This window comes from Crocuta crocuta, unplaced genomic scaffold (genome assembly GCF_008692635.1).
Source record: "Crocuta crocuta isolate KB4526 unplaced genomic scaffold, BGI_CrCroc_1.0 scaffold48, whole genome shotgun sequence".
NCBI classification, from domain to species: Eukaryota; Metazoa; Chordata; class Mammalia; order Carnivora; family Hyaenidae; genus Crocuta; species Crocuta crocuta.
The window spans coordinates 8,492,786-8,636,964 of NW_027533089.1; the positions used below are offsets into that span (position 1 = coordinate 8,492,786).

Here is a 144,179-nt window from a genome sequence, read left to right on the forward strand (position 1 = left end):
GGGCAAAGGTTATTGATGTTCTTGCTGACCGAAGCCTTCCCACTCTTGGGATGGAAGAGGCAGGCTTTGAATGTCTGGATGCCGATTAAAAACAGTGGAGATGAGATGAGGATCAGTATGGAACTTAACAAAGACTCAGGGAGGAGCCAGCAAGAATTCCATCGTTCAGTGGGACTTATGCTAACTCATGGGAGAAAGAAATCAAATGACATTATGGTGACATGGCCATTCTGATACGGCACTGCAAAGACTGTGAATAGTTATATTCTTTCTGGGGAATATATGTTGAAAGATCCATGAAAATATGCCTAATCCAAAACTTCCATTTTTTTTCGTTCCTTTCCTTTCCTTTCTTTTCCTTTCCTTTCCTTTCCTTTTTTCTTTTCTTTTTTTTCTCTTTTCTTTTCTTTTTTCTTTTCTTTTCTCTTCTTTCTCTCTTTCTCTCTTTCTTTCTTTCTTTCTTTCTTTCTTTCTTTCTTTCTTTCTTTCTTTCTTAGAGAGAGAGAGAGAGAGAGAATGAGAATCTCAAGCAGGATCCATGTCCAGCTCAGAGCCTGATTCAGGGCTCGATCCCACAACCCTGTGATCATGACCTGAGCCAAAATCAAGAGTCCAACACTCGACCAACTGAGCCATCCAAGCACCCACAAAACTTATATTTCTAGGGATTGGAATGATACAGGTGCACCTGGGTGGCTCAGTCAGTTCAGCGTCCAACTCCAGCTCAGGTTATGATCTCATGGTTTGTGGGTTTGAGCCCTGCATTGGGCTTTGTGCTGACAGCATGGAGCCTGGAGCTTGCTTTGGATTCTGTCTCTCCCTCTCCCTCTGCTCCTCCCCCACTCATGCTCCATCTCTCTCTCTCTCTCTCTCTCTAATATAAACAATAAAAAGTAAGGATTGATACAAACTCAGCTTTATGTACAAGGAAGCTCACTATCTTATTATTAATAAATTGGAAGCAATACAAACATTCAATGGTAGGGAACTGAACTGGTTATTTTGTAAGGAACTTCTGAAAAATGAACTATATGTGACCATACTAAATCATTTTTTGACGAATCCTAAATGGCATGGGAAAATGCTTATGTTGTAAAATGCTAAGTAGTAAAGCAAAAGCAAAACAAAACAAACAAAAGTAGAAAGTGGTATATATAGGAAAATTTTGTGAAAAATTTAAGAAATATCTACAAATGCACAAAGAATAAATTGAGGAATACTAAGACATTAATAATCACTATCTTGAGTAGGGAAGTTATAGATTATGTTAATTCTCACCAATTTTCTAAAATGAAGCTGTGTTATCATACACAGAAAATAGAAACATACTATGTAATACCCAAGGGGGATTAGGGCATGCAGTGAAATTCATTACATTGAGGAGTTCTGTCTCTTTGTCTGACACTCCATAATTATACCTCAAAAATCACACATTTGCACATGGTCTGCAAGACTTCTAACATCTTCAGAGCACTGTTGTTTCTTTCTTTTTTTTAAGATGTTTATTTATTTTTGAGAAAGAGAGCATGATAGGGGGAGGGCAGAGAGAGAGGGGGACAGAGGATCCAAAGCAGGCTCTGTGCTGATAGCAGGAAGCCCGATGCAGGGCTTGAACTCACCTGAGTTGAAGTCAGACAAGACGCTTAACTGACTGAGCCACCCAGGCACCCCGAAGAGCACTGCTGTTTCTGATTGCTGATAAACCAGACATACAAGACCCCAAATCTTTTACTTCTAATTGCTGATATCTTTAATTCTGTTGAGATGTAGCAATACTTGACCCATATTTATAATACAGTAAAGACAAAGGAGACCCTACCTTGTTGAAATAAACACAAATGCTTATTACTTCATCACCAAATGGAATCAGTATTATAGCCCATGTGTCTTGATTTATGAGGCACCCAGAGCTTCTGCAGCAAGTATATTGGCAAGGGGAAAGAGTAGAATAGAAATAGGAAGAATTAGCCACACAATGTAATGAGCAGTCTTAGTGTCAGCGTCCAACAGTGGACTGGCTACTCAGGATCACTGTGAAGGTATCCAAGAATTCTAATTTGATAGGACTCAGCAGTGGCACATGATGGTTTCATGGCCTGGTTTTTCAATGTTTCAAGAATAGAGATGTATTTACCTTAGTTAAAGGCAGGAGTAGGAGGATAAGAAGGGGGTGTTACAGGGATGAAAGGTATAAGGCAGTCAGGGAGCCCTCCTAATGGCTGCACAGCTGTGCCTCACAGACTGGAACAACATTTAAAAACTAGAGGCTGCTTTAGAATACAAGGCAGCTTGGGTTTTCCTATGAGACCCTGGGTACCTCTCAGCCTGACTATAATGCTCCGTAATTCTTTTTTTTTTTTTTTTAATATTTTTATTTATTTCTAGGAGACNTGCTCCGTAATTCTTAAAGTGACACGACTACGCTTGGTCTTTATTGTTACTATTCCTGCCATTTGCTGCCAACTTCATATATTCTTCTTTTTGTTTCATGGCTTCTGCTCACTAATGGCATCTGTCACTTTCACGGCTTCTACTTTCTGTGTATGTTTTTTCTTTCTAACTTCTGTCCATGCTACCAACAGTAGAGGTTCCCCAGAGACAAACTCTCCAACATAGAAGGTTTGGTTAGTGCTGCTTCTTACCTTTTTCCTCATTGGGTAGAGCTCTCCTGCCCGATTACTTCACAGAACACTACAAATGGGCTGCCCTTGGATGAGACATGCAAATGTGGTAGAATGTGCATCAAGGTAGCTGAGTCCAGGATATGGAAGCTGGACTAGCTTTCCTCAGAATGGACAGTGGTCATTCTAGGAATTGAAAGTATAAGAGATTTCTCTCCGTTGCACAGAGTCCATCCAATTTGAGACAGACCCTAGCCAGAGGGATCTGCCCTTAGAGAAATGAAAGCTGGTGAGGTGGGAATTATAGTCCCGCAAGGAAAACTGAGTCACATGCCAGTCAGACGGGCACACATGGCAGAGAATGGGAAAAGACTACCACATGCACTCAAATGTCTATGGCTCGTCCTAGCCTTATGGGATTTCAGACTTGGGATAATGTGACAAATGGCAGTAGATTGATTAGATGGACTTCCTATCGCAAGTCTTGGTCAAGATTAGCTCAGAATCAGCCACATGGACCCAACACACTGGATGCCTAAGGGCCTTTGCTGAAATTCCACAGATGCTTTCGCATTATCTAGGGAGGGTATTTTGCCTCTCAGAGGAATATATTCTTCAGCTAACAGTGTGTTAGGAAATACTTCCTGAACTTTTAACTTGGAAACTCTGAATTTAAATAGTCAACACAGATTCCTCCATTCTATTCTGAATGGGCATTACAATATTATTATTTTTTTCTTTAAAAATTTTTTTTAATTTTAATTTTTTAATTTTAATTTTTAATTAATTAATTTATTTTTAAATTTATATCCAACTTAGTTAGCATGTAGTGAAACAATGATTTCAGGAGCAGATTCCTCAATGCCCCTCACCCATTTAGCCCATCCCCCCTCCCACAACCCCTCCAGTAACCCTCTGTTCTCCATATTTGTCTCTTATGTTTTGCCCCCCTCCCTGTTTTCATATTAGTTTTGCTTCCATTCCCTTATGTCCTTCTGTTTTGTACCTTAAATTCCACATGAGTGAAGTCATATGATATTTGTCTTTCCCTGACTGACTNTCATTGGGGTGCATGTGCACCTTTGAAACAGCATATCCGTATCCCTTGGATAAATACCTAGTAGTGCAATTGCTGGGTCATAGGGTAGTTCTATTTTCAATTTTTTGAAGAACCTCNCCTGACTGACTTACTTCGCTTAGCATAATAGCCTCTAGTTCCATCCACGTGTTGCAAATGGCAAGATTTCATTCTTTTTGATTGCTGAGTAACACTCCATTGTGTGTGTGTGTGTGTATATATATACCATATATATGTATGTATGTATATGTATATATATATATATATATATATACCACATCTTCTTTATCCATTCATCCATCGATGGACATTAGGCTCTTTCCATACTTTGGCTATTGTTAATAGTGCTGCTATAATCATTGGGGTGCATGTGCACCTTTGAAACAGCATATCCGTATCCCTTGGATAAATACCTAGTAGTGCAATTGCTGGGTCATAGGGTAGTTCTATTTTCAATTTTTTGAAGAACCTCCATACTGTTTTCCAGAGTGGCTGCAGGAGTTTGCATTCCCTATAGCAGTGTGAGAGGCTTCCTCTTTCTCTGCATCCCTCCAACATCTGTTGTTGCCTGAGTTGTTACTGTTAGCCATTCTGACAGGTGTGAGGTGATATCTCATTGTGATTTTGATTTGTATTTCCCTGATGATGAGTGATGTTCAGCATTTTTTCATGTGTCGGTTGGCCATATGGATGTCTTCTTTGGAGAAATGTCTATGTATGTCTTTTGCACATTTCTTCACTGGATTATTTGTTTCTTAGGTGTTGAGTTTGGTAAGTTCTTTATAGATTTTGGATACTAACCCTTTATCTGATATGCCATTTGCAAATATCTTCTTGCATTCCCTTGGTTGCCTTTTAGTTTTGCTGATTGTTTCCTTACAGTGCAGAAGCTTTTTATTTTGATGAGGTCCCAATAGTTCATTTTTGCTTTTGTTTCCCTTGCCTCTGGAGATGTGTTGAGCAAGAAGTTGCTGTGGCTAAGGTGAAAGAGGTTTTTGCCTGCTTTCTCCTCTAGGATTTTGATGGCTTATGTTTAGGCCTTTCATCCATTTTGAGTTTATTTTTGTGTATGGTGTAAGAAATTGATCCAGGTTCATTTTTTTGCATGTCGCTGTCCAGTTTTCCCAGCACCATTTGCTCAAGAGACTGTCTTTTTTCCGTTGGATATTCTTTCCTGCTTTGTCAAAGATTAGTTGGCCATATGTTTGTGGGTTCATTTCTGGGTTCTCTTTTCTGTTCCATTGATCTGAATGCCTGTTTTTGTGTCAGTACCATACTGTCTTGATGATTACAGCTTTGTAATATGTCTTGAAGTCTGCCTCCAGCTTTGGTTTTCTTTTTCAAGATTGCTTTGGCTACTCAAGGTCTTTTCAAGTTCCATACACATTTTAGGATTGTTTGTCCTGGCTCTGTGAAGAATACTGGTATTATTTTGATAGGGATTGCAAAATTTTTTTCTTTAACATATGTATTAGGTTCCTGTGATTGCTGTAACAAATTACCACATATTTGGATGTTAAAAGCAAGAGAAATGTATTCTCTTACAATCCTGGAGGCTTGAAGTCCCAAATGTAGTATTGGCATGGCCATGCTCCCTCTGAAGGCTTTAGAGAAGAATCTTGCTTCTTCCTAGCTTGTGATAGTTACCAGCAGCCCTTGGTGTTCCTTGGTTTACAGCTGCATTGCTCTAATTTCTACTCATCTTTGTATGGCCATCTTGCCTCTATGTAGGCCTCTGTGTCTCTTACTCTTCTTATAAGGATTTCAGACATCAGATTAGGGCTCATCCTAATCCAATGTGACCTTATTTTAATAAATTACATATGCAAAGATTCCTTTTCCAAATAAGGTCACATTCTGAAGTTCCAGGCAGACATGAGTTTTAGGGGGACATAGTCCGTCCAGCCCAGTATAATATGTTAAACATTCCCCAATGTTTCGTAATGTAAAGAAAATCCTATGCTTTTCTTAATCTCCATTGGATGAGGTCTAATTCTTACTTATATTTCTGAAATGGATACAGGACACAGAGATGACTAAGAGTATGAAACTGTAAATCTCTGACCAATTCCATAGCATCACCATAGATTCTCAAGCAATCTGAGCAGAAGGGACACCTGGCAAATGAACACTGCTTATCACTAACTGGACTTTGGCTTTAAACTTCCAAGGGGCCTCCCATTCCAGGATTTGGACTGAACCACTTGTCTTCTGGTCTAAACCCCTAAATAAAAGCAAGAAAATATCTTCTTATAGACCCAGAGTCAAGATTATAATTTTTCATAGTAACAAGAGGTCAAAAATGACTCACTCAAATGAAAAAAATGTCCCAAGGTGAGGGTGGTGGAAAGTTGATCTCTCTATGTTGGGTAGCAGCAGACACACAGGGTAAAGGCATGTGATTTGGAGTCAAGTTTTCTTTTTTTAATTTATTATTATTATTTTTTTTTAATTTTATTTATTTTTGAGAGAGAGAGAGAGAGATCACGTGAGCAGGGAAGGGACAGAGAGAAGGGGGTGGATAGAGCATCTGAAGCAGGCTCTGTGCTGCTACCAGAGAGCTCAATTCAGGGCTTGAACTCACAACCCATGAGATCATGACCTGGGCCAAAGCCAGATGCTTAACCGACTAAGCTACCGAGGCATCCCTGGAGTCAAGTTTGACATGAGTTCAGATCCCAATTTTGCCACCTACTAGCTGGGTGATCTTTTTCTAACTAATTGGTCTTTTTAAGTCTCAATTTCCTCATTAGAACAATGGAAATAGTAGTATCTTCCTCACAGAACTATTGTGAAGAGTAAATGAGATCATCTATGTAATGCATTTAGTACATGTGAAGTGTTAGCTATAATCATTACTAAGGCTACAACAACTGATCAAGCTGTTCCTATCAGGCCTTTTATCTCATGACGCCCATGCTGATTTCCACTGGAACGTCCTAAAGCAAGAAGGCCTTTCTGTATAGGAATCACCCAAAGAACTTTTCTCACCAGCCAAATGAGAGAAAAATTCTTCAAAAGACAAACCAGAGAGCACTCTCATATCACTTAGGTGTTTTAACCTAGAGGTTGCAAACTAGCAGTTTTCATGGCAGTTTCCACCCCTCATGAGTTTTCCCCTTCTCCTGGACAAAGTTTTTACAAATTTGGAATTTGTTACCCACATTAAAAATCCAAACATGTTCTTTAAAAAAAGCTCAACTTTCTGAGTTGAAAAATCAGAAGACCAGGCAATAGTATGCCTAAATTTTCCTTGACTTGAGTGCCATATGTTATATTTTACAAACTGGGACATTTTTGAGAGCCAGAGGAGGTTCTATTCATAATTATGCCTGAACAACAGGCATCAAGTGAAACTGCCTGAGGTAAGTAGGGATATGTGGTTGGTCACCCTACCCATGATCCCAGCGGTCTGGATCTAAGTAGAAATGAATGCCTGTCACCTGGCGCTCTCAGTTAGCCACTACCTCTACCTCTAGGGTTTTGAATTTTCAACCTCTATTTTATTTTTTTTAATTTTTAAGTTAATTTATTTCTGAGAGAGAGAGAGACAGTGTGAGCAGGGGAGGGTCAGAGAGAGAGGGAGACACAGAATCCGAAGCAGTCTCCAGGCTCTGAGCTAGCTGTCAGCACAGAGCCCGATGCGGGGCTTGAACTCATGAATAGTGATATCATGACCTGAGCCAAAGTCGGACGCTTAACCGACTGAGCCACCCAGATGCCCCTCAACCTCTATTTTAATGCCTTTGTATATCATGCCTAATAATTTGCCCTGTGTCGCCACAATCAAACATCTGTGACATGGGCTTCTGTCATCTTGCTTCTCTAAGAAGGAAAGAGTGTGAGGTGAGTCATCAGTCAGTCATTGCATACGCTGGACTTCATTCAGGTGCTATCAGGGATTCTTACAGAATTTCCAACATCATAGTAACACCTATGTAATGTCATTAATGCTTTGTCATTATCCAGTGTCTTATTAATTAGACCTTCTCTTCATTTAAAGGGCATACATCATTGGGTTATGTCATATATGTCACAATAATCTAGAGACATTGTAAGATTCTTGACGAGCCCCCTGACTCATAAAATGTTTGGTTTAAGAGTAACATAAACTAATTTTTCAAAAATTCTGAACTTTTAAGGAGTCCCCATCCATGAATGGATTGTGTTCCAAAAATTTACTTGTAAGTCTAGCATAAAGATTCAAAAGACATATTCCTATAAAACAATGCTGTCACCTTTCCACCCCTCACATACATATATATACCCAAAATAAAATGAATTATGTATGTTATAAAATAAATACGCCATAGTATATCTAAAGATTAGTACTGGGTAGTAATCTATCCCTTGGAATTAGTAGTTTGAATTCTATTAGCAAGAGAAGTATCTCCTAAGTATTCTTTTTTTTTTTTAAAGCACTCCCTCTTTAGGAAATCTGAACCAAGGTCAGTGGTGGGAGAAGTGATTTACTGAAGGGGTTTTGTGGACATTCTCTTCTTCTGCTCACTTGTATGTACAAAATGTTTATTCATGTAGTATTTGTAAAATAGGCACAATATATATAATTAATGTCAAAGCTCTTTATTACCTGGAATGTTCGATATACATAAATGTACATAATACAGAAATATAGAGTAAATGTCATTCCTTGATGAAAGTAGCTTATTTGAAACTTACAGTGTGCAATAAGACTATTGGGCTGGTGGGTGAGTTGTAGAGTCCTGCTTCAGGTGAACTTGCTTTGAGTTCAGTCTCTGCTATTAACTGATTGTGCAACTTTGGGTAAATAGCATACCCTCATTAAGATACAGCTTTCCTATCAGAAATCTGAATAAGAATGATGACAATAATTCATATTTCGCAGACTTGTTTTGAAGATAAAATTGAGATAAGATGTGGTGGAGCTTTGTACACTATGAAATGCTGTGAAAAAATACCCAAAAAGTAAATTAATACTTATTAAGCTCTTTTAATGAACCAAAAACTGTGATGGAATTACTATTATTAACTAGCTACCAATACTAATTGCAGTGGAAGCAATGGCATCCTTGAAATTGTCAATCTAAATCATCCCCTGTTAGATACAAATAAAGAGACCAGAGCATCCCTTCTACTCTGAGCAGAAACCAGTCTCCTCCCACTGAAAATGCTCACAGAACACCAGGCTTGTAAACATCCTGCCTTCTGATTTTAATGACAATATTACAATGGCGATGATGCTGCATCCTGGCCTACACCCTAGAGTAGGAGTGACAGTGACTCACTGCAACTTGTGAATATTATGAAGAAGACATACCTTAATGGCAACTTTCCGCCAGACTTGGACTTAATGTTTCAATGGGGCTGGAGAAGGGAATGGTCTTGAGCCAAACTAGAACCCATTAAGGGTACTGTTATTTGATTCCCAGAACTTAAATGGTGTTAGCTTGTATGTTAGTTTGCTACAGATGCCATAACAAAGTCCCAAAGATTGGGAGGCTTAACAGAAATTTATTTTTTCACAATTCTGGAAACGAAAAGTCTAAGATCAAGGGCTTGGTGTGACTGGTTTCTTCTGAGGCTTCTTGCAGCTTGTAGGTGGCTACCTTCTCTCTGTGTCTTCACATGGACACTTCCCTGTGTGTGTCTGTGTCCTAATCTTCTCTTCTTATAAGAATACCTGTCATCTTGGATTAGGACCCACACTAATGGTCTCATTTTTAACTTAGTACCTCTTTGGAGACCTTATCTCCAAATATAGTCACATTCTGACATGTGAGGGGTTAGGACTTAAATATGAATTTTAAAGCAACAGAATTCAGCCCATAACACTTTGTAAGATAAATCAGCGATCTACCTTGTTCTCCAGAAATTTTCCCTGTGCTCTCTATGTCCTTTATTTTTTCCTCTTCCCCATGGGCCTTCCCTACCCCCACTACCGAAAACATCTAGCCCCTTCAGTTGCATAGCATTTCAAATACTAATTCATGAATATAACACTGCTGTTGGAATTGGCGGCTCCATTTAACTGACTTGGTGTTCAAGAAAAACATGTGTAAAGTACCAGTTCTCGGTGGAACATCTTCAAAGAGTCCTTCTAGAAGCCATTCTTCCTTGACCCACATCCTACGTGTCTACTTATTTTAGTAGCTAAGTAACTCCAAGGTCTATATCAAGACCTCTTCTCTACCAGTCTACTCATTTCCTTAGATTCTGGTTTCTTGGTAAGTCTGTTTTGTCTTTTAGTCATTTTTCCAGAATGGAACTCTATTTTTTTTTTCTTTTGATCCTTAGTCATTACCCAGAAGGAAGTCATTAGAAGTTCGCTTAATCTTGTTCATTCCAACTAAGAGTATTTATCTTTATCTAGACAAAGGAGAGATCTAAAGCATGTTTCACCTTGTAGTGCAACTCGGGCTAACTCCTAAGCACAGCAACTTACTGACTTGATGCCTTGTTTGCCACTCCATTTGTTCTCCACCCTGAATATACTAAGCTGATGGTTTCAGTGATGTTACATAACAGGTATTTCATCAGCTTTCTGGCTAGTAGCATATATGGTTATATTTGTGACCTCATATACTTTAGGGCCATGTAGCTCCCAGACAAAATTTAATTACACTGATGAGCATCCTAAACTGAATATGTCATCAAGCATAATAGGAATATCAAATCTGTCGTTGGCTAATGACATCAGTCCATCAATGATAATCAATTAATATTTTCCATGGTCTTTGAAGCAGAAGTGTTTATACACATTTCCAGAGACCAATAGGAGTAAATTGAATTATCAATTCATAGAACTCTTTTTTTTCCTAAATCTTTTTCCTTCTAATTTAAGCCCCAGCTATTGAGATAGTTTCAGAGTAAAATCATTTAAATCCAGATATCTAAATGACTAGATAATAATAGTTCTTCTAATGCTATGGAATGCAACCTCCTCTTGAATAAACTTAAAAGGACACTTTGTTGAAACAGGTTTGTAAAACTAAATATTTTTCAACTTTTACAAGCAGCCACTTCCCAATCCTCTGGCAAGCATGCCACAGGCAGCCACCCCTATATAAATATGCAGTTAGAAAGATAAACACTCATTAAAGTCCCTAGTGGTAGCATTGTTTCTCAGGGTTCAGTAATATTTGTTCAGTGGGTAGATAAAGAAAGAGATTAGCAATGTTTCCATTGGGCTTTACTCCTTCCTAAAACCAGCCAGTCTTCTCCCTAGGAGAAAGGCAGTAATCCATGCATGTGTTCCAGAATATCTCAGAACAACTTTCTACTTCAAGACCAAACCAAACTCCTCACTGGGTCCATGCTAAGCCACCCATTTTTTTTTTTTGAAGGCCATTAATTTTAGTTACTTAATAGGTCAGACCTCCAAAATAATAGGAGTAAATTTGTAGAACAAATTTCCTATTTAAACATGTTCGTGTAGCTTAAATATTTACACATGAAACAAAGAATGAGTTGGGTAGGTGCTCCAATATCATTTCATAGACTTACAGATTGTCTAAAAACGTAATCTATCTGTTGGTATAGAAAGACCTCTGGTCTTGGTTCCAGTCTAATCAGGGCAATGACTAACCATGTGATCTCTGGGAAAGCTGGAAAGTGGGGTTGGGCTTTCCTCATGAAATATGGGAGAGATGGACTAGTTGAACTCTAATATCCCCCTGACTCTGAAAATGTATAATATTCTCTTGGGAAAAACAGATCTCATCTTCCTATCTCATAAGGTTTGGGTGAGGATCGAATAACAGGATGTACTCCACAACATAATGTCATCCATGGAATAGAATGTACAGGTGAGAGGTAGCTATATTTGCTTTCTTATCTAGTCAGAATTTGGCAGAATAAATGAAAGAAAAACAATAGTAGAAAATGTTTGCCCCTCCACTTTAAAGAAGGAAGGAAATACTTTTAGATTCTAGAGTTATTTATGGCTCTTTCAGATAGAGATTGGGTGAAGTAATTAAACTTGTCATTTGTTAATATGCTGGTTTTAAGCAGCTAATGTAACGTCTTTGTCCAACAAAGCAGTATGGTTCTCCTATCAGATTAAAAATTTCAAAATGTTAACAAACTAATCTTTTCAAAAGAGAAATCTAGTATGTAGGCATATGCTATTTTCTTTAAACTTTTTCATGTGTTGGTTGATTTCAAGTACTTTTCCGGGGGCTGGGGATACAATAGTGAACAAAACAGGCATACTCCCTTCCATCAGGGAGCTTACCTTCCCACAGCAGTGAGGAGAAATTAAAACTTGTAAAAATAAACTAATAACTATACTAAATTGTAGAGGGGTAAGTGCTATTGTAACATTTTTTTAAGTTTGTTTATCTTGAGAGAGAGAGAGAGAGAGAGAGCATGAGCAGAAGAGAAGCAGAGAGAGAGAGGGAAAGAGAGAATGCCAAGCAGGCTCTACACTGTCAGTACAGAACCTGACATGGGGCATGAACTCACTCATTGTGAGATCATGACCTGAGGGGAAACCAATAGTCAATGATTAATTGACACTTAATCAACTGAGCCACCCAGGTGCCCCACCGCCATGGCAATGTTTAAAACAGGGTAAGAAAGATGAGGAGTATCAAACAGGAGACATACTGTTTTCTATAGAGTGATCAGGGAATATGTCAATGATGTGGCACAACAGTAGAGGCTGGGAGGGAACAGAGAGGAAGTCATGTAGATACATTCCACGTACAGGGAGCAGCAAAGGCAAAAGCTCTATGCAAGAGGGACTTTGGCGGTATCTAGCAAACAGCAAGAAACCCAGAGTGGAAGAGGAAGAATGAGAGGAATGATTATCCATTATCTCTTTCAAGGAAAGAATGATCAAACTTATCTTCATCTTAATCACGGGAATCTACTCCCAAAGCCATGCGCACACTGTATGTTAGCTAACCTGACAATAAATGATATTTATATTTAAAAAAACTTATATTCATCTTAACATCAGCTTTCATTAAGTCCAGCAGAAACTCTTTATTGAACTTCTTTTGTTCTGTGCCTCAGTTTTTCATTTGTAAAATGGGGATGATAATAGTACCTCATAAGGTTGTTGTGAGAAGGAAAGGACTTACTAAATATAAAGAATAATTAAGACAGCATCTACCACCAAGTAGACCATGGAGGACTAGTTTTATCATCATCATCATCTCTTTATTCACAATATTGTCAATAATTCAATTTTTGAGACCAATGGTATTATTTTGTGCCAACCACGAATTGTTGGGAGAGTTTCTTTATACGTGTTCTGAGGACATTAGGTAGGGTCATGGTATGTGGTGACTCAAGCACAGAGGTTCATCTCATCAAATGTCTTACAGAGACCTTAACATGAAAAAGAACTGAGGTTTGAAATTTAAAATGTTAATTTAGACATAAAATGAATATGATACATCTGTGTACTCACTTGAGTTTTTCTTTCTTTCTTTTTTTCCCAGTCAACCATAGTTTCCTCTCCTTGTGACAACACAGAATTTTTGGATGTTTGCAATCTCTTTCACATTCATTTCCAGCATGTGGTCTGAATTGATTCCTTGTTTCTCAATTACAACCATCATGGAATCAAGATTAATAACCTGCTTGGTGAGTTTTGTACACTTTGGAATCTGGAGCCTTTGTACTCACTGTGGCCTGTCGGGCTCTCTGTGGTTCTTTCTAAATGCTCCTGCAGCAAGGGTCAAGGACAATAGCAAAGAAGGGTAACATACCTGCCTTGGGGCCACCGCTACCAGCTTCCATGATTTCTTCTCTTCTTCCAGGCATTTTAATCATGGCTGAGGGGAGTCTGGAAGTGGATTTAAAGTTCATTAATATAACCCCTGTGCTAGAACAATGCCTGGCATACTGACATATTGGATGAACTCACTAAGTATTTGTGGAATAAAGAAACATAGGATAGGGCTGGTGGACCATGATGCACTCTCCTAAACAGACCATCACCGAAGCATGACCAAGAAGTATAACAGCTGTTTATTGAACTCTTTTGTGGGGGGTGGACTCTCATCTCCACTGGCCACATGGAGTATCCATCTTCATCATTAGGCCCTTCAACTTAGGGCAAATGGTACCTGGAATAGGCTTTACTTTTAGTGGCCATTGCAGTTGATTTCACTAGTTCCAACAGGTTAAGCAGAACTTATGGCACAAAAAAAAAAAAAAGGAAAAAGCCTCTTGGAAGGATTTTTATTCTTGGGATGACTGGTCATTCACTCAACATTCTTCCAGAAAATACTTAGTAGGGGCCCTTTCTGTATTGGACAGAGGCCAAGGTAACATAATACTGTAGGCCTTCATACTCTAATTAGTATAAATAAACAATCAAGTAGTTCATGAGAATCATAAGTGGCACAAAAATAGAATTCTATGTATCATGTAATGTCAAATTGGATGATTGATTTTCAGTGAGAACAGGAAAGCTTCAGAACAGAAGTGGTAGTCTCTTTATCATGGAACGAATAAGAACACTTTAATGGACATAGTGGTTATGTGTTATTAACAAATATAATTATAAAACAGAAATACTACACCATCTGTGAAAAGTTCCATTATTAATCCAACATCCAATATGTCTCTGACTTTTTGTCTGTGACTCTTTGTGCTTCAAAGCTGTGATTCTGCCCCACCAAAATGTTTCTTTAACCAAGAAACATTTATAGGTAAAAAAAAAAAACACCTCAGCTTACAAGGCCATGTTCTGGGACACTGTTGTAGGATTTGGTGGAGGTATTGCCCTTTATTCCTTCTTTTATTTACCAAACACATAGCCGTCTGTCCCAGATTGCAGATTTTTGATGCTCATTCTTTCTTAGTTAAAAATTGTATTTATTGCTGAAATGAATTACCATCTTTCTCTGAGAATGCTTTCAGATATCATATTTCTCCAGACCAATGAGGAAATGTGGAGACGATGGCAGGTGTTTATTGTATTTTGAAAAAGATTTAAAGGGAGGATGAGATTGAGGGATTTTTTTTCAAAGTCCCTTCCTATAAATTTGCCCATTTATTTACCTAGTATTCAGGTGCCTGTTATGTCTCAGCATAGACGACAGGAAGGGTATTCCCCATAAGATGTTAGGTGTTACTAATTTACACTCTATTCAATAGAAACTCTGTACTTTTTTCATATATGAAGTGTGATCCAACATCTAGATAAAGTCTTTAGTTTTGGTTGTTGTTTCTTCTACAGCGTTGATGAGTCCCTCTCACTCAGGGCGCATCTAACAGTAAGAAGCAAGGAACATAATCAGGGGGACATACATTCAGCTAGTATTTAGTGAGCAACTTCTCTGAGCCAGGTACTATATATAAATTTTAATGTTTTGAATAGTTTATTTCCTGACCGTGACAATCAGTTGAAGATAGAAGAGCGTGGGGGCAGTTTTAAAGTTGAGCACAAAATGTATTTTTGTTCTGAAGGAGAGAAAGAGGGTGTGGGAAGAAGGCGGACAAAGCAAGTTGAAGACCAGAGTCCCAACTGGGAGAAATTCAGTGCCCACCAAAGGAATGTCCACTTAAACAAGAACAGAGGACCAGCTACCTGCTGCAGGATGCAAAAGGTGTCTTGTGCCTAAGGTTCGCTCCGCCTGTCGTGCCGCAAGCTGCACCAGGTGGCCAACACGTCCTGCATGTTGGGGACAGACTGCCTCCTGGGGCCCAGCTGACAACCCAGCGCCCAGCGCGCCGGAGCTGCCTGCNGGTCGTCTGTCGTGCTGCCCGCCAGTTGCTGTCCAGGGTGTGGGCGGCCCCGAGCTGAGGCGGCTGAGCGCTGCGCGGGAGGCCCGGCGCGTGTCCTCGGTGCTCCTGTCCTCCCGGAGGGGTCCGACGGGGCGAACGGGGCGCGGCAGGAGCGGAGGAACCGCGAAGGGCGCGAGCAGTCGCTGCACTGGCACTTCGGACCCCGGAAGGGTGTCCTGAATTAGGCGATTCCGCACGGCCGCGGGGCAGAGGCTCGCCGGGCCGACTTTCACCCCATTCCTGGTGCCCCTGAGCGTCCTGCAGCCCCTCTTCGTTTTCTGGCCACACGCCCTCATCGCTTCCGTGCGCAATTCAGGGGTTCCTTTATCTTTACCCCGTTGGGACTGCACTGGGACTTCACATTCGTCTTCGACACTTGGGATCTTTTGGCAGTTTGATGGCATTTGCTGAAATTTCAGTCTGACAAATGGAAACGATGAGATAAAATAACAGACATCTCGTATTCTATATCTACCGTTTCTTATCACACTTCACCTAACGTAGGCCCAGGCTGTTTATTATTTGGGGAGGCGGAGGAAGAACGGCAGGTAGAAAAACACTCTCCCTTTCTAACTTGAGTGCCCCTACTCGTGCGTATCTGTCACTCTCTCCACACCACTCCCCTCCACTCTCCCTTCTCCCCACTCGTCTCTTTTCCCTCAATAACTGTCCCTTCACCATCACCTCCTCCATCCACCTTTTCCCAAGCCTTGGCTCTAGGACAAGTCCGGTGCTCTGCAAAATGGAATTGACAGGCGGGGGCTTGCAGCTAATAGAACGTATCCCCGTGAGTTTGTTTCCCTCGATGTCCCAGGACCCTGTGATCAACACTTGGTGCCTGGGGGCGGCGTTCCTTTGACCTGAAGAGTAGCCAGACACCTTCCTTGTCTTTGAACCCCTCTGACATGTCCAGGGTCTATCTCGCTTTTTCACTACCGCACCTCTTTACAGACAAGGGTGAGGTGTTTTTTTGTTTTTGTTTTGACCACTGTTTTCACTACTACCCCTCCAAACATTGGGTTTTTAAAAAAAAAATTTTTTTTTGATATTCCTCTGTCTTCTAATGTTGAATCTTTTGGGAGTGTGTGTGGTTTTGTGGTTTTGTTTTTGTTTTTAATTAATTTATCTTTTGGGACTGTGAAGAAGTGTTTTGTGAAAGTTTCAAGACCGTGATGGAGCTAAAATTGCCAAGGAGCTTTTTGTTCCTCATCTCTCTTCCTTTCCTCTTCCTTTATTGGGAATTAGCTTTCCCTCTTTATTCAATTTGGGGAAGGATACCCCTTGGGCATCTTCTTCAAGAAAAAGAATTCACCAGTAAAGGAGTCAGAACAAATTATGAGAATCTTGGAGATTTAGATTCCTTTCTTCAGAGGTTTCTTTAGGCAGTTTGCCAGAAATACGTAATTAGAAATGCTTCCTGATTGTAGGAAGGTGCAAGTGAGGAGCCTTGAGCTTAACTTCTACTAGCTTTATGGTACAAATAGCTCTGGTCTCCCAATTCTGAGAAGGGTTTGAGAGTGAACTTGAAGGAAAGTTAAAGTAGTCCTGGGTAGAAAATGTTTCAGTCCCCAAGTTGGTAGGAAATAGAACTTTGGCTGAGATGAAGAAAGCGCTGTTCAGCACATCTGTGGTGGCTGGTCAATTCCCACCCTGCCCACCTGCCTAAAATAGAACAACCACCTAAATTATGGGAGCCTTCACTTCTCAGCTGTAGAAGCCCTTGACCTAGGAATGTGAGCTTCTATAAGCACTGCTGTTGGTCCCAGGAGTGAGCACTCTGTTGAACAAAGCTCATACCCAGAAGCCTCCCCCCCCCACCCCCCCCCAAGGATTTGCATTCCTGTGCTATCGGTGATTCATTCAGTATTCACCCAGAAACTTTAGTTTCATCCCACTCTGTTAGAGTCCTGTGGATCCTTTCAGTCTACTGGGTAGAAGTAGGTAATTTCAGATAAACAGGGCCCAAGGCATAATATATATTGGGTTACCCAAGAAAGTATATTGAATGTCCTATAGGAAAATAGAAGAATGATTTGTTTTCAGTGGCTTCTTGGAAGAAATGACGTTTTGTGTGAGATTGAAATTAAGAGAATGATTTTAATAAGCACAGGCAGAAAGGCTCTTCTGAAGAGAATTGCTGGTTATCTCTATGCTTACCAGGATGCCACGGATTCTGCCATTTACTTACTTACTTACTTACTTATTTTAGAGAAAGCATGAGCAGGGGAGAGGGGCAGAGGAAGAGACAGAGAGAGAGAGAGAGAGAGAGAGAGAATCTCAAGCATGACCCACGTTTAGCACAGAGCCCAATGTGGAGCTCAAGACCACAACCCTGGGATCATAACCTGAGCTGAAATTAAGAGCTGGATGCTCACCTGACTGAGTCACCCAAGCACCCCCAATATATACGTAAGGACACATTCATGTGTAAAGAGGCAAGGAGGTTTAAAATGGGAGTAAGGAACTAGGATTTATGCTTTATCTTTATTATTTCTCTGATTAAGCAAAAGAGCCATTTGATTATACTGCCTCCCTAGATAAGAATTTTTCTTAGAAAATGTTTCATATTTGTCATTGAGAAAGTTTTCAAGTACCATAGTCTTCCATTCTAAGGAAGAAGAAGGAAAATATTTTGAAAAGTGTTAAGGAAGGGAGTGAGTTGAGTTTGAGGGACTATTCAAAAGTAGCATTCTAAAATTTTATAATTTATGTATCTGATACTCCCATTGAGCACTAGTATGCTATTAGGTTTTTATACACTTTGAGTGAGTTTTGACAGATGTGTACATCATGTATTCACCTCCATAATCTAGATACTAGAATATTTCCATCACTCCAAAAAGTGATGAGCACCCTCATGCTCATTTGGAACTCCCTCTCATTCCCCCATCACACCACAACCTCTGTCCCAGGCATCAGATGATTAGGTTCATCTTTTCTAGACCTCATTAAATGGCACCATACAGTATATATTCTCTTGTGCCTTATTTCTTTCATTTTGTATACTTTTGAGATTCATCCATGGTTTTGGTTGTATCATGGGTAGCTATTGTTAAGTAGTATTCCCTTGTAAGGCTGTAACACAATTTGTTTATTCATTCATCTGTTGATGGACATTTGATTTTTCTACAGTTTTTTACTCTCATGAGGAAAGTTGCTATGTACATTTGTGTACAAGTTGTTGGATGAATGTATGTTTTCATTTCTGTTGAGTTGTATGGTAGATGTATGTGTAACTGCATAAGAAACTGCCAGCCTGTTTTCCAAAGTGGTACCTTATGTAGCAGCAAAGTGTGAGAGTTTTAGTTGTTCTACATTCTACCCCAAATTTGGTATTTCAGTCTAAAATGAAGAATTTTAGTAGATATTTAGTGGTATCTCACTGTGGTTTAAATTTGCATTTCCGTGGTACTAATGATGTTGAACACTATTTCATGTGCTTATTGCCCATTTGTGTATCACTTTTTGCAGTTTCTGTCTAAATATTTTACTCATTAATTCATTGGGTTGTTTCTTATTGAGTTGTAACAGTTCTTGATATAATTTGGATATAATTCTTTTGTCATATATTTTCCCCAGTTTATGGCTTGTCTTACATTTCTTAAGTTGCTTTTCAAAGACCAGAAGTTTTAATTTTCATGAAGTCCAATTTACCAATGTTTTCTTTTGTGGTTCTTGCTTTTTGTGTCTGTTTGATAAATTGTTCTCTAGGTTTTCTCTCGTTTTCTTTAACAGAGGGATCCTCAATCATTTTCTGAAAGGACTAGATTATAAATATTTTAGGCTTATAGACAATAGCACCTCAACTATTCAACTCTTGTTATAGTTCAAAAGCATTTATTGACAATACATAAACAATAGGAATGGATGTCTTCCCCCAAAACTTTTATTTATAAAAACAGGCAGGGGTGCCTAGGTGGCTCAGTCGGTTAAACGTCCAACTTCGGCTCAGGTCATGATCTCATGGTTCGTGGGTTCGAGCCCCACATTGGGCTCTGTGCTGACTGCCAGCTCAGAGCCTGGAGCCTGTTTCAGATTCTGTATCTCCCTCTTTCTCTGACCCTCCCGTGCTCACGTGCACGTGCTCTCTCTCTCTCTCAGAAATACATAAAACATTAAAAAAGAAAACAAAACCAGGCAACTGCCTGCCCCTTTTGAATATTGAACTTTAAAGGCCATATGTTTAGGCCTATGATACATGTTGAGTTTAATATAAGGTGTGCAGTAAAGTAAGGGTCTAGGATCATTTGTTTTTCATATGGAGATCAAATTATGTCAGCACCATTTATTGAAAAGACTATCTTTTCCTCCATTGAATTCCTTTGATACCTCTTGAAAATCATTTGACTGTATATATATGGTTCTATTTCTGGACTCTATTCTGTTGGTCTCTGTCTTATACCAGTGTAGTGATCTCTTGACTACTGTAGGTCTATAGTTAAGTCTTGAAATTAGGCAGTATAAGTCCTCAAACTTGCTCTTTTTCAAAATTGTTTTGGCTGTTCCAGTTCTTTTATTTATTTATTTATTTATTTATTTATTTATTTATTTTTTAATGTTTTTATTTATTTCTAGGGGAGAGAGAGAGAGAGACAGCACGAGCAGGGGAGGGTCAGAGAGAGAGGGAGTCACAGACTGAAACAGGCTCCAGGCTCTGAGCTGGCAGTCAGCACAGAGCCCGACGCGGGGCCCGAACCCACGAACCGCGAGATCATGACCTAAGTGAAAGTCGGACACTTAACGGACTAAGCCACCCAGGCGCCCCCCAGTTCTTTTATTTTTATACATTTGAGACTCAGCCTGTCAATTTCTACAAAAAGAAAAAAAAAACGGGGAATATTGTTTGGGATTGCTTGAAACTATATGTCAATTTAAGAGAAATTAAAGTCTTACCAGTAGTGAGCTTTCCAATCCATGAACATGGTATACTTGTTGATTTAATTTCTTGTTAAAGAAATTTCTTGTAATTTAACTTGTTTCTTTAATTTCTTGTATTAGTATTTGGTAGTTTTAAATTTAGGATCCTGCATGCATTTTGTTAAATATGTTCCTTAAAAATCTTGTTTTTTGATGTTATTGTAAATGGTATTAGTTTCTAAAATTTTATTGTCCAATTGTTTGTTGCTAGTATATAGAAGTAAAATTGATTAAAGTATATTGACTTTATATTTTATGACCCTATAATATTCATTTTTAGGTGTAGTAGTTTTTTTTATAGGTTCCTTAGGATTTTCTAGGTACACAAACATGTCAACGTAGAATAAAGTGTTTTACTTTTTCCTTTTCAATCTCAATGTGTTTTCTTCTTCTTTTTTTTAATGTTTATTTTTTAGAGAGAAAGAGACATAGCACAAGCAGGGGAGGGGCAGAGAGAGAGAGAGGGACAGAGGATCCAAAGCAGGTTCTTTGCTGACAGTAGAGAGCCCAAAGCGGAGCTTGAACTCACATCCAGGAGATCATGAACTGAGCCACCCAGGGACCCCTCAATATATTTTGTTTGTCTTGTTATAGTGTACTGGCTAAGACCTTAAGTAATAATATTAATCCTTATCTTAAGCAGAAAACATGGTCCTTCATCATTAACTATGATGTTAGCTATAGATTTTTTGTAGATGCCTTTTTTCAAGTTGAAAAAATCATTTTCTATTCTTTGCTGACTGCTTTAATCATGAATAGATGTAGAATTTTGTCAGATGGTTTTTCTCTATTCAGTATTAAAATAAGCTTATATTCATGGGACAAACTCTTTTTGATAATAAGGTATTATTATCCTTTTACATATATTGTTGGATTTGACTTGCTAATCCTCTGTTAAAAAATTTGGCCTAAAGTTTTCTTGTAATGTCTTTGATTTTGTTATCAGAGTAATGTTGAGCTCATAAAATGAGTTGAGAGATGTTCCTACCTCCTCTATTTTCTGAGGGTTTTTGTAGGGTTATTTTATCTGGTTCAATAGACTTCATCATTGAGGCCATCTGGGTCTGCAATTTTCTTTGTGAGACATTTGAAATTATGAATTCAATTTCTTTAACACATAAGGCTATTCAGATTTTCTATTTCTTGTGTTAGGTTTGGTCATTTGTGTCTTTCTAGGAATTTCCCCATTTCATCTGAGTTGTTGAACTGGCAACTTGTTTGTAACATTCCTGTTATTCTTTTAATATTTGTATTGTCTATACTGGTGTTTCTTCTTTCACTCATGATATTAATAATTTGCATTTTCTCCCCTTATTTTTTAACCAGTCTAGCTAGACATTTATCTGTTTAATAGATCTTTTCAGGGGCGCCTGGGTGGCTTAGTTGGTTAAGCGTCCAACTTTTCGCTTAGGTCATGATCTCGCGGTTCGTGGGTTCGAGCCCCGCGTCGGGCTCTGTGCTGACTGCCAGCTCAGAGCCTGGAGCCTGTTTCAGAGTTTGTGACTGCCTCTCTCTCTGACCCTCCCCTGCTCATGCTGTCTCTCTCTCTCTCTCCTAGAAATAAATAAAACATTAAAAAAAATAGATCTTTTCAAATAAGTAGTTTTTAGTTACATTGGTTTTTCTTTTTCGTTTGTTTTCTATATCATTGATTTCCACTCTTTCCATTATTTCTTTTCTCTTACTTAGTGTTTAATTTGCTCTTCATTTTCTAGCTTCCTAGAGTGGAATATTGATTTTTAAGTGGATCATTGATTTTTAAAACTTTCTCTTTAAAAGCATCTAAAACTGCATATTTATCTAACTGTTGCTTTTACTGTGTAACTTACACATTTTGAAATGCTGTTTCATTTTCATTCAGTTCAAAATACTATTATTTAAAGGTGTATTTTATAATTTCCAAGTATTTGGGGGATTTCCAATTATTTTACTGTTATTCTGAATTTAATTTTGTTTGGGTCAGAGAACATATACTATGTTTCCTTTTTCTTTTTAAGTCTATTTATTTATTTTTGAAAGAGAGAAAAATCAGGGAAGGGGCAGAGAGAGAGGGAGACAGAGAATCGATCCCAAGCAAACCCTGTACTGACAGTGCAAACTCACAGACTGTTGACATTATGACCTGAGCCAAAACCAAGAGTTAGATGCTTAACTGACTGAGCCACCTGGGGGCCCCTACACTATATGTTTTTGTTTCCTCTTAAATTTATTGGGACTTGTTGAATGGCCCACATATGGTCTATTTTAGTGAATAGTTCATGTACATTTGATTACAACGTGTACTCTGCTGTTGTTGGGTGGAGTTTTATATAAATATAAATATCTGTCAGGTCAAGTTGGTTGTTAGTATTGTTCAAATTTTCTATATCATTACAGATTTTCTGTTAATTGTTTATCAGTTAATGAGAGGGGATTTAAATCTTAACTATCATTGTGATTAGTCTATTTTTCTTTTCATTTCTGTCAGTATTTGTCTCATATATTCTGGAGATTTTTTTTAGGTGCAAACATTTGTAGGATTGTCTTTATGATGAATTGAGTCATTTATCATTATGATACTCTATCCCTGGAAAATCTCCTTGTCTGATGTAATAGAGTAACTTCTGCTTTTTTATGATTTGTATTTTAATGGTATATCTATTCCTTTTGTTTTGCTTTCAATCTATCTCAGTTGTTATATTTCAAGTCTGTTTCTTATAGGCAGTATGTAATTAGGTTTTACTTTTCAATTTGATAATCTCTGCCTTTTTATGGGGGTGTTTAGAGTATTTATATTTAGTGTAATTATTGATATAATTGGGTTTAGGTCTGTCGTCTTGCTGTTTCCTTTTAATTTGTCTCATTTGTTTTTTCTCTCTTTATTCTTGTTCTGCCTTCTTTTGGATTAATTCCTCAAAATTCCATTTTTGTCTTCTATTGGCTTCCTAAATATATCTCTGAAGACTTAAATAAACCTTTTTGTTTCCCTGTTACGATTTTATTATTATATACCTTTAAATGATACTATGCTACTTTACATATAAGAACCTTATTGTATAGTTTCATTTCCCTCCTTTCTTACTTTGTGTTACTATTGTACATTTTACTTCTGCATGTCCTGAATGCCATGACACATTGTTATTACTTTTGTTTTAAATATTAATTTTTTTAATTTACAAAATGAGGCTTGTTTTGAAGCTTTTTTGGGGGGGTGAATCTAGAATACCATTTTGGGGGGTCTGGGTTAGGTATGCTTCTAACACTTGCCCTTTTGGGACCTCTTCTTCAGTGTTCATCAGGTCTCTCAGTACTGGCTGGTGAAAACTCAGAGCTCAGTGGGAACCCTGGGAATTGTTCACTTACAGCTCCCTGGTAATTTTTTGCCTATCCTTGTGGGGTTTCACGCATACAGATGGAACTTTGTATTCAGCAAGAGACTTCAGCAAGAGTTGCCTGTGCAAATTTCTGGAGCTCTTCTTTTGCCTACCTCCTTCCTTTTTGGTACTCTGTCCTAAAGATCCCAGCTGCCCCAGACTGCTCTGCTTGTCTTTCCATTTCCTGTGCCATGGTCTAGGATGTGTCTCCAGGCAGAATATTGCAGCAGTTGAAGGTCTACCTCATTTGTTTGTGACCCCATATCTCAAGGATCAGAGTTTTATGCTGTCTGTAGTCCAGCTCTGAAAAGGATATAGTGGAAGGACAAGTCTGGTTTCATTTATTCTTGTACTTGATATATCTAAAAATTTAAGTCTTTTTTAACTTAGATTTTCTTTCCATCTTTTTCCTTGACCCACAGTCTAGGTTTTGCTGGGTGCATCCTGTGATATAATTTAACATGTTCCTCTGTTTTCTAAATTGCTTATAAAGTAGTAATTAGGCCTGTAGCAAAGTTTTTCCACTTGACATTATTTCTCAAACTTGACACTATTTGAACCTGACAATTCTGTTAGGAGTGGGTATATAATGGTTGGGGGGTGCGCTCCTGTGCAAGTAGGATGGTTAGCAGCATCCTCGTTCTCTACCCACTAGATGTCAGTACAACCCCCTCCCCAGTTGTGACAACCAAAAATGTCTTCAGACATTGTAAAATGTTTTTAGACCCATGTTCTGGTATGAAAAGTAGGCTACGTAAAGTACAGAAATAACTTCAGGAATACAAAGACAGATATGTAGCAAAAATAACAATGATGACTATGTTAACCCTGCAGAGGACACATGAAAAAGATTTTAACAGTATGCAAGTTGAGACTTTATAGAATGGCTGACTCAAGAGCAGATTATAGAGGATATGAGTTTCTCTTTCAGAAGGAAAAAGCACTAGAGACAATAATAATGTAAACTGGCAAAAACACAAGTGGTTTATTCTCAGTTATGTATCTTCCATGTTTCTGCAACTCGTTACACATTTTAAGATGTTGGACTTCTACAATAGATATAAGATGACTTTCCTTTTTCTTTCTTTTTGTCCCCGCACTTTAGAATTCATTAAATCAAGAATTTTGAACTTACAAAAAGATATTATTTGTGTGATATAAAATTACCTAAAACAAAATGCAAACTGGGAGAATTAATAAAATAACCCTTTTGATTTTAAGGTGAACCAGCATTTTTACAAATGTTTCCAACTGTTTTTATCCTTACTAAGGAATAAGAGTGAAGAAGATGACAGATAATTCATGTATTTTTAAAAAGATGTAAAAGGAGGATAGGATTGAGAGACTTCTCAAAATTTCCCTTAAATAACCTTACTTATAATTTAACTGTCTAATATTCATTGAAGACTCACTTTTCACCCTGGGTTCTTATATTTATCTTTTTCATGTAACAACATAGAGGCCTAATTGGCATCACTTTCCTAGAACTGTGAGAGGTGGCCCTCATCCCTTTCTCTATCAGTTGGTAGTTTGTTGATTTTTCTATCACCTTTTTAAAAAATCTCTTTTCTTCTTTATTCTGTCTCCATCTAAATTCTTCCTTTGCCTCCACTTGTCTCTGCATCTTTCTCTGTTTTCTTTTCCTCTCTGCCTTTCTCTCCTCTTCACAGTTGTTTTTCACCTTCTCCATCTTTGTCTGTCTTCACTTTTTCCCTCCCTCCCTTCTGTGTGCTCCTTACTGTTTTTGTCATACCTCCAACTCCTCCTCACACACCCTTTTCCCCAACAGGACCTTATTCATGACATTGGCAGTGAGGAAACCTCCTTATTAAGGGTAATAGTGGATAAGACAGCACAGAGTAATAATATAGTTTAAAATAGATGTAAGGAGATGTTTGAGGTTGCATGGGTACCTCACATTTCTTCCCCTAAGTCTTATGATTTAATCAGTGTTGCACTGCTCCAGTCCCCTTTTGGCTTGGGGACTCGGCCTCTCCTCTTACTAGCTGTTTCTCTTCAGGGCATCATCAGTTTCTGTGATGAGAGTCCATGGGGCGGTTTTCTTTTGAAGTGTGGTTATAAGGACAGTTTGGTTTTGAAGCTTCCTGAGTATCCCTGGCATGTCCTTAGTACTGCTGTGTTTGGGGTCTTAAGGGGTACATTTGTATAGGTTGAGTCTGAAAAATCCAGTGCACAGCTAAAGAAACGAAGGAACTGAGCGTTTTCATATTTATCTTTTCCAGGTAGCATCTGAGGGGCCACATTTGCTTTATTTCCCCAACATTGTTTTCTCCAGTAGGAGTTCAAAGATGCACCACTTTTCTTTGTCAATGAGTATTTTCTCCTTCTCTCACTACTTCATTTGTTGGCTCTATCATGCTCACTTCTTTTTTCTAAGTAGGTAGTCTCTCTTCCTCCTCTCTTTTATCATTCTTATTTTCACACCACCTTTTCTGCCTTCCTTTGTTTTTCCTCACCCTATGTCTGCACCCCCATTTTCTTTCTACTTTTCCTCCTTACACCCTCCTGCGTCTTTCCCTGCTTTCTTACATGGTGATATTTTTTCTGTCTTCACCACTACCCACAGCCACCTGCGCCACGTGCCTTGTGTTTCTCCATCAGTTCTTTCTAAATGTTCCAGCACTGAGACAAAGGACATTGCTTGTTCCAGTGTGTAGTAGGATATGGAAGCTTACCTGCTTTGGGCCCTTGATGCTTACTGTAATTATTCCTTCTTCCTCTGACATTTTTTTCTCATTCTGAGTGAATTTTGAGATTGTAGTTTAAGAAAGTAATAGAAGTCTAAGTGGAAAATATTTTCCTCCATAGAGGGGACTTGGATCAGGCCTATGTTACACTTCACCTGTATGGAGCCCTGTTTTTGTTTTTGTTTTTTTCTTAAATGCTTTGGAGAGGTAAGAAGACGTACCTTAAAAGAAATGTAGATTGCTCCTCTGATAAACTCCTTTTAACCAGATCTAGTAATCAGGTGATTTGTGCCTGAGGTTCGCCTGTCGTGCTGCAAGCCGCACAGGGTGGCTAACACGTCCTGCCATGTTGGGGACAGACTGCCGGCTGGGGCGCAGCTGATAGACCGCACCCCGCGTGCTTGAGGTGGCAGCCGCCCCCCACCTGCTGCGGGGCGCCGGAGCCCCGCCCCCCGGGCGCGCGGGNCAGGATGTGGGCGGCCCACGCGGCTGCCCGGAGCTGAGGCGGCTGAGCGCTGCGCGGGAGACCGGGCGCTTGTCCTCGGTGCTCCTGTCCTCCCGGAGGGGTCCGACGGGGCGAGCGGGGCGCCGGGCGCGGCAGGAGCGTTGGTCCAGAGCAGAGGACGATTAAAATTAAAGCAGACACATAGCCCGTCCCACCGTGCACGTACTGTTAAGAGTGCTCCACATTTTAACTTCTTTAAGCTCGCGACAGGTCCGTGATTGTTTAAGTCATTTTTTTATGCGGAGAAAATGAGCTTAACCTGCTGGAGCACACAGGCTGGTAATTATCAGAGTGTGGGTTTAAACCCAACTGCTCTAGAGTATGTACTCTTGACCGCTAAGAGTCTGGTCTTGGCTCTGACCCGTCCTGCTCCCACCTGTCCTGACAGCAGTCCTCACTTCAGTTGGGTCCCATTCCCGAGACATTTTAGGATTTCCGTGGTGCATTGTTCTCGTCTTGGTGTTTTGGGCTGAGGAGGGCTCTGTCCTTCTGAGGCCTCAGTATCAATGATTTTTCCCAATTCCGTTGTTTTGGGCTTGACTGTCGCTTTGGGCGTGACTTGTTTTATTCTTGGTGGGTGAGCTAAAGAGCCCTAGTGACTGACGGACGAGCCTTGTGTCTCCGTGTTAATCTTTTTCTACCCTCCTTCTCAAGAAGGAATTGGCCTCACACCATTTGGGAGGGCAGGACTGTTAGCTGCTAAAGGCAGGAGCTGAGCACCCCTTCCCCTGTCTCCAGCCGTCTCCGTGAAGGCGTCTCTTGTCCGTCGCTATCCATGTCCGCTGCCCTTTTTAGTTGCTCCATTTCCCCGCTCTGTATTTAAATATGACGATGGGGAGCGGGCTCTTTGGCATTGAGTAGTTTTGGCTGGTCAAGAGAGAGCCATGCCTGCCAGGAATGCTAGACATTCTGGAGGCGTGGGAGGTTGGGCAGCTTCCTCTTTTTTAAACGTGCTAGGTTCTAACTGCACAGGAATGAAGTGTATGTGTATTGCATGCCTTTCTTTAGAAATTACAGTTATTTGCATATTGTTGATGAAACCTTTTGACATGGCCATATGCTGCTTTTCTGGGGAGTGCTTTACAAAAATATAATCAAAGACCTCCAGAATGAATATTTCTAATTTTTTAAAAGGCGTCTTTAAGTAGATCCTTACCAAATCAGAAATTGTGCTGAAATAGCAGATTTCTGAAATATCTGGCAATTTTTCCTGACATAGGAATAGTAAGATGGGAGCTAGTAAGTAGATATTTGCAGCAGTTTTATACTTCTATTAAACAGCCTAGTGCCTAAAATGAAAACACTTCTGTAATGATGTGTTTTAGGGAGGATGTATATGGGGCATAGGACATTTGATTAATAGAGGCTACTCAGGTCTTGGGAAAGTCACATTCCAGGGTACTGGGAAGTTTGTGTTCACATTTTTAATGCACATATTGCTTAGAGTTTACAACATACAGAGAAAGTAGTTTTGCATAGCAATATTTTGTTTGCTACATGTAGTAAATCTTTGCTAAATGGTTAAAACATGTTTTAAATGTTGATGGTTTGAAGTTCGAAGAGAGGCATGAGAATTAGAGTTTCACAAATACTTTGCTCAACAGTCTGTTTGCATAGTTCAAACTTCACTTGGAAGCCATTTAGTAGGTTTCCACAAGTCAGTTAAGTGTCTGGAAGTGTTTCCAGTGCTATATTTCTTGCTTGCAATCTATAGATATATTGTGGTAAAGCCACATCTTGTTCATTACTTAAGTATGTTAAAAAAAAAAAAAAACGCACAATCTGCCACAGTAAAGCACAGCTAGTCATAATGGCTAACAGTTCTTGAGTCTTTGTGATGAACCAGGCACAGTGTTAAGTGCTCTTTATATTATTACCTCACTTAATTAAATTGCCTGTTGCAGTATCTTATGTTAGTAACTACATTTTACGTTACCACCAACTAGAGGGTATTCATTTTGGGACGTGGGAAAGTAGTATGATCTTGGAAAGTGTGTATCTTCCAAATTTTTTCACTATCAGTTCAGTTTTATGAAAAGTTGAATGAATTTTGTTCATATTTCCTTTCTTGTTCAGTTTGAAATGTGAAGAATAGTAAAGTGTATATAACAGAGTTAGTACATTACTCACCATACTGCTGACCAGAGGTGGAGTATAACTCTTTTTAGTTCCTTCTCTCCCCACCATCCCCCATTTTGTTTGCTTATAGATTTTCTTAGTCTTGAGTAAAAATGTTTAAGCGTTTTTGAAACACTTTTTACAACTTTGGGTTACTAATTTGACATGTGAAGATGATGAAATAGGTGAATTGCTTAGATAACTGAGGTGTTTTATTCGAAACTTATGATGTATGTCTTTAATAACCATGTTTTTACCTTTTTTTTTACTAAACTAAAAGCTGTCAGAATTAATCAGAGTGACTTTAATAAGTCAACTGCGAAAGTGATGTTAGGAATAGTCTTCTCAATTAGTGATTTGTAAAAGCTGCCCACACAAGGTACTGTTTTGTTTTTATTGTTGATGGGAAGACTTATATATAATCATTGTACTAAAAAAATTGTTCGAGGCTCATGTTAGAAATTATTTACACATTCAAGGATTACTGTTAGATAAGTTGGAACTAGCTTAAATGTAGAAATCACCTTCTCAGAAATAATTTGAGATTAACAAAAATATTTAATAAAGGAGCCTTAAAAGCTAAGAGAGATGGGGAAACCTTACTTAATAGTCAACAGTAGGGAAACAAGAATAGAAGTCCAACTTTGATTCCAGTTTTGTGTAATCTTGCCTTTATTGCCTTTATATACTTGTTTTTTTCTTTTTTGAAATATACTGTTTTAAAGACAGATTTTTAAGAAATCATATATATTTTCCATTTAAAACACTGCAGTAATAAAAAATTAACTGTTTTTGTTTCTGTAAATATTAGTTGCAACGTTACAAATTTATAAGCCCAGTCAGTATTCACTCTGCAAATTCGTTTTTTCTGCAGATAGTTTTGAGCAGTTCATTCCTCCTGTGCCAAGCAGTGTGCTGTGAGCAGAGAACACCTGGTTAGCAAACTGAATCCTTGATCCCTTGAGATTATAGTCTAACTAAGAAAATATGAATAGTCTATTTGAACTTTGATAAGTGCAGTGAAGAAAAGTATAAGATGCTAGCATGCATCTAAGAGAAGATTCTACTGTAGTTTGGTGGTGGTATTTACAGGGGCAGTGGTGGTCCAAGAAGATTTCTTGAGGAAATGATCTTTGAGCTGAGGTCAGAATGAGTAAACAAAGGGGAAGGAGTACCCCAGGCAAATGGAACTGTATATAGACAGGACCCCAAGTCAAATAGTCAGTGTTTTTTAGGTCGTAGGGCCATGACCCATTATGAGTGTAAAACCAATTTGATGGGCTGCAACCAGCATTTAAAAAATGAAATGGGACAGAATAGTAAACATCTGAGTATATCACCTGGTTCCTTAGTTAGAATCTGTTTTATGTTTTATGCATTCCAACACACATACCACCTAGAAACATTCACAAAATTCACCTACTATGATAGTACAGATAGAAGTAGATAGATTAAAGATACTATAGATGAAAAAACTCTCTAGAGAAAATCTAGAGAGTTAAGTGAGGTATAGGAAAGAGTAAATGATTCAACAATAAATCTTACACATGACCTGGAAGTGAATATTACATAAAACTTCCCACTGTAAATTTCACGGAAGTCCTTAGTAATTCTACCATTCTGAAAGCATCAAAATATTACAGATGAAATATTTGTAAAATGCCTTAATGATATGCTTGAGCTAACTTAATTTCTCCAGTAATTTCCTTTTTGATTTTAAGAAATGTAAACAAAATTAGGACTTTCAGTTTTGGAAAGATAAAATGTGAGGATGAAGCAGAAATAAGCTAAGATTTTCTTGAGTTCCAGAAGTCTTTTAATTTTGTGTCCCCTTTTAATTCTCACACAGCCTGTAAGCAAATTGTACAGGTCACATGTTTAGAAAGGATTCATCTAGAAGTCGAGTCTAAATCTTTCTCATTTCAAAAGATTGTGTTTTTACTATACCATCCTGAAATTAACAAAAACATTGCACCGAAATTCATTTGTTCAACCTATTAGGGTGTATCAGATTAGTGGACACCCTTAGAACTTGTTTTCAACAAAAAAATGTTCTTGCTGAAAATTTATAACCTCAAGTGTGTGTGTGTGTAAGTGTTATTATTGAAAACTAACTATAATTGAACTTCTTTTATGTGTTGTACACTTCTATACCATTGTCTCTTTTAATGCTTCCCATAATCTCACAAGGTATGTGTTGTTAGAATGTTATTCCCATTTTATTAATAAGCATACCAAAATTAAGAGATGATTAACAGGACACACATAGTAAGTGATGGGGAGGGGATTTTGAAAACAGGTCTTTTCTTTTTTCAGAGCTCATACTGCATCTTTATTTTTGAAGCTGATGTCATGGTGGTAGAATATGTTCTTCTAGCAAATGACATTTCAGAACAACTTTTGCAATTAAAAAAATTCTGTTCCCTAGAAGTTAAGAGGAAGTTATTAAGAGAATGGATTTTGGCAACAAGGCAGATCTGGGTTTTAAGTACCAGTTCATCATATTTTAGCTGAGAGCTGAGACAAATTATTTAACCTACAATGCTCAGGTTGCTTATTCGTGAAATGAAGAGAATAGTAGCTTGCACATCATAGAGTTGTCAAGATTACTGGCACTTAATAAATGGAAGCTGCTGCCATCAGTAGTACAGTGTTCTTTAAAAAATACTGAGGTGGGCTATGGGCTATTTGTGAAAACCTAGTATAATGTTTCCCCTGGTTGATGTAGTATTTGTGTTTCTCTCTTTTATTTTTTCTCCCTTCTGCTTAAGGAATTCAGTTTTTGTGACTGCTCTGTGAAAGGATGATTGCTCACAAACAGAAAAAGACAAAGAAAAAACGTGTTTTGTCATCAGGCCAACTCTCTACTGATGTTACAACTCCTGAAATGGGGCTCAAGTCTATAAGTTCCAATTCCATTTTTGATCCGGATTACATCAAGGAGTTGGTGAATGATATCAGGAAGTTCTCGCATATGTTACTATATTTGAAAGAAGCTATTCTTTCAGGTTTGTCAACTGTTTTCTCTTGGCATTGTTACTGGATAGTTGGTAAAATTTTAAATGCCAGCCTAGCTTTAGGTAAATGCTTACACAGTGGTAGCAACAGGGTATTCTGCTTTAGTTACTTAATGGCTTTTCCCCCCACAGATGTTTGGCATTTGATGTTCGATGTTACGATGTAAACTATTTTATTATCACATATAGTATAATACATATTAGAAACGTTGGTAGGTGTGAGGAAATAAGAATACAAAAAACAAAACTCAGTCTTTGCTTCTTAGCAGTTGGGCCCATTTGACATGGAATAATTTTAGATCATTGGAATTTTAACCTCTTATTGATGGTAGCATAGTGCATTGATTGGTCTATAAAAAGCAAACTAATGTTTATAATTTACATTTTTGATACTTATGCCTAGATTTAGTTTCCTATATTGTTCCTAAAACTTAATCTAGAATGTCTGCATTTGGGTGAATTTTTTTCCTCAAAAATCATACTTAATTCTGGTTTGCTATTCTATATAACCTATTTAAAAATTTTTTTCAATGTTTATTTTTGAGAGAGAGAGACAGGGTGCAAGCAAGGGAGGGACAGAGAGAGAGGAAGACACAGAATCTGTCAGCACAGAGCCTGAAACGGGGCTCAAACTCCCGAACCACGAGATCATGACCTGAGCCGAAGTCAGAGGCTTAACCGACTGAGCCACCCAGGCGCCCCTCTCATGTATAACCTATTTTAGAATTAAGGGGTGGTCACAAAATTTATTCTCTGCCTAGTTAGAAATGGACAGTGAAGCACAAGACTGGATTTTCCTAAAGTAAAGAGATACACACATCTGCATTCCCCAACTTGATCTTAGCCCCTAAATCTTTTAACTTTTAATGCCTGTTTTATATTCATATTTGATGGTAGTGATAAAAAAGATAACAGCCCCTATTCTTTTGTGATAAATTGTAAATTCATTTCCATATTAATAATGGTAGATCTGGATGTAGAAAATGAAGATTCTAGTTTTATTTATATGAGACCTCCTTGGGGTTCATAGACATGAGTTTAATAAATATTTTTTGTATATATGTTAAATATTCATTTTCTGATATATGTTCTAGAAATATAAAATCATATCTTGTACTAAAGATGCTTTTAGTACAATTATGCTGCTTTTAAGAGTTTATTTCTAACCTAATTTTCAATTTGAAATGCCCATAATAACTGGACTTGAATTGTCGCCTCAAAATTTTAGTATTTGAATTTTCTTTGCGTGCTCGCTTCAGCAGCACATATACTAAAAATTGAATTTTCTTTGCAATCGCATAAATCATGTTTTTGAGACTATATATATTATTATAAAATGAAGTTGCCTTCCTGTGCATTTTAATAACTTGATTTTCAAGTGTAATTATGTTTGATTAAATGGTAATAAGGTTTTCATTTATTGTGAAGCATTATACTGGGAACAAATTTCTCCCAAAATGACACTATCTGCCATTTATTTGAAGAAGCATAGCTTTAAATAAAGGCTTATTCTTAATTGGGTTAATTGTTTTAAATTTGTTTTGAAGTTTCATATAGTAAGAGTCATTCTTTTTGATGTTAAGTTCATTAACTGGGTTAATTTTGGAAGTGAAGTTTAAAATGATGTCTTGGTTGACAAATCATGTACCTTAATTTAGGGTGAAGTATGATTTTCTTTAATGTATCAATTTAAGTAAGTGTCCATTAATATAAATAAGATTTTCAGTTATGATTTTTATTTGTTTTTATTTGTGTTTCTCAGGAGATTAATATCATTTAAAAATCCTGATCTTGCATGTTTATCCCTTGTCTCACAAATTTAAAATGATAGTAATTTAAAACAAGTTGCACAACTCTTTAACTTCATTGTTTATGTGAGCTTTAATTTGTTAGTAGACAATTCAGAGACTAGGAAAGAAGAGGATTGAAAGTTGATTCTAAGTGAAAAAAGAGAAAAATTTATAATAAGTAAGATGGCAAAAGGAGGCTAACCCTTGAGATGAAAGGATGCATATGGAAATACAGTTTCATGGACATTTAATATTAAAATTTTGTAAAGATACTATCTCTTTAATAAGAAAGCCAGTACTTCACAATTTAAATACTCGACCTTATTGCTAATAATAAAAAAGCTTGCCATTTATGGCTGATAATTAATTTTTAATATGTAAGAACCATCCTTTGGATAACCAACCCTCATTAGTAAGCTGTGGCCAGAGAATTTTCATTATTTACCTTGGATTGATTTTAATGTTTGGTTCTTCAGTCAGAGTTAAGAGGATATGTATATGCTATCTCAAAATAAATCTTGGATTTAACAAGAATTTATTTTCTGTCTTTGGATCACTGTTATCAAAATCCAGAAATATACTAATTTTGAGTTGATAGAAATTTTTTTGTTTGTTTTTCTTAAACAAGGGACTATATATAAAAATATAAATTCACCTCTTTATATATAATAAGAATGCTACATAATAATATGCTTGTCTAATTTTGATCATGATTTCTAGCTTGTTAGAGTATCCGACTCTTCTTTAATAGAATTATTACATGAGTCACACAAGATATAATCTTCAGGAAAGCAGATAAAACATTGAAAATTCTGTAATTATTTAAGATGGTATTATCATATACCTATAGGCTAGACATGGGCCATGCTTTTGTCTGCTGGGTAGTGAGAAATTTCCCTGGACTTCTCCCGTTCTTTATGCCACCACAGTTGTAAACTGACCTGACAGAAAAGAGCTGTTTCACTGTTTTCCTTTTGAGGTGAGGGAGCCTTGTCAGTGGCCTTGTCAATATTTTGTCTTTTGCCTCCTTAAGAGGAAGGATGCCAAATTTTTGGCATTATTACCCTTTAATTCATGTCAGTTGACTGTTAAAATTGCTGAAAAGTTAGCTTTATTAAAAAAAATTTTTAATGTTTATTTATTTATTTTGAGACAGAGAGGGAGAGAGAGAGGGAGACACATGCACGGGGGAGGGACAGAGAGGAGAGACAGAATCCCAAGCAGGCTCCTCACCATCAGTGCAGAGCCCAATGTGGGGCTTGAACCCATGAACTGCAAGATCATGACCTGAGCCAAGATCAAGAGTCAGAGTGCTTAACCAACTGAGCCACTCAGTGCCCCTGAAAAGTTAGCTTTTAAGAATATAGAATGTAGGTATACAGTTAAATCACTTTTTGGTTTAATCTGAATACCATTTTCTTTATATACGTTACCTGTCGTGAGTCAGTGATATGCAAAATCATTTAACTGTTGCTTCACGTGTTCATATTTTTGAGGCTAGGCTTGGGTTAATAGTTTTATGATTGGTTTATAGCCACATTTTCCTTTCCTCAAACTAGTTATAGAAATGAAATGTAATTATATATGGTGCTTTACATTCTACAGAGTACTTTTACATACAAATAGCATTAAATCACAGAGTTTTACAAAAGCAGGTACTTTTTTTTTTAAACAGTGATTTGTATCTTATTAAGTCACAGGGAATTTTATTTTTAATATTTAAAACAAAAATTTTTTAACTTTTTTTTATTTATTTCTGAGAGTGAGACAGAGACAGTGTGAGCAGGGGAGGGTCAGAGAGAGAGCACAGTCTAGGAGCACAGTGAAAAAATTGATAGATTAGGGTACCATGAAACAAGAAAGCTTGGGAACCTTTGGTCAGAATCCTCCATTTTATTTAAAATATTTTAATTATTTCTTAAAGTGTTTATCATTCCAGTCACATCTTCTATAACTCCTTTTATGAATCTTCTATCACAGTTAAACCGGTCTGTGCACAATCCCTGTTTAATATCCGCCTTATTATCCAACTTGTTACTGTATTTTTTTTAATTTAAAAAAAATTTTTTAATGTTTTTATTTATTTCTGAGAGAGAGAGAGAGAGAGGCAGTGTGAGCAGGGGAGGGTCAGAGAGAGAGAGAGGGAGACACAGACTCCGAAGCAGGCTCCAGGCTCTGAGCTGGCTGTCAGTACAGAGCTCGACGCGGGGCTCAAACCCACGAACTGTGAGATTATGACCTGAGCCGAAGTCGGACGCTTAATCGATTGAGCCATCCAGGCGCCCCTATTTTTAATACTTTTTAAATGTTTATTTGAGAGAGAGAGAGAGAGGGAGCACGCGCGCGCAAGCAAGCATGCATGAGTGGGGGAGGGCAAAGAGGGAGATAGAGAATCCCTAGCAAGCTTTGCACTATGAGAGCGGAGCCCCAGGCAGGACTCAGTCCTAAAAACCATGAGATCATGATAAGAGATGAAATCAAGAGTCTGATACTCAATGGACTGAGCAAAGTACCTGCCAGGCACCCCCCAAAGGCAGGTACTTTTAGCTCCATTTCACAGATGAGTTGTATGTATAACTTAGGTTGTATGATTTCATCAACTTCTCATTGCTGGTATATAGTAATTTCATTTGCAATCTGGAGCTTATAAATGCAAAATGGTGTGTTCTTTCCATGACATCTCAACTGCTTCACATGGCAGGTACTTTAAAAATACCACTCAGTCTTCATTATTTCTTCATTATATCATCAACCAGTTCTGTTTTTAGTGGGGATTATCTAGACCTACACTATCCAATATGGTAATCTCTAGACATGTGGCTATTTAAATTTAATTAAAATAAATTCAGCTCCTCAGTTGCAGTACCCACCTTTCAAGGGCTTATTAGCCACATGTGGCTAGTGGCTATCATCTTGGACAGTGAAGATATAAATATTTACATCATATCAAATTTCTGTTGGATGGTGCTGGCAGAGACATTTGATCTTTACCAATCTCAAGAATAGTCAGATAAATTCTTAAACTATAAATATTTTTTATTTCTATAGCATTAAAAGAAACCTAGAAACAGTTATCAGAACAAATTTAAGAAAATTTTATGTAGAAATCGGAACTCTTAGAGTCTATTTGGAATCCTTTTAAGTTGCTTTTGAAGTATATCGCTTTCATGTCCTTCTACAATTTGAACCAGCAGATCAGTTTCCAGCCAGTTCATACAAATTGATAAAATTGGTAGTAATGGATGGCAGAAAGAGCTCTGGAAAGAGAATCACATTTTCGAGGTTCTAGGCCTTGTTCTGCTACTGATTAGTTTTGGAATATGGTTTAAGTCATTTAATGATTTAAGAATAAGATGCTATACCAGATGCTATCAGTTTTATAATTCTGTGATTCCCAAAATTTGGAGTTGGAGATTCTACATTGTTCTGAATATTGAAGAATTCAGAGCTAGAGAAGACAGCTAAGTATGTGTTTTCAAACTACATAATGCATTGTAGAGGATGTCTGCCTCGCACCAGGCTACAGGATTTTTTAATTTTTATTAAGTTCTTTTAAGTGTATTTATTTTGAGAGAGACAGAGGCACAGTGCAAGTAGGGGAGTAGCAGACAGAGGGGGAGAGAGAGAGAGAGAGAGAGAGAGAGAGAGAATCCCAAGCAGGCTCCATGCTGTCAGCACAGAGCCCAATGCAAGGCTTAAACTCACGAACCTTGAGATCATGACCTGAGCTGAAACCAAGAGTCGGACACTTAACTGACTGAGGGCACCCACGTGCCCCTATAGGATTTTTTTAATGTGAGTTTTATGATAACTCTCTTAAGTGTGGTATTTGTGAAAATTTCCTAAGTGAGAATGTGAAGCTCATAACGCCATAGTTGTTGAGGAACTGATGAGAGAAATAAGCGTCTACCAGAGAGCTCTGTGGTAATGCATAGGTATGCAGTTTGTCTCTGCTCTTTTTATTTACAAATAAAAATCGAGAGTTTAATGTGGGACATCAGAGGACTGTGAAAACACATGCTTTGATAGGATGACTGTTACAGTTTGTTGCTTCTCTGACCACTGTGTATTTCCAGGAGGAAGTTACCCTATAGTCTTGTGTAAGTAGCAGATGTGGAATTTAAAGTTTTAGATTTCTATCCAGTGTCATCAAGGTGCAGTATGAATAATTACAGGGCCAAATTTTACATTTTATATTTAAAATGCTGAAGGCACTCTCTTATACATATACTCTCTGTGTTTATATATAACACTGCAGATTAACGTATGTGCTGTATAAACCACTTCAAGTCCACTGCTGTCCCCTTAAGGAATAATGTGTCCTGAATTCCAAAGAAAAGATTCATAAATGTTGTTCTAGTTCATATGATAATCTTAAACTCTGTGACATGCCTCCTCATTTCCAGGTAGAACACCATTCAAGGAGGCTCAACAGTGAATTTGAAAGGTGTAAGGGTTTTTAATTGGATTAGAAAGAATAGTGCAAATTACTTAATTTTTCTGTACCCAGTGCTTAGAAGTGTCCATTGCCACTGTAAAATATATTTGAAGGAAAATCAGTAGTTCATCTAAAACTTCTTATATCTTTTTTATTATATAACATTATTTTAAGAATGGATTTTAATAAAAGTTTACTGTTGTGAAAGTGGTGCCTCTGTTTTGTTTTATCTTTTGTTTTTTTCAGATGTTTATTTCTGAGAGAGAGAGAGAGAGAGAGCAAGCAGAGGAGGGGCAGAGAGAATCACAAGTAGGCTCCCCTCTGTCAGTGCAGAGCCCAATGGAGGTCTTGAACTTACGAACCGTGAGTCATGACCTGAGTCGAGATCAAGAATCAGATGATTAACTGACTGAGTCACCCTGTTTTGTTCTTTAAATAGGCTAGGAAGGGAGATAAAACTTTATTATCAGTTTCAAATAAAGTTATCTTGTTTTAATAAAAGGCTTTCTAATTTAAGGATGTGTCACTTTTATTTTATAAAAACATAACTGAATCTTATAAGTGATAGCTTCTGATGAATTCTGTGTAGGTCCTGAATTTGGCAGAACTATAGTCACAAGAGGTATGTTAACTCTTAAAGTTAATTTAAAGCAAAATTTCTTGAATAGAGAAAGTTAGATAAAAAATTTAATTCTGGGGCACCTGCGTGGCTCAGTGGGTTAAGCATCTGATTCTTGATTTTGGCTCAGGTCATGATCTCAGAGTTCATGGGTTCAGGCCCTGCTTTGGGCTCTGATAGCGTGGAGCCTGCTTGGGATTCTCTCCCTCCCTCTCTCTCTGCCCCTCCCCTGCTCTCTCTCTCTCTCTTTCTGTTTCTCAAAATAAATAAACTTTAAAAAACTTAATGCCAGTAAGTAATACATTCAGTTATGACAGGGAAATTCTGCATAAATTTTCAAAGTTTTAATTGAGATCCTGTCCTGTTGATTAAGTTTTCCCCAGGTGAATATATAGGAGAATGTATAAATCTATTTAAACCAATATCAATGAGTGTTAATTTCACCACTGATGAATATTTATATTTAACTTAATATTTATTATTTAATTTTCATCCTCTATATTGTGCCAGAAATTTTGTGAAATATTGGAAACATTAGGTTGCTAGTTTCAGATATGTCCTCCTGTGTTCTTTTAGAAGGAAACCTCTCCAGAAGTGAATTCTAATGGATATCACTTAGGAGAAGTTCAGGTAAATGTTGATAGGTTTTGACTTAGAAGTGAACCTTTGAGGTATGAAGAGTGCAATATAGGTAGCTCATTTATGACACATGTGCCAGCTCTTAGGAGACTGTTTTTTTTGCATTTGCCTAGAATGGTTTGCATAACACCGCTTTTAATAGTAACTGGCATATTTGTGGTTTTTTTTAAATATTTTTTATTTATTTCTAGGAGAGAGAGAGAGAGAGAGAGACAGTGTGAGCAGGGGAGGGTCAGAGAGAGAGGGAGACACAGACTCTGAAATAGGCTCCAGGCTCTGAGCTGGCAGTCAGCACAGAGCCCGACGCGGGGCTCGAACCCACGAACCGCGAGATCATGACCTAAGCGAAAGTCGGACGCTTAACCGACTAAGCCACCCAGGTGCCCCGTAACTGGCATATTTGATTAGAAGTTAAAGCCTGTTAAATCACAGACTACAGAGTACCAGTCATTAAGCTATAACTTCTTTAAACATGTTACCGTATCCTAGTGATCAAGAACACAAATTCTAGAGGTGGGACTCTGAGGTGGAATCCTCATTCTGACACTTGCTGGTTGTATATAACGAGCAAGTTACTTACCTTCTCAGTGCCTCAGGTTCTTCATCTGTTGAAAGGAAAAGATAGTACCCACATCACTGAGGTGGTGTGAAGATTAGAGTTCATATATGTAAAGCTCTTGGAATAAGTGTTTTAAAATGTCAGCTCTTTATTTTATAAGCCCCAAGTGGCTAGATAAAGAAAGCTGCTGTTCAGGCTTTGGTTTTATCCTGTAAATTCAAAAGTCATTACAGCAAAAAAGGGGAGTTTCCTAGTGATAAGTTCTGAAACTTATTTTCCTCCTTTTCATTGCTTTCCCAGAGAGGTTAAGCTGAATTAACAAGACTAGTTTTAAAAATTATTGTCAGGGTTTTTTTTTAAATCAAGGAAAAGACCACAGTTTTTCCACTTATTTACTTAAGCATTTCCATGAAGTGTTTGCAATATAAACACTGTGGTATTGTGTTACTACATGAGAACCAAAAAATGGAGCTAGCTAATCTGTTTTCACTTGATAAGCTGAATGAGGCAGAAAATAAATGGCACAAATGAGCAAAACAATAAATTAAAATTCAGATTACCATATTACAGAGATGGTAGATAAACAAGCAAACATTGGGATATAGGAGTTTTACTCTTCTAGATAACTAGTATTAAGGTTTTGGCCAAATGTCATAATAATTGAATATTGAATGTCTTTGTAGTATAAATTTCATTGCATTTACAATGTGGGCACTATGAAACTTAAAAATGATCTTGTATTCCGTTATATGACTAAATTCAATACAAAAATAGAAATATTTTTATAAAATATATCCTTAATAATAACTTTATTTCCAGTTCACTTTAATTCACTAATTTAGACTTTATGTATAAAATGAAACTGAAACTTAAATTTTAATGTCTCTTTTCCATTAGCCAAAATATTGTAGGACCTTGCTATAAGTGTATTTGTTGTTGAATGTAATTCTGTGTGAGACGAATCTATTGTCAAAAGGTATTTAGTTTGGCCTACAGGTGAAATAGAAATAATAGCTATTTATGTATATTAAGTCAGTAAAGCAGTTTTGTTTTTGTTCATTTATTTGATATTCACAACAACAGAAAGTAGCTAGAACAGGTGTTCTTATTAATTCTGTTCTATGGATGATGAATCAGGGATCAGAGAAACTAAAAGTTGCATGTGGTTATTTCAGGGTAGTGGAAGATCAAGCTTTGGAACCCAGGTTACTTGATCTAAATCCATTCTTTTTTTTTTTTGGAGTAGGCACCACACCCAACATGGAAAATCCTGAGATCAAGAGTTGCATGCTTTACTGACTGAGTCAGCCAGGCCCCCCTAAATCTGTTATTTTCTGTCATACCAATCAGCCACTTACACCTTTCTTTGTATTAGGGAAGAACAGTTACTAACTTCATTTTCTGTGCTCATTACTGCCACTGTTTTGGGGGAAGAAGAGGGTGTGGAGTGAGAAGAGTATTTACTTTTGGTGAAAAATCTGCTTAAATTCCTTAAACCCTTTTTAAAAAGTTACATTTTCAGTTTAAGAGGCTTTTTGCTTCATAAAAATAGAGATAGTTTTAGTCTATTATAAAGGAAAAGAACATTTGGTAAAAATGGATTTTTTTTACCACTTATAATACACAGTTAAGGCTTGCTAAATTATTAAGTCCCATTTGAAGTATTATCAGGACATACTGATGTTCTAGTAGTTAACTCATCTACTTAGGAAAGTTTATGAATTCTTATAATTAACATTTCTAAAAAGTAGCTGTCATGTTCATTTCTGTTGATTTATAGGCTTCAGAAATGTGTTCAATTACAAGAAATTGAAATTATTTATAGGGTAATTTGAGATACTTCTAAAATTTATTACTAAATAACTCAATTGCTGTTTTTTAGTAGTTTGATTTGAAACAACTTCAGTATCTGTTTATAAAGACTTCCTTATGGGATGAAAAGAATTTCAAGTTGATAAAACATTTATGTTAACAGCTATTGGAATGTTTCACAGTGATTTTTAAGAAAAACCATAGTAGGGATTCTTAAGACCTCTTACACTGTTAATTATTGAGGATCCTGAAGATTTTTGTTTATGTGGGCTGTATCTGTTACTATTTACTGTATTAGAAATTAAAACTAAGAAATTGAAAAGCATATAATAATTTTGAAATAGATTTAATCCCACATATTCAATTTCCTTGGCTCTGAAAAGACCAGAATTTATTACCAGGTACCTTGGTACCTATTATTTAGGAACTTACGCCATTAGTATTTTGTAGTTTTTGCTTACTACCCAACACAAATTTTGAATACTGATGGTTGTTGACACTACAAAATCCAGCTCTTTTGACCTGAGACCTTAAAATAAGGCTAAGTATTCTTACAGTATTCCCCAAATGTATTAATATCTGTAGATTTTATTGTGAAGTATCAAGAGTACAGGATAGAAATAACTGGCTTTCCTTTCTCTTTTTTAGGACTAACAGGTTTTATGATATTAGGTCATTATTCAACCTTGATTTTGATAAGTAAGCAGTAGTCTTACCATCAACTAGCTTTGTTTTTTATACATTATTTTTAAAAGCTATTCAGGTTAGGGGCGCCTGGGTGGCTTAGTTGGTTAAGCGTCCGACTTTCACTTAGGTCATGATCTCGCGGTTCATGGGTTCGAGCCCTGTGTCGGGCTCTGTGCCGACTGCCAGCTCAGAGCCTGGAGCCTGTTTCAGAGTCTGTGACTCCCCTCTCTCTGACCCTCCCCTGCTCATGCTGTCTTTCTCTCTCTCCTAGAAATAAATAAAACATTAAAAAAAAATTAAAAAAAAAAGCTATTCAGATTATATTATTTTCCACAACTTTGTTTTATTTCGAAGTTATGAGGTTCCATTTCAGACCTAATCTATGTTATTAGCCTATTTCCACTATTGCATACACTAATAAAAATAGCTGTAAACATTTATGGAGGGCTTACTATGTTCTGGCTACTGTTCCAAATGCATTATGTGTTTTAATTCATTTAATCCAATCCTATAAAGTAGCTACCAATATCTTCCTTTTATGGGCAAGGAAACTGAGGCTCAGAGGGGTTAAGTAATGCACCCAAGGTTTATGAACCATGGAACTGAGGTTCAAATTCAGGCAGTCTGGTTCTAGAGATAATATTTTAGCCAACCACTAAGCTGTACTGTTTCAACTAAACCTACTGAATGAGCTAACATCCACAATTATAAAATAGACCATACAGCGATCATTTAAAATAATTCTTTAAACTGCATACCACATTTTCCCTAGGAATTAAAACTTTTAACTATAAAAGTAACATGGGGAAAATTCCAACAGTATGTAAAATTCCTAATATTGCCCGTTTGTATTTCTTTTTTTAAATAGACCTTATTTTTTATTGTATGTATGGTATTTATTTATTTTTAATTCATTATCTTTAATTTACATCCAAGTTAGTTAGCATATAGTGCAATAATGTGTTCAGGAGTAGATTCCAGTGATTCAGCCCCTATATATAACACCCAATGCTCATCTCAAGTGTCTTCCTTAATGCCCCTTACCTATGTAACCCATCCTCCCTCCAACATGCCCCTTCAGCAACCATCTGTTTTCTGTATTTAAGTCTCTTATGTTTTGTCCTCCTCCCTGTTGTTATGTTCTTTTTGCTTCTCTTCCCTTATGTTCATCTCTTTTGTATTTTAAATTCCTCATATGAGTGAAGTGATATGATATTAGTCTTCCCCTGATTGAGTTACTTCGTTTAGTATAATACCCTCTAGTTCCATCCACGTGTTGCAAATGGCAAGATTTCATTCTTTTTGATTGCCGAGTAATACTCCATTGTATGCGTATACCACATCTTTATCTATTCATCCATAGATGGACATTTGGGCTCTTTCCATACTTTGGCTTAAATAGACCTTATTTTTAGAAAAGTTCTTGATTTACAGAAAAATTGAGAAGTTAGTATTGAGTATTCCCTCATATTCTTATACTGAGCTTTCCTTATTAATATTTTACATTAGTATAGTGCATCTGTTAATGAACCAATATTTGATACTAGTGATACATTCTTATTGATTAAAGCCCATAGTTTATTCATACTTCCATAAATTTTCCCTAATGTCATTTTTCTCTTCTAGGATCCTATTATACTACATTTAATTCTCATGTCTCCTTAAGCCTTCAATGATTGTTATAGTTTCTCACACTTTCCTCATTTTGGATGCCCTTGACAGTTATTTTATTTTATTTTTTATTTATTTTTTAATGTTTATTTTATTTTTGAGAGAGAGAGACAGAGTGTGAGCCGGGGAGAGGCAGAGAGAGAGAGGGAGACACGGGATCTGAAGGAGGTGCCAGGCTCCAAGCGGTCAACACAGGGACAGACACGGGGCTCAAACCCACAAACCATGAGATCATGACCTGAGCTGAAGTCGTATGCTTAACTGACTGAGCTACCCAGGTGCCCTGATGACCTTGACAGTTTTAAGGAGTACTAGTTATTTTGTAGGATGCACCTTGATTACAATTTGATGTTTTTCTCATGATTAGATTGGGATATTGAGGAAAAAGATAACATATGTGAAGTACTGTTTCCATCATGGATCATATCAAGAATAATTACTGTAAACATGATATATCATTGTTAATGTCAACCTTGATCACCTGTCTTAATAGTAAAGTTTCTCTACTTTAAAGTTACTCATTTTGTCCACCTTACTCTACTGTATTCTTTGAAAGGAAGTCACTATGTGCATACTCCACATCCTTGAGGACAAAATATCTATATAAATTATTTGGCATTCTTCTGTACAAGAAGTTTCTCTCTTTTCTTCCACTTCCATTTATTTGTGTCAGTATATACTCCTTTATATTTATTTTATATTTTGTGTTATAATCCAGTACTACTTTATTTGTTGCTCACATTTTTCTAGCTTTGGCCATTAGGAGCTCTCAGTTGGCTCCTGTATACTCTTGGTATACCCTATTCAGTGTGAGGGTTAGTTTTTTTCTAAGCTCTTACTTTCTGGTTCTGCTTCTAACTCATCTTATATGTTTCCTGCCCCAGTCCTAGAATCATCCATTTCTCTAAGCATCCCCGATTTCTTTTATTAGAGATCAGTATTAGAAACCAAGTTAAGGGTGGTAGGTTTCATTTCTTTTAGGCCCTTTGAGCGGACAGAGCAAAGAAATATATGTGTGTATGCTAACCTGTGTTAATATACATATTGATAAATATTTCTATATTAGATATAGCTACCTGTGTCTCTATTAAGCTAAACATGAATTCTTTTTTTTAAGATTTTATTTTCAAGTAATCTCTATACCCAACATGGGGCTCAAACTCACAAACCCAAGATCAAGAGCTGCATGCCCCACTGAATGAGCCAGCCAGGTGCCCCCAAACATGAATTCTTACTGAAGTATCCAACTGTAATCTACCACAATATGGATCATTATAGCGTCCTTCTCCTGTTTGTTTGTGAATTTCTATTCCAACAGCGAGATACCTGGTTCCCACCATCCACCATCCATTTACCCAGTTGTTCAATTCTAGTATATGTGTATAGCAACATCAGAATCATTAACCTGAAGCGTCATTGGAAATACTTTGTCAACCAGAGTATAATACTTCTGTGCATTTCATTTGCTTTTAGTATTAATAGGCTCACTCATTTCTAAGGCTACTTTGGCCAGCACCTTTATTTCTGTCATTAAAATTTACTGGGTGAATGAGTCATGTTTTCTCCTGAAGATATTCTGTTCTCTTTGCTTCCATCACTCCCTGAACTATTGTTTGCCTCTTCCACCTCCCCACCTTGCCTACACCTCTTATCATACATGGAATATTTGATGGATGATGGTAGAGTTTTTTTTAATTCTAAAAGACAGTTTTTCTTTCTAATGGTTATCTTTTTAACATATCTGAAGAATTTGTATAATTACAGGATGACATTTTATTTTTAAAAGTTTTTTTTTGTTTGTTTTTTAAGCTATTTCACTAGGGAGCCAGTTTAACATTAAGAGCATGGTTTCTATAATTATACTCCCTGGGTTTAAAATCTGGCCCCGCAGTTTCTGGCCCCACAGGTGTATGCCTGTTGTGCTGGCATGATTATGGGTAGCATTCCCCTTTTTACTTGCTTAGAGTGTTTTGGTTTGAATGATAAATCATATGGCCACTATTTATAGGGGGTTGGTGAACTTAAGTGTGCCTCAGTATTCTCAACTGTGCAATAGGTATTTTAAAATTATCTACCTAATTAGATTGATATGAAAGTTAAATGAGATAATACCTTTTAAAGTGCTTTTAACAGTGCCTAGCACCTAGGAACCCCTTAATAAATGTTAACGATTATTAAACACTAGGGCTATATGTAAGGTTACAGAAAGGGAAATTACATCAGAATATTGCATTTAAGGTAGTTGTGTTTTTAGACGTTTAGGGATTACTTGAGGGATTTTAAAGTTCAGGGTGATTATACCTTCTTATTTGCCTAGGATGGCAATCCAGGAATATGCCTGTTGTGCTGGCATGATTATGGGTAGCACTCCCCTGTTCACTTGGTTAGTGTTTTGATTTGAATGATAAATCATATGGCCACTTTATTTCCAGGGGGTTATAAAATCCTGCCTGCCTCCATCTGCCCAGAGTTGGTTTAAATGAGTAGAGCGGGCTGGGGGTAGACAGGTAGGGGCTGGGAAGGAGGGCGTACCTAATGGACAGGTAGGGACTAGGAAGGAGGGTGTACCTAAGGGAGCAGTACTGCTTTGTTACAGCTGTTTATGGCCAAGGAGGATGTAAGCCCACTATAACCAAGATTTTGAGTTTTCAAGAGAATGATGTCTCAATTTTTCATCATTGACAACTAACTCAATTTTTCTGAAAGTACACAAATTCATTGAACCATATAAAGATCTGTGTATTTTATTATATGTAAATTATATAACAAGTTTTTAAAATGGCCAGTTTAAATGGTAATTCTTATATGAGTTTTAATCTAATAATTACCTAATGCAAAGAAACAATTTTAATGTGGAAACTTGACATGTAAGTGCTCTTTAGTATTAGTTAATATATTAGACATTGTAGAGCTTCAATTCTGTTACCATATATATTAAAAAGCATGTCATAGTCGAAACTATAAAACAGGAAAAACTGACCTTATAAAGTTGCCTCAAAAGAAATCTGGAGACATATTTAGACTAGGAAAACTGAAAAAAGGTGGTACTATACTATAACTGAAATCTTTACTGATTATGAATTTTTTGAAGGCTGTATAAACTGCATATACTGATTGCAATGGTGCAAACACAAGTGAACATATAGTAGGCAAAAATTGTGGGGCCACTGCTTCTACTTAAAGTGTGCTTCAGAATCTGTCATAGTTTGCATCCCTGAAACTTGGTGGGAAATGGATTTTTTTTTTCTTTAAAGATTGTTTTAAAGAAGTCATTCATATACGTCTGGACGAACTTCTCCGTGTTTTAAAGTCTGTAATGAATAAGCATCAGAACCTCAATTCTGTTGATCTTCAGAATGCTGCAGAAATACTTACTGCAAAAGTAAAAGGTAAGAAAGCTATATTAAAAATGGGTTGGTGGGGGCAAAAAGCATCCAAGTGATACATTTTGGTCCATAATGACTAGAGTGCCATCTCCCCATATGGTATTGGTGTGATATATATCAGTAGTAGTTGTGTGTACTTCGACGTGTGGATATTCCCACGGAGTCACACCTAAAACTCTCTTCCTTTCAAAACTTAAAACTTACTTGGCAGGAAGCAGTCTAAAAATACTACCTGAAATAAATGAAATGATATTTAAAATTTTTGAGTTTTTTGAAAGAGTACATGCTCTTTGAAGTAGGTCATTAGTGTACAAAAAGTCTTTGTTTTGTGAGGACAATCGGTGCTGGCAAATGGTCATTTGTAGTAACTCCACTTAAAGGAAGGAGCTGAATAGAGAAAAATACTTTTTCTTTTTTTAAAATCTAAAAAAATGAAACTAATCATTTGTATGGATACACACCCACCCACATATGTGTATTACATATGTTAATGAATCAAGAATTGGGATTTATCTTCTAATGAAATGTCTTGCCACTGAAAGTGTTAGAATGTATTTTGCTGAACTACGGTATATAAGAAGGATTGAGGGTGAAGGGGGTACTTGAGAAGAATGAGACAGGGAGTTCAGTTAGATTAGTAGAAATAAGGAACTGGATGTGGATTGGCAGTCTGATCTAAGGCAGAAGCTTGAGTGTGGTGGAGTCGGAATGTGGTTGTTATAGAAGAGGCGAGAGATGTTGATTCGATGAAATGCGGGTTGATTTGATGTGGGTTGAAGGTGCGGACTTGAAAGGTGTGGTGTGTAGGTGGTAATGGAAGAGTAACCAACTCAGACTGTGCAGAGTATATAGGCTGAGTAGGAGATCCCAGGGACAGAGAAAGGATAGAAGAACCTGATGAACACCTACAAAGTAAGGAGATGGTCTGGAGAAAGATGTCATGAAATTTTAAAGTGGTAGTCAGTGTTAAATGTCATTTATAAGTAATATGAATTCAAGTAATGTTAATTCTAGAAAGAGGTTCACTGTGGGTAGAGTAAGGAAAGGAAAGGATTCTTTGAGGAAGGGGAATTACTTGTTTTGAGTCTCAGAGGTCAAGCGGGCATTTCTGGGTTGGGGTAGGCGGAGGTTGGGGACTGTGATTTGGGGCACTTGCACAAGAAAGCTGGATGTGAAGAACATGGTACAATTGGTGAACACACTGCTATCCAGAGAAAGCAAAGGGCAACTGTCAAGGGATGAGGCATGAGGACGAAATAAAAAGCTTCTCAATAAAATATGGTCCATATACCTGAGAAACACTTCCTCTGCTTTTTGACAAAGATTTATTGTGTTTGTGTGGGTGTTTTTCCTTCTGTATTTCAAGCATTGAAAAACATGTAGATTGCTTTAAATGAGAAACATGTATAGTTTCTGTTGTGACTTTTGAAAATGTGCTTAGTAACCAAATTTGTTTTTAAATAGATTGTTTATAAGTGTCATTTAACTTAACTTAGATAGGGAAATTTGCGTCTATAGATAGTAAAATTTCCATGCTTGGAAATAGCAACCACAGTTCATTCAATTGTTGTCAGTAGCTATTGTGTGCAGTCAGGATGTCCTGGGGAAGGAGTGTGCCTGTGTGTAGTTGGTGTCCACATTCCAGAAACAGACTTGAAGACAGTGGCCTCTCAGCTGCCTTGGAGATCTTTTTTCCTTTGAGGTAAAGCAATCTTTTGAATATTATCTCCCACTCTGACTGTCTTTACCCTTGGGATATCTGTTAGGATTTTACTTTTGTGTTGGGTGAAATTTAAAAGATTACTTTGTTGTGCCCAAACTTAACTCAGTTTCAGTAAGGCTCCATGAGACCAGACAATTTTTAAAATTGTAGTTTCCTTGGTATAAATTTATGTTTTTAAATAAAACCTTTCTGGCTCACCCTTATTGTTGAGGCCATGTAAGAATATCACTGATACCTCAAATGAAAAATATTCAGTGACCTGGAAAGTTGAGGTCTAACTTAAACTTCTTTAATTTTTTCTTTTAATGATAATTTAATTTTAATTTAAAGGCAAGAGGGAGGTAGAAACTGTTTTTGAATTTCTGTTCTCTAGCAATCTAGATGCTTTGCATTTGCTGTCTATTTTAATATTTTCAAAAAAACCCTATCAAAGTGCATCTTTTTGTTTCTATAAAAGGGGAAAATGTAAAGAAAAAAAGCTATCATACATTAGGATCAGAAAGCTGTTAGGAATGTGGAGATCATTTTGTTTTAAACTCTTGATTACATTTAAAAGACAAAGATGACATGATTTGCTCTGGATGTCTTAACTGTTGATGCTTTGGCAAATATACCAAAACATTAAAAGATAACATATACAGAATAACTTTAGAATCAGAGAGGTATAATCTTTTTTGTGCTACAAAGGTGTTAGTGCATTGTCTGTCCGCTTCCTCTGCATACTAAATGGATTGGAATAAAATTGGAATCTTTGACTCCTTTTACTTTTTATTTTAACTTTGGAATTTACCTTTTAATAGCTTTAACAGAGCATTTTAAAACCTTAAGTTAAATTAAAAACTTTAAAAGATAAGGTTTTCCCCATTCATTCTAGTAGTGATTTGTATTTCCTGTGTCTCCTCCTGTTTCCAAGCAGGAAGTTCAGTCTGAAAAAATATTTGCAATATGGTAAGAGAGATACAGCTTATTTTTGAAGTAGATAAAAGACATCTTCAGCACTCAGTAATTTATTATGTACTTAAGTACTTGTGTTTTCACTATTGACAATTATTTTGGTCAGTCTTACTTGTAATATAAATTAATAGGACCATTTATTTAGGTTTTTCATGATCTGTATTTTGCCCTAGATGTAAAAATTGACAAAAAAGAAAAACTTTAATTTCATATCTAAAATTATAGAAGCCTCATGTCTTCTGTTTTCAAAACTTAATTTTTTAAGAGTCAGGCAGTACATTTAAATGGTTCATAATGCAAATAGCATAAAAGTATTCACAGTCAAGTGTCTTTTTTTTAATTCAGCAAGTATTTATTTATTTTTTCAATTTTTTTTTTTATTTTTATTTATTTCTAGGAGAGAGAGAGACAGCGTGAGCAGGGGAGGGTCAGAGAGAGAGGGAGACACAGACTCTGAAACAGGCTCCAGGCTCTGAGCTGGCAGTCAGCACAGAGCCCGACGCGGGGCTCGAACCCACGAACCGCGAGATCATGACCTAAGCGAAAGTCGGACGCTTAACCGACTAAGCCACCCAGGCGCCCCTCAATTTGTTTTTTATTAAAAAATTTTTTTAATGTTTTATTTATTTCTGAGAGAGGGAGACAGCGTGAGCAGGGAAGGGTCAGAGAGAAAGGGAGATACAGAATCTGAAACGGGCTCCAGGCTCTGAGATGTCAGCACAGAGCCCGACGTGGGGCTCGAACCCATGAACCATGAGATCATGACCTGAGCCAAAGTCAGACGCCCAACTGATTGAGCCACCCAGGCGCCCCTCAATTTATTATTTTTTTAATTTACACCCAAGTTAGTTAGCAATAGTGCAACAGTGATTTCAGGAGTAGATTCCTTAATGCCCTTACCCATTTAGCCCATCCCCCCCTCCNTTTCCCTTATGTTCATCTGTTCTGTGTCTTAAAGTCCTCATATGAGTGAAATCATAAGAATTTGTCTTTTTCTAATGGACTAACTTTGCTTAGCATAATACCGTCCAGTTCCACCCACATAGTTGCACATGGCAAGATTTCATTCTTTTTGATTGCTGAGTAATAATTCATTATATATATATATATATATATATGTACACACACAGACACACACACACACACACACACACACACACACACACACTACATCTTCTTTATCCATTCATGCATTGATGGACATTTGGGCTCTTTCCATACTTTGGCTCTTGTTGATAGAAGTATCTTTTTTATCTCAGACACTTAGCTACCCTTTCTTATACCTAGATAAGCAACAAGTATTATTGATTTTTTGTATATCTTTCCAGAGACATATTATGCATACGTAAACAATACAATATGTTCTCTTCTTTACCCTCCTTTTTATACAAACGGTAGCATTTTGCTCCTTGCTCATTGTTCTGAGTTATGTTCTGTACATAAAGGGTTTTCTAACTCTTTTGTTGTGATTTGTTCTTTTTTTTTCCAAAGCTGCATGATAATCTATTATATTCATGTGCTATAATTTATTTAACCAGTTCATTAATAGATGTTTGGATTACTTCCAGTTTTTTTCTATTACATGTAATGCTTTGATGAATAGCCATATTCATTTGTATTTGTATTTTTGATATTGCTAAACACCCTTTGCAGTGGTTCTGCTCTCCTGATAGTAGGGCATCAAGGCTGATTTACCACCACACAGGTGGTTACCAAGCTTTGTTATCCAGTCTAATAGTAATCTAGAGTTCTAAACTACTCATTTTGAGTTCAGTTATCTTTTCAAATGCTTTAGAGACATTTATATATCCTTTTATGTGAACTGACCCTTTATTTTTTTTTTGATGATTGGTCTTTTTTTCTAGTTTGATTTGTAGAAACTGTGTAAGTGAAATTTATCCTTAATCTTTGATATAAGTTGCAGACTTTCTTTATCTTTTGATTTGCTGATGGTGCTTTATTTTATTTTTGCATTTAAATTTATCAATCTTAGGAGTCTGGGTGACTCAGTCAGTTAAGTGTTCCAATTTCAGCTCAGATCATGATCTCACAGATCATGAGTTCAAGCCCTACATCGGGCTCTCTGCTGTCAGTGTGGAGCCTGCTTCAGATCCTCTGTCTCCCTCTCTCTCTGCCCCTCCCCAGCTCTCTCTGTCTTAAAAATAAATAAACATTAAAAAATCCATAAATTTATCAATCTTTTGTGTGGTTCTTGGGTTTTAAGTAATAGGACAGGCTTCCCTACTCTGTAATTATAGTAGTATTCTTCAGTGTTTTCTCATTGGATGTTGTCATGATGTCATTTATTAAATTTAAGTCCTTGATACATTCTAGAGTGTTTACATGTCTTGCTTATTTATCAAATGATTCATCTTTTCCCCACTGATTTGAGATGCCATTTTTATCATAAATACACTAAACTGTCACATACACTTATTTCTGTATTTGGACCTTATTATTTCCCACTGATTTGTTTACTCATGTGCTAATACCACACTATCCTTATTCTAGTTGTAAAGTATGTTTTAGTATATGGTAGGGGTAACTCCTCTTCTATTACTTTTTTCGTTCAGGATTTTATTTTTCCATCAGGAGTTTTGAAAGATATCTATTGGTATTTTTGAACAGATGAGTAAAGTTTATAAATTTATAAACTTTAAAGTTACGAACTAAGGAGAGGTTACATACTTAGCATTTCTGAGAATACAGAATGCATTTTTTCAAGTTGTCTTTTATGGTTCTCAGAAGCAACTTAGGGTTTTCATTTTGTAAGTCTTACTGCTTTTGGTTTGTTTGGTTTTTCACCTAAACATTTTTCCCCCATGCATATGGTGAGTATTTGCTTTCATTATATCTTTTAATTCAGTGGTTTTCAATGGAGGGCCCTGATTTATGACATCAACTTAGTGAATTGTGACCAGGATTTTTAAAATATGAAAGAGAATATGTAAGGATGTGGGGTACCTGGGTGACTCAGTTAAGCCTCCTACTCTTGATTTCAGCTCAGGTCATGATCTCACAGTTCGTGAGATCAACCCCTGTGTCAGGCTCTGTGCTGACAGTGCAGAGCCTGCTTGGAATTCTTTCTCTCCCTTTGTTTTTGCCCCTCGCCTGCTCACTCTCTGTCTCTATCAAAATAAATAAACTTAAAAAAAAAAAAAAGACATAGGATGTTTCAGAAACTTTATAGGTGTTAATGTAACTTAACAACTATTACATGTGTATAGTATACCTGGTCATGATATAATATATATGGATTTCTTACTCAAGGTTGTGGTCAGTAAAGTTTGGAAGTCACTGATAGATGATATGTATGAAAGCTGTTCATGTGATTTCTTAAAGAGTACTAAATGTGTCTTAATGCTTAGTGACTTAATAGAGGACCCAAGGGAGACAATTGTTTAAACCTTGAGCAAAATTTTGACGGAAGTTTGAAGAATGTCTAGTAGGGAGAAGAGAGTGGAGACAGACACCAATTAGCAGGTTGTTAAATAGTCCAACTAGAGGTAAAATGTGGCCTTTTGAACTAAGTGGCCGTGGGAATGGAAAGGAAGAAGAAAATATTTTGGAGGCATTTTGAAAGTAAAGGTAATGAGCTAAGGAATGTATGGAAAAGAGTTGACTCAAAGGGCAGACTAGAAGAGAGTTTAGTTAGGACGTGTTGAGATTATAATGCTGGTGGGTAAAGCCTGGAAAGTGGAAGGAATATACCAAACAGACCATTGGAAATGTGGATCTGGAGCTTGGAGGTTAAAACTAGACAGGTAGTTTAAGGAACCATTTACCTCAAAGGTATGAAAGAGGATGCGGTTCTGTGGACATTAATGTATAGAGAAGAAAGCCAAGGTGAGAACCTCAGGCTGAGTGGGAATGATTATATTAAGTAAAATTGTCAATAGATATAGAACATGAGTGCACCATGTTCACCATCAAGCACTGTACTCTAGGTGCTTTCATTTGTTTTCTTAGTTGTTTCTTTGAATATCACGCCATTTTACAGATGAAGAAATTTCAGTGAGATGATATTTCCAGAATAACACAGGAAGTGGCAAAGGTTATATTTGAACTAACATCTGAAGACTACCTCCTTCTAGTTACTGTATATAACAAATTGCTTCTAAGAGTGCAGAAGACTTCAAGATGGAAGCAAGTGGTTAATATTTGTGGTAATCATAGCAGACATTATTGAGGATGTACTTCCTGTATGCTAGACACTGTTAAATTTTGCTTGGATTATCCCATTAACCCGCACAGCAAATTTTTCAGGTCAGTACTATTGTTCTGTCAACTCCTATTTTGCAGATAAGGAAGCTGAGACATAAAAAGATTTGTCCGAGATTCCACACAAATTAAGTGGTAGAGTTGTTGAGAGTTGCACAGTGGTCGGGTAGGATGAAAATTTGGAAGAAAAGAAGGCTCCATGTTTGACCAATAGGTTTTTGTTGCCAATGTTGTTCTGTAGTTTTGAGTGAAAATAATAACTAACATTTATTGAGCATTTTCTGTGTAACGGGCACTGTTATAAGTTCATTCAGTTTTTATATCAGTTCTCAAAATACATATTATTGTTCATATTTTATAAATGAGGAAACTGAGGCACAGGGCAGTTATATTATTTAACCTAATAGAAGACAGAGTTAGATTTAACCTTGTCAGACTGGCTTCGGGGGCCCATCCTCTTAACCAGGCTCAGGAAACTACTTCTGGTGGGCCAAATCTGGCCTGCCTGTTTTTGTAAATAAAGTCTTATCAGAGCACAGCCATTCTTACTCATTTATGTATCACCATGTCCCCTTCATTTATGTATGGTTCCATTAGGCTGAGTTGAATAGTTACAACCTACTATATGGGCTGAAAAGTCTAAGATATTTGCTATCAAGCCCTTTATAGACAAAGTTTTTCAACCTCTGATAACCTTTAAACTGGATGAAAAACCAAATCCTGGTGAATTTAGTCCTGACCTATTTATAGAGGTTTGGCAGTGAAAAAACAACAACAATAAAAACAGTTAAATTGGATGGTAGCTTTAAGAGAAAATATGGTAAAATTAAAGTTTTTTCACAAAGGAAAAATTTGAGTATGTTAGTATCATAAGAAGAAATGTTGAGTTGAGTGGGAGATAATAAAACTATGGAGGAAGGTGGCATGGGGTTTTGGAGAATGCAGGAGAAAGTGGGAAGATTTATTACTGGAAAGGAGCCAAAGACTTTTCTTTGAAACACTGAGTAGAAGCAAAAAAGAGAAAGGATATTAGAAATATAGAGCTGTTTTGAATTGGAGGGAAGGGCAATAATAGGAATTTTCATTGGATGGCTGTAGCCTCATTCAAGTAAGGATGAAGATAAAGAAGGAAGATGTTCAAATAAGAGTCTTTTCACTATTCATAATTACTACTTATTAAATCTCCCAGTCATGCTTAGTGCTATGAAAAAATTGTAGGAAAGAAATAATAATTACCAAATCTGGCATAGTGTTAAAAGGTATTTTTTTTTAAAGTCTAACAGGTTAAGGTTAGGAAATATAAGTAAGCTTTTACATTTTTACTGGTTATAAGTTGATTTAAATATACATTTAAATTACTATTTAGAGTGTACTTTCCAGTGAGATATTTAAAGCAGGATATAATTGATATGCAAAAAAGTACACATATTTAAAGCATACAATTTGATCATTTTTGACATGCATACCCTTGTGAAACTGTCATAATCCAGATAATATGTGCTCCTTTGTAAACTCTCCTTTCTTTGCATGCCTGTGGCCCCTTTCATCAAATTTTTATTTATTTATTTATTTTGAGAAAGAGAGAGCATGGGGAAGGGGCAGAGAGAGAGAGAGAGAGAGAGAGAGAGAGAATCCCAAGCAGGTTCCACACTATCAGCACAGAGCCCAGTGCTGGGCTCCCTCCCATGAACCATCCGATCATGATCTGAGCCAAAATCAAGAGTCGCGCACTTAACCAGCTGAGCCACCCAGGCACCCCCCCCCCCGCAAACAATTTTGGTATGCTGTGTTTTCATTTTCCTTGTGTTCAAAGCATTTTCTAATTTCCCTTTTTCTTCTTTGACCCATGGGTTAGTTAGAAGTGTGTTATTTAGTTTCCTGATGATATCTGGGGATTTTCCAGAGATCTTTCCATTATTTCTAATTTAATTCCATCTGGTCACAGACATATTTTGCCTGATTTAAATCTTTTTAAACCCATTTTGACTGGCTTTATGAAGCATAATATAGTCTATCTTGGCAAATATTCAGTGTGTACTTGAAAAGACACGTGTTCTGCTCTTACTGGATGGAGTGTTCTATAAATGTCTGTCTAGGAGAGGTGGCTGATAATATTGTTGAAGACTTCCATATCCTTGCTGGTTTTCCATCTTTGTGTTCTGTCAGTTATTGAGAGAGGGCTGTTGAAATCTCTGACTGTGAGTGTAAATTTATCTATTTTTCATTGCAGTTCTACTAGGTTTTGCTTCCTGCATTTTGAGTTGTTTATTAGGTGCATAAACTGTATAAAATTATGTCCTTGATTAATTGACTCCTTCATTATTATAAGATAACCTTTATCCATAGTAGTTACCTTTGCTGGGAACTCTACTTTGTGTGATGTTAGGCAGTAAGCTGAGGCTATTATAAGAGCATCCCATGTTTGTTTCTTGTCTGTCAAGATTATTGTCCTTTGTTGCCTGATAACCAGTGTCTTGAAACTTTTTGTTTCAGTGTATTTTGTATGAGTTTCTTTTAGTTGTTTCAGGCAGAAGTATAAACGTGATTTTCCATCTTGGCCAGAGCATAAGTCCAAAAATAGTTTTAAAATCATTTATTGTGGTTCTTAACTTTCTGTTTGTATTGGGGATACTTAGAAGAGTCTAATGAAAGATATATACCTGAGCCCCTCATATCTACAAAGGCTTATCCATGTAAAGCTTGGTTGTAATTTCATGAGGTTTTAGAGGCTTGAGGTTTCATTCGTCCTTACTTTCCAGCAAGCATTTTCAATCCCAGCTGCACATTAGAATCACCTGGGAGAGCTTTTAAACAAATATCTATGTTCCATCAGACCTTTGAAATCTGAAATTTTGATGGTAGAGCCCAGATTTTTGGTTTTTTAAACCTCCTATATAATTCTGTCTTGCACCCAAGCTTTAAAACAGCTTGTTTTAAGCAAAGGATGGCTTCCTCTTCACTTGGTCTCTTTACCTTTTCTTTATTGGCTAGGATCCTAGGGAGGAGTGGATACAGAAGCCAGTTGCTCCTTAAATTTAATCTGAGTAGAAGGGGTTAGTTTAAAAAAAATTGCCAATTCTGCCTTCAGGTTTTGTCTTGGTAAATTATATTTGGGCTTTTTACAAAGGTGCATAGAGAAGTTACAGTAAGAAACTTCAGTTACATTTCACAATTTTCTTTTAACAAAATACAGAATGTTGGACTATCTCTCTGGCAAACAAGAGACAGAAATATATATCATATTAACATGAACCTCAGAGCCCAAGAGCCTGTAAAAAAAATAATAAGGCTATAAATAAATAGGAACTTAAATTTTCTACAGCATTGGGTGCTTATGTTGTATGCTTTGTATGTAGGATTTATGCTATGTCAAATGTATATATGATGTCAATTATTGGTCATTCTCAGTGAAAATATAGTTTATTGGACTAAAGTGAGCCCACAGTGCACTTAGCTATTTTTTAAAATGCCATAAAGCAATAAGCAAAGAGAAAATAGCACAGGGTGCTCTTAATGAGAGGTCTGATGTAACATGGACTCTGTGACTTCAAGACAGATTGATTTCACATTGCATCACTTTTTAGGTGTGTCAAATTATGTAATGCATGGAGTAGGAAGTTTGGAATGCCAGTTACTTTTATGCAAGATGATACGTTTGTGTGATTTTTTTAATGAAGAACTTGAACATCATATTCATTTTTCTTTTATGTTTATTTTTGAAGGAGAGAGAGACAGAGGATCAGTGGGGAAAGGGCAGAGAGAGAGAGAGGGAGACACAGAATTGGAAGCAGGCTCCAGGCTCTGAGCTGTCAGCACAGAGGCTGATGCGGGGCTTGAACTCATAATCTGTGAGATCATGACCTGAGCTGAAGTTGGACACCCAACCAACTGAGCCACCCAGGTGCCCCCATATTCATTTTTTATTTTAAGCTTTTCAGTTTCCAAATCTTCTAGTACTTCTAGAAGTAATGGTGAATTTTTAAGACATTAAATGACTTTATATAAATCTAGTTCAAAATGTTCTTCCTCAGGGTGCCTGGGTGGCTCAGTTGGTTAAGTGGCCAACTCTTCATTTTGGCTCAGGTCATGATCTCACAGTTAGTGAATTTGAGCCCTGTGTTGGGCTCCGGGCTGGCACCGTGGAGCCTGCTTGGGATTCTGTGTCTCCCTCTCTCTCTCTGCCCCTTTTCTGATCATGCATGTGTTTACGTGTGCTCTCTTTCTCTCTCATAAGCATTAAAAAATAATTAAAAAATAAAATATTTTCTCCCTCGTTTATTATAACCAACCTTTTCCTATAGCTGTGAACTTCACAGAAGTTAATGAAGAAAATAAAAACGATCTCTTCAGAGAAGTATTTTCTTCCATTGAAACCTTGGCCTTTACCTTTGGGAATATGTAAGTAGAGACTGTCATTTAAAGGATTTGGGGGCCTGGGTATCTCAGAATATGTCACAGGACACAGTGGATACTTGGAAAGTAAATATTAACCAATATAAAATACTATCACAGTACTGGAAAAGCTACATTCATTATTGTTTTATTACTATATTTGGCAGTGTCTTTAGACTGTTCAGAAGCAATCTATTTGCAGGTGACTATGTGAATAAGTTCCTAGGAGTTTATTTCTAAGGTTCTTCCTTAAAAAAAAAAAATTTATTCTAGATGACATGTTGAATGTAAAGCCCATGACGGAACAATGTAATGACTTATCTATTCTATTTCTTTTTCCTCCTTCCTTGGATAGCCTGACAAACTTCCTTATGGGAGATGTAGGCAATGATTCATTATTGCGACTGCCTGTTTCTCGGGAAAGTAAGGTAAGCCAAGTTTGTGTGAAAGCAGAGACTTTAATAGTTTTAACATAATATTTCAATAATTTCCTGATTTTAAGCTCAGAATTAGTCTTTGATAGTTTTTGAGTTGAGCAAGGAAAACAGATCAGTTCATTTTAAATATAATTATGGTCAGTTTCTGGAGCAAAAATTTAATTAGACTTTCTAAGTGGAGCTATAATTCTAAAGGAATATCTCTGATAGTTTTATGGTGTTTTATATAATGAATCTATATGTCATATGGTCCAAAATTTTAGTAATTCTTAACCGTTTTTCCTTCCTGATATTGTCACAGATCTTAAAGATTGGTGGAAACAGAAAAATAATGCACGAAGTAGAGAGATTGTTAATCTTCTTACACAGCCTCTATAGTTCATTACCATGAAACACTGATTAGTAGGCCTGAAGGTCTTAATTCTGCCTAAGAGCAGTACGTCAGAGGATTATGGTTCTGATTCCCAATTTGAAGAAAAATTGCTGCAAAATAATAGAACATGAAGAATATTTGTAGAATATTGCTTTAAAGATGTATAGTAATAACATTTTTATGTGACTAAAAATTGTTCACTAAATGCAAGAAGCTATTTTTTATTTATTTATTTATTTTTAAATATTTTTATTTATTTCTAGGAGAGAGAGAGAGACAGAGTGAGCAGGGGAGGGTCAGAGAGAGAGGGAGACACAGACTCTGAAATAGGCTCCAGGCTCTGAGCTGGCAGTCAGCACAGAGCCCGACGTGGGGCTCAAACCCACGAACCGCAAGATCATGACCTAAGCGAAAGTCGGAGGCTCAACCAACTAAGCCACCCAGGCGCCCCAAGAAGCTATTTTTTAAAACAGCAATAAGGGAGCACTGGGTGGCTCAGTTAAGTGTCCAACTCTTGGTTTGAGCTCAGATCCTGATTTCATAGCTCAGGTCCTGATTTCATGGTCAAGGGATTGAGCCCTCGTCAGGCTCTGGGTTAACAGCGGGGAGACTGCTTGGGATTCTCTCTTCTCCCTCTTTCTCTGCCCCTCCCTCACTTGCTTTCAAAAGAAATAAATAAACGTTTTTTAAAAACTGCAGTGATTACATGTTGATCATTTCTTGTTAAGGATGTTCAAATCCAAAAGAATTTCAGCAAATATTTGAAAATGTGCCAAGTATTTGTATTACATCAAAATAGTATAAAAACTTCAGATCTTTCTTAAAATGATACAAAATATGAATGATTAATTGAAGCATTTGTTATATGTACAGTAATACTGAGAAAACAATTATGACTATTTCTGAAGCTATCCATTGATGAATCATGGAGGATAATGTATAAACTAATGAATAATTCAGACTAATTAGACCAATGAATAATTTTAAGGTCTTTAATTATTTTGGTATCATTTATAATTTTTCTTCAATTTTATCTTTTCAAGCATAACTACTAATTCAGAAGATACAATAACATTGTATCTGTGTGATAAGGCTCTCGACAATTAAAATTTTACATGTGAATCATATTTCCTGTTTCTGTGCCTCTATTGTGCACACTTATTATAATAATTCTTAATAGGAAAATATTTTTTCCTTTTTTCTTTTGTACCTTATTTTCCTTTTTGCAGTTTTTAATCTGAGATTGAGCTTTTAAAGCCATGATGATAGAATTCTAATAATAAAATGAAGTTACTTTGGGGAAAAGTTTTGAAAAACATCTTTAAATACTAGTTGCTATTTATTTAATAGGGTTTATTATGTACCATGCACTCTGCTAAGCCTACATCATCTTAATCCTTAAAACTGTAAGAAAGTAGTGTTCTTATTCCCATTTTACAGAATGGCAAACCAAAGTTACCTGAGCTTTAACATTTAGCCCAGTGTCCTACAGCTACTAAGTGATAGAGTTGGATATCACACCCAGGTCTCTTTGATCCCTTTTGCATTGAAATACTGCATAGTCTGTATTGCCCAACCAAATCAAATTTGTTTGAGATCTCACAATTTTGGTAGATATGTTTTCCTACACTATTCAGTAAGGTAATCACTTGCCACATGTAGCTCTTTAAATTTAAATCAATTAGGTAAAATTAAAAATATATTTTTAATTTACATTAGCCACTTTTCATATGCTCAAATAACCACATGTAACTAGTGTCTACCTTATCGTACAGTGTAGGTACAGAACATTTCCATCATCATAGAAAGTTCTGCACTAAGTTGTTCACTAGACCTTTAATGAAATGCTTATTATATGATAAAGTGGTAAAAGATGGCTGGAAGAAACAGGTCTTTGTGTTCTGTTTAAGTGGCAGTCTACTTAGATTGCTTCTAAAACTCCCTAATATTTTTGAAATTTGCATAATTTAAAGTTTTGAATGGATTTATTAATGTTAATTAATGCTGTTAGCAAACAATGAGATTATTCTTGGATCTTGAGAACTGCAGTTGTAAAAAGGTATATAATTGTTATAAGATGCCATAGCATGTAAACAGATTTCTTAGGCCCTTTGAGTTCTAAATACTTGACATTCTTTAACAAATTATGTCACAGTAACAAATTACAGTGAAAAGTTTCTGAAGCAAAATTCTGTTAGCTTCTGCTCTAATCTTAAGTTTGTTTTCTTCCATGTTGTAAGTCTTTTGAAAATGTTTCTGTGGAATCGGTGGACTCATCCAATGAAAAAGGTAATGCTTGAAGTACTTACAATCTTAGTCTAATTTTTTGTAATTACTTTTCATAAGTGTTTTGGATTATTTAGTGTCTTCTTGCTTAGTAACCTAAAGTGTTCATTTTTAACACAAAATGATGTGTAAAGCTTTACATAAAAACTTAAGGAAAAAACCTGCTAGAGTAGATAGATAATGGAGAGACTGATCAAGAACTCTGTAGGGCTTGGGGTACCTGCATGGCTCAGTCAATTAAATGTCCAACTTTGGCTTAGGTCATGATCTCAGATTTAGGCCCCGCATCGGTCTCTGCACTTACAGTGTGGAGCCTGCTTGGGATTCTCTCTCTGTCCCTCTCTCTCTGCCCCTCCCCCACTCTTGCTCACACTCTCAAAATAAATAAATAAACGTAAAAAAATTCTATAGAGCTTGTAACTTGATGAATAATAGAAATATATATTAGGATTAAAACATCATTATAATTTGAAACCATTTTAAATTTACACTGTGACCTTTACATTTAAATTTGTCACTTGAATTTTTTAAAACAGTTTTCATTGAAGAACATACTGGGGTTTGAGTGCTTCTTTGTTTAGAGTTATGTGGTGATATTTAATACATACTTGATATTTTTATTTTCAGGAAATTTTTCTCCTATAGAACTAGACAGCGTGCTGTTAAAGAACACTGATTCTGTAGAATTGGCTTTGTCTTATGCTAAAACGTGGTCAAAATATACCAAGAACATAGTTTCATGGGTTGAAAAGAAGCTTAACTTGGGTGAGTTGTGCTTTGGGACATCTGATTAACTTTGGAGTGTAAGAACTAAATTGTTCGCACTTCGGGGCGCGTGGGTGGCTTAGTCGGTTAAGCGTCCGACTTTCGCTTAGGTCATGATCTCGCGGTTCGTGGGTTTGAGCCCCGCGTCGGGCTCTGTGCTGACTGCCAGCTCAGAGCCTGGAGCCTATTTCAGAGTCTGTCAGTCCCTCTCTCTCTGACCCTCCCCTGCTCACACTGTTTCTCTCTCTCTCCTAGAAATAAATAAAACATTAAAAAAAAATTTTTTTTTAAATAAATTGTTCGCACTTCATTTTCTACAGGCAATGACTAATGTGATTCCAAATTAGCTGTTTTATTATAGTGATTAAAATCATTTCTATTTTCTCTTCTTGAAATAGGAAAGACTCTTATGATAAATGTACTTACTGAACATTACTGTGAGCCAACCACTCGATCTGGGGACACACAGACAAATAGTATACTGTCTTTGCCTTTAAGGAAGTCATACTCCAGTGGGTGAAAAGAATTGCAATCAGATAATATGGCTAAAGGAAATAAAAGCAACAATAGTTGTATGAGCACAGGCAATGGAAACATCTTAATAGCTAGTTTTTATTACCAGTGTTTTACAGTTGACAGAATACTTTCACATCTTGTACCTCATTTAATCCTTACCAAGACCCTGGAAAGAAGGCAAGAAAAGAATTATTCCCATTTTACAGCTCAGCAAAAAAGACGGATGATTTGCCTAAGGTTAGATAGCAGATTTGCATAAGATTATATGAGTAACCGGAAGTATATAGAATGTACCCAAAAGCTGTGCTCTTTCTATCACGTTGTTTGCTTTTAATAGGGAATGCCCATCAGAATCACCTGAATAACCTTATAAAAGGGCAGTACATAGGCCTAGGTTGCATCTCCTAAGAATTGGGGCCAAGCAAGTATATTTTGAAAGTTTCCTAGTTGGTTTTGACAAGCATTTCTGATTAAGAGTCACAGTATCATATGATGCAGACTAGTACATGTGCTCACTCTTTAAATTGGGAATTACAAATAATTTTAGAGTATAGAGAGAAAAATAAGTTAATTAACCTTCTGATGCTTTCTTTGACCTTTTCAGAATTAGAGTCCACTAGAAATATTGTCAAGTTGGCAGAGGCGACTAGAAGTAACATTGGAATGCAGGTAAGTGTTAGTGAACTCCTCGGGTGTTATACCAAGAGGTTACCCAGATGAGCTCCTGATAGTGCCTCAAGAAATCAGAAAAATATATAGTTAATATAGGAAAGAAATGAAATGCTAAACTTTTGGTTTGGCAAAATAAAATCCTTTTAAACTTACATAGATATCCATTATGGAAAAAAATGAGGAAATTCACAATTTTATGCAAATATTGATTGCCTTGTTAGCCATGTTAGCCACTAGTTTTGCTACCTAGTCTTATAATTAATATTCTTCTGTATTTTTTCATATAGTCATATTTATGACTAGTCATTTTTCTGCCAAACAAATGTCTGAACTTAAAATTTCTCCTTCTGAAGAAGAGTAATAGGAGATCTAGAACTTTAGTGCTATTTCTATTGGAAAATTTACTTTTCAATTTTAAATTGTAGGAGTTTATGCCACTGCAGTCTCTCTTTACCAGTGCTCTTCTTAGTGATATCAAGAACAGTCACCTTTTACAACAAACAATTGCAGCTCTCCAAGCCAACAAATTTGTGCAGGTAAAATGTATATGTGTAATACACATTTTTTTTTAACAACAGCATACCTTTAGATAACAGTTTTTTTTCCTTTCTTATTTTAAAATGCTCTTGACACAGCCTCTACTTGGGAGGAAAAATGAAATGGAAAAACAAAGGAAAGAAATAAAAGAACTTTGGAAACAGGAACAAAATAAAATGGTTAGTATTATAATGGAGTTTCATCTGTCTACTTGTGAATATCTAAAATCATCTGCTGTATATAAGCATCTGTCCTGGAATATGCATACCTTACTCTGTAGTTTTTCTAAAATGCTGTCTTAATTAACTTGTTGAATATGCTAAGGAAGGGGTGTCTGGGTGGCTCAGTTGGTTAAGCATCCGACTTCAACTCAGGTCATCATCTCACCATTCATGAGTTCAAGCCCCGCATCAGGCTCTGTCCTGACAGCTCAGAGCCTGGAGCCTGCTTCAGATTCTGTGTCTCCCTCTCTCTCTGCCCCTCCCCCACACCCGCTCTGTTTCTCTCTCTCAAAAATAAGTAAACATTAAAAAAAATTAAAAAATATGCTGAAGAGGCTTATATATTAGGGTTTGTTTCTTACTCTGTATTTAATAGTCTTTTTCTGTGTAGCTCGAAAGAGAGACTGCTCTTAAAAAGGCAAAACTGTTATGCATGCAACGTCAAGATGAGTATGAAAAAGCAAAGTCTTCCATGTTTCGTGCAGAAGAAGAGCATCTGTGCTCAACTGGTGGATTAGTCAAGAATCTCAACAAGCAGCTAGAAAAAAAGCGAAGGTTGGAAGAAGAGGCTCTTCAAAAAGTAATCATCTTTTTTATTTGCAAGTTGAATTAGCAATAATCTGCTAAAGCTTTGGCTCTCAAACTGTTAGCATACATCAGGATTGCCTGGAAGGCTTGTTAAAACAGAGTTTCTGATTTAGTAGCTCTAGAGTTGGCCCCAGGCAACTTGCACTTCCAACATGGACCCAGGTGCTGCTGCTGGTGTGATCCACACTCTGAGAATCAGTATGCTACCAAGTTTTTGCCTACCTTCTAAATCTTTGGGTTTGTTTATGAAAGAGTGTCTTAGAGAAAGCAGTAGTTTAATATTTTGACTTGATTGTTCAGGAGGTTCACCTTTTAGGTAACTGTGTGTATATGTATACTGATTCCAGTATCTGATAGCAAAGCTAGGCTGGAACTTCATATAGTTCATGAAAGAAGATTATAAAGAAAATGGTAACTATAAATAAGAAAGGCTGTGAAATAGAAGTACACATGTATTTTGTAGACAATATACTAATTGTAAGTCCTACTTGACTATCCATGAAAGTCAAGTGCCCATGAATCACTGACCAGAACAGATTATTTGTTATCTTTAGAAATATTCTCTTTATAGTATAAGGCTAAGCAAAGTAACTCAGTGAGAGAAAGACAAATACCATATGGTTTTACTCATATGTGAAATTTAAGAAACAAAACAGACACGCAAAAGAAAAAAAGAAGAGAGACAAACCAAAAAAGAGACTCCTAATTATAAAGAATAAACTGATGGTTGCCAGAGGGGAGGTGGGTAGGGGGCTGGGTGAACTCAGTGATGGAGATTAAGGAGTACACATATGATGAGCACTGGGTGATATATGGTATTGCTGAGTCATTATATGGTACACTTGAAACTAGTATAACATTGTATGTTAACTATACTGGAATTAAAACTAAAAAATGGAAAGAAAGAAAAAGAAATATTCTCTTTAAAACAGTATTTCAAATTTTTGTATGAAAAGACTTTTCAGTTATTTAAATTGAGTTTTATTATAATATGTATTTGTTTTAAAATATAAATTCTAGTGATCAGTTTTTTTTTTCCTGTGATATTCCTGAAGGTAGAAGAAGCAAATGAACTCTACAAAGTTTGTGTGACAAATGTTGAAGAGAGACGAAATGATCTCGAAAATACCAAAAGAGAAATTTTAACACAACTCCAGAAACTTGTTTTTCAGTGTGATCTTACCCTTAAAGCTGTGAGTATTTTTTTTTTTCAGTATTTTGAAGGCCAGGGGCAAAAAAGAGTTTAAATAATCTGCAGAAGGGAGAGGGATGCTTGATGGGTCATGATTCTAAGGGATTTAATTTCTGAGATTAATGAAACATTTAGAGTTTGAAAATTGACTTTTAGTTTTTCATAGCAGTATATGGTTTAGGTTACGTTTTTTTATCTGGACCCCACCCCGTAGACTGATGATTTGTCCAATTAAAATTGAAGTCTGAGAGTTTGAAAATACCTCTAAGCCACTGTCTTTCTTAGCTTGGTTGACAAAATGGATTTGACCATTGAAACTTCTGTCACACTATAAGATGTATTCTTCAAAATTTGAGTAAACTAAATATTAAAATTGAACCCAATGATTTGTTTGGGGGGAAAAAGCATCCTTCCCTCAAATATTTTCATTTGCCTCTTTAAAATGTTTGGTTCTTTATAAAAAGTTTATATACAAAATACCTTTTTTTGGTGTACATTTCATAAGCCTTAACACATGTATAAATTTATGGAACCACCACCATCACAATCAGGATTCAGAACAATTCCATTACTCCAAAAAAGTTTTGCTCACGCTGCCCTGTTGTAATCAGACTCTCTCTCCACCCCTGACCCATGGGAAATATTGACCTGTGCTCTGTCTTTATAGATGGGTCTTTTCCAGAGTGTCATATAAGTGGGATCCTATAGTATATAACTGTGAGACTAGCTTCTTTTACTCAGCATAACGTCTTTGAGATTCATCGGTGCTATGCATGGATCAGTAGCTCGTTTCTTTGTATTGCTGACCAATATTCCACTATATGAATGTACCACAGTGTTTATGCATTTATCAGTTGGACATTTGTGTTGTTTCAAGTTCTGGGTGATTGTGAATTAGAGCTGCTATGAATATTTGTCTACAGGTTTTTGTGTGAACATAAGTTTTCATATTTCTAGGGTAAGCACCTAGGCGTGAGATTACTGGATGGTATGGTAAATGTCTGTTTAACATTGTAAGAAATTGCCAACTTGTTTTTCAGAATGGCCATAACATTTTTCATTCTAACCAGTAATGTATGAGATCTCCAATAGTTCTGCACCCTTGACAACACTTGTCAGTTGTTTTTATATTTTAACTGTTCTAACATGTGTGTAGTGGTAGTTGTTTTAATTTGTGTCTCTGGAGTGACTAATGCTACTGAGCATCTTTTCAAAGACTTATTTGCAATTTCCATTTTGCCAGTTTTTAAAACTTGAGTTCTTTGTTTTCTTATTGTTGAGCTTGCATATTTTGTCTTCCAGTCTGAAACTTCATTCAGATATCAGTTTCTTTCAGGGAACAAAAGGTTTTAATTTTGGTGGAATCTAACTTATGAATTTCCTTTATGTGTCATGCTTTTGGCATTATATCTGAGAGTGTTTAACTTAATTAAAGGTCACAAAGACTTCTCTCCTATGTTTTCTACTAAAAATTTTATAGTTTGACATTGATACATGATCTATTTTGACTTAATTTTTATATAAGGCATGAAATATAGATTGAGGTGTATTTTTTGCATACAGATATTATATTAAAATTATACTCATGGGGGTTTTAATTTATGGAAGTGACTGATGCTGACATAGAGAGGTCAATGTTATTGAAAGATGAATTGCTTAGTTACATTTCCCAAGAGAAGGGGACATGGTATGCCATGCAGGGTCACAGAAGTACCCACCTTGGTGAAGCAGAGACAGGAGTGAGGGGAAAGCTGAGTACAGAGCCTTTATTAGGTTTTCAAGGGAAAAGCAAGGTAGGGCAGGATGAGCAGTATAGGATTGGTTAGCTTGAATAAGTCCGGTGTGCTTTGGAGTATAGGGGTGGTCTCTAGTTGCCTGGCACGTGGCCCTGGCATGACTCAGAGCAGGAGAAAACATCGACTTGGCGTGTGAGAGTTAGCTAATAGGGTTGTTCAGGTTTTATATGAAAGACATGCCCCCTCCACCCTCTGCCCCTGGGCTAAGAATTAGTCCTGATTAGTCCTGGGAGGAGCAGACTCTCCCCAGCTAGCAAGCTTTTTAAGATATCAAAACATTATGGGGCGCCTGGGTGGCTTAGTCGGTTAAGCGTCCGAATTTCGCTTAGGTCATGATCTCGCGGTTCGTGGGTTCGAGCCCCGTGTCGGGCTCTGTGCTGACTGCCAGCTCGGAGCCTGGAAGCTGTTTCAGATTCTGTGTCTCCCTTTCTCTCTGACCCTCCCCTGCTCACGCTGTCTCTCTCTGTCTCCTAGAAATAAATAAAAATATATATATATTTAAAAAAAAGATATCAAAACATTATAAAATAAGGAAAATAAAAAACATTATTACAGGTGTCCACTTGTTCCAGTACCATTTGTTAAAAACATTGAGCCATCTCCAATGATTTGCCTTTGCATCTTTGTCAAAAATCAATTGACTGAACTTTTATAGGTCAGTTTCTAGACTCTCTATTTTGTTCCATGGATATATGTGCCTTTCCTTTGGCCCAAATTCTACTGTGTTGATTACTATTGTTTTATATCAAGTCATTTTTTTACTAAAATTTTTTAATGTTTTATTTATTTCTGAGAGAGAGAGAGAGACAGAGTGAGCAGGGTGGGGGTCAGAGAGAGAGGGAGACACAGAATCCGAAGCCTGCTCCAGGCTCTGAACTAGCTGTCAGCACAGAGCCTGACGCGGGTCTCAAACCCACAAACCGTGAGATCATGACCTGAGCCGAAGTCGGACGCTTAACCAACTGAGCCACCCACGTGCTCCATGTGTATCAAGTCTTAAAATCAAGTAGTGTAAGTCTTCAACTTTATTCTTTTTTAGAATTGTTTTGAGTATTTAAGATCCTTTGCCCATAAAAATGTTGGAATCAGCTTGTCTATATCTATACACAAAGCCTGTTAACATTTTAATTGGAATTGTATCAAATCTTAGATCAGATAGGAAGAATTCACTGTATATGTAGCATCTTAAATATATATATAGAGAGAGTTGTTCAATCCATGAAGACCGTATGTCTCTCCATTTATATAGAAACATGGTATTTTTTTAAATCAGAATTTTGTATTTTTAAACATAAAAGTTTTCCACATGTTTTGTTAGATTTAAACCTATGTATGTTTGGATTTAGTTGGACAGCTATTGTGAATGGGATTGATACAAATAAATAGATTAAATACATACCACATCTAATTTATATGTATGTATCTATGCATAAACATTTCTTTAATTTCAAATTTCAGTTGTTCATTGTTAGTATTCAGAAATACAAGTGATTTTTGTATATTGACCTTGTATCTTGGAACGTTGCTGAAACTAAATAGTTTAGAACTTTTTTGTAGAATCATTGGGGTTTTCTACATAGAAAATCATGTTATCTACAAATAGGGACAGTTTTGTTTCTTCCTTTCCAGTCTATATTCCTTTTATTTCCTTTTCGTTTTGTACTGACTGTGGCTGTGACAGAAGATAACTTTGTCCTATTCTGGATTTTAAGGGCAAAGTACTTAGTCTTTCACCATTAAATATGGTGATAGCTATAGATTTTTTGATGATGCCCTTTATCAGGGTAAAGAATTTCCCTTTTTCTGATTTGCGGAGAGTTTTATCATGAAAATATTAGTTTTTTTTAACTGTTGAGAATTTTTGGATTGTTTGTTATTGCAGCATAAGCTGACAAAACTGTCTGCTATAGCATATATCTAATCTATGTGTATATATATTCTAAATTCCTTTATAGGTACCCTTATACACTATTTCATGTACACCTGCTTATGGAAGAAGAACATATTTAGAACAAATAATTTATAAGCAAAACTTACAAAGTTTAAATATGCAATATTTGCTGATTAAATTATTATAAACACTATAATTGTGTCTTTGTTTTTAAAAAAGAGATGATAGATTTCATCAAATGAATTTTTTGCATCATTTGATGTGATAATACAGGGGTTTTTTTTGTAGTCTGTTAATATGATGGATTATATTGATAGTTGAGGGTTAGATTTCTAGTCTTTTATTCCTGGATAAGCTGCTTTTGGTTGTGATGCAGTTCTTTTTATATATATATATTGCTGGATTCAATTTGTTAGTATTTAGTATTTTTTTCTTTTTCTTCTCTGTTAATGAAAGACATTGGTATGTTGCTATTGCTTTCTTTCCCCTTTCACTGTCTTTTTCTGTTTTTATATCAGGGCAATTCTGGCTTTATAAAATGAGTGGGGAAGTGTGCCTTCCTATCATTTTCTGGAAGAGATTGTGTAGAATTGGTGTTATTTCTTCAGTTGTTTGGTGGCATTCTCTGGGCTTGGGAGTTTCCATTTTTGGAAGGTTTTTCTTCTTTAAAAAAATTTTTTAATGTTTTATCTATTTCTGAGAGAGAAAGAGACAGCATGAGCAGGGGAAAGTCAGAGAGAGAGGGAGACACAGAATCTGAAGCAGGCTCCAGGCTCTGAGCTGTCAGCACAGAGCCCGACGCAGGGCTCCAACCCACAAACCGTGAGATCATGACCTGAGCCAAAGTTTGATGCTTAACTGACTGAACCACCCAGGTGCCCCTGGAAGGTTTTTCTTTTTTTCTTTTTTTAAAGTTTGTTTATTTTGAGAGAGAGACAGAGAGTGAGTGGGGGAGGGGCAGAGACAAAAGGAGAGAAAGAATTCCAAGCAGGCTCTGTGCTGTGGGCACTAAGCCTGATGTGGGGGCTCGAACTCACAAACCGTGAGATCATGACCTAAACTGAAACCAAGATTTCGACACTTAACTGACTGAGTCAACCAGGTACCCTGTGTTTTGTTTTGTTTTGTTTTGTTTCTCACTATATATTCAATTTTTATATAGGCCTATTTGAGTTAATTTTTCCTTTTGGAGTGATTTCTTGTAGTTTGTGGTTTTCATATAATCAGTCACTTTTATCTCGGTTGTCTAACTTATGTGCAAAAAGTTCATAGTTTTTCTTTAACCTTTCAGTATCTCTGTAGACTGTAGTGATAACCTTTGATTCCTGATATTTGTAATTGTGCCTTCTCTCATTCTCTCTCTGGTTAGTCGGGCTAGAGGTTTATCATTTTGATTGACCTTTTTAAAAAACTAGATTTTATTTATTTTTGATTTATTTAACAATGTTTATTAATTTTTGAGAGAGAGAAAGAACGTGCATGTGTGCACATGAATACACAGGGGCACATGGGCGAAGAGCAAAGGGAGAGGAGGAGAAAGAGTCCCAAGCAGGCTCCACTCGCTGTCAGGACAGAACTTGATGCAGGGCTTGAACCATGAGATCATGACCTGAGCTGAAATTGAGTTGGATGCTTGATTGACTGAGCCACCCAGGTGCCCCAGAACTAGCTTTTAATTTCATTGATTTGTCTATTGTTCTTTTAAAAATTTCATTTATTTTTGCTTGCTTTGGGTTTATTTTGCTCTTCTTTTTAGTTTCTTAGAGGTGGAAGCTTAGGTTGTTCATTGAGACCTCCCTACTTTTTTAATACAAATATTTATTTATTTAGATTTCTCTCTCAGCAATGCTTACATTCTACAAATTTTGAATTTTGTGGTTCTACTTTTGTACAGTACAAAATATTTCCTAATTTCCCTTGAGACTTCATCTTTAATGTATGGATAATGTAGAAGTTGATTGTTTAATTTTGAAGTATTTAAGGAGTTTCTGGATATATTCCTGATACTGATTTCTAGTTTAATTGTGAGAATGAGAGAAATATTTTGTATAATTTCACTTTTCTTAGATTTGTTATGGTTTGTTTTATGATTCAGGATATGGTCTATCTTGGTGAATGTTCCATGAGTATACTTTTAAAAACGTTTATGGGGTATTTTATGTCAATTGGTTGTTGTTGGCTTATGGTCCTATTTATTTTTCCTATATCTTTGATGATTTACTTTATCAATTACAGAGAAAGGAGTTTTTTTTTTAAAGGTTTTATTTAATTATTTTTTTAAATGTTTGTTTAGTTTTGAGAGAGAGAGAGAACCCCAAGCACAGAGCCCGACATGGGACTCAAACCCACAAATTGTGAGATCATGACCTGAGCTGAAATTAAGAGTCTGATGCTTAATTCACTGAGCCACCCAGGAACCCCTAAGTTTTTATTTAAATTCCAGTTAGTTAGCATTCAGTGTAATATTAGTTTCAGGTGTACAATGTAGTGATTCAGTACTTCCATACAACACCCAGTGCTCATCACAACAGGTGCCCTCCTTAATCCCCATCATCTATTTAACCCAACTCCCACCCACCTCCTCTCTGGTAACCATCAGTTTGTTCAGAGAAAGGAGTTTTGAAGTCTTCAACTTCCTGTATATTTTTAGTTCCATCAGTTTTTGCTTTATGTATTTTGAAACTTAGTTGCTTGTGCATTAATGATTGTTACATATTCTTGATAAATTAATCCTTTTATTCTTACAAAATGTCTCGTTTTATCCTGGTAATTTTTTTTAGTCTATTTAATACTGATAAAGCTATTTCAGTTTTCTTTTAGTTATTTTTATCATGGTATATCTTTTCACATTCTTCTACTTTTAGTTTTATCATTTTATTTATTTATTTAAATTCAAAGTAATTAAAAGTCTTGGCTTCAGGAGCAGAACCCAGTGATTCATCTCTTACATATGACACCCAACGCTGATTCCAAAAAGTGCCCTCCTTAATGCCTGTCACCCATTTAACACATCTCCTGACCCACCTCCCCTCCAGTAACCCTCAGTTTGTTCTCTGCACCTCAGTTTGTTCTCTGTATTTAAGAGTCTTTTATGCTTTGCCTCCCTGTTTTTATCTTATTTTTCCATTATATTTAAAGTGAATTTCTTATATAGCATATAGTTCAGTCTTGATTTAAAAAAAATCTGTTGATAGTCTGTTCTTTCAGTGAAATACTTAGACCATTTCTATTTAATGCAAACGTATGTTCAGATTTTTTTCCTACATTTTTTTTCTGTTTGTACCTTAATGTTTCCCATCATTTGTTTCCATTTTGTTGCCTTATATTGGATAAATAGATAATTTTTAAAAATTACAACTAACCTATATTACAGGTTTAATCTGTTTTTGTTTATGTATTAGAGTTATATATATATTTTTAAATGTTTAATTAGAGAGCAAGGAGGGGAGGGGCAGAGAGAGGGAAACAGGATCTGAAGCAGGCTCCATGCTGAGAGCAGAGAGTCCCATTTGGGGCTCAAACTCATGACCTGTGAGATCATGACCTGAGCTGAAGTCAGATGCTTAACTGACTGGGCCACCCAGACACCCCTCTCTTTTCTTTTGGTTGTTGTTTTATTGATCTGTCATCGAGTTCACAGACTCTTCCCTTTGTTATTTCCATTTTCCTGTATAGTCAAAATAGTAAATTTTTTTGTTTGGGATGTTATATTTTTCAGTAGTAAATTTTAGTTTTTAATAATCTTCCATTTCTCTGCTGAGACTTCAGTCTTACCATATTTCAAGATTGTTTGCCCTTACTTATTTAAACTGTCATAATAGCTGCTTCAGTGTCTTTATACGATAACCCAATAGCTGTGTCATCTCAGAGTTAGTGCGTGTCTGTTGTCTTTTCTCTTGTGATTTGAGTTTTCCTGGTCCTTCATGTAACAAGTAATTTTGGATGATATCTTGGACTTTTCAGTATTACCTTATGTGACTTTATAACCTATACTGAATGTTGATTGTTAAAAATAAATTTAGCAGGCATTTGATCTAGTTAGGTTCACTTCATAGCTCCTAAAGAATCCCTTCCAGGTTTTCTAGCTGTGAAACCTAGTTGGCCTACTCTGCTGCTTTGAGGGTCAAGTAGGAAAAGTATAAAGACAAAAAAGAATAGGGATATCAAATCCCTCCCTCTTCAGATCACAATTTATCTGATCACAGAGAAGAATTCCCCTCAAAGTTTTAGATGCCTGCTCAGCTGCTCGTGCCACCACTGCCACAGCACTGCATCTCTGTGCTTAGAACTTGCTTTGGTGCTGGGGGACAAGAGAAAACAAACATACAGAAGAAACCAGGAGGTTCCCCCCCACCTTTCAGTCACATGTCTTTGAATAAGAGTTTAGTATTGGCTGGGAAGCAGCAAAAGAAATACAGGAAGCATAGCACCGGACTGCTCATACCTTGATTAGTAGTTTTCTTAATGTTTATGTATGTAGTTTGAGAGAGACAGGGATAATGTGAGTGGGGAAGGGGCAGAGGGGGAGAGGGGGAAGGAGAGGGAGAGAGAGGGAGAGAGAATGAGAATCTCAAGCAGGCTCCCTGCTCAGCACAGAGCCAGATGCCAGGCTCAATCCCAAACCTGTGAGATCATGACCTGAGCCAAAATCAGGAGTCGGGCATTCAACCGACTTAGCCACCCAGGCGCACCTGTTGTTTCTTTCTACCATCTTCCTGCTACTGTTTACTTTTCAACATTTTCAGATGGTTTGAGAATTCAGTGGGAGACTGGGGGCAGTGAGCCTATTCCATTTGAATCAGAAACTCTCCATAAAATGTTCCTGAGTATTTAAAATTGTATCTCATTCATTTACCAATTTCCAATTAATGTGTGATTAACCTATAGAGTCAATTTTAGTAAAATAATTTTAAAAAATGATAAAACCCCAGGAATTGAGATTACCTTATGAGTCACTGAGGGTAACCCTTTACATTTAATGAGTCTTTTTCACCTCAGACAGTAGCTGATGTTAGCTAAGATTGAGTATGTACCTGCCAGTGTATTAAGTTCCTGGCCTACATTAACTCATTTAATTCTCACACAATTCCATTAAGTAAATATAACTGTTTTTAGCTCCATCTCACTGGGAAAGAAATTAAAGCTTAGAAAACCTTTCTTCTCAACATGTAGTCCTTGGGTCATATTCTCATGATGTTGGGAGCCTATGAGAAACGCAGAATCTTAGGTTTCAATTCAGACTTTTGGAATCTGAATCTGCAGTTTGAACAGAATCCCCCTTATGATTCAGTTGCACATTAACTTTTTTGAAGTATTTGCTTAGAGAAGTACAAATAACTTGATCAAGGTCACCCAGCATGTAAGGTGTAAAGCTAGGAGAGAACTTGGCTGAATGACTTCAGAACCGGTGCTCTTAAATACTGTGCTGTCTTGCTGGATGATTATTTGGCCTGGGTGTGACAACTCCAAAACGAATACAATGTTTATACTGAGCAGAAAAAAATCCATGTTCTTGTGGCCCTTTTATACTGTACTGTGATATACTCCCTCTTCTACAGAATAACACTTTAAATATTTAAAGGTAATTGTTACCTTCCTTCCCTGGATGTGTTTTTTTTTCAGACTAAACGCCCACAAATCAGATTTTGTTTCATACATCATAATTTTAAGCTCTCTTACAAGCTATAATCTTATTTGTCTACGTACCTCTTAAAAAACGATGCTATTTGGTGATCCAACAATTATGATTTCCTTTAATTTGAAGTAAATAATAGGTTACTTAATTTTGAATATAGCATGTACGTATTTATTAATGCCCACTATGTATGTAAAAGAAATTTAAGTCAGATATCTGCTCTCAAAGAGTTTTTCATATATTTAGGAAGAGAGAATTAACCCATGTGAAAAATTGGAGAGCAATACCTATCAGTGTATGAAGTAGACTTTCAAGTTAAAGTCTCTCAAACTTGGACAAATCCCCAAACTTAGAAAAATCTCTACAGCATGGAATGTATAGAGACAGCTAATGTATTCTGTGTATATATTTGTGAAACAAATGTCTTATTGGCTAGAGTTCTTTTGAACCAATTTAATTGATCAATTTTAGTTCTGTCTAGTATTTATTCACATGCAGATACAAACAGATACCAAATCCAACATTTAGTTCTTGGATATAGATACTATTTTCTAAGTAAGAACCATGACTTTCTCCAGATTTCATTATGCTCTCTTCTCCTCCATCAAGAGCAGAACTTTGGGACTTTGGTGACTTCTTTTTCAACACCATCTCTCAAAATTTTTTTAAATTTTATTTTCATTCTAGGACATACTGCATTTTTAGAGATTGTAAGAAAAGACAAATTATTTGAGATACAAAGATGCTAGACACTCAGGTTCTCTCGCTTTCTTAGAAAAGATACACAAATGACATTTATATCCCAGCAAAATTATAAATTATATCATGGACATCAAAGATTACTTCTGAATATCTGAAATTGTCTTGAATTATGAAGTATTGAAGGGTATGGGATAAAGATCATAATTACATTACTGAGAGGAAGAAGAAATGACCAGGTTAGTCATTAAAGACCCAACCAAATCAATGGGCTTTGAAGAGTGAAAAGAATTAGAACAAGAGTTGTTTTGCTTCATTTTTTGTTTTGTTTTAAAGTACATTTAAGAAAAATTTGTCTTTAAAAAGATACAGGGTAGAAAATTACACTGAACAAAATTGATTTTAGATTATTAATAATTTGTATGAGAGAAATATTTTTCCTTATTTGAAATTAAGTAAAATTCTAGTTGGACAGCTGTCATCAGGATTTGCTCTAATCCAGGTACCCTGGAATAACTAAAAATTTGATGTAGGTGATGAAAGCTGGGCATGGAGTTTGAAGTCATGTGTGTTTGAGAGAGCAATACCAGAAAATGTGCAGAATTACAGAATGCCTTGGCTAATAACACTTCCTATTACTGTTCATTTGGTCATTTCCCCTTTATGAAGCACTTAAGACACTGTGCTACCATAGAGGACCCAGAAGAAAAGGACTAAGTTCCGGCCTCAGGGAGCAGATTGGGAGACAAAAAAAGATTTGTACTTTTCAGTTTAAAGCCAGTTTGCTGGCAAGGATTACTTCTCAGTGTTGGATTAAATCTGGTTTGGTTTTTTTTTCCCCCCTAGACCTTGCCCAAAGTCAGGCATAGCATGCTTAAAATGATATTCAGTGTTGTATGCTTCCCAGTGTGGCCTTTTTCTTGGTGCCGGCACTTGAAATAAATGTATATTTACAAGGCATTCTGGATCGCTTAAGTTATTTTGCCTTTTGTCTCTGTGACCATAGGTAACAGTTAACCTCTTCCAGATGCAACACCTACAAGCAGCCTCTCTTGCCAGCAATTTACAGTCTCTCTGTGATAGCGCCAAACTCTATGACCCAGGCCAGGAGTACAGTGAGTTTGTCAAGGCCACAAATTCAACTGAAGAAGAAAAAGTTGATGGGTGAGAACTAATGTATAGATGAAATTACTTTAAAAGATAAAATAAGTTTTTATCTGGTATAAGGTGGTGTCTTTTCTAACGGCAGAATTTCTGAATTTTTTTAATATCCAGATGTAACTCATGTAAGAGTAAAGCTTTTCAGTTTGAGACAAGGCACAGTTCTTTGAGATTTAGTAATCCTCTGCGATTGACAAATCGTGGTCATGTCAATTTTGAATGCCCACAGATCAAACAGCCTCCATTTTCCGCAGTGGTTATATTAGAAACGTTTAACTATGACATGAATTATTGGCCATACTTTTGCTCCTCTTTTCCATGTTTCAGCTGTAACATGTTTGAGTGATTAATAAATTTTATTCACATCTCCTTTGAGAAGCTGAACCCTTATAAGAAGGCTTATTCTTGATATTCAGTTAATTTAATTACTCTGTTCATTAAATTAAGAGATTTCTCTGAAAATAGAATAAAATAGGCTGATTATTAGTTATTCTCCTAAATGATGAGTTTTATTTGGGTTTTCCTTAGGAATGTAAATAAGCAGTTAACAAATAGTCCTCACACTTCTGGATATGGACCCACCGACTCATTAGAGGATGTAGTGCGCCTTCCTGACCCCTCTAGTAAGATTGAAGAGGACAGATGCTCCAATAGTGCTGATGTAACAGGTAGCATTTCACATTAAAGAGAGTGTTAATTTATGAAAGATCAAATTGTTTAAATGTGATTATTAAATGAGTTGCAGCTCTGAACTTTAAAAATCAGGCTTTGAATTATAACTCTGTGAGACCTTATTCAAAGTTGTAAGCACTGTGGCTGTCTTTTTTTTCTTCTTCTTCTTCTTTATGTTTATTTATTTTTGAGAGAGAGAGGGTGTGAGTGAGGGAGAGGCAGAGAGAGAGGGAGACAGAGAATCCAAAGAAGGTTCTGTACTGACACACAAAGAGCCCGGTGCAGGGCTGGAACTCATGAACTGTGAGATCATGACCTGAGCTGAAACTGGAAGCTTAACTGACTGAGCCACTCAGGCGTCGATTGTTAATCACTGCCAAAGAAATTTGACTTGTCTTGTTTTCTCTAATGTCAGTATTTTCCGTTATGAAATCCTTCTGTAGCCAAGTTTGACTTTAAATATTCTTTTCTTAAAGGTCCTTCTTTTATAAGGTCATGGACATTTGGGATGTTTAGTGACTCTGAGAGCACTGGTGGAAGCAGTGAATCTAGATCTCTGGATTCTGAATCTGTAAGTCCAGGTATGTAAGTATTAAAGTCTAGCAGAGAAAATTCAATGAAATGCTTTTTGGGGATATATTTTAGCTACACTATTTTTATAATGAACTGTGTCCTAGAGTATATATATATATATACACACATACAGTTTAAAGAAAAATAATCAAACAGAGCCTCATGTGTTCACCACCCAGCCTATAAGAAATAAGAGATTATCAGTATATGAGAAGGACCCTGTGGACACCTCCTTGAAAACCTTGCCCTGTTGCCCACCAGAATAAACCATTATCCTGATTTGTTAATAATTCTGTAGCTGTTTTAAATGTTTTAGTGCCTGTATCTACTTAAGCTTTTCCCTCTTTGGAATGTTATACAGATGGAATTATATACTATATTTTGTGTGTGACTTCTTCCATCTTTTTTTTTAAAGATTCATATTGATGTGAATAGCTGTATTTATTTTATTTCATACCATTTCTGCTATAGTATACTATTCTATGAACATAACTGTAGTTTTTAGATTGCTTTGTAGTTAATTGCTAAGGTGAACAATATAGTTAACACCAATTTTTGTGCCTGTAATTACTTATTCAGTTTTTATAAATGCATCTTAAAAGTCACTTTGATAAAGAGAATCCAGGGCTCCTTAGAGAGGCAGGATAGATATTTTAAACTCTTCTTTAGTGGCTTCAAAGAAGATAAGTTGCCGTACGTAATACAGCCAGCAGGACAAAAAGGTGGCATTTGAACCCATAAGATTATTACTTCAAACCCATGAGATTCTTACTTTGACATTCTTTCTCCTCCACTCTTTTACCAAAGACTGCTGGAGTCCTGTTCTTCCTGGCCCTTCTCCTAGGTTCTTTGGAACTGTGGAAGATACATTGCAAGATTTAGCCTACCTCAAAAGTCGAAGACATTTTTTAATAGTGTTCTACATATTACAGAAATTTTATTTACATAAATACATCTCTTGATTTTAAATTTAGAAATAACTTCCATGCAGCATTGGGATTTGTAGGCTTACTTTGTGTCTTCCTTTAAAACTAGCTCCGTTCAGGCGACACCCTGGAGATATGAGCCTAAATACTTCATATTTCTAACTAGCTTTGTAAAAACAAGATGGTTGTAGCTATCCCCCAAAATTAAGACCCAGACTAGGGCATGCCCTAAGTTATTTGGAATCCTATAAGACTTTATGTGATAGAGACAAAAATTTATAAACTAGTCACAAGATAGATGGTAAAGACCTGGGGATGCCTGCCTGGGAACAAGGACACTTGGGGACATTACAGCCGTCCTCACATACTGGAGTGTGAAGGGATTACAGGGACAGGGCTTGTCTGCTGCTTTAGGGAGACGTGTGACCAGAGGCTGGGATTCAGGAAGCCATTTTACAGTTAGAATAGTTCTAAATGGAACATGTGACCCCATGATTTCTCAGTCGCTGAGAACACATTCAAAACAAAAACTAGGTGACCACCTATCTCTTAAGCATATTTTGAAGAGGAATCTTTTAAGGCAAAAGGTGTTGGTTTAAATCATCTCTCAGCCCTAAGATTGTTAAGGCCTTGAGGTGAGTGAAATCTTCCACTTACATATCGCCCTGTTTGTCATATCAGCAGGGAGCAGATAAACCTCATTACCTAGTCGGGCTGCTCTGATACCTGCACAATATCCTTTGCTGATGTACCTTATGTCCTGTGCTCTTACCTCCCTGCCAGGGATCTTTATTCCTACTTCCTCTTTTCCCATCTTCTGGGCAACATGAATGTGATATTACTGTTGTATTGCTGTATTCATAGATTTTTATATATTTCAGACAGCTTTAGGTTACATTGTATACATTTCTTTGTAACTCAGTTCGACAAGTATTTAATAACAGTTTACCATTGTGCCTGTACTCCTTGCCCTTGTAGAGCATAGGGTCTCTAACACTTACTATCAGAAGTTGACAGTAAGGTAGTCTCATTGGAATGTTATGATTCCTCAATTTTAAATTTATGTGGGTAAGTCAGGTTTGGTTGAATTCTCTCTCGTTCCTAGTAATAAATATCATAATTCCCCATATCCAAAGTCTGCAAATGGAAACAGCTTTTTCTATTTGTTCTCTTGGGCAGAATAGTATGGCTTGTGTTATTCAAAAGATTTTGTCATTACCCATTTCTTAAATTCTACACTGAATGGTCAGGTGACTGTATTCACAATTTTCTTTTAGGAGACTTTCATCGAAAGCTTCCACGAACTCCATCCAGTGGAACCATGTCTTCTGCAGATGATCTAGATGAGAGAGAGCCACCTTCCCCTTCAGAAGCCGGTATTTCTTTCACATGAATCAAGTACCCACTAATCCCTTTGAGTCAGCAGCACTGCATGATATTAGGAAAATAGTGTAAAGAATTATTTTGCTGTGTATTAAAAGATATTATAATGACAAATATATCCCCCAAAGTTATATATAAGTATGGATTGATAATGTACCAGTGAAATGTTACAATTAAAAATAAAAGAATAAGCAACGAAACTACTAGATCTAAAATGTATTTGATGCTAAAATAGGCTAGTTATTTTGATCTTTTATAAACCTAATACAGTGACTGAACTGTTAAAAGGCTGCAATGCATGAGAAACTCTGAAAAAGTCTTTAAAAGAAATAGTGCAAGAAGCTAGGCAAGAAAAGTAAATTCTTGAGGACAAGGAAAGTTATGGACGTTGACAGATATAAAAGATATCAGTTACCTTAATGACTTGACTTAGACTCATATAAGTTAGTTTTGCACATTTGAGAACTTGATATACCTTTTTGGGCATCATTTACTAAAATAATATGGAATATCTGACCTCCATTTGGATGCTGATAGAGAACTAGCTAGTATTATCTATAATTTTATAATGAATTAAGAGTAAAAGTAGCTCTATCTTTAAATGCAAATAATACCCACAAACTAGTCTCATACAGCCAGTTTTCTTTCAAGCTTTTATAGGGGCATTTTCTAAGAGTGTAGTGCCACCTCCATAACACTCTTCCAGGCACTGTGAAGAGTCTATTAATGCCAGTGTAGATTTACTGATTCTGAAAACATTATACCATGCTATTTTAGAAATATCTTACTGGTTTGGTGGTGATTGTGACCCATTGCTCCAATATTTAATAAATGTTTACCTTGTAAGAGATCTATAAATTGAATGCTTATTTTGATGTTACAGACCCAAAATAATAGCTTTTGGTAATGTATGAATTACTACAAATTCTAAAGATTTTTTTTAAACTTAGTATCATGTGTTATAATTTTTATGCCATTTTATAATTCTTATACTAATTTATTTCTATTTAAAGGACCCAACTCCCTTGGAACATTTAAGAAAACATTGATGTCAAAGGCAGCTCTCACTCACAAGTTTCGAAAATTAAGGTCCCCCACAAAATGTAGGGATTGTGAAGGCATTGTAGTATTCCAGGGTGTTGAATGTGAAGAGGTAAGATCTATCTGGAATTACATTAGCTCCCTTATGCTTTTTGCTGTATACTTTTTTGTTACTAATTTTATTGATTGAGATCTTGCAGCTATATTTTTAATAAATTAAAATACAGTGTACTTTCTGTAATCTTATATTTCATTTAGATATTACGTGTATTTTCAAACACCAGTGCTTTTTAAACTCGTTTTTGTTATGTTACCACTCTACCTAGTTTGCTCTGTTGTTCAGTTTTAAGGTGAGTTTTAACTGTTATTTTCTTGTAGTGTCTCCTTGTTTGTCACCGAAAGTGTTTGGAAAATTTAGTCATCATTTGTGGTCATCAGAAACTTCCAGGGAAAATACACTTATTTGGAGCAGAATTCACACAAGTTGCAAAAAAGGAATCAGATGGCATCCCATTTATACTCAAAATATGTGCTTCAGAGATTGAAAATAGAGCCTTGTGTCTACAGGTACATTGTAACACTTAAAATTAAGTTTAAAAACATAAATGCCTATGTGATTTGCTCTAATGGTGAGACTTTAAAGGAAAACAATGCTCTCAATTTTTAATAAGTAACTGAATTTATTCAGATTTATTTGGAAAATAGTACCTCATTTGGCCCTAGTTTTTTCCTTGAATTGAAATAGACACATCAGATATATTTATATGTCTGCATTTAACCATTGGTACTAAAGGAGAATTTTGCCCAATTTTTTCATTTAAGGGAATTTATCGTGTATGTGGAAACAAAATAAAAACTGAAAAACTGTGTCAAGCCTTGGAAAATGGAATGCACTTGGTAGACATTTCAGAATTTAGTGCACATGACATCTGTGACGTCTTGAAATTATACCTTCGACAGGTAAAGCTTTTACCCTTGAAATGTACCATTAAACAGAAAAGAAAAAAAATAGGACTTGTATTTTGCTGATAACATTTGCTACATATATATTTTCATTGACCAAATCACTGTGTCTGTAATTATTGTACAGATCAAAGAGGATATAAAATAAAAGTATAAAGACCAATAATAATAAAAACATTCATTTCCCATCACGCTTAAGAAATCAGAACATTACCCTGTAGAAGGCTCCTGTGTGCCTTTCTCAGGTTGTAGCCCTCAACTTGGCCCCAGTGGTCTTTTCTAACCTTGTTAATACCTCCTTCTCTTTTCTTAAAAGTTTTAATACCTCTTGTATATTCCTACATGATGCATTGTTAAGTTTTAGGTTCCTGAGAAGAAAGCATAAATCTAGCTTTATAAGCAAAGGCCATTGTCCAACTTCACCTTCATTGATATTCTCAAATAGCTAATGTGGGAGACCAGTGGGCAAGATCATGAATGCATCCTGGGAACATGAAGTTCAGTGTATCTGGGGCATCATTCAGGGCTTTCAAATAAGCTGAGTACTGGAGATTAAGCAGGAATATGGTCAGGGGTGGGCTGCTCTGTATTTCTTTTTATGCTCACTGTTGAATCTGGGGCTTTTAGGAGTAGATCCAAAGAAAACACTCCTGTGGAGTAAAGTAATAATCGGCCTTCGTGGCTTCAGGCAGCAGCTCATGGAGGGGTTGCAGACACAATCAGCACATTGTCATGGTGAGCCAAGTACAAAAAAGATAGGGGTCAAGTGCAGCTGCATTCTGTCCTTGAGGAAAAGTGAAGAGATTGTCACAGAGAGCCTAGCAGTGATGGTCTTCACCATTCCCATCTCTGGAGTTCTGTTCTGCATCCAGATCCTTTTTAAGTATTGTGAATATCTGTCATCCTGAGATCTCCCTTCTCTACCTTCTCTCTTCTGAGGGGAACACCTGTCTTCTGTGTCTTGTCTTCCTGTTCATGGTTTGTGCTCCTGTTTTGGTCGTGCTGTCCTTGAGCAAGGTGGAGGAAGACTAGATTCTTGAAATCTTATTTATCTGTAAATGTCTTTATTCTACTTTCTTGAATGGGAGGGAAGAGTATGGATAGCGTGTAAGGTTATAATAGTCTAGGCTGGAAATTCTTTTTCTTCAGAGTTTTGAAGGCTCTTTTTTGAGACATTTTTTTATTGTTCTCTTTGAAGCCTGAAATCTTTCCCGTTTCTGCTTTTTTGTATGAGGCCTGTTACTTTCTCTGAAAGCTTGTCAAATCTTCTTTTTCTCCCCATTGTTTTAAAATTTCACAACCTACACCTTGAGTGAGTGTATTCTCCTATGTCCTTCCAGGCATCCCACAAGCTCTGTCCTCCCTGGTCTTTTGTTCTTGGGACCTTAATTTTGTTGCTCATTTCCTCCTCTCTATTTTCTCTGTATTTTCTTTCTGGAATTTAAATGTGTATACTTGACACCTCGTGCTGATTCTCTGTTTCCTCATCTTCTCTCTGTTACTCATTTCTTGTTTTGTTTTTGTTTCAACACTTTTTAAAAAGATTTCCTCAGTTTTATCTTCCACATCTACTGTGATCTATTTAATTTCTGAGACATGATTTAATTTCCAACAACTGGGCTGTCTTTCTTTCACAGCATCTTTTTTTAATGAATGTAATATCTTACATATCTGAGATATTCGTAGCTTTTTTCTAGAAAGGATTCTTTGTTTAGCCTATAGTGCTGTTCAATAGGAATATAATGTGAACCCTATATATAATAGTGAAATTTCTAGGAACCACATAAAAAGGTGAAATTAATTTTAATATTCAACATACTGAAATACCATCTGAACATCTAATCAGTATTTTTAAATTATTGGAAGGAAAGGTTACTGAGTCTTTGAAATCTGGTGTGTATTTTTCATTTAGAGCACACGTCAGTTTGGAATAGCCACATTTCCAGTTCTCAGTAGCCATATGTGGCTAGTGATTACAATATTGCCAGCACAGTTCAAGACCTTCAGTTGGCTTTTTGGAAACTTATTTTGATTTCTGTCTTCAGTGATTGTCTGCTTGAAAGAATTGGAAAGTGAAATCTCTTTGGAAGTTTTTGAATACATGAAAGCTTTAAAGATTCTGAGCTTTAGTGTCATCTAGAAAGGCTGTCTGGGAAACAGCTGATGTCTGTATCTCTAGGTCTATGCTCTCAGGCTCACTTGATACCTCACAGAAGGGTCTATGCCTGCCTGTAGATGTGGTGCCAGAACTCTGTGAGCCAAGTTGGGTAAGAAGCCCCCAAGGGTCTCTGCCTCAGCATGCATAGTCACTAAACCCCTATCTGTAGAAGTTGACCACCTGTTGTTTGTGCTTCACATTGCCCATCCAGAGGCCCTCTGTTTTATACTGCCCAGAGAAGAAATCCTCACACTTCTGGGGAAGAGGTTGGTCAGAAGCATGGAGTTGAGACAAGGATCTGGTATCTAATACTTCTTAAATAGTCCACCCTTCTTCAGGATCAGACTACATAGTGCTGACAGTCTCTGAGTCTCCTATAAATTGTATTGGTTCTCATTTCACCTTTCTCAGGACTGCTGTCATTACTTGTTTATCTGCTCTTCAGTGGTGAAATGTTGCTTTTCTGCTAGTCTTGAGGGTTTAACTGTGTTTTAGTGGTACAAATGTTGGATCTGCCATGTTAGCCCAGGAAACTATTTCTATTTCTTTTTATAGGGTGTTCACATTTTGTAGAATTAGCTGAAAAATGGAGACAGAGTATCTCTCAATGACTTTTAATCTCACAGTGATTCATCCTTTCTCTCATCTAGCCAGTCAGGGAGAGGAAATAAGTGGGGTCGAGTACTATTCCATCTCAGGAATACTATGGGACCAACACTTTAGTTTGGGGAAACCATGCTCAATTCTTACAGTATTAGAGAGTAGTCTTCATTTTACTTCTATATGGGAAATCTGAAGCCTCAAGAGGCTAAGTGACCTCCTTTAGATCTGAGAGCAGTAGAGGTAAAAATTAATGTCAAGGCTTCTCTTCTCTGGGACCAGCTGGGACCAGGAGAGGTGGGAGCCAACCTCACCACAGATAGTACAGGACACCAGCTAGCCAGAGATATGCTGTTTCCATCGCTGAGCAGTGGAAACATTGAAATCACTTATGCCAGTAGGGAGATCAAGGTGGCAGAGTTTGAGAGAGGAGCTTTTTCTTTAACCCACTTATGGCAATTCAAGTTGTACTTAAAAATTAGATAAAATGTTGACAGTGTCTTTCTTGTAAGCCATATTGTCTTATGCTGGTCTTCAATCTGGCCAAAGTAAAACACAAGGACCCCGTAGTAATTTGTTCTCTGTCTACCCCATACCCATAAAATTCAGATATAAGCTTTTTCGAATTAATGTTTTTAATATGACTTTTAATATGGCTTTAATAAAACAGCTGAAGATCTTGCTCACTTTGGGGCAGTCATGAATGTAATTGGCATAGGATATAGCAGAGTTTTAAAATCCCATCGTGCAGCTTTAGGTTTTAAAAAGTTTTACCCGGGGCACCTGGGTGGCTCAGTCAGTTACACGTCAGACTTCGGCTCAGGTCAAATCTCATGGTTCGTGGATTTGAGCCCTGCATCAGGCTCTGAGCTGTCAGCACAGAGCCTGGAGCCTGTTTCAGATTCTGTATCTCCCTCACTCTCTGCCCTTCCCCAACTCATGCTCTGTCTCTCTCTGTCTCAAAAATAAATAAACTATAAAAATTTTTTAAAAAATAAAAAGTTTTACCAATTATGAATTAAATCATATTTAATATAGGTATAATTTTTGGCAATGTTGTCAGATTCACTTTATAGATCGCATCGGTAACAAACTATATATTTATAATGAAGATTAACCTTAAATCCTGTGAATCTGAATGGACATGCTGAATCCCTCCGTAGTATTCAGTAAGTTATTAACGAGGGAAAAGTGGACAGATTGATATTCCTAATGTAATTTTATTTCTTTAGCTCCCAGAACCATTCATTTTATTCAGATTGTACAAGGAATTTATAGACCTTGCAAAAGAGATCCAACATGTAAATGAAGAACAGGAGTCAAAAAAGGATAACCCTGAGGACAAAAAATGGCCAAGTACATGTATAGAAGTAAACCGAATTCTTATAAAAAGCAAGGACCTTCTAAGACAACTGCCAGTGTCAAATTTTAACAGTCTTCATTACCTCATAGTTCACCTTAAGCGGTAAGAATTTTGTATAAGACAGGCATTCGTTAGTGGGTGGATTATTGATCCATTTTTTGGTTTTGCTTTTTTTGGTTTTTTAAAAATTGTAGCAAAATACACATAAATTTACCATCTTAACCACTTTTCAGTGTACAGTTCAGTAGTATTAAGTACATTCATATTGTTGTGATGTTTTTAAAAGGAACATCTTATTTCTAATATGTGTTAGGGAAAGGGAGACATTGAATATACATTCTTGCGGCTAACATCTTTCCCTCAGATGCCTCCTATATGCCAGGCTCTGGCTGGGAAATCAGCATGAGAATGTAAGGTTTCTGTCATCTGTTGTGCTTGTCAGCTTGAGGGCAGACCTGCAGACAAGTGCAGCTGCGCCATCATTCTTGTCCTAACGGAGCCATGCACAGCATGCAGAGGGAGATGGGGGGGTTCGAAGGTCGTGACTCAGAGAAGGTAGCCCCTTAGCCAGACGTGACAAACAGGGTGGTGGTTTGGTCCAAGAATCTGTGAAGGAGCATTCCAGGTAGATGGTAACAGACACAGAGACACGAGATAAGCTTGCATTTGGGAAGTATAGGTAATTTGGTTAGGCTAGGACAAAGCAAGCAGTAGCTTGAAGTGAGTTAGGCAGAGGCCTGATAAAGTCATACATACCTGCCAGATGAGCTGACCGTCTTCCATCTGTACCTACTGAAGAATTTTGAGCCAGGAATTTAACATGTTTAGATTCGCTTGTTAGAGCTTTCTGGCAGCCAAATGGAGAATGGGTTGGAGAGGGTCCTTTACTGCAATTCAGAACTTCTTGGGTAGTCTAGAAGTGAAAGGTGTGGAGAGCTTGAGCAGAGCCAGAGCAGTGGGAGTGGCGATAGGGCAAAGAGATCTTTAGGAGGCAGAATCAAAAGACTGATTGTGGCAGTGAGAGGGAAATTGACAATGTTTACGTTTCCAGCATAAGCATCTGGAGGATGTGCTATATACTAAGATGGGAGCAGCTTTTAGAGGTTGTTTCTGCTTTTCTGCTGGTGAAACTTTATTAGTTCTTTCTAGTTACTTAAATTTGATCCTAATACTATAAAACCCAATTTGGTATGTGGTCAATATCTAATCAAATAAATATATCCTTTTTCTAGACTTCTACCACCCATTTTTCCTCCACCCTTCCCAACCCATAGTAAACTACCATCAAGGAAATCCAATAGGTGAATCCAAGACAGCTTTCTGTGTTCTGTTTCACAGAGTCGTGGATCATGCAGAAGAAAACAAAATGAACTCCAAAAATTTGGGGGTGATATTTGGCCCAAGTCTCATTAGGCCAAGGCCCACAACAGCACCTGTCACCATCTCCTCTCTTGCTGAATACTCAAATCAAGCACGGTTGGTAGAGTTCCTCATTTCTTACTCACAGAAGATCTTCGATGGGTCCCTACAGCCACAAGATGTAGTTGTGTGTAGCATAGGTGGTGTTGCACCTCATGTCGATCAAGGCTGTCTTCCAAAGCCTCTGTTGTCACCAGAAGAAAGAGACCTGGAACACTCTACCAAGTCATTGTTTTTCTCTTCAAAGGAAGTGAGTTTTGACCTTTATGGAATTGTGTTGGAACTTTGTAATGTTTGTATTAAGTGAGAAATCTTTGAATCGTTTTAAGGTGTGTTTTACTTCTTACGTTTGAAAATTCTCCATCAACAGGATATGCATACTGTGGATAGTGAAACCAAAAGTTTTGAGCCAGCTACATCATTTGAGGAATCAGAACGAAAGCAAAATGTGTTAGAAAAATGTGATGCATGTCTCACCGGTGAGTGGCCATGTAAAATACATGTTTGCTGACTTAAAACTGTGCCATTTAACTATGTCTAAAAGCCGAAATGAATGAAGTTGAGAGAAACCAGAAAAAGAAATTTCAGTAGTAAAAATGGATCTGTACTGGCCATTAAAAAGTTGCTGTTTACTATACCTTACATTTAAATGAATGTCATTCTTTACAATAAGACATCTTGGAGTTCATAGTTATTTTTGTCCCTTTCCGAAAAATTCTTTTTCATTTTTGCCATCAGTGAAAGTCAAGGCTGGAAAGTGTTGAGCAGTATGAATTATCATATGTCTATTATAGATCATTGTACTGATCTAACTACTCATAACAAGTCAACTAGAATCCTAAAATTAAAAATAGACTCCTAAAACTCCTAAAATTTTTTTCAAAAGCCTTTACCTGTCACTTTTCACATATTAAGCACAAATATGTGTATATCTTTTTTTATTTTCTTGACTACAGTCATTTTATTCACTGTATGGTAAGTTTAGTTGCAGTGATTAGTAGCTGTCAAGCTGGTGAAAGGCTTCCATTTGTTACTATAATGCTATATATCACAGCATTATAAGTGTGATATAAGAACATAAGTTCCAATCTTTAAAAATGTAGTGATATCCATTAAATTTGATGTGTAATCCTGTATCAGTGATCATCGCCTGATAGGTACTAAAAAGTAAGGGTGCTAACATTCATTAAATATCTGCCTGCTCTGTGCTGAGCACTGTGATTATTGTTTGATTCCGTATATCTGAGTTGATCTTCGTAACAGTTCTGTGCTGTAAGGTAGGTAGTATCAGCCCCATTTGACTCATAGCCTCTTAGTCTGAGAGAGGTTAAAGTCAAAGGTCATGCCCCTGATAAATTGTTTAGTCAGTATTTGAACTTATATCTGTGCTTTTTTCACTGTTGTGATCTAGGGCTCCCAATTAGGAACAGCAGTTCTCATAAATGTCATTTTTTGAGTGCGTATTATATATCAGATAATTCTGCACATTTCTTATGACTACATCATTTAGGCAACACCACATCATCATAGATACAATTATGATTTTTTTTTCTTGGTAGATAAAGACACTTAGGGACAGTGACAGTGCCTTGGCCGGCATGTGGGCTTCAGAGCCTGCACTCTTACCCATTGCACGATAAGTTTGTCCCTCGAGACTTGAACGTGTTTTACTTGGTGTCCATAGCCTGACTACAGCCACTCAGTTCCCTTAGAGGGGCCCTTACATGTGGGGAGGAACCTGGGAAGGCAACACGAGACAGCGTTGCCCTGGAAGCCCGGGGCAGACGGGTCAGCGGTGTCACGTAAGGAAGAGGGTCACCCAACATGGAGACTGACCAGTGATTCTGATGGCCTCCTGTCTGCAAAGCTCTGCCCCAGAGATGTGGGGGGAGGGCCTGGCAACAGGGGAAAGGGCTGCATGCTGTGCTCAGGGCAGCTGAAGTTCAAAGCCAGAATGGTGCCGAGGCACAGGCTTGTTTGATGTTTCCCAGCAGTAAAGAGGAGCGTGAGCAGAGGGCAGGAATTTTCCAGAATGGGAATTTTTCGGGGGAGACACTGCAAAAAGGGACAAGGTTTGAAGAAGCTGCGCACTCTAGTTTGATGAAACGTGGACCATGGGTCCAGACTCTATAGGAGAGAAAAGAAAGTAAGCCTGGGAGTAAACAGAAATGGGGAGAATGACATTTTGTTTCTGTTTTTGTTTTTTACTAAAACCACAACTATTCAAACTCAGTTGGACAGGATGAATGTTATAGTGCATTTATTAGTTGATCAGATAAGAAGGGGCATCTAAGGCATCTAATAGGATATGTTTTCACTGTGGGTTGAATGGAACTGAAAATAGCAGATTGAGCTCTGCATAGATAATTGAGAATAACTTGGAAAAATACGTAAGACTCTTGCTGTTCTGATTGGCTGTTCATCTATAAATGAGTTAGACCTCTTATTAACCACATGCTGTGAAGTTTGATTTTTAAATAAATCTTTTCCTTTTTTAGACAACAAAGTGCGTTTGCTTGTAGACCAAGAGCTTGAATCAGCATCACAGAAGATGGAAGATGTTTGTAAAAGCTCCAAGCCTCTTACTCTGAAATCAGATAGGGAAACAAACAGTGTTGAGAGGCACACTCCAAGGACCAAGATCAGACCTGTAAGTTTGCCTGTAGATAGACTGCTTCTTCTTGCAAGCCCTCCTAATGAGAGAAATGTCAGACATATGGGAAATGTAAATTCAGACAAGTTTTGCAAGAATCCTACCTTTGAAGGAGTTAATAAGAAAGATACTCCTACTGTTGGTTGTTCCAAATTGGATGGCTTTGAGCAGTCAATTCTACAAAGCCCTCAGGAGAAACAGTGGGAACAAAATGGCCTAACTGTAAAGACTGCAGTGACTGTGCCCAGCGTGTTCCAGGACAGAGGCCTGACCACGAGCACCAGGACCACTGGGGGCCACCCAGTCAGTGCCGCCCAGCCCAGTAAGCCATACTCAGAACCAGTGAGGCCAGCGAGACAGGTGTCCGGAAGGCGGTCCTCTGACTCCTGCCCTCCTGCTCCTGTCCGAGCGCCCAGAACACTGCAGCCCCAGCATTGGACAACGTTTTATAAACCACGTGCTCCCGCCGGTGGTGCCAAAGGGGACGAGGAAAAGCCTGCAGCTCCCTCCCCAGCACCGCCTCCCAGCACAACTCCTGCTCCCCAAGGGCACGCGCTAAGAACGGTGCCAGACTCTGAAAGCACCCCAGCTGCCCCAGGGCAGCCCACCGGGAAGCCTAGAGAGAGCCCTGAGGAGCGGGACTTGCCCGACGTGCCTCCTGCGTGTCAGAGACCGAGGCTAAAACGAATGCAACAATTCGAAGACCTTGAAGATGAAATCCCGCAGTTTGTGTAGGATTGTCAGAATTCAGCTTTTCTTTTTTGTTGTTTTGTTTTGTGGTATTATGTTTTGTGAAAGAAACTTTTGACAGGGCTCCTTTTGTATAGTATTGCCAAATCATGGATTTTGCTTTTTGTGGTTGTACTACATTATACTGTGTTGGTTATGTTGAATGGTAGATTGTTTTCATAGGGCCCCATCTGTGCCTCACTGGAATTATCTGTATTTTTAAAGTTGTGAATAAATAGGTGGACTCGTGTTTTTTAAAGTTCAGTTGATTTTTCCCATAAAATGGTCCATTGAAGTGCATCCCTAATATATGATATAGTTCTCAACTAATAGGTGCAATTGGGGAAAATCAGCTTTATTTTTTGAAGTGAAACTACGTTGCTTATTTATAAAAGAAGTATTTCTGAATGCAAGTGCCTGAAAGATCTTTGTTTGGTATGATTGTTTTGTTCACAGAATTTTATAGTGTGTCTTTGACCAATCATATGGTATATATGTAACCTTCTATTTTTCAATTGACAGTTCACTTTTTAATATTTACATAATGGCCAAAAGGCTTGCAAATCTCTAATTGCATTTTGGTTAATTGCCAGATTTTCCATGTGGTAGTCAGTTGAATTGTACAAAGAAAATGCACTTAAGCTTGTTTCTAAATTACATAGTTCAGCTATGCCTTATTTGGCTTTAAATGGTTTTAATACATTTAATATTTTTTTTACCTCTTGGCTTTGTTCTACATAAACTTTTGTTGTTCAACAGTTCTGAGCCCTTTGGTATTTTATATAATGGTCCAAAAATGTTTTAAAATTCAATGCATTTCCTCTTCATATTGTCTGTTCTTTTTTTTTTTTTTTAAACCACTCCTTTGGTATGAAATGTTTTCACTTTTAAGTAATTCTGTGTACTTTTTCTATCAGGCTTTTAACCATTGACAATGTGTGTTTCATCCAAATCAGGCAAAGATTTATTTAAGTTCATTCTAAGAGTATAGTTCAGTAAGAATATAGTTCATTCTAAGAATATAGTGGATGGATATATTTCATTTATAAAATTCCCAGTTTTTAGAACTAATACAGTTCCGTTATTTTCTGGGTTTCATCATTTTGCCTAAAATAGGATATAAAAGGGACAAAAAAGTAAAATATCCTCTTTTTCTATGTGTGAATTCTATTTGTAGTAAATGCTTTTATATGACTGTGTTATACTTGATAAAAAAAAAAAATACGTGTGTGTGTGCGCACAGGCCTGTTTAATGATTTTAAGTTCTTGTGGCTTCTCCGAAATTGTTGCCTCGTAGGATATGAGCCTTTACATTTTATTAACCATTGGCTTAGTGGTCAGCCCTTGGGCTTATACATCCCTTACTGTATAACATGGGATGCATTTTAGGATGTTGCTAGTATGACATTAGAGACTAGGGAGAAGTAAGTAACTCACTCCTTTGTTCTGGAGCCCTGTTTTTAGTCTTTATTGTACAGAATATAAAAGAATTGTATTGCAACAAAAACCTAAAAAGTAAATAAGAGCCAACATTTATTGATCCCTCTCTTTGTGCCACGAACTCTGCTAAATTCCTACATAAATGATTTCATTTCAGCTTCACTGCAACCTAAAGGTAAGTACTTTACTATTCCTGTGTGACAGATAAGGAAACTGAGGCTCAGTTATGATGTGCTCTAGGTTCCATGGGTTCTTCAAGCAGGGCTGTCAGACTCTTGGTGGTTAGTCCTCTTACTGTGTTATTACTAAGTAATATTAGGTAGTATTTAACAATAGAAAATGCACCTTAAAATTTTTTTCATTGTAGTAAAATATGTGTAACATAAAATTAGCTATTTTAACCATTTTTAGGTATACAGTAACATTAACTACATTCACATTGTTCTGCAACTGTTACCACTATCCCTTCTCCAGAATTTTCTTATCATCCCATACTGAAGCTTAGAAAATCTACGTTTAAACTCCTTTAGCTTTCTTTTAATGTATTCAAACAACAGAGTCAAAAAATATGACGTAGAATCAACTGGCCTCTCTGTTTCCCTTTTTTGTTTTTTTTTTAATGTTTTTTTACTTATTTCTGAGAGAGAGAGAGAGTGCGCATGAGCAGGGGAGGGACAGAGAGAGAGGGAGACACAGAATCCAAAACAGGCTCCAGGCTCTGAGCTGTCAGCACAGAGCCCAACGCTGGGCTCAGACCCACAAACCGTGAGATCATGACCTGAGCCAAAGTCGGATGCCCAACTGACTGAGCCACCCAGGCGCCCCTCCTCTTGCTGTTAAAGCTCACATGTGAGAGTTCCACTTGGGCCTTTCTGTCATTAGGGCCCTCCAGCATCTCATCTGGCTTCATCTGTCTGTCTACAGGTGCTTCTAGTTTCCTGGGACATTAAACAGGTATCTCCTGGGAAGGTGTTGCTGTTTCTAGAGTACTCACTGTGTCCTGCTTTACTCAGTAATGTGGCAGCAATTCCTCATAGGAAGTTGTTTTATGATACGGAAAGAATGTGAGTCAAGGGAAAGAGGAATAGTGGAAAGTCCTTTTAGAGCTGCCACGCCACCAGAAAGGTTTGTGGAAAGCATTCAAGTTTGCAAGAAGCCATTTGTGAAGGGTTGGTCCAGACTTTCTTAGATAGGCTTATTTTACATGCTGAGAAGTTCATTAGCATCTATAAATACTTAAAGTCACTTTTAGTGCACTTCAGGCAATGTATTGCTTTTGATGTAGAGATGAAGAAGAGATGATCCCTGTGAAGGACTTGTCCAGAGATCTCAGAAGCAAATGAAATCACTCCTCCCTTCCTTGAGTGATTAAAATTAATTTAAACATGATACTAAAGCTACACTATTCCCAGCTAACATTGTGTTGCTTACAGCATTTGTACAGCTATAAAAATCTCTTTAAATGGCAACCGTTGTATATTCTTATGATAAGTTATCATCAATGTAATCTCTGGGTTTTTCTTTCCTAGAGGCAGGAAATTGTTTTGCTGTGCCAATATGATAATATATGTGGACAGTTCAGTAACATCTGGAGTTTAGCAGAGTTGCTACATTCACAATCAATATGCAAATGTCGGTTGTATTCCTACATATCAGCAATTAATAGGCCATAAAAGTTTTCAGAAAGATCTCTTAAAATAAATTTGAAATACCTAAGAATAAATCTCACAAAATGTATACATGATCTTCACGGATACAATTTAGACTCTATCAAGAAGCATTTAAAAAGATTTTGGAAAAAATGGAGTGTTCTGTGATGTGCATGGATTGGAAGCCTTGATATTGTAAAGGTGTTCATTTACCTTCCATTTATCGATTCAAATGTAAGTCTCCAATATAATTTTGAAAGTAATTTGCAGACATGATTCCCCATTCTCCTTAAATACTTTAATGATATTTCCCTAAAACAAGAACACTCCGATGTAATCACAGTATGGTAATCAAAATCAGGAAATTAACATTGATGTAGGACATCTAATCCAAAGACCACATTCAGATTTGCTGATTGTCCCATGTTCTTGGCTCCAGCACCCTAATGCATGATCAAATGGTGCATTTCGTTGTCCTGTCTCTTACCTCCTTTGATCTGGAACTGTTTTTCAGTCTTTTCTTTCATGACCTTGATTTTTTTGAAGAGTATAAGCCAGGTACTTTATGTAGCATGTCTTTCAGTTTGGGTTTATCCAATTTTTCCTCAGGATCTACATTTTTTTCGGAAATGGTATTCTCATTATATCCTACAAGGAGATACACAATGTCAAATTGTTCCATTGCTGGTGATGTTAAGTTTGATCACTTGGTTAGGATAGTATCTATCAGTTTTGTCAATTTAAAATTAATAAAAAGAACTTTGTGAGGAGAGTTTTTGAGACTATGTGAAGGGCCTGTTTCCCATCAAATTGTCACCAGTTTGAGTCTATTCACACCTGTTGCCTGAATCAATTATTTCTGTTCTGGTTGTCAAATGGTGAATTCATCATTGCTTATGCTTTGGTTGATATTCTGTGAGGAAAAGCAGTCCCTTCTCCATTCATTTATTTGTTTATTCATTTATATCAATGTGGACTCATGAATTCCTCCTTTATTCAGTTAATTCCTCTATATGACTCATTTATTTTGATACTGAACTTTTTCCAGATTTGGTCTATGGGAGTCTATTCCACCTTGTTTCTACGTCCTTTAGATTTAAAAACAATTTTTTTTTAATGTTTGTTTATCTTTGAGAGACAGAGACCGAAGAGTGAGCATAGGGGGAACACAGACAGAGACAGAATCAGAAGCAGGCTCCAGGCTCTGAGCTGTCAGCACAGAGCCTGACATGGGGCTCAAACTCACAAACTGTGAGATCATGACCTGAGTCAAAGTAGGACGCTTAACCGACTTGAGCCACCCAGGCACCCCTGTCCTTTTGATTTTTTGAGCTCTTCCTTATTTTTTGGCACATTAAGGTATCCCAAGCTTATCTTGTACTTTTTCCCGAGGAACCTTGGTTCCTTTAAATGGAAAGTAGTTTATGGAAACCAAGACCTGAGAAGTGCTCATTGCTTCTGGAGAGTCATTGGTTTTAAGCCCTATTGGCAGACAGATCAAAGAAACGTGTGTGCACACACAGACAGATAGCTATATGTATATCTATATGCACATATATATTGAAAAACCTTGACATTGGTACCTTCAATTCTAATTCAATACTTCACAGTTTAATCTAGTATTTCCCTTTCCATATTCGTAACTCTTTTCTCTCATAGTGAGAAATCTGGCTCCCATAATCCTAATCCCTGATCGAATGGTCAGGATTGACATCATTAGGGTCAAGGCTCAGCTGGCCTGGTCCTTATGGTTGAGACTAGGATTTCAACTGGCATATTAGAGAGTGGTGTGGTCAGGACAGTGCAGTGGTGGGTGGTATATTTGACATATTTGGAGCTAGGTGGCCAGTGCAGCAGCTAGTACTGCCAGGAGGTTGGAACATAAAGAGTAAGCAAATAATCTGGCTGAATCTTCCACCCCAACCAGAAGGAAGGGAAAGGACAAATTCATGATCTTTTGATAATGAACAAGTTAATAAGTATTTGCTTACCAAAGTCACTAGGAAAAATCTGCAAATGAAAGGTTATACATATCAGAAATTTTTAAACATGCATAGATATATTTATGAAATTTATAGAAAGTTTTAAATTATTTTAATATCCCTTTTTGTTCCCACTCTAATACTTGCAAGTAAAATTTAAATATTAATACTTCCTGTAATAACTAAGCCATATTACATATTATGCTGTTTTTTAATGTCTTTACAACTAAAGTTTAATTACCCTATATACATAAAATTTACATACTTTTCAGAAAATAGAGAGAAAAAGACTATTTGCCCATGTTTCTGAGTTACAATTGTGAACAGACCAATGCGCTTTTCCTTGTCTAGAGAATGCTAATTGGTAAATGAATGTGGCCCTGAAATAAAACTCAGGACATAGAGCAAGTATGGTGAGATCTTATTTACAGTTGTAGCCACAGAGCCTGACACATTATGGTTGCTCTCCACTAAATTAATCATCTGTATCTCATTTCATTTTACACCGGAAATTTGCTTTTTGAGAGCTACTTCCAATGAATTAAAAACCTCCCTGCATCCAGCTGTTTTCTTCAAAGTTGTGAGAGTTCATGTAGCCAGGTGTCCATGAAATCAGACCATGCTGTGATTCAGCACAGAACGCCATGAACCTGTGAATTCTCCATCTACCAGTGCAGATACATATGTAACTCAGATTCACTGGGAGATTTAAATGGCTTTTTGTTTTAAATTGAATCATAAACGCGGAAGTGTGCAATCTATGTGTGTCACTTAAAGAATAAAATGAACTCCCAGTACCCACTTCAGCGAATGTTAGGGAGACAGCTGAGCAGCCCCCCTGATCACATGACTGTCTCTCCCCTCCTTCTCCTCCAATACACACGCCCTCTCTGGTGTAACCTGTGTCCTGAATTCTATGTTCATCATTTCCTGGCTTTTAAAAAAATTTGCTCTCTATGTATTATTTAATTTTGACTGTTTCTTTAACCTTTTACAGGTAGCGTCATTGAATCTTCTGGGGCTTTTTTCTTACATTAGTGTTTTTGAGATTAACCCATATAAACGTTTGTAGCTGCAAATCTATTTTTCCTTTTGTAAACTACTGTAAAGTATTCCTGTGGTAAATTTACCCGGCAAATAGTCTTAACTGCCTTTTTCAGATGAGCAAATAACTTCAAAGAGATTAATTAACTTACTATATGTTATGTATATTCAAGTGCTAACACTTGAATCCAGATGTCTTTATTACAAATGCTGTCATTTCTAAATTACTTCATCTTCAATTTTTAAGCCAGAAGCTGTCATAAATAATATACTTTCAGGCTAAAGTTTTTCTTACTAGTTGCTAGGATACTGAAATTTAGGGTTATATTCTGACTCCAAGGTCATTTTTAGCATATGTATTAAAGTTTATTCATTTCTTAAAACCACTGCATCTGAAATTGATGATGTTTTTCTGGGTTGCAGTCAGTTTTGTAGGTTAAACTTTGCTAATGAGAGAATAACAGAGCAGTGATGGAATAAACAAAACAATTCTACCCCTCCACACTCCATTCCAAAAGAGTAGTTTGGAAAACAGTGCTGTAATGGGAGGCTATTGAGGAATTTAAGCGTATAGACAATAGTGTTTGCATGAGATCTCTTAGCTTCTGTTTGTTATCAGGAAGAGTCAGCAGTCCAGGTGAGAAATAGGCCCTAAATTAAGCCACTGACCTAATTCCAATTTATTTTTAGGAACATAATTGACAGAGATTAGTGACCCATTATGAATGTGGAGTTGGTGAAGGTTCCGGGTGGAGTTGGCAGGATAGAGAAAGTGATGCTTACCGTGGAAGCTGGGAACAGAAAAGTTCTTTTTAGATACTATAAGTGAAAACAAAGGATTGAAGCTAAATATCTTACTTTCTCCTTAACGCAGAATGAGGTCCCATGACTGGTAGTAAAACAGAGGCAGATTTTGTTTCAGTGCTGCCTAAGGAATCCATTTATGATTAGAACTGTTTATAAATGGAATGCATTATCTTGTCATTTGGTGAATTCCTCAAAACTGGAATTCAAGGCAAACACTAACCTACAAGGATTATTACTAGGGAGGAAGTTGGGCTAGATGATCTGTAAAGTCTTCAAGCTCTGACCTTGAATTTAAAGTGGAGGAGATGTTTCTAAAATCACTGCATTAAACAATTTGAGTATTTTCATTATGCCCCTGTTATTAATGTGGGCAAGAAAGCATTATACCTCATTAGAGACATAATTTAAGACCTTTTTAAAGTGCTGGAGAGAAAAAGTCAACCCAAAATTCTTTGTAGAATAAAAGTATCCTCTATAAATGTGAAATGTAGATGTTTTTGACAAAAAAAAAAAAATTAAGTACTAGCAGGGCTGCGTTATCTAAATTCTGTTGACAGATCTTTAGGCAGAAGAAAAGTGATCCTAAGTAGAAATATGGAAATGTAGGAAGAATGAAGATTTTTACAAAAATTAAATGTGAATGAATATTGACTGCTACAAAACCATACTAACAATGGGAAGTTTAAATTTTTTGTAGAGTTAGAATACATGGTAACAATAATATGGGAAAGGTGAAAAACACAGCAGAATAAAGTTCTGGTATTATCAAGGAAGTGGTAAATATAATAATTTGTATTAAATTTAACCCCAATGTGCATTGTAACATCAAAGAGAGTAATCCAAAAGAAGACAAGACAGAAGAAAAAAGGTAAATGAAACAATGGGTCAGATAGAGGACAAGTCGTAGGATGGTAGGTATAAAATCACCTAAATCAGTAATTACATTAAATGAAAATGGATCAAATACTTCAAGTAATAAGCTAATGTCAGACTGAGGAAGAAAACAAAACCTATGTACGTCCAATTTACAAGACACATTAAGTAAAGCTGCACAGGAAGTACAAAGATGGCAGAAGATCAACCATAACTGCTAATGAAAAAACAGGTGTAGCTATAGAAATGTCAGATAAAATGGATTGAAGTAGGGAAGCATTACTGGAGAGGAAGAGGAATATTCTGAAGTGATAAGCCAACTTACCAGGAAGATTTCACAATTATAAATAACATTATTTCAAATGTATAACGTAAAAAATAGACCACTAAAAAGAAAAATGGACAATCTGCAATCATAAGGATTACTTTAACTCAGAACAAACAGACAAAAACGTAGGATAAATAATAGATCTGAAGAACAGTTAACAAACTTGATGTGACTGATATATAGAGAATAATGTTAACAATGACAATGTATATTTTACTTTAAAAAATTTTTTTAATGTTTTTTTATTTCTGGGAGAGAGAGAGAGAGAGCATGAGTAGAGGAGGGTCAGAGAGAGAGGGATACACAGAATCTGAAGCAGGCTCCAGGCTCTGAGCTAGCTGTCAGCACAGAGCCCAACACGGTGCTAGAACCCACAAGCCATGAGACCATGACCTGAACTAAAGTCGGACGCTTAACCAACTGAGCCACCCAGGTGCCCCTATTTTACTTAAGACCCTATTTAAAATTTACCAAAACTGACAATAAGAAGGCCATAAAGAAAGCCCCAAAACGTTTCAGAGGATCAAAATAATTCAAAATATGCTGACCTCAGGGAAATTATGCTAGAAATAATAACAAAAGATCACTTTAGAAAATCCTCATGTGCCTGGCAATTAAACAGAACACATTTCTAAATAATCCATGGAACAAAGAAGAAATAAGGGGCTTTAGAAAATACTTTAAGCTGAATGATAATGAAAATGTGCCACATCAAAAATCGTGGGCTCCTGCTAACACAACGCTTAGCAGTGTACAGCCTTAACTATGTTTCCTATAAAAGCTGAAAAGACTAAAATTCATACTTCATCTCAAGAAGGAAGAAGAGTAAAACAAAGAATGTAGAAAGAAGAAAGCAATAAAAATTAGAAATCAGGGGAATAGAAAACAAAGCTAAGGGCACCATTAAAAAAAAAGAAAATGAAGTTAAATAAAAGCAATAAGGCTAAAAGCTTGTTCTTCAAAAAGTTTTAAAAAATTGGCAGACCCTCATTAAGACATCAATAAAAAAAGAAAAAGTAACATCAGGAATAAAAAATATATTCTCATTGGAGACTCCACCAACAGTGAAAAGATGTGATGATATAATGAACATTTAACATCAGTTTGAAAATGTGAATAAGGACAAATACCTCAAAAAATTAAACTGACAAAAGAAATGGAAAATCTGGAGAATTTCTTCTGTTAGTGGAAATTGAATTAGTTATTAAAAGCCCTTCCACAAAGACAATATAAAACCTTTTAGTGAGTTCTTCCAAACATTTGAGGAAGAAATTACCTTAAACAAATTCTTCCAGTAAATAGAAAAAGGAAATACTTCCAAACTAAGTCCAGCCTAATCGTGATACTAAAACAAGACAAAGACATCACAATGTATAGGAAGGGGACCTGCAAAAGGTAAAAAGCGTAGTATCTCACTACTAAGTAAGATTAATTCTCAATGTATGCCAAATGTGGCTTAACATGAGAAATCAGTGTAATCTGCCACGTTTTCATAAAGGGAGAAAAATACAGTTATCTCAACTGATGCAAATTGGAAAAGAATTTGATGAAACTCAGCAGCCATTTATAACAAAAATTCTTAGCACAGTATGAATAGAACTTCCATAAACTGAGAGAGACACACTCTTCAGCAGACATATCTGGTGGTAAAATACTGAAAGTTTTGCTCTTGGGAACAGGAATGATACAAGGATTCCTACAATCACTTCTTTTATTCAACATTGTACTAGATCTTTGCCATATATAATAAGGCAAGAAAAGGAAATCAACAGCATAAAGACTAAAAAAGAAAGAAAATAGTCATTTGTTTGCAAATAATATGTACATAGAAAATCCAAATGAATTTACCAACTATTAGAATTAGTAAGCAAATTTAACAACCTGCTTAAAAGCTCAGCACTCAAAAGTCACTTATATTTATAAATCAATACCAAATAGAAAATGGACTTTATGAAGTGATACCATTTAAAATAACACTCAAAACATCAAAGAGCTAAGAAATCTAAGGAGAGATGTGTAGAGGTATTTATTTCTATACTGAAATACACAAAATATTTTTTTATATAAAGAACAAATAGAAGAATATTCCATTTTTGTGGATTGGAAGATTAAAAAAATATGAAGATAGTAATTCTCTCCAAACTGGTCTAGACATTCAACCCAGTCTTACTGATTCTTGTTAACTTTTTACAGATGTGCTTTAAGGTCCGTTTATATAGGCAGCCTTATGATCCTCAGAGAGACAGAATACGTTGTGAACTTCCTTTAGTGACCTCAAAGAGGATAACTGCCCATAGGTAATAGGGCTTGCAAGAGAAGAGGGTAGCACTTGAACCTGTGAGATTCTTTTTTTTTTTTTTTGACATTTTCTTTCTCCTCCACCCTCCCACCAGACTGCTCCAGTCCTGTTCTTCATGGCTCTGTTCCCTCCTCCTAGGACCCCAGCACTGCATAAGGTACAGTCTAGGATTTAACCTACCTCAAAGTCCAGAACTCTGTGTGTGTGTGTGTGTGTGTGCACGCGCATGCACATGCTATGTATTACAGAGGTTTTACTCATTCAAATAAAGCCCTTGAAGTTAAACTTAGAAAAACCTCTTCATGCAGCACTGGGGCTTATAGGCTGACTGTCAGCAACTACTTTCGTCCTACTTTAAACAAAGTGCTATTCGAAGATGGCAGAGAAGTAAGGCGCTCCATACTTGCATTCGCGCCCATACATCACACGGAAAAGATCTGAAGCCACTGGAAACCTTACAAAACCTGAGAGATTGGGAGAAAAGGGACGCAGAATCCACTGAGAGAGCCTTCTAACGTGAGTGCGAACCGGGGAAGATAAAATCGGGCCGGGATCGGAGACTCCAGGGTCGGAAGTGATCCCCCTCTGCGGGGAGTGAGAGGGGAAAAAAGAGAGAGTCCGANTCCTGGCGGGCTGGGGCTCTGGAGGGAAGGCAGAGAGCTAAAAACTGGGAGATTTGCCCGCGAGTTCGTGTTTCGGGTGAGGAGCCATAGAAGGAGCTGGTTTTCCTCACTCCGGCGGGCTCAGGCTCGGCGCACCCGGCAGGCAAGCCCCCGCCCATGCTCCCAGCCCCACCCAGAGAAGGAAGCCGCGATTCTGACTCCGCCCCCAGAGCTCGGCAGGGAGCCTGGAATCGCCCGAGGGGGTTGCCTGGGACGCTGTGTCTAAGGCAACTTCAGCGGGGCGCGCGGACTGGGATTTGGAGATTGGAACTGGCCTGGGGTGAAGAGTGCAACCAACTTCGGCTGCGCCCCCGGTACGGGGAGTTTACACGCCCAAAAAAGCGAGGTGCAGCGCTTGGTTCAAGAAGGGACTGGAGCACCGTCACTCTCCTCCCCACAACCGCCAAGGCAGAACTCCCGCCTGAGGCATTGGATAACGCCACGCCCGTCCCTGCCTGAGAGGTCCCCTCCTCCCTTATTTTTTCTTTCTTTTTTTTTTTCTCTTTTTTTCTCTTTTCTCTCTTTTTTCCCCAGAACACTGACCTGATTAGCTCTGGTCGCCGGCTTGCTTAAACACTCACAACTAGTCCATTCTGTAGATGTAAAATTCTACACCTACCGACATTTTCATCTCTTTCGCTCAGGAGTAATTAGACTATATAGTTTCTCTGGACAATACCAGCATCCTTCTCTCGCCATCCAACCATATTCTACCCTTTAGCTCTTTGAAAAAAGCTTCTTATCCCTTCTGCCTGTTCATTCTATTTCCAATCTTGCCTCATCCCCGCCCTGTCTTCTCTCTCTTTCTCTATGCTCTTCAACCAGCACTGCATACACACGGCTGTTTAACTGTAGCTGGGAAATCCGGTATTTTGCTTTAAACCGTTCTTTGTCCATCGGTTTTCTTCTTTTTTCCTTTTCTTTTCTCCTTTTTGACCCTTTTATGTTTTTATACTCTCTATTATTCGCCTTCCCTCCTCTGCCTTTTCTCTTTTTCTTTTCTCTCTCGGTTTGCATGTTAGTTGAATTACTCTGTGTGTTTGTGTGCCCCTGCTCCCTGTGTGTTTGTCTGTCTGTTTTCTTTTCCAGGGCTACCTCAAGAAACAAGCCAGAGTACACAAGGTGGAGAGTCCCAAATATCACTACGAATAGGAAAATAAAATAACCAAGGTCCCAANGACATATTGGATAAAGGTTGGTATCCAAAATCTACAAGGAACTCACCAAACTCCACACCCAAAAGACAAACAACCCAGTGANAAGGAAGAGTGGGTTGTTGGTTGAAAATTCTTTCGGTTATCCATTGAATAAGTTGTTTTGTTCCTCACTACTTCCCTTTGTTTAAGCTAAATCTAATTTCAAAGGGAATTTTTTAAAGCCTATAATCTCATTTGGGCTAAGCTATTATCTGAAAACGGTCCTCAGAAAATAATGTTCCCAGAGCTGTTCAGCGTTTCCCCAATGTTAGCCAACTCCATTGAAATCACATAGAAGTCGTGATGAGCCAAATAACATTTGAGTATGATATGTGATCATTAAATGTATAGCTTTAAAACATTTTAGACATAACATTTATTAGTATTGGGGATGGACCACTGGGGAATCAATGAAAGACCTGGGGATGCCTGGCCTGGGAAGGAGGACACTTGGGGACATGACAGCCGTCCTCACATACTGGAGTGTGAAGGGATTACAGGGACAGGGCTTGTCTGCTCCTTTAAGGAGACGTGTGACCAGAGGCTGGGATTCATGGGCAGATTGCTGCTCAAAAATGTAAGGAAGCCATTTTACAGTTAGAATAGTTCTAAATGGAACATGTGACCCCATGATGTCTCAGTCACTGAGAACACATTCAAAAGAAAAACTGGATGACCACCTACCTCTTAAGCATAGTTTGAAGAGGAATCTTTTAGGGAGAAAGATGTTGGTTTAAATCATCTCTCAGCCCTAAGATCATTAAGGCCTTGAGGTGAATGAAATCTTCCACTTACATATTGCCCTGTTTGTCATATCAACAGGGAGCAGATAAACCTCGTTACCTTGTCCACGCAGAGCCCTTTGCTGATGTAGCTTGTGTCCTGTGCTCTCACCTCCCTGCCAGGGATCTTTATTCCTGCTTCCTGTTCTCCCATCTTCCTGGGCAACATTAATATGATTTTACTGTTGCTGTATACATAGATATTTGTATATTTTATTTTTAGAACTGTATTTATTTTTTATTGTTTATTTATTTTGAGAGAGAGAGACAGACAGACAGACAGAGACAGAGATAGAGACAAAGCGAGAGCAGGGGAGGAACAGAGAGAGAGGGAGACACAGAATCTGAAGCAGGCTCCAGGCTCTGAACTGACAGCACAGAGCCTGATATGGGGCTCAAACTCACAGACCGTGAGATCCTAACCCGAGCCAAAGTCAGAAGCTCAACCAACTGAGCTACCCAGGTGCCCCTAAAATTTTATAATACACAGTAGATATTTCTGTAAAGGGTATTCCATTTTTCAAAGGAATGTCGCCTATTTCCCGGTTCTATTCTCCTCAGAGCAATAAGCAGTAATTACTACTCTCATAAGTAAGCTGCTTGGCTGTATTGGACAGTAATTATATCTTCTGTCTTAAGGCTTATCATCACCCCAAGTCCTCTTTTCTTTCACTGCACAGTTTCATGGTAAAATTGTACTCTGTTCAAATTCAAAGAGCCTGAACAAAAACTAGAGGCCCAAGGATTTGGAAGTAGTGATTTAGGAGCAGTATCTACTGATACAAACCTTCTAATTATTCGTAACTGCAAAAAATAGAAATGAAAACTACTTCAATGAAAAAGGAACTCAGGAATGAGATCCTTAAATATAATGAAACACATTTTAAATATAAATGTCATGTATTTCCTGAGTAATATCAGGTACAAATCTAAGCTCTCTATCCCAAATTCTGGTCTCAGAGAAAAAGGTCAGAGACGATTACAACCAAGGTGCTTCGTCTTATCAGGTCCATTTTTAAAACAGTGAGATCTTTTGAAACAATCACTTCAGTCTTTCTTTTTACCAGAGATTTCCATTGGTCCTCTTCTTGGTAATCCATTTATGTCTGCACCCTTGTAATCTACTTTGCCTTTGTTTTTATCATGGGATTCTCAAAGAACTTTTCTAGGCCACATAGGACTAACAGAAGGGGAAATCAGAGAGTATGTTTATGGCTCCAGGAATTTTTTGTAGATTCAGAGAAGAACTTGGAATGACAAGACGAGAAATGCACACTATCCTCCCAGGCTTGAGGTCCTGAACAGTGACCAACAGGCACAAGTGGAAATGTCGGCACTTCTGGAGAGAGGGAGATTGTTGTGTATTTTAGACAGCTTTAGGTTACATTGTATACGTTTCTTTGTAATTCGATTCAACAAGCATTTAATGACAATTTACCATGTGTCATCCACTATTCCAGATAATGCAGACAAAATAGAAGTAAAAAATACTCCCTGTCTTTGTGAAGCTTACAACCTGTTACTGTCAGAAGCTGGCCCTCCGGGAGTTTTATTTTTCGTTTGGAAAAGTCAGATTTGGTGAAATATCATTTTTTTTCTAGGAATGGTAGCAGAATTTTCCTGTATACAAAGTTTGAGGATAGAAGCAAATGTTTATATTGAAACTAAAATACTATGACTTGTATTTTTCCAAAAAGTAGATAATTTGAAAAACAACCACTTTATATACATACATCCACACATACAAAAGGCATCAGAATTACTTAATTATAGCCCAATAGTTTGTACAAAATATGGGTTGATAATGTGTTAATCAAATATTACAAGTGCAGGTATTAGAATGGCCAGTAAAACTAATTTATCTAATATGTACTGGCATAGTGCTAAAATTACAGACTGGAAATCCTGCCATGAATCAATGCAAGCTAAGGTTTGTGTTGTGTAAAGTGAAAATTCTTTACAACTTCTGGTCCCACAATTAAGTATATTAGTCTAATTGCTCAAAAGGGGTCAAACTAGACTTCTGAAATTTATAGGGGTTTTTTGTTGTTGTTGTTGTTCCTAAATGACTTTGGCTATGGTCTGTCTCATTATGCACACACATATATATGTACATTTTTTATTTCTTTAAAATGTACCACTGTATTCATTGTTTTTCTCTGTAGACAATTTTTTTTAGTTGCAGGAGTTCATAGGTTCAATGGAAAAGCCTCCACTGTTAACTGCAGTTTTATACACTAGTAGAGCTTAATTCCAATATATATTTGAAAGCAGAACCTTATATGTTTAGTTTGGCCTGCTTACTATCTACTTACTGCTAGTATCAGTAATCACAGGGTCTAAAAAGCATGGCAATAAAAGACAGCAAATTTCTGCTTGCTTTATTCTGAACACTGCACTAGGTACTTAATTCTATTTATTTTATTTCATATAACAATGCTGTGATATAAAAAAGAAAGAATTAGCTTCATTAAACACATAGTCCAGCAGGCCAAGATCAGTGTCATAGTATACCCCATAGCATACCCCTAGTGAGTTGTTCAGTCAGGATTTGAACCCAGTATGATTCCTATATCTGTGCTTATTTCATTATCCTATTATTTAGGGCTCCCAATTATGAGGAGTAATAATAATACTTTTTTTTTTTTGCTTAGAAAACACCTTTGCTTCTCGCCTTATGACTGGGAAATCCAAGATCAAGGTGTCAGCAGATTCAATGTCTGGTGAGAACCCTCTTCCTGGTCTCCAATCTGCCATTTTACTGCTATACCTTCACATGTAGGAAGAGAAATGTCATTTTTCAAGTGCTTATTATATACCAGATAATTCTAAACACTTTTCATGATTACATTATTTAGGCCACACCACATCATAGATACAATTATGATTTTTTTTCTTGGTAGATGAAGACACTTAGGGACAGTGACAGTGCCTTGGCCGGCACGTGGGCTTCAGAGCCTGCACTCTTACCCATTACACGATAAGTTAGTCCCTCGAGACTTAAAGAACGTATTTTACTTGCTGCCCATAGCCCGACCACAGCCACTCAGTTCCCTTAGAGGGGCCCTTACATGTGGGGAGGAACCTGGGAAGGCAACACGAGACAGCGTTGCCCTGGAAGCCCGGGGCAGACGGGTCAGCGGTGTCACGTAAGGAAGAGGGTCACCCAACATGGAGACTGACCAGTGATTCTGATGGCCTCCTGTCTGCAAAGCTCTGCCCCAGAGATGTGGGGGGAGGGCCTGGCAACAGGGGAAAGGGCTGCATGCTGTGCTCAGGGCAGCTGAAGTTCAAAGCCAGAATGGTGCCGAGGCACAGGCTTGTTTGATGTTTCCCAGCAGTAAAGAGGAGCGTGAGCAGAGGGCAGGAATTTTCCAGAATGGGAATTTTTTGGGGGAGACACTGCAAAAAGGGACAAGGTTTGAAGGAGCTGCGCACTCTAGTTTGACGAAACGTGGACCATGGATCCAGACTCTATAGGAGAGAGAAGAAAGTAAGCCTGGGAGTAAACAGAAATGGGGAGAATGACATTTTGTTTCTGTTTTTGTTTTTTTACTGAAACCACAACTATTCAACCTCAGTTGGACAAGATGAATGTTATAGTGCATTTATTAGTTGATCAGATAAGAAGGGGCATCTAAGGCATCTAATAGGATATGTTTTCACTGTGGGTTGAATGTAATTGAAAATAGCAGATTGAGTGAGTTGGCAAAAGCCCTGGGATTCAGGACACATCTGCATTTGGTTAGTGTGTAAATTGGTGTAGCTTTTCTGAGGCTGATTTATCAATATCTGCTTGTTAAAATTATGACAATATTTGATCCAGCAATTTCACTCCTATGAATTTGTCTTGTAAATATTTGCTGAAATTTTTATAAAAGTAAGTGCACAGAAATGTTTTTTTAAATTAAGTGTATTTAAGAACAAAACAAAAACTATGTTTTGTAGTTATTACATTAACTTAAATACACACTTATAAAAAATAAATACACACTCATATATAACTTTACTATTCCATTCAAAGTGTACCTTTGATCTTTTAATATAATTTTTGGGATGGGTATTTCTATTGAGTAGCTAACAGTTTTTATCTAAAGCACAAAAGATTATTCACTAATTCCTATGCCTCTTTTAGACTGAGAATAACTTGTTTTAAAAAATTATATAATATCTCTATTATTCTGAAACTGAGTCCATCTGTCAACTTGGTCTTTTTTTAACCAAGGGGCACCCAAGTTTGATTTTTATATATAAAGTGATAGCCCTTTTCTCTTCTTTTCTTTTTTTCCTTTTCCTTTTTTTCTCTTCTTTATGACATTATATATCTGTTTGCAGACCGAGAGCTCAAAATGGAAAATGTCTGAAAAATCCCTAATCAGCTTCTTCTTCTTTTTAAGTTTATTTCTTTATTTTGAGAGAGGGAGAGCAGAAGCAGGGGAAGGGCAGAGAGAGAGGGAAAGAGAATCTCAAGCAGGCTCCATGCCATCACCATAGAACCCCAAGAGGGGACTGATCCCACGAACTGTGAGATCATGACCTGAGCCAAAATCAAGAGTCGGTTGCTTGTTTATTTATTTATTTGAAGAGAGAGAGGGAGAGAGAGCACAAGCAGAAATAAGAAATGGAAATTAAGACCAGTTTTTCAAGTATTCTATAGAATCTAGAATATCACCATTTTGCCCCTGGTGAAAACATCCAAGGGAGGTTAAGTAATTTAGTTTTATCAGGATGTGAACAAGCCAATCTGACTTCTAAGACTGTGGTAGTTCTGCTATCTCATAATAATGTATATATTACAAGAATTGTTGATCATAATAAATAGCTGAAATAAATTGAGAATTTATTAGATCAGGTACTGTTTTACATACTTTCCCTCTACCTGTCAACAAACTCTAGTGAGCACTTTATTGATTTATGAGGTTATACATCTATGAATTCAGTCAAACTTGGCTATTAATTAAACACCCTTCAAGTTGGGTTTGTAAAAAATTAATTGACATTCATCCCTTTTTAAAGACAACAACAGGTGTTTGGCCTTGGACCAAGATGTTCTTTAAAAAAATCAGTAAATATTTAGATCTTGCTCAACTTCAAATTCTTTCAGAATTTGTGCTTTCAGAGCACTGAGAACATTGCAGCCAAAACAAGCAGTGACATTCTGTACACTTCTTGAGTGAAACAAGCAGTGACATTCTGTACACTTCTTGAGTGACATCATTGCATTTTATGTTTTGCAGCCTATAAATACCAAAATACCAATTTAAACATTTTTTAATTCTATTGATTCTTTTGTTCCCATAAAATGCTCTCTTTTAATCTATTTTCAATAAGGCACAGGTGTCAAACTGCTAAGTACCATCAATAAGAAGCAATTTTACCCTCTAGAGTAGAACTAAGTCCTTATTTATAGAAATAATGTTTTTGACTACAGTGGTTAAAAAAAATCTCCAATATAAATTATGTACTGGTAAAAAGAGATAACAGGATTTTTTTAATAGTTGTCCCTTGTTAAACATAAGCTTCTGTCCTCCAAACGACAATTGACAGCTTCATTTTCAAATATTTTCTGTAATATCCATGGGCTAGCAACTGTGTTTATATATATAATATAATCTATTAATTATATTATTAATTAATAATTATTAATATAATTATATATTAATTAATATATATTAATGTTTATCTATTTATTTTAGAGAAAGAGAGAGAATCACAAGCAGACTCTGTACCATCAGCACAGAGCCCCACATGGGGCTCCATCCCATGAAGCTAAAATCAACGGTTAGATGCTTAACTGACTGAGCTGCCCAGGTGCCCCTATATATTTTTATACCCGAATCATGGTATTTATGAGTGATGGTCATCTGGATTGCATAAAGAAGATGCACCTAAGCCTGTTTCTGGATCATGTGGTTTAGTTAAATCTCATTAGTTGGATTTTAAAATATGTTGATAGTTTCTTTCAGCACTTAGTCTTTGACATATGTAAATTTTCAATTTCAAATCAAATTCAGTGCTGACAATGTAAATATTTTATGTAATGGTGGAAAAAATCCAAAACTGGACTACAGATTTAAAAAATCAAAGTGCATATACAACAAAGCAGAAATATTGGGAGACAGATGAATTCCTAGTGTTTCAAAGCCATCAAACCTTATTCTGAATTGTATAACTTCTGTGAACCTCACAATTCACCAACAAGATTAACTATTATTTATTGTAAAGAGACACAAAATTGTCAACAACTGAAATATGGGCATAAAGCAAATATAATACAGTTTTAAGCTTTTTCAAAATTATATAAAACATTTAAACTTTGTTATGTATTTATAATATAACAATTACATATAGTATATATAATACATAATTATGTATCTTTATATGTGAACAGTGCACAAATTGTTAACTAGTATGGAGATCAGATGAAGTTTGTTTCTGAATAGTTGAGTAAATCACATTAGAGTATGATATATGGTTTAGAGCAGAATGAAAAAGCTATGGCCCACAGAGCACATCTGGCCTGACACCTGTTTTTGTAAATAAAGTTTTATTAGAACACAGCCATGCCATCCATTTTCCTAGTCAGTGTCTGTGGCTGCAACGTCAGAGTTGAGTAGTTAGGACATAGATCCTGTGGCCTGCAGAGCCTAAAATATTTCCTATCTGTCCCTTTATAGAAAAAAAGTTTGCTGGCCCCTGAATTCAATGAATGAGTCAGACTGTGAGTTGAATATTTCACCTGCTATTCTAGTAAGTGTTGTTTTTACCTACAATAATTCCCTCTTTTGGCTTTTGACTAATGATTTAAAAGAAAGCCAAAATAGTCTAAATGTCCACATTAGTCCATTCATATCATATTTACCTGTTGATTTTTTAATGACTTTGTTATAGATTTTATACACACACACACACACATACTCATTTTCAAAACCTATGTCAAGTACTCGTGTCTCCTCGAAATCACGGTCTCAGATTTTTTTCAAGTCTGTAAGCTATACATTTGGTTTTCAACATTTTGAATCACACTTCCTTTGGCTATGAAATGAAATATATTTCATGGGAAGTTATATTATAGTTCTAAATGGCATTAAGACCTAGAGGGACATGAATAACCTTCCCTCTTTGCCCTGGAGTTTTGCGTTTAGTCCTTAATATATGAAGTATAAGTCACATTACTTAAGGAAACCTAAATAGAAAATCATGGTAGCTAATATTATTGAGACTTTATTATGTGCCAGGTGCTGCTAGATACTCTGTGTACATTCTCTCATATATTATCCACATAAGCCTGAGAAACAGGTTGGTGAGTTTCCCCATTTTACAAATGAGGAAACTAAGGCTCAATTAAGACACTTGCCCAAGATTACACAACCAGTAATCAACAGAGCCAAGATTCACACATAGAATGGTCAGATTACAAAGTCAGGGCCCTTAATCTTACTATTAAATAACAGGTGAGTATTTTTGTACTTTAATATACTTTCTTGTATCTTTTAACATGTTAATATAACAAAGCCAGAGAATATAATGGAATTGCCCAATAAATTAGCATCTTTGTTTCCTCTCATTGGCAAATGTCAATGGGAGAACTGTTCCTTGCTGTCATTCCTTCCTTCTCCCTGTCCATTCCCAAGATCCTAACCTGTATAATCTGAGACAAGCAGGGAAATCCTGCCTGCGGAGTCCTTGGCATCTCATCCTATTTTTAATCCTCAGCCCCTTGACACTCACCAGCTTCTAAAGGCCATTAAACAAGAAGAGTTGCTGCTTTTTCTATTGTGGAAATCACTAGCTGGAAGGTGACTTACTACAAATGGCCAGGGAAATCTGCCTGATGGAAAAAAGCAGTAGTGTTGAGCCTAACGGCTGGCCCACTGACTACCAGAAGTTCTTGGTTAGTGAACTGTGTGGGTGCATGTAAACAATATCTGAGGGGTTGGGGAATTCTAGGTAATCTGGCTTCATGACTTCAAGTGTTACTTACAAAGATAGAAAGGCATTTAAAGATGTTTCTTATAGTGCACGTTTGGGCAATGAATATTTAGGGATACCAAGATGGACAAAGTGTGTTTCCTGTGATGAATTTTCAATCCAGAGACTCAAAAGCAAACTGAATAAGACCCTCTCTTCTTTAGATCATTTACTTGGAAAATGGTACAATGGCTTCCTTACACCCAGCCAGTATAATGTCTCTTACATTTGTAAACTCTGGAGGGTCTTGTAACATAAAATCTATTCATGTAATTGTATTTGGGGAGGAAGTGGAGTAGCAACCCAAATGTCTGCATCATACTTAATGGATGAACAACACCAGAGGCATTCAGATCTAGAGAAACATAGTAAGAATGCCAATCACTACTGCTGTTTAACTACTATTGAACACCGTACTAGAAATATTGGCTAACATAATTAAGTAAGAGAAAGAATGTCGAGGTAAAAAATTTGGAGAGGACAAGATAAAATGATCATGATTTGTAGAATAAATATAATTGTAAACCTAAAACCTCAAAGAGAATCACCAACAAAGTACAAAGAACAGGAGAATCCGGCAAGATGATCAGGTACAAGGAAAGGATCCTAAGTTAATGAGTAGCACTTAACAGCTATCTTGAAATAGTGTTACGCACCTATTGATAATTGTCTCTGGTAAGGAGTAACCGTATGATTGTTTTATTTAGATTTTCTGATTGAAAAACAAAATATGTTATCATCCCAACTCTGAAAATTCTTTTGACGTCCATGTCTTCAAATTACCCAAAAGAATCTTCCTGAACCAATACAGAGAATAAGGTAAGCTAACTTAAAGCATTTTTTCCTAAGCACCCTACTATAAAACAAAACAAAAACAAAAAACAAACAAACAAAAAAACCTCAATGGAAGTTTTGGCAGGTTTATCATCTGTGAGCCACCTCCATTTGTTTCTTCCCCTGCAATAGTGGTGGTCACACCGGAAGCTTGTCCACTTATGTGATTTGGGTCTTTTGAGCATTTTCCAAGGAAAGGCACCTTTCCAGGCAAGGTTGTTGTAGCTATTTCAATAATCATTGTGCATATGTCTCCTGTAATAATACTTAAAATCAGATGATGCTGACCCAGTTAGAGCTAAGGATTAAAGAAATCTGCTTAGAATTGAATTGAGTCCACTAGAGCAACTGCCAAGAGAAACGCATTCCGCAGAATGCCCTTCAGAGAACCTCTCATTAGCCAGGCTGCAAAGCTTTGGTTTCCTTTCCCTTGCTGTACAACTGCCTGGGTTTCATTTAAACGTTGGTGTAATATGTGTTCATATATGTTCCTGGCATATTCAGTTTAGTCTTTCATTTTTCCTGGACACCATATTCAGTCTTATGCAGAACTCAGTCAAATTATCACTCTGCCCTAAACTTAAAGGCCATACAATTTTAATACAAATTGTATGTACTCTAGATACTTTCTTTGTATGATTTTTATATAACTTCCAATACATTAGAATTATGAAAAAGTTAAAGGATTGCCTTTTAAACTAGAACCAGTTTTTGACTTTCAGCCTTAAATTTGGAATACCAAAAACCAACAGCAAAGTCTATTTCTCTTCCCACCAACCAGAGGCCATAGAATCTGCACAGAAATATATCTGTGCTTTCCTGAACTGCTGCCGATTTTGTATTTATCCTATGCATTTGTTTCTACGTGGATTTGATGTTATCTGTGGCTAGTGTGTTTTGTCTATAATGTGTTCTTAATACATGTCCTATGTCAGATGGATTTATATCAGTATTATTTATTATAGGCTAAAAATTCTCAGAAGGGAGGATTTGTTTTTAATATTTTTATTTATTTTTGAGAGGGAGAGAAAGAGTGAGAGACAGACCATGAGTGGGAGAGGGGCAGAGAGAGAGGGAGACACAGAATCCAAAGCAGGCTCCTGGCTCTGAGCCATCAGCACAGAGCCCGACACAGGGCTTGAATTCATGAACCACAAGATCATGACCTGAGCTGAAGTCAGATGCCTAACTGACTGAACCATCCAGGTGCCCTTCAGAAGGGAGGATTTTTAACAGCCAGAGTCTTGAGCCTTGACTCTGCATTACACCCACCTGGGGTGGTTTGTTCATTCAAACATGGATGTTGCCCCTGAAGGTTCCGATTCAATAGTTGTGGGGTGGGCTTTACAAGCAATTCTGATGCACAGCTAAGAGTTGAGAGGCATTCTTTTTAATATTATGTTGAATTCTATCCACAGTACCCAGCATACTGACCCTCAAAAACTCTTTCTGTAATTGGTGAACTGGTTTGAGATGGAGCCTCACTTGAGGGGGTCACAGTTAGTCCTTGCATAAGTAAGTCCAGTGATTCTAAGGAAATTAAATGCTGAAAAGTCTACAGACGCACGTGACCTGTGTCCCCTGAGCCCACCAGATTATTGATTTAACTGGGACAGGCCCAACCTCTTTTATGATTAAAAAAGATTTTGTGGGGCACCTGGCTGGCTCAGTGGGTGGAGCATGCGGCTCTTGATCTCAGGGTTGTAAGTTTGAGTCCTAATTTAGGTATAGAGATTACTTTAGAAAACAATTTTTTAAAAAAATTTTTTGTGTAAAGATTCTAGTTGCTAACAATCTACAATTGCAGAAAGAATATGCTTCTGTTGTCATAAAACACTCTTTATTTTTATGGAGTTCTTCTCCTTGACTTAAAAATGGGGAAATAACCATCCATTCCAATAAGCAGTTCACACATAAGATCCCAGAGCTGAGTTTTATGATTCAGGAAGTTAAAATTCCTACAGGTCTGCAGGCGATGTAATGGAAGTCAGCGTTCTGTTTTCTTGGTATAAACCAATTCCACCCTTGGTGGCTCCTACAATGGCAATTAGTTTGTGGCAATCCTAAAGCTGCAAAATTCACTGGATTTAGATGATGGGGCCTGAAGGCCAAACCTGGTTCCCTAGTGGAAGAAGGGCTTTTCTAATCTCCATGGTGCTTCACAAATGCTAGGTGTGTCAGAATCACCCAGAAAGCTTATAAACACACAGATTACTAGACCTCACCTCCAGAGATTTTGATCAAGTGGCTCAGCCACAAAGCCTGGGAATCTGCATGTTTAACAGCCATGCGGGGTTGACTCTGATACAGGGCATGTGATACCTACAGAAAGATCGTGCTGGGTTGTTCTTTTTTTCTTTCTTTCTTTCTTTCTTTCTTTCTTTCTTTCTTTCTTTCTTCCTTCCTTCCTTCCTTCCTTCCTTCCTTCCTTCCTTCCTTCCTTCCTTTCTTTCTTTCTTTCTTTCTTTCTTTCTTTCTTTCTTTCTTTCTTTCTTTCTTTCTTTCTTTCACTTCCAGTGTCTAAAAGAAACTAATGAAAGAGCTTAACAGCCTCAGCTATCATGGGAGTTTTCCCATGCTAGGCATGTATTAAACTGTTTTTACAACCTGTTTTCTACAAGTATATTTATATGTCAAAGAACCTCTTCTGCCCCTTGGGGATATTTATTCCTGGTTGAAATCCAGTCTTGGAACCAATGCTTTCAAACCCAATGAATTAAACTGTGTCACCAAAGTTACTGGGAGTGTTTTTACAAGTGCTACCCTTTAATCTGAGTGAAAATAAAATAGATACTCCACTAAAATAACTTCAAATACAACACCTGATCTAACCAAGAGAGGATACGGCTAAGAACTCTGACAACATAACAGGTCTCTGTAGTGGAGAGTAGTCGGTAAGCAGTGTTGCAAAACGGCTCAACTGAAATGGTGGTTCAGGCGGTGAGGCTGTTGTGGGAGGAGAGGAGAGATGAGAAGGACCTTTCTCACTGCTTTGGTACCACTGAGATCTTCCCTACTTTGGGCTGAGATCGTGGGAGAAGCACCTGAGGTGAGTCCCTTCCCCTGTCTGCTCTTTTCTCACCATTTTCCTCTTGTCTCCCCTCATCTCACATTTTGGTTTCCCTTACTTTTCTCAGAGGTGTAGTGAAGTCCAAGTAGAGCCCTTTGAAGGGGGCTACTTGACCTTTGAAAAACATGGCGGTGATATGTTTACCTGCAGGCTGTCTGTCCGAGTCCTCATCTTCACTATTGAAAGGGCACAATAGTTTGTAAAACCAACCCATCTTTTCCTCCTTTTTGATGCTCACAGTGGTATTTAAAGTCTATCGTGAGGATTTCTGAAATGAGGAGGAAATAGGAATAGGAAATTACTATCCTGAAACTGATTTGGAACCTCAGACAAGCCACCAACATGTGGATGAGTCACCGAAAGGTCTGGGAGCTGTTTGCCATCTATCAGCGCAGAAAGAGGTTAGAATGGAGATCAGTGAAAAACAAATGACTCAGTTTTCCTTTTTAGAAAATTCTCTGTTCCAGTGGCCTGATTTCCCCCATTTAAATGAAAAGGATAAAACCATGGCCAGCCAGTGGCCGGAGAGTTCAGAACAGCTTCCTTTATTGGTGTCAGTTGAAGAAGTGAGGTTTCCCACTCACTAACTTTTTGTAGAAGCTTATGGTATTATGTACCAGAAAGAGGAGATGGAAGTCAAAGGAAGATTCAACCATGTATTTATTTCCTGCTTTGTCAGAGACTCATGTGATTGGAAAGAATGAGAAGGCCTGTGTTTCCGTCCCAGCTTTTCTGTTTACACGTTATGTGACCTTGGCAGGACATGCAGCCTTTTTGAGAGTGTTTTCTCATCTGTGAAAAGAGAATAATATGTACACCACAGGGCAGTTGTGAAGGGCAAGTGAGTTAGTATACCTGAGTTAGTGCACATTTTTAACCCTAAAAAATGTAAAGTATCTTTGCTGCTGTGAAGGTATTTGGAGGGATGGCAATGATCACTGGGTCCAGAAATGAGGCAAGAGAGAGGGAGTACACTATTGTTGCTTTGAGGGGAAATGGTGAATGTTTGAATGGACATCCCTATTATCACATTTCATCTGTATGAAGATGGGCCTTCATCATAAAAGCTCAATCATGACCATCAATGATTTCAAAATGTTAGGTAATAAATGCATCAACAGTAGATATTTCTGATTAAAGTAATAATAGCCATCATTTACTTCTCCCTTTAGACTCAGCATAGTGATAAGCTCTTTTTCAGATGATCTCATTTAATCATAGCCATGTGATGTAGGAATTCTCAACAGCCACTATCAACAACAACCCCATGCATTGTGTATTATATCCTATTTATCAGATAGTATATATCATATAGTATTATTATTCCCACCTTAACAATGATGAAACTCATCAAAATCAAACTGTTAAAAACTTTCTCAGACTCAGACACTTACTAAGCAGTGGAACAGAGTTTCAAACCTAAATGTGTCTAACTCAAAAGCATGTGTCCTTAACCACCAAAACCTTGAAGAGAATAGAAGCCACACTGTTTTCCACTGAATTGGAACAGAAGTCCTGTCTTTGTGACAAGCTGACCTTTACTTAAGTTCCTGTTTTTAAAATTGGTGCATGATGATGAGAGTAGTATAAACACACACTCACGGGTACACACATGTGCTCACATGTACACACTTCCCTCCCTCACACCTGGTCCCTGTTAACCATAATTTGCTAAGGAGAAATTGCTGTAACTGACTGATGAGATCAGAAAGGCTCTTACTCCCCCTGCCTTAGTACTGACTAGTTTTGTTTCCTTGAGTAAGGAATTTAAATTCTGAGCCTTGATTTCTTCTGTGAGTGGAAGTCCAAATGTTTTTCCAGCCCACCTCATTGGATGAGGTTCAAATGACATGGTGCACATGAAAGTGATTATAGATACTAGAAAAAAGGGAGGGCTTTATTAAGAATCTCTTCCAGGGTTGGGACATGTGGGTGGTTCCGCTGGTTGAGCATCTGACTTTGGCTCAGGTCATGACCCCATGGTTTGTGACTTAGAGCCCCACATAGGGCTCTCTGCTGTTAGCACAGAGCCCACTTCATATCCCCTGTCCCCATCTCTCTCTACCCTCCCCTGCTTTCTTGCTCTCTCTCAAAAATAAATAAACATTAAAAAAAAAAATCTCTTCCAGGGGCACCTGGGTGGCTCAGTCGGTTAAGCATCTGACTCTTGATTTCTTCTCAAGTCATGATCTCATGATTTGTGAGACCAGTGATCAAGCCCCATGTCCAGATCTGGGCTGCGTGGGATTCTCTCTCTCCTTTCTATCTGCCCCTGTCTGCCCACGTGCACTCTTTTCCTCTCTCACAAAATAAATAAATAAACATTTAAAAAGAAAGAAAGAAAGAATCTCTTCCACCAGAAAGAGGTCAGGAGGCAGTTTGGTAAGCAGTACATAAAAAGAAAACCATTAATCCCTTCGCTGTAATAGTTACTCCTCTCATGATGTATTTGTTCATCTAAAGAAGTGTCTTTCAAAGCCTGATGTACCTACTCATGGCACACAACATTATTTTAAGAAGTATGTGAAAAATGTATTTTCATTGTTTTATGTTCTAAGGTACTCTAGAAAAATATCCAAAACCTGTGACTTCCCTGATGATTGTTGAGGACATTCAGCTAAGCATAAAAATTGAGTCAACTTAAAGTCAGCTGAGTATTATCAAGTATAGGTGTCCTATAGATCTGACAAACACGGCAAAAGTAGAAGGCAAGTAGGCAAGGGAATCAAGAGCAAAAATGCACTATTGGGACCTCATCAAGATTAAAAGCTTCTGCATGGCAAAAGAAACAATCAATAAAACTAATAGGCAACCAATGGAATGAGAAAAGATAGTTGCAAATGACATATCAGATAAAGGGCTAATATCCAAAATCTATAAGGAACTCACCAAACTCCACACCCAAAAAACAAATAATCCAGTGAAGAAATGGGCAGAAGACTTGAACAGATGCTTCTCCAAAGAGGACATCCAGATGGCAAACAGACACATGAAACAATGCTCAGTGTCACTCATCATCCGGGAAATACAAATCAAAACCACACTGAGATACCACCTCACACCAGTCACAGTGGCTAAAATGAACAAATCAGGAGACTATAGATGCTGGCGAGGATGTGGAGAAATAGGCACCCTCCTACACTGTTGTTGGGAATGTAAACTGGTGCAGCCCCTCTGGAAAACAGTGTGGAGGTTCCTCAAGAAATTAACAATAGAACTCCCCTATGACCCAGCAATAGCACTGCTAGGAATTTACCCAAGGGATACAGGAGTGCTGATGCATAGGGACCCGTGAACCCCAATGTTCATAGCAGCACTTTCAACAATGCCAAAACATGGAAAGAACCTAAGTGTCCATCAACTGATGAATGGATCAAAAAGATGTGGTTTATCTATACAATGGAATACTACATGGCAATGAGAAACAATGAAATCTGGCCATGTATAGCAATGTAGATGGAACTCGAGGGTGTTATGCCAAATGAAATAAGTCAGGCAGAGAAGGACAGATACCATATGTTTTCACTCATAAGTGGAACAGGAGAAACTTAACAGAGGCCCATGGGGGAGGGGAAGGGGAAAAAATAGTTGGAGGGAGGGAGGGAGGGAGGCAAACCAGGAGAGACTCTTGAATGCTGAGAACAACCTGAAGGCTGATGAGGGTGGGGGAGAAGGGAGGGGGTGATGGGCCTGGAGGAGGGCACTTGGTATGAGCACTGGGTGTTATATGGAAACCAACTTGACAATAAACTATGAAAGAAAAAAAAATAGAAGGCAAGTGCCTTTAGGAAACGCTGACAAATGCCTGCTCTGTTTGGAAACAGACAAATACTGAAGGAGTTTGCCGGGGTTCTCTCTGTTTGATCTCTGTTGACCTCCTCACATCTTTAACAGCACTCATCATAACATGGACATCATAACATGGACACTGTCCCCAAAGCTCACCCCATGCCCAGATCCCCTGCTCTGGCCAAAGGCACTCACAAGGAAGGCAATTGGAGCCAACGGGCTGCTTTTTTCCTTCCCATAAGAAATATGCTTTTTACCTGTGATACCCAGAGGATCCAAACCCCGGATGCCCCTTCTACACAGAGCACGGGTCTAGTTTAAAAATTTACTTTTGATAGCTCAAAAGTCCTGATCCAGCATTCTTTCTGTGAGAAAGACGTAAGTGCTCCAGGAAAGGTTTAGAACAGCCCTGCTGGGATTAATTCCTCAGTTTAGGCCCTGAGTGTCTGCCATTCTCTAGCTGCAATTTAGCTGTGAAAGGTTGAAAGCCAGTGATAACTATTTTACTGCAAGGTTTGTTTTGTCTTTGATGACAGGACATTCACTTAAGATGCTTCTCCAGGCCTTGTTGAGAAACTAATATTCTCCTGATGTGGCCTCTTAAAAAAGCAACACAGTTTTCTGTATTAAGGGACTTCAGTGGACCATATCCAATCTTTCCCCAAATATAGTCTAACTACTCAGACAGTGGTTAAAAGAAAAATAAAGAAGCATCATTTATTAAGAAAAAGACATCTTCATGTATTTTCTCAAGGAGCTCCTGGCTTAATGCAGACATTTTCTCTCATCATTTTAATGCTTTGAAGTTTTATTTATTTATTGAGAGAGAGAGAGAGAGAGAGAGAATCCCAAGCAGGCTTTGCACCATCAGTGTAGAGCCCAATGTGGGGCTCACATTCACACGAGGTCATAACCTGAGCCAAAATCAAGAGTTGGACGCTTAACCCAACTGAGCCCCCCAGGGGCTGCACCCCTCTCATTATTTTAATAGCAACATCTGGATTTTTAAAACATAGGGAGGTTTAGAGATTCACCAGCAGTCCACAGCTAAGGGGCAGATCTGTGGTCTGAGCCCAGTTCTACCTGGTTGCAAAGAACATGACCTTCCACTATTCCCCAGTACTCACACTCACATCTTTATTAAGTGGTATTGAGGAGTAGCATTTTTTAAATAATTTAGTTTCATTCAGGAATGAAGAGAATCAGATTTGAAAGCTATATGGATGGAAGGCGTGTGCCCGCACCATTCATGGGGGCTTCCAGGCTGGTCACTAAGGGGGACTGCTTGGACCCCAGCGATGGCGTGGCTCTCAGTGTTGGCTAAAATGCTGGAGCAGCATTCCCACTGGGGCCGAGCCCCTGGGGAGTCCAGGGCAGGAACAAAGGCCGACACACCTCTTCCCCCTTCCTCCTAACCCTGCCCAAAGGTGTAAGGAGAGAAGGAAGCAGAGCTCCAGGGCTGCTGTGAATCATTAAGGAGGGGAGTGCTAGGGCACTGTCTGAAGGGAGAGATTTCCCTCACCCAACAGAGGGGTTTTTTCCCCTTTGACGAATTTAGCTGGAGGAATCTGACAACAAACCACAAGATTTCTTTGTTGGGCTGAGCAGGCAGGACCCGCGTGAAGTATTTTCCCACGCCGTTTCCGTCGCCTCGCAGAAAAGTGCCTGAGTGCTTTCCATTTTCCTTCTGGGTCCCCCAGGCCCCAGGCCAAGCAGTAACCAAAAAACTAAACTGCTTTTAGTCATCGTTGGGTTCTGCCACTTAGCGGGAGACTTGAAGTAAGCGCCTCCTGATCATGCGCCTATTTGCAAGGCTGGGCAGAAGGCAGGCTTGGAACCCAATGCTGAGAGTTATGCAGACACATGTGGTCCAGGCTGCAGAGATTTCCACCGCTAACCTCAAGATTGCGAATTCCCAAGGGCTTCCTTAGCACTGCGAAGAGGTACACACCTTCCATACTGGCACCAGGGCTATTGCTATGATTTATCATAGGAAATGGATCACCACAAAGAAGTTGTTCTGAATTAGCCCAGGTCCCTGAGTTTCAAAAATTATTTGAACTGGCACTGAAATGTCTCTTTCTCTCTGTTAAGTATGTCATTTAGTTGTGTTGCTTGCCTCTAGCTAGAGCCCTTTGGAATGCCTGACTCCTGAAGCCGAGTGAGTACACGGTGCCCTGAGATTGCAGAGCAGCCAGCCTTGGCCCCGGGAATGAGGTTACTCAGGTGTTATCAGACGGGGCACCGCCAGCCACTCAAACCCTTCTCTAGCTCGGTGTGATAACAGCCCAGACTAATGGTCTGCTATGAAACACTCCCCTGCACCCCCCCACCCCAAACTCTGTTATCTGGCAAGTATTTTGCACTTAATACCCAGAAAATGTAAAATCTCTGGGCTCTGGTGTGTTTTCTGAATCTCAAGTCAGCAAAATGCTAAACAGCTTTTGAAGCAAGTATATGCCACATGCTTGGAATAGCAGTTTGCCTCCTCACTTTTGGAAGAGGTTGACTTGGTCTTCTGCAAGAGCCGTGTTCTCCATGCTGGGGTATGTGGACCACACACCCTCCCTCCTACCTCCCCAAGTCCACAAAGACTTTCCAAAGGTACCAGGCAAGGTAGTCGACACAAAGAGATTTCTGGCCCTTCAATTTCCATATGAATAATTTCCCCAGGGTCATATGCCTTCGGAGGTGGGGGTGCCACTTGACGTGCATTGTGCATTCTAAGGAATAAGGAAAAAGCTGAACCAACTCCGGGGATCTGAGCGGGCTGATCTCCAGGAAAAAGAGAAGACCCCCAGGGGGCCTTGTGGGGGGCAGCACAGGGGGAGGGGGAGGATGAGATCCAGAAACTAAGACTTTGTCTTCCAAAGGACAGCAGACCCTTGAAAGGGACCAGTTCTCTTGGAGCAGAATTAACTGTAACTGGGAAAAGAATCTCCAGAAAACATTTCCATTGGTGTTGATTATTGGCTTAAACTTCTAAGCTGAACTGAATAACAAGATTCTACCTGTGATTTGCCAGCTAATTAGATAAATATAATAGCCAGTGTGTGTTGGGGGCGGGGTGTCTGTGGTGGAAGGGGGATTGTCTGTGAATAATTTGGCTCCTGAGATCTCCACACGTTGTCTATAAATCACTCTCCCATTATATGCCCTCCCTACAAACTCGTGTGTTTGTTATGATTTATAATTCACAAAGTTTTTCCACGTTACCTCCCTTAGTCTCCTTATTCTTCTTATGCCACATCGAAGACAGGAGCCGTAGGGTGAGCTCCCTCAACTCTCGCCTCAGCTTCCCGAGTGAATCTGCACCTGCACCTCCCTGGATCCTTCCCTGTGGTGTCCATGGAATGCAAAGTGCCCCTTCCCCTGCCCAAGGCTAATTCCGCCTCCTCCCCTTCCTGGGGACCCCATCAATCATTCCCCACTAACTTCAGCATCTTTCTTTCAACTGGCTCTTTCCCACACACTCACATGGCCAAATCTCTCCTGTCTTCAGGGAAACGAAGACCCAGTTGACCCAATGTTGCCTCTAGCTACCGTCTCCATCATCTGCCTGCACAGTCAAGCTGCGTGACAGCAGCTGCACTCTCCTGTCTCAGTCTTCAGCCCTCTGCTTCTGGTTTCTGCCTCCAGCTTTAAAGTCATCAATTCCGATGGCCTTTCTGCTACCCACTCTCCTTGAGCCATTGGTACTGTAGAACAATTCCTCCTCCTTGAAACATCCGCTTTCCATGACTTCCAGGTTACCCCTCTTTCCAGACTTTTCCCCATCATCTCTAGCTCATCCGCCTCAGGCTCTTTCACTGAGTTCTCTTCCTTCACCTGCTCTTTAAAAAACTGTCACTATTAAAGTATGACATACATACAGAAAAGTGTATGAATCCTGACTTTACAGACCAATTTTTACCATCTGAACACACCCAAGTAACTGACACTCAGATCAAAAGAAAACCTGTTTCCAGCACCCCTAGAAGTACCCCTTGCACCCACATAGAGCCACCCTGCCCTCTTAAAGAGTGGCCACCATCTTGACTTTGAACATTAGGGATATGTTTTGCCTGTGCTTGAACTTTATATAAATGTGGACTAAAATGCTTTGTGCCAGGCTTTTTTGCTCAGCATCATGATGGAGAATTGTCCATAGTTTTGTAGGTGCAGTTTGTTCATGCTTACTGCTGTAGGAGCTTTGACGGAGAAAATACTCCACAGTTCATATATCTGTTCTTCTGTGATGGGCATTTGGTGAGTATCTGCACTTTGCTATTAGAAGGTGTGCCGTGATAAAATACTCAGTGCCTGCTTTTTAAGCAGTGAGCTCTCTAGATTTCCATTTGAGACCTCTCTCTCCATGGTCTCCAGAGTGGCTCTGGAATATCTGAGGAGACAGAGATTGCTTAAACATGAGAGCCGTGTCTCCCCTCACTAAATAAGAGAGAAGCTTGTGGAAATGTTTCAGGTGAATATGTTTTCAAATAGTACTATTTTTACACACTAAAATTTAGTATCTGTATCCCGGTTGAACAATAATAACAACGTGAAGTCCAAAATTCTTACAGGAAAGATTAAGTTGTTGCCAGCTATGTGCAAGATTCTCATAGGAGAAATTAAATTAGTAAAATATAATTTATTTCTAAGTGTATAGAGCCTGTAATTCCATAATACCACTGAATGCTTAAGTTCTATTAGTTTGGCATTAATTTCTGCTCCCCAATAATTAGTAATGGGAGCTGGTTCTCTTTTATGACACTATGTAAATGCTCCTAGCAAGGCAAAGTAGAACATGGACATACCATCCCTGAGGCAGTGAGCAGCCATGCCAAAATGATAGCTCCAAGCCCCAAAGCTCACTAAGGAGACTGTATCAGATAAGAGTCAAGATTGATTAATACATGAAATCAAGGTGTAGATATTTTAGGTAAAAGCAAAGTTGCGGTATTACACTCATGTTAAGTCTGCAAAGATATTTTTTTAATGTTTACTTATTTTTGAGAGAGAGAGACACAGAGCAAGACTGGGGGAGGGGCAGAGAGAGAGGGAGACACAGAATCTGAAGCAGGCTCCAGGCTCTGAGCTGTCAGCACAGTGCCTGACACAGGGCTTGAACTCATGAACTACGAGATCATGACCTTGGCCGAAGTCAGATGTTCAACCAACTGAGCCACCCAGGTGCCCCTTAAGACATTTTTTATGGATTTTGCTATTGCTTAATAATTCAGAAACTATTTTTATTTTGGTATAATCATTCTTCAAAAAAATGTAAATTTAATTCTAGAAATTAGTTAGTACTTCCTAGTAATAGGTATTCATGTTATACTATCCTGAGGAGTCAGGGAAACATGCATTGCCTCCGTTCTCATGATTTCTAACTTTTTCTCCTCCCAAAATATTTTTAAATATGGAACTTTTAGAGATTATTTTTCTAGAGAAATTCCTCTACTCTGTGCCAAATGGTTTTGAAATAGTCATCATTTCTCTCTGATGATGAACTATGTGGTATTGCTTCTACTTTGAAAAACAAAGGAAAAAATGTGTTTACAGTTTCACTTTGAGACTCTAGAGAGAATTGTTGTAACACTGAATGGTAAATGAATTTTAAACAAAAAGTTGGTTCAAAACTAGAAACAAATATCGACACCCCACTTGATTCATTGGCCACCAAAGTGTTTGGAGAATCAGCTGATAGACTTTTCAGTGTTTGGATCAATTATGAAAGTGGTTGAGTCCCAGCTAATAATGTATCATGACTGGTGTGTTTTCAACCTGCCATACATCTTCCCACTTGTGAAGCCTTCACACTGCTCAGCATGTTTTAAAAACTTGTCAGCCTTTTCCTAATAGATACGGGAGCTGACAATATTGATTATTTCAGAGTTCTTTGACTTTCTTAAAAGATACTCATCAAGTCTAGTCTTCTCTTTTAAACTTGACTGCAACTCTGTGGAGTTTTCTATTTGTATTAATATTGCAATCATATGCCTACCCAAGAATTGTATTTACATACATTCCAATAGGCTGCAGATAAATTCTTTGACCCAGTGTCAGTCGGTCTGGGTCAGATCCCCTTCTTGATTAAGATAACTCACAATAAATAGGCAGGAACCTTTTGGTTGCAATTGATAGGAGCCAAATAAGCTATTTTAGGCAAAGGGGGATTTTACTGGAAGGACTGGGGTGTCTTACAACTAAATTGCCTGAAAGAAAAGCCGGTGGAGCAGCTGTGTCCCAAGGACAGCTGGAAACAGGGACACGGCCACAGCTGGGACTCATACCCTCTGCCTCGGCTCTCTGTGCGTTCCCTTCATTCCCGTTTGCTGCAGATCAAATTTCTCCAACGGTGGGGTACACAGCCTCAAGGCTCTGCCGGCCCATATGGCTCACCTCTCTGGTGAGCCGAAGGCCCCTTTGTGAAAAGAAAAAGACACTCTTTTTTCCTGAAAGCAGCCCTCTCCCAGGGCCCAAGGCCCAGTCAGCAGAAGCAAGTGAGATTTCAGCCCAAAAAGCTCCTCTCCTGGGCACTTGTGCCTGGGGTACACACTGAATCTAGTGCCCCAGCACGGATCTAATTTCTCATAGCCCCTCTATTTTTGTGATGTAGCTCATGCTTCCTTTGAAATCCCCGCACCCCCATTTGCTTAGTGCCCAGCCACTCCTCTCTTTAGGCTTCTCTTCCCTTCCTAAGACAGAGACAACAGAGTGGTGGCCTGCTTTCTTTAACAAAGGGCTTACATGAATTAAAAGGGATTATGCTTTGAAGGGGGAAACTAGCCTCTAATCACCCAGAGAAGGACACAGCAGCCGGAGCCCGAGGTGCTCTGAGCGGTGTTTATGTCCGTTGCAGTCCCGCCGCAGACCCAGGGCTTGGAGTGATCTCCTGTTCATGTGGCCACCACCATGGGCTTTGCGAGACAGATCCAGCTTTTGCTCTGGAAGAACTGGACGCTCAGGAAAAGGCAAAAGGTAACAAGCACAGTCTGTGGTCTCAAAGTGAGGTGTAGAGCAAAGAAAAGGTGGGGGGGGGAGGGCCGGTGGGGGTGGGGAAGGTGAGGTATGAGTGGGTTCCTCGCCAGTCAGCATGAAAGCAACGGTTAGCTGGCTGCTCTGTGAACCTCTGTGACAAGTGTCCTTCATAGGAAGACATGTTCTTCTGTCCAGAGGTGGACACTTCCCACCTGCAGCCTGGCACAGCTACGTTGCAGTCTGCTTTAGCCCTCCCTGCCTAGGAATCTGTTGCCTGCCCATCCCTTCCCCCACCCCCTGGTTTTGAAACCTTCCAGTCCAGTCCACAAGCCCTTTGAGCATCCACACTCTGCTGTGTGGGAAGATCCTAAGCTGAAGAACAGGCTCAAAGGAAAACAACACCCTCCAAGAGCTTCCCAGATCAACGATACCATATTTCATTGATTCTGTGAGGTACACTGCCTTTCACACTTCCACATTTCTGACATTGGGTTCAGCTCACAGTCAAGCGACAGCTTAACTGGACACATTCGTTTTTAAGAAAAAACAGTGTGTCTTACAATTGATGGTGTCTTAGATTCAATGAGATACAATTACTTATCCTCCAGCATGGATTTTCCACCGAGCCCTTTCAGGGAGCAGATATGGGGCTGGGCTGCACCAGGGATGTAAAAGCAAAAGACACAGATTGTACCCTGGACTCGCTTCCGGTCTGGCTGGGGAAACCTGAAGAGTGTTTTGAGACTGAGAGCAATAAAAAGTAGGACAAGCCAAATAGCCCCTGAGAAGTGTAGGCAAGAGCCACAGAGGTCAGAGCGCCCCAAGGGTGCACATGCAAATGCCAACAGGCTTCTAATTTTTTTCTAGAAAGGGGAAAAGTCAATAGGTAACTATAAAGAAACGTGCACTTTGCTGTAGCCTTGCAGTCTTAGAAACGTCAAATGACTAAAGATGCTGAAGAGGAAGGAAGGAGGAAGGAACAAGGGGTAGACAGAACTGAGATTAGACATACAGGCAATGAGCAAGGCAGGGAGACTTCAGAAGGAGGACAGGGAAGAGGAAGAGAATGGATTTGTTTCAAGCCTTGACTTGAGATGGGTTTATGCAGGCGGGACAGGGTTTTCCTGGGTGTTGGAAAAAATGTTAGAGAAGAAGGGGGCCAACGGGCGGCACATCTGAGGACCTGTCATTGTCTCGGTCAGGGTCCAGTCAGAGAAAATCTGGAATATAAAAAGGTGTTAGCTAGGTACAAAGCTGGTAACCGGGTGAGTGAAAGAGGGTGAGGCATCATGGAGGCAGCCATTGCAGGATGCAGCTCCCACCCGTAGTGCTGAGGGGACCGAGGAAAGGATGTGCGACTGGTAGCACTTGGAAACACTGAGAAGATGCTGGTGGAGCTGTGACTCGGACCTGTGAGGAAGGGGCACACTAAGGCTTCTGCTGGGGTCCCCTGCCCAGAGAGGCTGTGGCTGGTGGGTGGATTTGGAGCAGAGGGACGATGGCTTCATAACTAGCCCCAAAGGGAGCAGGCAGCAAAGGAGACAGTCCGACCATGCGCACAAGTGGTCGGTCCTTCCTGCCATATGTGGCTTGGACAGAACTTGGGGAGGCTGCAGGGGGAAGCCAAGTTAGGACCCCCTCATATATGGGAATCACCACTCCCTACAGACTGTTTTCCTGTGTCAAAGCTACTCTGATTTTCAAATCAGTGTTGAAGTTAGTTGTTGCCCTCAGCAGCCAAGTGCTAACATAATCAGAGACTCAGTCCCTGGCTCTCAAGAGTTTCCTTTCCAGAATGAAAATAGACAAAAGTTAAGCAAGATTTACTATTTTTTTAAGTTTATCTATTTATTTATTGAGCGAGAGAGTGCACATGAGCGAGGGAGGGGCAGAAAGAGAGGAAGACAGAGAATCCCAAGCAGTGCAGAGCCCGACGCGGGGTTCAAATGCATGAACCATGAGATCATTACCTGAGCCAAAATCAAGAGTCGGATGCTTAACTGACTGAGCCACCCAGATGCCGCAAGCCAGATTCACTATTAAATCTATTTATTTATTAATGTGTTCCTTCAATCAGCCAGTACTTAATAATCAGTAGACACTGTGCCAGGTGCTGGGGGCACAGTGGCAAAGAAGACAAGCAGGTCCTTATCGACAAGATGGTCACAGTCTGCAACTGTTTTCATTCTCTCTCTCTTTCCCTTAAGAAATTAAGAATCTGACTTAATTCTACTCGCAATGTGCTCTTTGTGGCCCTCAAACAACATACTTGAGGACCCTACTTGCTGAAATGATTTCATTTCTGTGTCAGGCATGCTGCTATTAGAGAATGACCCTACTTTCAAAGACAGGATTTGGCTCAGAGGCCTTCACAACCTCTGCTCCCTTTCCCTGGTGTTGGTGGGTGTCCCCTGTTCAGGGACTCTGTCTTTCCCATGGTGTGCTCCCCCGGAGAACACGTTGCCAGCCTCTCTGTGGTGAGATAGGACCAGTCAGGCTGAGAACTCTGGCTGGGGGAATCTCCTAAGACTAGACCCAGTCTGGGCTGCCATTCATTTGATGCCATGCTGATGGCCTAGAATTTGAGATCTCTGTCTGGTGTGCCTCCAGCCAACTTCCCCACTGCTACCACATTCCAGGAATTTCCAGGGTGTCTGAGAAAGACGGGAGCATCTTCCACAGCCCCCTGTAGCCCTGACAGGGGTCTATGGCTCCTTCCCTAAGCCTTTGGTTCTTCTGGAAGCTTTTCCCTCTACAAAATGGTGACTGTAAGGGAAACACAACACACCTAGCCTGTAACTCAGCTCCTAGGTTTTGACTTGCTCAAATGTCTGTGGTCTTTGGGTGTTTACTACTGTGAGCAAGAGCAAAACAGATACCAAATGTCCCCATTTGTCTTCTCCCAATCCCTGAAGGCATAAGATGAAAATCTTTAGATCTCAGCATTCCTCCCCACCCCTTTTTTTAAATGTTCTTCCTCCGTTAACATTCATCAAGTATTACCAAGTGCCTGGCACTGTAGTGTCACCTCAGCTCCATGGGCGTTCACTAGTGTCCCCAACGGGTACTGATGAGGTCAATGAGGCTTCAGAGGTTAGTGACTTGTGGGACTGGTCCTGGGACTTCAGGATATGGCCCTGACCCCACACCGCGGTCACAGAAACCACAAAGATAGAGTGGCCGTCTAAATTATCATCCAAACCGGGTGAAAGTTTTGAAAGTGAAAGGAGGTACTAGGAACAATGTCACCAGGGCTATAAATGGAAACTAACACTTGACCCGGCGCGCTGGGCTGTGTGATCGCCCCATACAGCCAGCACAGCCCAGTAAGTCAGACACAGCCCCTGCTCTCATGGAACTTGGAGCCAGGTGGGAGCTCGTGCCGTGGGAAAAGACCAAATAGTGTGCGCCGGGGTGGGGGGTGGGGAGGGCAGGTAGAAGGAAGCGTGGGGTGGGAGGTGAGGATGAGCTCTGGGTGCTCAGAAGAGAAATGGGGTTTGGAGAGCATGAGAGAAGACTTCTCACGGAGTTCAGCCCTAGCACACGCACTTCCAGTGACGAGAGCTCTCCCCACAGACAAATCCACACCCGCCCATGTCTGCTACGGGCCAGGCACTGGGCCAGGTTTATAGAGCTCACTGGGTGTGTCTCCTGCCCCTGAGAGCTCCCTGTGTAAGGCCTCCGTGGTGTCCTCCCTTGTCCCAGCTTCCACGTCACAGCAGGATATCTGAGGGGGCCTAAGGACTCATGAGAGTAGGGGGCTTATTATGACCTGGGCACCTGCTAGGGCTGTGGCCTTCGGTCACGGGCCCAGCATTAGGCAAGCAGAACCTGGCAGGTGCAGGGAGGGTGGGCAGCCGGCTGCAAGCTTGCCCAGGTCCCGGGACGGACTCGTCCAGGCTAAGAATCCTAGCTGGGTTGTTGGTGCAGAAGGGAGATCAAGCAGCTCATTTCAAGCCTTGGCTACCCACCTTTAAATTGGAAACAGACTAGGAGGGAAGGAAATCTAGCTGGCGGAGATTTAAAACAACAAGCACAACTCTGCCCTTCCTTGCAACCCCTCCTCCCTCATGTAGACTGAGCTATAAAGAGAGGGGGAGGGGAAGCAAAAAGAGAGAGAGAGAGAGAGAGAACAAGGAAATACCAGTTTGGAAAAAAAAAATTTCCACCGGCCCCTTCTGAGCCTTGGCTGGGCTTAATTAAAGTTACAGACATGTTTAAAGGGAAAGGGTGGGGGGAGTCAGAACCGCCCTCAAAACATGTTTTTAATTACGCTGTGGAATTTCTCCCTGGGGTATGCCTGCGCACAGTTGAGCATCAAGGACAAGGGTGCCGCTTCGGGGTGGGGATGCTGAGCATGACTGGGGCGGGGGCCGGGGGGAGAGGTTGTTGTGAGGACCTGCCCGGCTGGAAAAGAATTGCTGGTGGTCTTTGTGCAGGAGGCAGTGTGAAATGCGGCCCCTCCGAGACAAACCTCGCAGAGTTAGAACAATAACACTGACCTCTCAACAGACATTTTTCACTTACCAAGCACTACCTATGCCGGTGGTTCTCAGCCCCAGCTGCATGATCGGAATTACCTGAGAAGTGTTAAAAACAAACAAAAACCAACCTGATGTCCCACACCGCAAAACCGGTGTCATTGATGTGGGGCCTGGCCTGAGCTCCCCACCTGACTCCAGCAGGCAGCAACCTGGGAACTGCCTTCAAAGAAGGTGGTCAAGAGAGGGGCAGGCAACAGCCACCCCAACTCAGAGAGGTGGTGGAGAGGAACACCTGCAAAGCCACAGGGTCCTAGGCCAGGCAAAGAATGAAGGCAGAAAAGGAGAAATCTCATCTGGTCCCCCACTTGGTGGGAGGTTCAAATCACAGTACCTTGCAAAGACCAGATACTTCAAAAATACAAGAAGCGGTGAGTGAGGAGAGAGTATGTGACGAACACTGGGGGGCGGGGGGTGTGCTAGCTTGGGTTTGGGAATTTTATCCATGGATGGGTAAGCTAGGCTGGCCCATTCCTCCCCCAGTGCAAGCCCCTGTGAGAGATGGAGCAGGGGACAGTGCGTGGTCAGTATCTCAGGAAGCCCCGTGTTTCCAAACCAGCAAATGAGCAGTTCTGAATCCAGAAAGGGAGAAGGGGAGGGAACATGAATGTGAGTGCAGGGCAGACCTAAGAGCTCCCAGGTCATTTTAACGAGATCTCCTTGCTGTTTTAGCCTTTACAGTGTGCTGTGACCCACAGTGTCCCTGTGATCTCAGTGAAAGTGAGGATCAATAACAAATGACTTGTGTTTATTGAATGTTACCTTGTGCCCAATTCTGCTCTAGGTGTTTCACATTCATTTCATCCTCTGGGGGGGGGGAGATCCTTATCACACACACCCCATTTTACAGATGAAGTCCTGACACATGGAGAGATTGAATGGGTTACCCAAGATCATACAGCTAATAGGGAGCAGAGCTGGATAAAAAACCTCAGTACTGACACACTTAACCCGTAGTGTACACTGAAGGACAAAACAGTCTCATTTCACAGTTGAGAAAACTGAGATTCGGTGGTGAAACATGCCCCAAAATGATTCTTAACCCAGATCTTCCCATTCCCAAATGTCTAACATACCAGACTACTCCGGAGAGACAGTGCTACGTGGGAGGAAGTTGACTGACTTGGCCAAAAGCCAAGGTTGCAAGTAATTGTCTTAAGGGGAAGAATCAGGTGTGTGGAATCTGGACTGGTTGTCTCGCTTCCTTGGTGAAGACACCAGGAGCAACTTCCAGTTTCATTGCTTGTACCTGTCGCTCACATTGTTATCTTGCCAGACCTGCTTCCTGATCTTACTCATTGACAGAAGGACCGAGGATAGAAGGCACAGAGCCAGGGTACAGAACATGCCTCTGGGGGTGCCGTTTGCTAAATCTGCAAAGTGTTGGTGACCTGAGCCTCTGGGTCACCTCCAGCTTCCCCAGGAGCCTCCTAGACCAGTCTCGACAAAGGTTCATTCATCCCACACTCATGGGGCACCTGTTATGGAGCTGGTCCTGGGTTGGGTACTAGAATCACAGTAGTGACAAAGATGGACACCGCCTCTGCCCTTAGGAAGCTCACAACCAGTGAGGGTTCCATTTCCATGAAGGAGTAAGGACCCTGATTTACAGTGAGTGGTAAGGGAAGTGCAGGGTGCTGTGGGAACAGCTGTGCTGGGCTAGTAAGGGGAGGGTGTTAACAGTGAGATAGGGTCGGTGGTGGTGGGGGGTGGTAAGAGGCTCAGCCCCTCCTCCTCCTTTGGTCAGCTTGCCCTGGGGGATCTGCCAACATTCCAATGGTTATCCAACGTGCTCAGTGTCAGTCTTTGTAACAATGGATGGGAATTGGCCAATATTGATGCTTTGCCATCTTGTAGGAGAATGTGTAGGGGGAGCCCTGAAAAGTGAGTGTCTGAAGGAAAAGCCATATCATATATAATAATATTTTGGTGTGTTTCCCCTAACATATCTTCCCAAGACATATTTTAAATAATACATTGAGCAAAAAGTTATAACTGCAGGGCGCCTCAGTGCTTCAATTGGTTGAGCATCCAACTCTTGATTTTGGTTCAGGTCATGATCTCGTGGTTCATGCAATATAACCCCGAGTCGGCCTCTGTGCTCTGAGCAGAACATGGAGGCTGCTTGGGATTCTCTCTCTGCCTCCCTTCCTTCCTGCACTGTTCACCAATGCACACCCAAGTGCACCCTCTTTCTCAAAATAAACTTAAAAAAAATAAGTTCCACCTGCAACCTCCTGCCCTATACATTTTTTGTTTTTGCTTCAATGCATTACCTTTTCCCTACACTGATTTATGTTACAATTTGCAATAATTCCATAGCCAGCATATTATACTAGCAGAAAAGGAATATTTACTGAGTACCTGCTATGGTGTCTGTCACTTTGCTGGGCATTTAAGTACATTTCTTTGAAAGGAATGGCAAAGGGTCAGGGCACCTGGGTGACTCAGTTGGTTAAGTGTCCAACTCTTGGTTTCAGCTCAGGTCATGATCTCGTGTTTCGTGAGTTTGAGCTCTGAGTTGGGCTCCACATGCTGCCAGTGGGGAGGCTGCTTGGGATTCTCTCTATGCCCCTCCCCTGCTCTTTCTTGCTCTCTCAGTGCTCTCTCTCAAAATAAATAAACTTAAAAAAAAAAGAAAGGAATGACAAAGGGTCAAAGACCATGCAAATGACCCCTAGCTGATCTATATATACTTAAGTCTCTATTCTTAGCCATCAGCAAAAGTTCTCTTTCTGATCTTAGGAGTTTCCTTCCTAAGATCTCTGGAGTGGGAGTTGGATAGAATTACTGTTCCATTTCCCCAATTCACATGCCCCCTCCTCTTCCTCCTGACCACAACCCCACACCAGCAACCCTCGTCATCCTGTGCATGCCACAGAATATGGCTGCAACAACCAATTGCTTCTTCCTTTGGAGTCAAATCCTTAAACTTTAATTGAACCTGTATTTTAGTAGTGGCTTTCAACCATATGTTGTTATCAGCAGCATCTGCTGAAACTGTAAAAACTCACCACAGTATGCCCTGCCTTTCTTCCTTTAAGCAACAAGAAATTGTGAAAGGAAAGATGTCAGTAAATGCAGTTTTTTATTGAGTTTGCTATGGATCACAGTACTTCAGAGTCATCGGTCACTCATTCAGTGACCCCATATGCAAGGTCGTTCAGTGACGATATATGGAAGGTCTAGTGTGCACTAGAAGGCAGAGAAGTGGAGAGGGGCAGAAAGAGCACTGATCCTGGAGATAGGAGGCTGGATTCCGGTTCAGATGTTGTCACTGCTATTCTGACACTACAGAGGTCACCTGCCCTCCCTGGGCCTCTGTTTCCTCATCTGCAGAATTAGAGGTTATAATGAGATCTTTACTACCTGAAGCATTAGTATTACCTGGGGGCTTGTTGAACATGTGAGTTCCTGGTGCGCCCCTACAGAACAAAATCTGTATTCACGTGCACAACGACAACTGAAAAGTACTGAAGCACACGTCTTGGTCCTTGCTGAAAACTTTTGTTAATGGAGTTTCCTAAAATAGAGGCAGAGTAGAACTCAGATGGACAAAAAGTCTTATTAGTCTAATATAGAGTAGTGGATAGAGGTAGTGAGGGAGACGGGATAAAGGGAGGAAGTCCTTTAGGAAATAATACCACAACCAAACCCTATTGCACGGATAGGTGCTGAGTTGTGTGTCTGATCTGGGTGTGTTTCCTGTTATCTCTTAGCATCACTCTTTCTTCTCTTTGTTTTGTTTTTCCAGATTCGCTTTGTGGTGGAACTTGTATGGCCTTTATCTTTATTTCTGCTCTTGATCTGGTTAAGGAATGTCAACCCACTCTACAGCCAACATGAATGTAAGCATAAGGAAAAGGGGGTGGGGAGAGTCCTGGCCAGCCTGGAAGTCCAATCCTTTCATTTAGGAAAGCCTTGGGAACTAAAGGTGCCAGGATTGGATCTTGTTATCATTTCATGCCTATGGTGCAAAAAAAAAACAAGAGATTCATGAGCATTACACAAACTAATTTTTTAATCCTACGTCTTTGCAAATACTTGTATGTGGTTACTGAAGAACTGTGAAATTAGTTTTTGTTTCTGTTGGTTCTTTTTTTGTTTTTCAATATCTAAACTCTTACTGGTTTTAAAAGCAGATGATAAGTGAACTTATTTTGGAGACCAATCTAGGGATATGTTATATATGGTGCTAGAGAAAAATGAGAAAGGATACTGTACAGCCACATGTAGTCATATATTATTTCTTGGATCCCAGAGGTATCCTGGGACATGGAATGAGCCTGTGAGTGCCTCTTTTATACTGTGTCCTGGTTTCTAGCCAGGATGACATCTTTTCCATCCAAGCAGCTGATGTACAGACCTCAGGAGTAATCCAGAGCTTCTCAGTCCCCTATTCTTGTATTTTTTACTCCATTGTTCATGAGTTTTAAGCCCCAAGTTCTAGGTCAGTTTCCTGTCCATCAAACTCTTGCTTCTTTACCTTGCTCCCCCACCCCCGACCCCAAGGAGCCCATAACCTGCAACCTTCTTCCGTGCCTGGGTGCATGGTGCTCATAAGAACATAAGGAATAGATGAACCTCCTCTCCTCCTAAAGGGTCAGCAACATTGTGGACCCATCTTGAGTTAACATCTCCACCGTCCCTCCTCTGTTCCCCTCCGCACTTCCCTCTGTGCCTCTACTAGAACATTTGTCTGTCTCCCCACTACACTGGGCACTTGAGAGGAGAGACTCTGTCTCTGGCACTAAGCACAGGGCCTGGCTTGTATTAGAGGCTCCTGCTTCTTAAATGTTGATGAATGAAAGAAAACACCAGAGGGGCCGGGATTCCTCCTGCAGAGGCCCCAGCAGCTAGAACCAAGATCCCACGTGGTTTCCAAGAGTAACTCCTTTTCTTCATTTCCTGTCTTCAAGGCCATTTTCCCAACAAGGCGATGCCCTCAGCAGGAATGTTGCCGTGGCTCCAGGGGATGTTCTGCAATGTGAACAATCCTTGTTTTCAAAGTCCCACCCCGGGAGAATCTCCTGGAATCGTGTCAAACTATAACAACTCCATGTAAGTGGCGAGATTTCCCAGATCTTGGGCTATGTGGCTTGAGAGCACTGATTCTTAAACTGAGGGGCTAAAGACCCTTCTGAGAAGCCGATGAAAACTGATGGCTCCTCTGCCCCCAAGATGGGCACACACATAAAATATTACATTGTGCATATGATTTGTGGGGAGCTGTGGACTCCAGGTTAATGACCTCTCCTCTGGGGTCTAATTTCAAGTCATATCCCATAGGAAGAGAATCTACCTTTGGAATTCCCTTTCAGAGCAGGAGGTGGGAGAACATGATGTAAGCATGTCCTATAGACAGAGGCTCAGGGATGCTCACAGCATTGTCCTTTACCCACTGAGCAGATCTTCAGCTTACATCCGAGGGACACCAATAAGGAGTTGTTGGGAAGTGGGCTTCACTATACTTGTATAACACAGGTCAGATGGAAACAGATATTTGGTTACTCCAGTTTTCTCCTTAGAGGGGCTGTGGATAAAATTCCTCTAGGACAAACCTGTATTTTGACTCAAGAAAAGGAGCACTTGGTAAGTCAGCCCAATGCTCAAAAGTGGCCGTCCCCATTGGGAACAAACTATGGCTGCTTTTGCCCTGCAATGGCAGAGCAGAGTAGTTGTGATAGAGACTTATGACCTGTAAGCCTGTAATATGTATCTGTTCGCTAATCCCTGGAATACAGGAAGATAGAAGAGGGAACATCTGTTTTCCTAAGAATGTCAGGGAGGTGACATTTTAGCTGGGCTCATGTGGTTGCAAACACTGGAGACTGTAACTTGCAATCTACAACTTCAGCTTGAGCCTCTCTGAGGTGCATGAGAAGAAACACCTACTCATCCATAGAGATTCCATGGAGTTACATGGTGGGATCAGGGGGGCCTTGGAGATACCTCAGTGGAGGCTAGATGGGGCTTTGGTGGGACTGGCACTAGTGGTGTCTATCACCTGTGGAAGTTGGGGAAGGAGGGCTTCAGACTCCAGCTGTACTTGGCATTTGAACCAGGAAATATGGGTTTCATGTTTCACATACTCGTTACAGGCGAAATATTGGCTTATTTGTTTGCAAGGCACAGAAACCCATTCAAAGAAGCTATAGCTCTAGAGGGAAATATATGATTTGGACACTAGACCTTCTTGCAAATCCAAGGGAAGCCAAGCAGGCCTCAGGACCAGAACTGGATGTCTGGGGACCGGCTCTCTGCTGTCTGGGCTTACAGGGTTCAGCCTCTGTCCCTCCCTGGGCATCACCTCTCTCCATGGACCAATGTCCCTGCTCTCAGAGTCCAGGCTAGTCCTGGTTGTCTAGTTCAGAGCACCTTGCCCTGCCCAATAGTAAGAGCATCTTTGAATACCATTCAAATTCCTGGGAGCATAGCTGATTGGTTCAGCCTTATTTCCTTGTCCAGTTAGCCATGGCAGAGGGTGTGTGTGTGTGCATGTGCACATACAAGGAGGAACTTGTAGATTTAGCATGCCTCTGAATGGCTGGAAGGGCAAGTCTCAGAAAAGTGGCAATGGTTGGAAAGAACTTCCAGTAATGTCTTCTAATGCCATTATGCTTAAGGCTTCTCTGGACAGAAGACTCACAGAGCACAAGGTTGAGAGGTGACCCAGCCCTGCCAGAACTAGAAAACCAAACAAATTGCTCACCAGCCCTGTCTATTCGCTCACACGTACAACAAAGTTAAAATGTCCTTTTCTCCTTTGGCCTTAGCAGTATGATAAGGACACATAATGCAGGTACTCGGTCAAGCATGTAGCATCTTAAATAATGACAAGAAGTGTTATTATTGTTATGAAAGTGACAATAATATCTTTCCTGATGAAGCTTTTCTTTCTTACAGCTTGTCGAGGGTATTTCGAGATTTTCAAGAACTCCTCATGGATGCACCAGAGAGCCAGCACCTTGGCCATGTTTGGAAAGAACTTCAAATCTTTTCCCAACTCATGGACACCCTCCGGACTCACCCTGAGAGAGTTGCAGGTATGCTGGTCTTACGTGTTCTCAACCATCACTTGCCTCACCCATCAGAGAGACCAAAGGTGCAGGAAAGAGCAGGGAGATTTGATGGGAAAAGGTCCTAGAGGAGGCAGGAAGGAATGGATCTAGAGGTGGCACTTGGGGAGGACTCCTCTTTCCATCAGCTTAGAAGTTAGGAAATTGAAGAGGGCAGGAAAGTTCTCATTCCAGGTAAGTCTAAAGACAGCAAGGAAAATGCTGAGTGAGGTTGTACTCTGGGAAGTATGAGGCTAGATTAGGTCTGGAAGCAGGAGGAAAGAGGTAAAAGGAAAGGTGTGGAACTGTTTCCATAGAGCACTAGAGAGCAAGCTAGCCAAAAACATGCAGAAGTAATGCCAAGTAAGGGGCCAGCAAGGTCAGAGCACATATGTTTATTGTGGCATAAATATATATGATCATTCCATTTCTTCCAGGGATATTCAGAATCCCAGGCCCTGAGGCAGAGCAGGTGCAGAGCTGGGTNGCTGAGGGCAGTGACTGGAAGACATGCATCGGGTCCAGGCTGCATAAGGACGGGTGGGATGCCAGAAGTGCTGACATGGCCTGGGGGAATGGGTGACAAGGGAATAGAGGTCTCCTGAAGTTCCATGATCCTGTTTAAGGACTGGGGAACTGAGCAGGATGGAAGGCTTGGTGACTGTGATCAATGAGTGAGCTATGTGGGTTCAGAAATTCCACAGCAGGTAGGAGCATTGGAGCCCCTGTGGCCATGGTGAGTGAAGCAGAGCAGAGGCAAAGGCTTAGGTGGCGGGGAGGTTGAGGGAAAGAGAGGCCAAGCTGTCGAGCCACTGAGCTGGCGCAGGCAGATAGCAGAGCTGGGCATCAGGGTAGGAGAGCCACTTGGGCTCAGGAACAGTGAGGGCTGGACAGCGAGGTGCCAGAGGCCTGGGCACCAGCTGGAACGCTCTTCCCTCTCTCATGTGCCCCCAGGAGGGCAAATGAGCATCAGGGAGGGAGCAAGTCCTTCCGGAAATCTAGTCCTTACAGTCCTGCAGGTGGAGACAAGGCTGTGGGAAGACTGCTAAGGGATGTGGCTCAGAGGCTGGGAAGGAAGAGGTTTGGAGATGCTCGATCATCCTACATTCCTGGGATAGGGATGGGGGGCCGTGACTCTTGGGATGACCTTACAGGATCTACCGAGGGGATAGGAGGGGTTGGATAGAATAGCTCCTATTCAGGGTTCCAAACAAGACAAGTGGGGGAACGGTACATATCAGGCCTCTGGGGCACCTCACCCATGCAGCTTGACATGAGTCAAAGTGGGTGCTCATCCCAAGGGCTCCCAGGACTGAAAGAACAGTGACCACACCTTGGGGAAGATGATGGAGGAAAGCCAGGGCCTTCCAAAACAGTCAGGAGGGGAAAGTTCTCTTAGGAGGACTCTCCCACCTGGCCAACCCTCTCCCTTCTCTGCCTATTGGAGCAACGGAAGACAGGTGCACATTCAGTTGGCTTGGTAAGATTACTTCATTACATTTTATTTCTTTCAAAAATAGCAGCACCCGTTCTTTGTGTAGTAACTTTCTACAAACCAGATTACAAACAATACCTTCTTTGCTGCCCCGGATGGAAGAGTTTACTTAGCTCATGCTAAGTAAGGCATGAGCAAAATCAACATCTTAATAGTAAGTAAAAAAGGAGGGAGAGGCAGCAACCAGAAAACACCTTTTTCCAGGATTAAAGAAGCAGATGAGAACATGGGCTGTCCGACCTCTGGAGTGATTGTCTACCCCATTCATCCAGTGGGATCTAGAAGGAGGCAGACATTTCATTTTGGTCTCTGATCGTCAGATGGAATCCCGCTGGGAGGAAATGTGAAGGGAGTCATTTCAAACCACAGTTTCTCTGTGGTCTTTACAGTGTGGGTACGAGAACCAAAGTCACGACTTCCTAACCCCAACACGGGACTACTTCTCAGTTGGCGTATGGGTGGTTCCTACTGCAGGCCTCCAGGCTGTGGGGGAAATTCTCTAAATGAGAGCAGTTTCGGAGGTCTGGGGAGACAGGGTCAGGAAGGCTGCCCAAAGGAATTTGGGGGCTGGGAACAAAGATTTCACAGAACCCCTGACCTTGGTGGCCATGAGACGGGACCGGGGACCATCCCCAAAGTCTCTGAAGGAATTCCAGGCCAGGGACTGGGGTCCACCATCAGCACACAGACTATGTTAGGGTCCATTCTAGGGTCAGCTGGGGACGTTGCTCACTGTGAACACTGAATCTTCAACCCAAAGCCCCGTTGGAGGGTAAAGCCTTTGCAGGCGAGGTGGGCGGCTGTCGTCGGTATGTGCTTTTGCCTGTCAGTTCCCAGTCACCTGGGAAAGTATGCTGGTGGTTGACCCAGGCAGCTTTTTCTTTTCCTAGCAAACCTGTAGTGCAGCATTCTCAGCAGGGGAGGATTAATGGTGAAACACCAGACCTGAAGCCCCCTCCCCTCTCACCCCCAAGCAAGCTCTGTGGTCTCTCAATCATCTTCAAACACCTCCTTCCCATGAGCCCTACACATTCTCCTTGCTTCTCTCCCACCCCAGCGCTCAGCTCCCCTCAGTCCCTTCCCAGGGAAGAGAACAAGAAGAACCACATTTTAAGCAAAATTTATTTTTCTTTCCCCAGGCCCCCAGTTCACATTTCTCCCTCGGGAGTCTGGGAGAGCTTCTGTCTGGTATCAGCCACCTCTTAACATTTTGGGCCCCACACTCTCCCTACAGGGTGGCCCCCACCCCTCTGCAGGTGTGTGGAACCAGCACACTCCTGCCCCTTCTCCCTGCGGCCACAGCAGCCCGGTCACCGGGGGGGGTGGGGAAGGGGGGATGGCTCCCCTCTCCAAGCAAGATATTTGTATGTAAGGTCAGGTGAGTGAGTTAAAGAATAACGAATTGATAAACAGTCAGATGGGATCCCGACTCTCAGGTCACGACAACAGGTATTTATTGGGTGCCTCCTGTCACTCCACAGGCATTTATTGAGGTCCAAATTCCCTGTCAGGCTCTTGTGCTGGGTGTCAGAGAGAGGTGACTTCAAGGGCTTACGTCTGTGTGCCCAGCTTTGCTAGGCATGATGAGGGGTATAATGAAAGCAGGGTCTATAGTCCTCTACTCTCCAGAGACTGTGTGTGTGTGTGTGTGTGTGTGTGTGTGTGTGTGTTGGGGGTGTCACTGAGGCCAGTCTATAACATAATGCTATAGATGAAGAAGTGACTGGGAGAAAGAAGAACAACTGAGGTGGGGATCACGGGAAGGAAGAAAGGAAGCGGAGTTTGGAAGATGACATGACTTTCGCTATTAGGGAAAGGGAAAGGCAGAATAAAACAGAGCAGCACCTTTCAGACTCCTCCTGATCCTAGGTTCCCTCTTGTATTCCAGTTGCCCTGAAGCCTTTGGGCTTTCCCTCTGAGGAAGGTGGGGAGCCTGGGCTCCCTGGTGGCACAGTTCTGAAAGGCTGCTGTGGCGGGGAATCTCGGGGCCAGGTGCCCTGGACCTAGTTGCGTGGGCAGGCCCGTGGGGTTGACCCATCCTCTTTTAAGAAGAAATTAGCATCAACCTCAATCTGGATGAGCCGTGCAGGAAAACAGAAGGGAAGGCCGTCAAGCACTCAGCAGGGTAGGCAGCTACGCCACCTGGTGAGGAGAGAATGTGGGGGAGAGAGGATGGGGTGCTGTGGTGTTAGGACCAGGAAGGAGCAGGGGCGTTTGATAATTAAAGTTAGTTAAAGAAGAACTAAGAGATAAGTCATCAACCAGGCTCCCGGGGGAGCTGGGATGTAGACAGAGGCATTTTCACATAACACAGATGCTTTCCCTTGATGTTGAAATGATTTCATAAATATCTGGGCCGATAGCCTTCTTTGTAAGCCAGGGCCTCACAAACTGTGGCAGTGGCCCGCTTGAGGCTGAATGTCGGCCCCAGAAACAGGCAGTGGAAGTGGGTACTGGGTGTGAATCCTCTAGGAGGTGTAATAGCAATGCATTCAGGACAAGCGTTTATCGAGAGCTTGCTGTTTCCAGGCCTGGGAGTTAACCACTTAGCAGTGGTTAACCGGAGTCACCCCCACAATAACCCTGTGAGGCGGTGAGAAATACAGACACAAGGGTTCAATCACTTGCTGCAGGGTCACCTTAACTATTAGGAGTCCTTTATGCCTCCTGATTAAAAAAAAATTCTGCTTCTAATATGTTTTGACTGAAAGCAGAGAGAATGTGACTGGGCCCGATCAAGACATGAAATGACAAGCCTAGGCTATCGGCCATCTCCTCTTTCCCACTTGAAGCTTTTCTTACCTCAAAAAGCCCTATCTCTCCTTGGCCATGTCAACCCCCTGAGCTGAGAGCCTTAGCTGAGATGGGCAGAAATGCCAAGAAGGGTCCTCTACCCCGTGACAACACAGTGTAGACACAGCATGTATACCCTATATCCTCTGACCCTAGAGTAGGTGTTTTCAACCTTAACACTAATGACATTTTGGACAGATAATTCCTCGGTTTATAGTGAGGAGGGAGGCTATCCTGTCCACTGTGGAATGTTACCAGCATCCCTGGCCTCTACCCAATAGCACCTCCCCAGACAAAAATGTCTCCAGACGTTGCCAAATATTCCCAGGGGCGACAAAATTGCCCCACTTCAGCTCCTCACCCCCATCAGGTTGAGAGTCACTGTTCTAGATCAACTCCACCAGGCATCTGATGACCCC

General features: G+C 38.8%; 2 protein-coding genes and 1 pseudogene across 2 annotated transcripts in view; 2 read left to right on the forward strand and 1 right to left on the reverse strand.

Moving 5' to 3' along the window:
* The first annotated feature begins 31,811 nt into the window (after positions 1-31,811).
* On the forward strand, positions 31,812-94,193 carry ARHGAP29 (Rho GTPase activating protein 29). Its single transcript, XM_077746139.1, has 22 exons — positions 31,812-32,035; positions 47,514-47,648; positions 58,845-58,941; positions 59,291-59,363; positions 61,986-62,034; positions 62,659-62,796; positions 63,917-63,981; positions 64,410-64,520; positions 64,620-64,700; positions 65,134-65,322; positions 66,386-66,523; positions 77,550-77,707; positions 78,233-78,372; positions 78,853-78,957; positions 81,153-81,251; positions 82,272-82,411; positions 82,678-82,866; positions 83,122-83,259; positions 87,253-87,485; positions 88,722-89,052; positions 89,173-89,281; positions 91,301-94,193. The coding sequence occupies exons 1-22, from the start codon at positions 31,831-31,833 to the stop codon at positions 92,188-92,190; spliced, it is 3,813 nt and encodes a 1,270-aa protein (XP_077602265.1). The 5' UTR covers positions 31,812-31,830; the 3' UTR covers positions 92,191-94,193.
* Positions 94,194-106,293: 12,100 nt separating this feature from the next.
* On the reverse strand, positions 106,294-123,450 carry LOC144216651 (UPF0729 protein C18orf32 homolog pseudogene; annotated as a pseudogene).
* Positions 123,451-127,807: 4,357 nt separating this feature from the next.
* ABCA4 (ATP binding cassette subfamily A member 4) overlaps positions 127,808-144,179 on the forward strand; it is a 141,501-nt gene continuing 125,129 nt past the window's right edge. Inside the window, exons 1-4 of the mRNA XM_077746118.1 lie at positions 127,808-127,873; positions 136,169-136,262; positions 137,334-137,475; positions 139,321-139,460. Of these exons, the coding sequence (XP_077602244.1) occupies positions 127,808-127,873; positions 136,169-136,262; positions 137,334-137,475; positions 139,321-139,460 (442 nt within the window). The remainder of the gene's footprint in view (positions 127,874-136,168; positions 136,263-137,333; positions 137,476-139,320; positions 139,461-144,179) is intronic.

What these genes read in the sequence shown, in the direction of transcription:
- ARHGAP29 (XM_077746139.1), top strand. Translation starts at nt 31,831, where the DNA reads ATGATTGCTCACAAACAGAAAAAGACAAAGAAAAAACGTGTTTTGTCA. An exon ending in CAATAGTGCTGATGTAACAG is followed by an intron (nt 78,373 to 78,852) that starts GTAGCATTTCAC and finishes CTTTTCTTAAAG; the next exon opens with GTCCTTCTTTTATAAGGTCA. An exon ending in AGGGTGTTGAATGTGAAGAG is followed by an intron (nt 82,412 to 82,677) that starts GTAAGATCTATC and finishes ATTTTCTTGTAG; the next exon opens with TGTCTCCTTGTTTGTCACCG.